At 36.9% G+C, this 123,294-nt stretch overlaps 1 protein-coding gene across 4 annotated transcripts; it reads right to left on the reverse strand.

Moving 5' to 3' along the window:
- Positions 1-14,482: 14,482 nt before the first annotated feature.
- On the reverse strand, positions 14,483-89,377 carry NPR3 (natriuretic peptide receptor 3). 4 transcript variants are annotated; one of them, XM_016431625.2, is made up of 9 exons: positions 89,254-89,377; positions 87,275-87,993; positions 80,036-80,158; positions 69,448-69,614; positions 42,981-43,116; positions 28,624-28,718; positions 25,784-25,919; positions 22,246-22,333; positions 14,483-20,445 (listed from the first exon to the last, which is right to left on the reverse strand). In XM_016431625.2, the coding sequence occupies exons 2-9, from the start codon at positions 87,846-87,848 to the stop codon at positions 20,334-20,336; spliced, it is 1,431 nt and encodes a 476-aa protein (XP_016287111.2). In that variant the 5' UTR covers positions 87,849-87,993; positions 89,254-89,377; the 3' UTR covers positions 14,483-20,333. The 4 variants fall into 4 exon arrangements, with proteins under 4 accessions (XP_016287111.2, XP_007487560.2, XP_007487559.2 ...); XM_007487498.3 differs by lacking the exon at positions 89,254-89,377 and having other exon boundaries at positions 22,246-22,330; positions 87,275-88,534; XM_007487497.3 differs by lacking the exon at positions 89,254-89,377 and having other exon boundaries at positions 87,275-88,519.
- Positions 89,378-123,294: the final 33,917 nt, after the last annotated feature.

The raw sequence follows: 123,294 nt of genomic DNA on the forward strand, positions 1-123,294 counted from the left end.
TCTGGGCATAATTCTAAATTGCTCTCCAAAATGGTTGAATCAGTTCACAGTTCCATCAACAGTGTATTAGTGTTCCCATTTTCTCATATCTTTTATACTTTTCTATATCCTTATAGCACCTATAGATACAGTAAGTACTTAATACATATCTATTCAATGAGAAAAGCATAATGTGGAATGACTCTGGGTTTTATTCTTAGATGGACCTGGCAAGACGCTGGACATCCTGGTTGGAATCAACACTATAGACCATCCTAATGATGGGCTAGGTCCTGAGGATAAGAGCAGTGAATTCACACTTAACCTGACCACTCTCCTTGTTATGTTTTCCTCTGTGTCAGTAAATGACATTTTGACAACTTACTCACAGTGATGATTCTAAAAGAACTTTGTAGTTATTTAGCTTGATAATATTAAATCATGCCATTTTAAAGCTACTTTTCCATTCAAACACCGATTTCTAAAAGGCACTGAGCAACATCTCATCTATCTATCTGTTGCCTTTGCCCTTTATTCTGAATCCTCTAGAATTTGCAATTCAGAGGACTCTCAATTCAGAAACTACCTGGATACTGGAATTAAGTCAGGTAGGATTTTCTAAAGGGCTACTAGGTGGTTCAACAGACTAAGACCTAGGCCTAGAGATGGGAAGTCCTGGGTTCAAATGTGACCTCAGATACCTTCTAACTGAACAGGTCACTTAATGCCACTTGCCTAGCCCTTACAGCTCTTCTGCCTTGGAACTGATACATAGTATAGATTCTAATACAAATGGTAATGTTATAACAACAACAAAAAGAAACCTTTACCATGTACTTATTATGTGCCAGGCCCTGTGCTAAGCATTCAAGATACAAATACAAGACAAATGAAAGGCAGTCCTTGTCCAAGGGAAATGCAATGGGCAGAGAACAAGAAAAAATAAGCTACTTGTGTGACTGTATGGTAAGAAAGTCCAGAGAATGAAGAACAGAGACAGGAGGGGAATGAAAGGAGGCTAGCTTATACCCTTCCTCAAAATGGAAGTTTGGGGAAAAACTTGCCAAGGAGAGAAGGGGGCTCCTGGGGCATAGGGATGTTCCAGTGTGAGAAGACAGCTACAGCATAAGTCTGGAGACTCATATGAAGTGCTGAGAGAAGAAAAAAGCAGAATATAGATATATAAAAAGTTTTTACAAAATACAAAATGCCATTCCCTCTTTGAGGACAGAGATACTAGTTTGTAAAGCTGAGTGTGAAGTGTTTCTTCTTACAGATCTCTCCACTGACAGGTTTATATATTGACACCTAAAGTCACAGACACTAGCATCTCTGAGGGAGCTTAGAGAAGGGTACCAATTATATGTTCAGAAGAGTGAGAGGCAACTTGAAGGAAATTAAGGCATGATAAAATAAATACTAGTTTTACAGTTCAAGTGAAAATAGAGATCACAATCCGAGGTGTAGATAATCTGAAGTACAGGATCTATGGCATTTTCCTGAGGGTAGATATTGGATGGCCAGTCAGCCAGAAGATGACTCACTGAAAAATTACCCTGGAGTGACTGTATGTTCATTGGGAGACCCTGACTGGCATTAGAGGTTGTAAATGAGGGTCATTCCTAAGAGGTAACAAGAGAGGTTCTGTCAGCTGTGCAATTACTTTGTTTTGGCAGGACACTTTGGAGTCAAGAAAACATTGGCTGGAGTTCAAGGCCAAGATTTTGGATCAGCTGCCACCGTAATTTTTCAAAAATGTGATGACTGCTCCTCAAGAAATAGTTTCCTAAGTAGGCTGTAGGAATGTCTCCTGTTCATGTTCGAAAGACTGTGAAAGAATGAAGCCCCTTGGGCAACCACCAGCATGGCATAGCTATCATAGCCTATTTGATGTTTAAAATCACAGAATCTCATAGTTGTGAGAAACCTCAGAGGTCAGCTAGTGTAAGTCCCAGTTCAAATCAGAATTTATCTACAATATCCCCAACTAGGGGTAATATTTGAATATCTCCAGTGGTGGGGAATTCATTACCAAAATAAGCAACCTATTCTATTTTGAACAGTGTGAATTGTTGGGAAATATTTTCCTTTTATTAATCAGAAATAAACTTCTTTATAATTTCCACCTATTAGCCCCAGTTCTGATCTATAATGTCAAGTAGAGCGAAAGTTCAAACTCTCTAACTTCAGTAGAGTTCAAAGTATTTGAATCCTTTATCCTTTAAAATTTGGCTCCTCTAAGCTTTTTCTTCTCAAGGTTAAACGCCTCCACATTTGTTCAATGAGTTCAAATCCTAGTTTGGTACCTTATACATAGTGGGTACTTAAGAAATTGAATTTTTAAATTAATCATACCTAAACACCAGCTCACCATCCCAGAAGTCATCTTTTTAATATGCTCCAAATGAACAATATCTCTTCTAAAATGTGATGCTCAGATCTAAACAGAGTACAAATAACTGACATTTACATGATGTTTTAAAGTTTAAAAATTGTTTTAAATATATTACCTAATTTTAAAAGCCCAGTGAGGCAGATTCTAAGATATTATTAATTTGAATTTTACAGATGAGGATTCTAAGGCTCAGAGATGTCAATTGACTTGCCTAGGCCACAGTTAATGGGAATTAGAGGCAGGATTTGAACTCAGATTTTCATGACTACAGTTTCATCATGCTGTCTACTATATCATGTTGTCCCTCTTATACTACAGCACTATAAATGTGGTTAGTCTATGTGAATCTTAAAACTGCTCAAACTCTATCTTAAAACATTTGGTTAAGATTATTCCCCATTTAAACAATGGAGGTACTTGATCAGGAATGTATTGAGAACTTAACCTTACTCCACCCATATTTAGGCATACCTTAAGGGGAAGATAAAGTTGTAAACTCCTTACTGAACAATGAAAAAATACTTAACTCATACTTAGAGTGAGGCCAAAAGCCCTTAAGCTAGGTCTATTTTTAGATCTAATACAAAAGGGTGCTAAGTACCTATGAAGGTCAAATTAATCACTAAAAGGGCAAGCTTAGCAAAGAGATGTGAAATACTCAGAATTTTAGTCTACCCAGAGAAGGATAACAAGGTGTGAATTAAGAAGATGATAACAAGATGTGAATTAAGAAGGTGATAACAAGATGTGAATTAAGAATGGTCATTCCTTTGGAAAACATCTACTGTGATTGGTAGATGTAAAAATTTAGGGGAGGTGACATAGGAGAAAATTCTCTTTAAAAGGAGGTCAGAGGTCTCTGGACTTGGTCAGCTTAGGAAGCTGAATTATAGGTCTCTCCTTGGCTGAACTTAGTTGAGTTTAGGAACTGAACTGGAGGGTCTCTCTGAACACTAGAGTTTTGCCTGAGACAAAATCTTATGGTGAGTGATTAAGTACTGACTAGTTTCTCTTAAAGCTCAGGCCGAGGCCAATGGCCTAGGCCCTTTCCTACTATTTCCTCTGCCTCTCTCTCTCCCCACCTTTCTTTAAGTCCTTCATTTGTATTAATTAAAATCTCCATAAAACCCAGCTGACTTGGGTATTTCATATTTGGGATTTTTTCCCATGGCAACCACTTATTTTTTATTTAAATCAAGACACTAAAAATCATCTTTATGCTTTTGGCAATTCAAAGTCTTGAACCCATATTTTTGCGGTCACATTTTATGGCAACCACTCTTTGTAACATCTAAAAACTATAGAAACTATACTTTAAAAAACTTATCAAAATAATTTAGTTTTGTATCACCTTCATTTCCAAACATAATTCTTGTCCTCTATGAAGAGGGCCATCTCTTGTAAGAATAAGAAAAACAATTAGTAAAAATAACAAAATGCCATCTCAGTCTGACAATATGTGGAATGTTCCACATCCATAGGACTTTCTCCACCCCTCCACTCTCTGTTCCAAATAGAAAAGAGAATTATAGCTTTCATCTCTTCTTTAGATAAATATGGTCATTGTGATGACACAGCATTTAGTTCCTACTTTGTTGTTGATGTTATTTCCACTTGAATTGTTGTAGTCACTATATACTTTGTTTTCCTTGTTGTTTTTTCCTCAGTTTCCATTTTTATTTATGTCTTCCTATGTTTCTCTGTATGCTTCATATTCAATTGTTTACTTCCCTGCAATATGCAATTACATTCATGTACCACAATATATTTATCTCTTTCCCAATTGATGTGTCTATTTTGTTTCCAATTCTTAGCCACTCCAAAATAATAATAAGGCTACTATATATACTTTTTTGTATAAAGGATCTTTTTTGTTATTTATCTCCTTGGGAGTATATGCTTAGCAGTGAGTTCTCTTGCCAAAGAATCTGGGCATTAATACATGCTGTTCCAAATTGTTTTCCTGAATGGTGAGACCAATTCACAGCTCTACTTATGATATATTAATTTGATCATCTCGATGGGGATCAATTTCTTCATCTGTAAGTTAAGATGTTGGCAATAATAAATTATTGTTATTGTTATGGAATATATATAGTTCCTACTATGTGCCAGACTTCATACCAAGAGCTTTACAAATATTGCTTCATTTGATGCTCACTACAACCCTGGGGGGTAGACAAATTCTTCTCAATTAGTAACAGTGGAGTTACATTTGTGTTTTAACATCATAGTTCTCAGTATACTTAATAAGAAAATTTGGAAGGCTTAAAATAACCAACAGAAATGGCAAGATCACTGAACTAGAGCAATGATTACAGAGAACATGTCTGCACTAGAGGTTATCAATTTGGTGGACACCAAGAGATTGATTCTTAAAGTATCTGAAGATTGGGTGAATACCAAAGGTTTAGAAAAAAATTCAAACCTATTAATATTATTACCAAAAAGTAACAGAAAATATCAGCATTTACCAACTCATCTACTTCCTTATTTCTTCAAGTTTTAATGGAACAATCTATACATTCATCAAAGATATCCTAATTAAAGGAGTGAGAAGAGAATAAGCCCATTTTGGCAAAAGCCAGTCTATAATAAAGGGCATCTTTATAATCATAAAAGTGACTGGGAAGGTATATCACATATAAGAGCCCACTGTGTTTATTATTTATTATGAAAAAAATGACATCTATTTGAATGGAATGAACACTATCTTAATTGTTCTCCTCCAAGGTATCTCAAACCTATATCAAAATAACAGAAGATTAAGTGAGAGATATAGTAATACAAGTGTTTGTTCAAAGATCCTCTAGTTATTAATATAAAATGAAGTATAAAACCTTTTCTCACCAAAAGTGTTTTTTTTTTTCTGTCAGTGGCTTAGAGGATATCCAAGTTAAGAGCTCAAATGAAAGAATTATTTTCAATAGATGGTGAAGTATTCAGACTGCCCATTGTCTAAAAGTATTGTGTTGACTTAATTAAGCCCTAGGACAGTGCAAATTTTACTAAATATGGTATATAATCATTTAAAACTATAGCCTAAACATTCACACAGGGTAAGCCAAGTGGATAAAGAACACCTAGGGTCTAGGATATGCATTTGGATGGATGACTTATATAGGTGGTTGATCACGAGTTGTATTTTTGAAGGACATTGGACATGGATAGTGAAGTAGGAGGGGCATGAGCCATGGAGTCCAGGAATTCAGGATGGACTCAGTAGCTAGTCCGGCAATGATACCCTGAGGATCATGGTGTCTGGGGTCTTCAATCCAACAGAAACCAGCACTTCTGTCTTTGGACTTAAACTTGGTGAGACTAATACTTTGTAGGAATTGAATTAAAGTGGTGAACATGAATCAATTTCCTCCTCCTTGGAGACCATGGTGATGTGGAAGGGATTTTGCACTCAAGGTGTTAGAGAAAATTTTACATATGATTGATGATTGTGTATGGCTATGTCTTTGAAATAAAGATCTCTTTGTAAAAGCTAATTTAGTGTTAGGGTACTAAATAGACCTATGATATTAGTCCCTTGGCCCCTAAAATGCAGGGGAAATCAATAGTAGGTAGGGGCTTGAGTCAATGGCATTGAAATAGATATCTCCATCACTTTCTGTGTAGCAGAAAACCCTGTGGGGAATAAAATGTAGCAGGCCTGACCCTAAGAGAGTGGAACCAGATCAAAAATGTTATTTTTCCAAAATCATGCTAGATTAGCTTCATTTCCTCCTGCAACCCCCACCCTGCACCCCCAGGTCTAGATTGGGAGAAAAAGAAAACTTTATAGCTTAAGGACTCAAAAGTTTTAGCAAGATTTTGAAAAAAGTATCTCATGCCACAATTGCAGAAAATACTATGGGCTAGATATTAGTATAGTTAAGGAACTATAGAACTGGCTGAATGATCAGACCCATATTGTAGTCATTAATGAGATATTAGAAATTTAAACTAAAATTGATAGTAAAAGGTCCCAAGATCAGTTCTTTGACCCTAACACTTTTATTTTTGGTTTATGGGGGTGTTCAGGGAGGACTAGCACCTCTGATGTGAGGGCTTGCAGAGTTTGCAGAGCTGCTCATCCACCTTTCATGTCCACCTCTCACCCAACCCTCAACGTGGCTCCAAGAAGCTATAACATGTACAATGCCCACACTGTGGTAAAACTGTCTGAGAAGATGGGCAAAACCAGAATGAAGGTAGTCATCAGGTCTCAAACCCATCAGTGAGTTAGGGCAGTGTGTGAAGACCTTCACAATGGAATAGAAGAATGAGAGCAATTTGTTCCAATAGTCATGAAAGCAGCTAAAGCAGGGCTATGGAGTGCCTAGAGCTTGATCAGTCATCGAAAATGCCAAGGTCATCCACTGCATCCCAAGCCATCACCAGTTGTTCTGACTTTTGTCTTGCCATTGGACTTTAAAGACTCTGGAAGACTATGATTAGGATTACAACTTTTTGCATCTTTGCCTCACTTTAAATCTAATTTACTCATAAGTCACGACATAGTCCTGTGATGTCTTTAGTTCTCTTCAAAAACAAAGGATAAACAAAAACACTTTTAAATGGCTCTGATGAAGACATAGATATCATGGTTATAAATTTTGCAGACTGGATTAGGAATATAAAGGATCTCAATGGGGCAATAAAAATATTGGTCAACAATAAGATTTGATAATCAATAGTATAATAGAGTAGCAAAAAAATCTAATGCATTATTAGATTTTACTCTGCCCTGTTCAGATAACATCTGTATTATTATATTCAAGCCAGGAAACCACATTTTAGGATGGAGACATTGATAAGCTGCAGTGTTTCCACAGAAGGGTAGCCATGCCCTAGCAGAATTAGTTGAAAGAATTGAGAATAATAGCTTGCCTGGACAAATTAAGACTTAGAGGGTAAGTTGGGCATTGTAATAGGAGTTTTCAAGTATTTGAAGAGCTAAAATGTGAATGACAGAGAGAGTCATTTTGATATGCTGGATAAAGAGCTGGAGTTGGAGTCAGGAAGACCTGGTTTTTGATTCAATCTGAAACACTTACTATCTGTGTGTCCTTAGGCAAGTTATTTAATCTCTCTGAACTTTAGTTTCTTCATCTGTAAAATTAAGATAATGTACCGACCTCAAGGAGTTGTTCAGAGGATAATGTAGGTAAAGCATTTTACAAACTTATAGTGCAAAATAAATACATCAATTTCATCATATTTAGGAACCTCAGATACTAAAAGGATAAGTGCTGAGTGAAAATTGCCGATATGAGGTACTAAATCATGGAGCAGTGAACTGAAGAAAAGGACAACACTTTATAAAAGAAGGTGGTAATTGTATAGCAGACAAGTATAAAAGGAACTCGAGCAAGAAAAAATCAGTATGGTTGCCAATTTTTACTGAAGGTTTCATAGAGCATGAACAACTTGAATTGGTCTTTGAAGAATGGGTAAGATATGAATAGATGGAAAGGATACATTTAGAGATCAATATATGTAGTGCATGTACTCCATTTTCACTTAAAAAAATTCAAACTCACAAAACAAAATAGACATACTTTGGGGTTGTCCTAAAGAGTTTTGTTCCTATAATGTCTCTTTTCTGTGGGTTTGGATTTTTAGAACAAAATCTAGAACCCTTTTTTGTTATGGTGTTAATGAGAGGGAAAAGGGAATGAATAAAAAGTTTAGGGCAATATGTAATTTATTGTCTAATAAAATACATGTCATAAATGCTATAGGTCAGAGAAGAGAGACATCTCTGAGGGCTAGGGTGCTCAGAAGAGGTTTTATGGAGGAGATGGGATTTCTCCTGGGCAAATTATTTTTTTAAAGGAGGAGTGAAATTTAGACTGCCAGAGAGTATTGAGGATGGCACGGGGAGATGGGGCAGTGCAGGGAACATAGTATTGAAAGCATAGAGCAGAAGAGAAGAAAGTTTAAGATTGATTTGGTGAACAGGAAGTAAGCTTCAGTTTAGCTGGAGCAAAGGGTTCAGGTAGAGCAGTGGGGTCAAATTCAAATAGAAACAGACCATTAATTATATAAATATACTGCTGACAGAGATTGACTTAGAGAATCACATCATGTTACATATGTCTTATTTTATTTTAATTTATTTTTTTAAATATTTGTAAATTAAATTTCAATTTGGTAAAGACTATCCTCAGGTTTTGGGGGCTGCATGCAGACTATAGGCTGTGTTTTTGCCACCTCTTATGCAAAGAACTAGAAGAAAAGAAGGGTAGGAAAGAACGTTGAAGTCAGATTTAAGAAGACTAGGAAAATGAACCTTTAGTCTTAAAAGTTGGGCTCAGTGGATTGGGAGCCAGGCCCAGAGATGGGAGGTTCTGAGATCAAATATGATCTTAGTCACTTCCTAGCTGTGTGACCCTGGCCAAGTTGCTTAACCCCTCCTGTTGCCTAACCCCTGCCATTCTTCTGCCTTGGAACCACTACACAGCATTGATTCTAAGATGGAAGGTAAAGATTTAAAAAAATAAGTTGGGACCATGGTCTGACCCAATGAAACTATGGACTAACTCCCAAGGGGAGTGACATCCATACCTTCATGTTGGAAATAGGAGTCAAATGCCACCTTTCTTGTAGCAGTCAATTTTGGGAATTGTCTCTAGCACAATCTAGCATAAAGGTAACACACCTACCTTTATCAGCCAGCATCCCCATACTTTGCTCTTGGCCTCAGCTGTGCAATTTTCCACCCTGTCATGCTGGTTATGAACCCCCCAGGGTGGTTTCAGCATAACCACTCCTTGGGTACTGTAAAAAATAGACTCGAATACAGGACTACAATCCCCATGAGCCTTTGCTCCACTTCCCCAGAATGCCTTGTAATCTCACCTGGGCCGAGATCAAGAAGGTATTTAAGCTGATTCAAAGGCTTTTGGCGGGCTCTCTTGGCTCTTTTGGACTTCCATTTTGGAGTAGGCGGGTCTCTTGCATGATGTGAGGTTATTTTGTCTAGGCCTCTGGCCTAGGCACATGTTTCTTACTTGTATATTCTTTAATCTTTAACCTTTAATAAACCTCTAAAAAATATAATACTTCTTGCAGAGAGAAACTAATTTCTACCTGCCTCAGTCTCCCCATCTCCCCTAAATGTTAATCTTTACAGTACCAATAACAGAAGCTATACAGATGACATTGGGAAAAGTCCCTTCCTCCCATCTGCCCACAGCATACTTACTCCCCATGTCCCAGATCACCTTCTGACTTTGCCAAGGATAGATTCTGTGCTCCAAGACAGTGACTGATAAGAGCCCTGCCCCACCTCACATTCTTCCTCCTTCCTTTTTCATTTTTTATTCACAAATAATAAAAAATGGAACAGATCTTAATACATTATCTCTCTGCTCACCAGTCCCTGTCCCAGCCCTCATCTGAACTTCTCTATGACTGTTGAAGGTACCACCACTCTTCTAGGCACTGAGGTTCACAGCCTCAGCATCATCTTTGTCTTCTCACTCTTCTTCACTTCCTATATCCAATTGATTGCCAAATCTTGTCTTTCTACATCTCTTTCGTCTGTTCCCTTCCCTTCACTCCCTACTTCAGGCCTTCATTTCATTTCCCTTGCACTCCTGCAATGGCTCCCCAAGAGCCTCCTTACCTATAGTCTCTCCAGTCTATAATTCATCTTCTGACACGCTACCAAAGGGATTTTTCTAAATTGAAAATTTGATAATATCTCTCTCTCCAACTCCTATACTCCAGTGACTCCCTAGGAACTCTAGGACCCAATGGGATTTCACCTTTATCTCATCGTCTTAAATTTTCTACTTTGTATCAGTTTAATAAGGTTCATGCTTAATTAGTACAATCATATATGAATATAATCTTTGCTAAAGTGAATATATACATCAGGAATGAATACTTAAAAGTTTTTTACTAATAGGGTAGTACAATCAAAAAGAGGGTACCTAGGTGGCACAGTGGATAGACAGCCAGACCTTGGGTCAGGAAGATCTGTTTTCAAATCTAGCTTAAGATACTAGTTGTGTGACACTGGGCAAGTTACAGCCCTGTTTACCTGAGTCCCTCATCCTCCATCACAGAAGGAAATGGCAAAACACTCCAGTATCTTTGCCAAGAAAACTCCAAAATAGTGTCATGAAGCATCAGATACAACTGAATAAAAACTCTCAAAAAATTTTGGGTACCATAGTTATGGAAAATAGAGGAGTGTAATCCTTCTACAAAGGAGGATGATATCATCAAAGGAATGAGGTTGACAGTGGAAAGTAGCTAAGATTTCCATAATGGATTGAGTGAGGCTTAGACTGGAAAATACTGAGTTCAAATCCTACCTCAAATACTTACTGTGTTATTCTAATCAAGTCACTTACCCTTGAGCAGACTCAGTTTTCTCATCTATAAGGGACAATAATATGTCCCCCATAGGATTTCCATGAAGATCAATCACATGATATTATTTGTGAACATTCAAATGCTTTATATATTAACTATAATTATTAGAGTGTGGAGAGACTTGAGGCAAGGTAGATTAGCTGAAAAGCTAGCAAAGGAATTGAGGTATGTTAAAGACTTTAATTGTTATATATTTAGTTGACCCTCATATTTTATATTTTATAATTGAAACATCTTCAGTTTCTCATTCACTTCATAATGTTTGCCATGATTTCTAAGCTTTTTAGATATTTATCTTTCACTTTTGTAAGGTAACTTGATATGAGGAATATAATTTGAGTTACTTTCAAAATTTCCTGAAATAAATACCTAATTTAGTTGATTGCTATTACAGAAATTATTTTGAAAGTGGGGATAGATATAAACAAAGCTAAAATAGAGTTTCAAGAGACAATTTGAAGGAATAATAAACACATTTTGGTCCTTGATTTAATATGAAGACAAGGGAGAAAGAGGAATTTAAAATGCCGTAGAGGGAAGGATTCTAGATTTAGGAGTCTGGGGCAATGGCAGCAGTGGATGTTGTCCTCTTTCTTCGAACAAAAACTCTTGAGAATAGGGACTGTTTCATTTTTGTCTTTGTCTCCCCAGTATCTAACAGACTGCCTGGAACACATTAGGCACTTCATAAATATTCTTTGATTTGACTGATGCCAACAATAGAAATCAGGTAGCTAATTTAAGAGAACCCTAATCTCCTTATTCTTCATTTTCCTTAAATTCAAAGTGTGCATTGTGAGTCTGGTAAGGAAATAGAACATGAATAATCTTCCAGAATATAGCTACTATTGAAATGTTGTTTGCTGCTGCTGATTTCTGCCCCAAAGTCAGAAAAGGGCTTTGACTATGGTCAACGTTTTCCTATTCAGGCAAAGGTGGCCTGCATTTCACTCTACAGATCAAATTCCTCTCCATCTGAAGAGCAGGAGACACTTTTGAGCCACTGACAAATTCCTTTCAAGCTAGAGAAAATCTATTATAGAGACAAGAACCCTATGCATAGGATTTGATGCCTTTGGGTTTGGGTAAGCCTCCTGGGCCCTCTGAAAGCTTGGGGGATGGGAGTGGGGGCAGCTGGTGGGCTTTCATTCACTCTTCCTCTCTCAGCCTTGCTCATAAACAGGCTTCCTCCTGAGTCCTAAACCTTATGGAAAGAGGATAAGCCGAGAAAAGTCCACTTTCCTTTTCTCAAAGTACCATGTTCTCTTCAAGAGAAGAGGAAACTGTCACTCCTTCCTGCCCACACCCCCTGCCCTTCCTTCTCTTCATCTGGATCAAATAACAAGGGGTACAGGAATTAGAGAACAAGTGAGTGTTAACTCTGCCCCTCTGAGCTGAGGTCTATTCATGAAATACAAAGCATGAACAGAGAGTCTCCCTTTGTCCATCCTTTTATGGATTTTCTATCAAACTTCTGATTTCATTGGTGTAGGGAGCTAGCAGTGAAGAATTCCCTCTGCCAATACAATGGGGCGCCTTCTCTACAAATGACAATCTTAAAGGTGTCCAAAGCACCTAGAGGTTAAATGATTTGCCCAATTCACACAGACAGTAGAAGTCTGAGGCAGAACTTAAACTTAGATCCTCCTGACTCTGAGGATACCTATCAACTATGACTCCTTGTTCCCTCACAGGTCATTGTCATCTAAATATCTAAGAGGGAGACTACCTTCCTTTCCTACTGTTTGAGAATCTTGGCAGGTATAGTCCAAGAGCGTCACAGGACTCTGACGTGCCACATCTTGATTTGATACCAGTAACCCATTTTGCTTTATTTTTAAAATCTAGAGCTGTCAGTGCCTCCTTTCTCAACAAGAATAACTGTTTAAGTCTGTCTCTAGACAACAAACAAGATCATGACTTGACTGAAATGTAATGCCATTTGAGTTGATGATGGTGTCCTCAGTGTGGAGGGAGAAGCTTGCTTGAGATTGGAAGGAAGGAAGGAAAGATGGTAATAAAAACTACCACTTAAAGCACATGATGCTTTCAGTTTATAAAGTTCTGTCCTCAAAAATCAAGCCTGGGGCAGTTGGGTGGCTCAGTGGATTGAGAGCAAAGCCTAGAGATGCAGATTCTGGTTTCAAATTTGGCCTCAGACACTTCCTAGCTGAATGACCTTTAACTCCTTTCCTAGCTTTTACCACTATTCTGACTTGGAATCAATATACAATATTGCTTCTAAAATGGAAGGTAAGGATTTAAAAAAAAGCAACCCTGGGAATCATTTTCTATGATTTAATTTTTGGCTTAGAGATCCCTCTGAGAATGGTAACAAAAATAGTAGCTACTAGTAGCAGGGCTTCACCCTAGGGAACTGACAAAAAGGCAACATATTTGGAGGGAGTGGAGTTGCTGGGAAGAGTATATAAGAGTGGTGATCTTCGCTCATTCTTGTCCCAAATGCCACCTCCCAGGTCCTCTTTCATTCCTCAGCATGGTCCTCCTTACCCCACTGCAGCAGGTCACTATAAAACTTCTCTCTTCAGGCAGAATGTCTGGGAATGAGTCAGTTGCCCTATCTATTCATAAAACTAGGTACTGTATGCCTTGATCCAACTGTGTCTTCATCCCATCAATTCTTTTTGCCCCAGATGGAAAAAAACAATTCTTTCCTCATCTCTAAGCAGCAGGAAAGAATATAAAAGTACCTTTGGGGTGAAGCTAGGGAACTCAGAGGTTTGAAGGAGAGCCTCGATTGGGAATAGAAAGGAAGAAGCAAAGGTATATGAGGTGGAAAGGAAAACTTTCGAGTAACCTCTGGTAATAAAAACTACCACTGAAATTACATAGTGCTTTCAGGTTCATAAAATGTTGTCTTTGAAGCAACCTACAAGCTAGTCAGTTAATATTATCTTGTTTTCCTAATGAAAAAATGGAGACACCTTCATTTACCCCCCAAAATTGCCCCAAGATATTCCATAATTTGCACATGGTCATAGAGCTAAGTATTGAGCTGGGTCTCTGAACTTCAAGGCAAATAAATACATTTTCCATTAAACAACGTCACCTCTTAGCTTCTATTAGCCTTGGAAGATGTTAGAGGAAGACATTTCCTATTTGTCTGGAGTTCCTGTAGAATTCCTCTTGCCGTCCTTTAGGTTCACTTAAAGGTTTCCTGGAAGTGCTTTCAACACCCTTCCCCCTCCTCCCAATATCTGACTTCTGAACTTAATCCAACATGTGTATCCTGCTGCCAGTAGCATCCTCAAGTGTCATTCAGAGAACCTATTGGCGACCACAGCAGGACCAACCAGGGAAATATTTCCCTGGCTATATAGATCATTATGTTACTCTTCAGCTTAAAATAAACCATGACTTAACCTTCAGACGCAAATGAGATGCTTGAGCAGGGCACATGTATTTTTCTCAGATGCTGGGAGCTGGATAGTTAGCTCTTTACCACAACAAAATTGTATGAAGTTCTTCATGGTGAGTTGCTGGTTGATCTGGATGAAAGGCCCTGTGTGCCATGGGCCAAATCTTTCTGTACTGGCAATATTTTGAATAATTTTCAGATCCTAAAGATGTCTAATTTTTAACTCCTAACACTGACAGGTAAACTAGCACTTAATCTGTGATGAATAAAGGATTCCATTCTTTGGTAACCTTTGTGTATGATACCTTTCATTTACTGGGGCACAAATAGTCACAATGGTCAAATCCTTGTTGAGTGACACACACATTTTAATTCATTGTTGTCCATTATGGCTAATGTTTTTACCAAAACCAGTTCAAAGGGGAGCATCTTAATAGTGACTGTGTACATTGTGCATCATTTGAAGCTGTTGGGTCAAAATCAGGGGGAAAAAGTAATCATTTTAAGTTCTCTGTAGTAGGATATTTTTTAATGTGAACATATTGTTATACTCTGGGTATGTGACATTCTTGCTTAATAGAAACATTTACAAGAACATATACACACAAGTTGACATGGCAAATGAAGTAGATACTTTCAATGCTCAACTTGCACCAGAAATAAAATATATCACACAAATAAACAGAGGTTATGTCCATAGTCATTGATACTTTCTACACAAAATAACAATAAATTAAACCACATTATATGCAGATAGTTCTACTTACATTGGTACAATGCACAGGATGTAGATGTGCAGCTTTGGCTTTCTCTCCCTACCAGCCTGAGAGTGGGTAATCAGAATTGCATTTCTTGTAACTGTGTCTGTGTTTCATTTAAGGATGAACAGTATCAACCAAAAGAAGGGGCCAGTTATACATCTACAATTTCTATTCTGATTCCCTTTTGGTTTCACTTATATGCCTTATGAATGGAAACAAGTCATTAGTTCTATGATACATCACATTGCTATGAAGGCCAAATCGAAATAGTTGTATCTTCAGGATTTTCAGAAGAACTCTTATCACACTAATAAGAATAAAACACATTCTCAGGCAACATTTTCTTAACTTGGACATTGAATAAATAGGACATGATATCAAAATCTCAAACCTCCTCAGGTCTTGCTATCTTCTGCCCACTTTTAATGCATTCCCTAATGAATAGAGTCCCTATATGTAATTCAAAATTATGCTTTACAGTTGGCAAATGGTGAATTTCCCCCCGTGCCAAATAACTTAGCAATTTTGAACAACTAAACTAGGTTTTTTTTTGCTTATTCTAACAGTTATCCAATACCTGAAACATCAAAGAATTACCAAATGTAAGGATTTTGATTTCTGATGCTCCATTCATATTGAATCTATTCTGAGTCTTAAATGTCATAACTTAAAATGTTCACATAAAAATATTAGATTGTCTAGAATACTATTTTGCCTTTGTTATAGAATTAGTGGTTAATGAGAAATTTGAACAGAGTCCAATCTAGCACCCTTTGAGAGTCATTTTATACCAAAATCTAGCTTTTGAGCATCTCCATTAGAAGAGATACCTGTAAAGTCTATCTTTACTATTAAAGTATTTGAAAGTCAAAGAGCTTAGTTTCTTTCCATATCTAGGAAAGATTGATTTACATTACTCCAAAAGCTTGTCTAGAGTTAGTTTAAGGATTCCTAAAAGCCTTGAATGTTTCATCTTTTCTTCTTTCAAAAAGCATGCATGTTTGAGTTGCAAGTTTTTACCTGCATAGGCAAGATGCTGAGGTTACCTTTAATGTCATCTATGAATGGGGTGGAGTACCTATAATCTGGCACCATCGCAACCTCTTTCATTGGCTGATCTTCCCATGAATACCTGCAACTCTCCCTTTTTCTGATTTTTGCTATAAGCCCTGACATGTTCATTGCTGCTTATCTCCTCAGAAGAGCTATTGGGGATCAAACCATTGGTGTTAAACTAGTTTAAAGGGGTGGTAGAAAGGCAAAAACTCTAACAAACTATTATTTCTCATTCCCCTCTTCCAATTTCTCAACTCAAGTAGAGGATTATCTTTTCTCATTACTTAACTCTGCAATAGAATTTGGTTCATTATTAGTTGACTTATCAAGTAGAATAGATTAAAATAAACTACCACACACCTTTAATTGAACTGCCATTATTTTGTGTGACATTATTTTTACCATTTCCAGGCAATATATCAATTTACTCTGTTGCCAAAGAACATTGCTATATATTCATTCTACTTTAATATTAATCATCTACATCTATACAAGTAGTGTGCTTCTTAACATTCATGAATTTGACATCATTGTCTATTTCTTTTCTAAGGACACCTCCATGAACTATTTGTGTATGCTAATTTAACAGGAGGTCATTAGGCAATGTATTCCCTTCTCTCCAAGGTATTTTCGAAAGTCTTGTCTTTGACTGGATGTAGATTTTCAAGTTAGACAAATTAATTTTAAAAATTCAAATCTCATAAGGATTTTTTTTTAGAACCAGCAGAAAGCATTTACAAAAGGATTCTCAGAAAACCATTTCCTTTCTCTGGGTCTCAGTTGTTCCTCATTTGTAAAAAAGAAGAAGAGAGGGAGGGATTGAGGCTTGCACCAAATTCATAAAGTCCCTTCTAGTTCAATGATTCTGGGGGCATCTATGACATAAGAAGGGCTTGGATGGGGTGGCGACTGAACAAGCTCTATGACCAAATAAATCAATGAACCCATAAGTTAGAAAGAAAAAGGAAAGCAATAAGAAATTCTGAAAGGAATCATGGCATTTTGATGAGAAGGAAAAGAAAAGCCATTCATTGGCAAGCCTGGGAAAAGGAAGCCTCCTTCCAACCTCTCTACCCTTTCTAAAAAGAGTCTGAAATGTAAAGAATTGTTTCTAGGAATTTGGAAATGAGTTTATGGCTCCAGGAAATATAGGCTGCTGATTCTCCAAAGAAATTCAAAGGGTTGTCTATACTTTGGGGATCTTAAAGGCAATTTGTTGAAGAGCTGAAAAACTTCCTTTACCTAAAGCACCATCTGAATAGATTGGTGATAGATAAATAATAAAAATGTTATTTTTTCCAAAGCCAAGAATAATTATGTTTATTTTGTTCATTATTACCAGTAATGTATCTGTGGCCAGTCTGGAAAACACTAAAAATTAGTACCTTTTAAAAAATAAAACATATGATAAAATTTTACAAAGGTGATTTAAAAATCCAAACTCCATTTGTTGTGAAATTTGGAAAGAGAATGCTGGAAGAGAATGAATGCGAATTTATGGAGTCATAAGCATAATAGTAAAATTTATCAGTTTTGATCCTAAACCAAAAATCAGAATCTCAAGGGACTTAATTCTGATTTGTTGTGTAACTTTGGGCAAGACATTTGACCTCTTTGTGAGTGTCTTCCCATTCACAAAACACAGATGTGGTTCTCTTTGTGGCTCAGTAAGAGACAACTGATCAGTCATTTTAATGAGCAAGGAGATTTTGGTTCAAGAGAACCACTTTAAGACTCAATTAGAATGACATTTAAAGATGCAAGACTAACATTTAAGATATTTTCTCATATTCTGGACTAGGTTTTGATAATTCTGAACACAAATTTTCTCTAATTCCTAAAGAAATTCAGTCTGGATCTAGATATGGAAGTTTGGAAATATTTCTCTACCCTGTTCTAAAAATGACAGATAAAATGAGTCTGCGTGATCAAATGAATAGGCCTCCCCATATTCTGAAGAAGGCAAAAACTCTTTAAGATGGATTTCAAATGACTTATGGACCAGATCGCTATGCAGAATTTTTTTTTTTTTAGATTCTGCTCACATGGTACAAATTTACATGGATATATTTTACCAATCATATACAGATATAGCAACAGACAAGATCAAGGAGATCATGAAAAATTGCTCTGATACTCTGTTACTTCTTTATGCAAAATGTCTGTAAATAATCACAACAAACATATGTTCTCTTGGGTTCACAGAAATGCTAAGGGTGTAAATCTTTCAATATCATTTTCACTTTTTGTGAGGCACTAAATGATGGCTGCTTTTGCATCTGTTTGTGTTATTATTTCAGCATCTCATTCAAAAAGTCTCATTTCCTTCAAGCCAATCTTAGCACTTGCCTTAGTTACCTTCTTTCTAAATAGTTTTTGTTATATTTAGGGCTCTACTGTAAGTGTGAATATAACCAGAAATTTTGAAGGAATTTTGTCAGTACATGAAATTAGAAGGTGGGGAAATTTCTTTTCCATGTCTGCTGGCTATCTTCATCTTATTTAAAAATGGGGGGGGGCACAGTTCCAAAAAACAAAGGCAAAAGCTCTTAAGGAAAGTAAGCCATGGGCTAAGTTACATGGAATTCGAGTTTTGGGTAAAATTTATTCTATTCTGCGAGTTAAAACCTGATTATTATTATAATTTCAGACAGAAACTTCTCTCTCCTAAAATGAGGAGCAGTGATTTGTTCTCTTTTCAATGTATGGCAGAATGAATAGCAAGATATTTATCAAATACCCAGAATTTTTCAGAAGAAAGATCCTATTTGCAAAAATATCCATTTTTGTGATGTAGACATGCAAAAACAATTCCAGCTTTCTGGGATTTTTATTTCTCCTAACTGAGGAGCTAAAATGGAATCTTGACAACTAAATCTCTATGAATAGTTCTATGGACAGTGCTAAGCATGCACTGGGAAGCCTGGGAAAATTTAATCAATTGAACGAAATCCCAATACCATATCTATCTAGCTGCTAAACAAGAATTACTAGGAAAAAACATAAGGATTCATGGGCATAGTTGGAGGGTCATAGGAGATATTTACATTCTTGCATTTACCAAATATTTCAATGTATTTTAATGATTACCTTTTGGTATCAAAGTTGAATATAGCTTATTATAATCTTTCACTATATTTATAACTTATATGTAACACGTTGTTATGGGTTTATACCTTAGGTGATAAATAAATTATCCTCTAGAAGTTGTCCTCTAGTGTTAGGTTACAAATTGACCTCCAGAAAGAAAAGTTGCATCCTTTTAATTACAAAACTTACATTCTTTCCTTTATTTATAGACATTGATCCCCAAGTCCATCTCTACTTTCTTTTGGGTACTGGTTGGAAGGGTTTATTTGCCACTACGGTAACCTGCTTTCAGTGGCTGATGTACTGATACATCAATTGTTTGGAGTTTAAAAGGGACTCCATTTCTGCTTCTTCATCATTAAGGAATCAACTCACTTTCATTTAAGGCCAAGGGAAAGGAGAAGAAGAAAAAATGTGCCTTTCAGCATCTATATAGCAAGAACTCATTGTTTTGTAGCTTTATAGCTTGATGCCCTTTTCCATGTTTTAAAAATATTTCATACTTCTCCTATTTTAAAATGTTAAACATATGTGAGAAAATAGGTGTTTCCTAACATCAAAAGAAAAAGGTAAAAAAAACTAAAAGGAAATGCTATTGTTGAATAGATTTCCAGCTTCTCCATCCCCTCCCCTCTCCCTGGTAATTTAAAAAAAGCTCATAATAGTTGTTTCCTGTACAAAACTTCTCACACCTCTTTAGTATTTACACTTTATTTTCCCCTGGAAAGGGGGATCTTCATTTTAGACTTGTAATTAGAATCTGATAGCACATATTGGCAGAAGGACAAATCAATACTGACCTTCAAAACTGCCTACCAGCTATAGAGAGGAACGTTATTTTTTGAACCTTTCAATTTTTCATTAAGAGAGTTTTGAATGTTAAATCATTTCCAAGATTAATCTATAAGTAAAGATGTTTTTATACTAGTCATAAGGAAGTTTTTCAGTCCAAGAAACCACAGCTTTATATCCTTGCTCGACATGACTGGTAGAGCCACCAAATTTTAGAGATATCAGACTTAAGAACCATAAACATATCCATAGACCCTCTAAACAAATAAGAATATCTTATAGAATAACACTTCATCCTTATATTTGCTTGTCATGAGATGAAAGGCCATGTGGCATAATGTGATTAGTAAATCATTCCTGAGCTTCTAAAGAATTTAAGAACAAAATGAGCTAACTGTTTAAAAGAATGAGTTCTTCAAGAGCCCCTCTTTTGTTACACTGATGTTTCTCATTCCGTCCATCTTCTTAAAGCATTTAAGGAAGAATGGGAAGGCTTTCCTTATGCCACTGAAAAATGGGATCTGATAGAATCTTCCCTTAATTCCCGATGTTTTCCAATGTTATTTTCTTCCTGCTGGTTTCGTCTCTCAATGGTTATTCTGTATTTCTTCCTTCATGAAAAGAGGGAACAAAGTAAGAAAGTCTCATTTGGTTGCACAGTACTATGGTTCCTCTTACAAAGCATGCCCTAGGGGGACATCTGAGTTTTGGTTGATAAATTAGAAGTGACAGAAAATGAAACCCTGTCAAAGTTAAAAGTAGCATGCCCTGAAGCATTGTGCCCTCATTCAAGAGCCCTATGTCGAGGAAAACTGAGATGCTTTCTAAAAGCATCAAGGAACAAATCTTTCCCTTTTTCCTTGGGTACTTTGTGGTTTAAAGGATTAAATCTTGTCTATTCCACCCCAAACTCCCAAACCACTGTTACATGCATGAGTGAAGGATCAAAGCAATTGCACAGTACTTGAACAAACTGGGAGAAAAATTATTCCCACAAAGTGACACTAAAAAATGTTATCCCTTCCTGCAGAATTAGGAGATCCTAGCTTTCCAGAACTATGCCATACTAAAGAATTACCAAGAGAAACAAGGAAGGAATAAAGTGTTCTTTCAGTATATACCAGCAATCTCTCAAATAAGTAAATATTCTACTTTACAAAGAATGATGTTGAGTGTTCTCTCTTTCTCTCTCTCTCTCTCTCTCTCTCTCTCTCTCTCTCTCTCTCTTTCTCCAAGAAGTATCATTTATGTTTACTTGTAATAACCCTAGTGATGGTTCCTTATGACCACTGGAATAGAGTCCATAAGTCAGTAAGCTTTCACCTACCATCTCCAGTGGGTTCCCTACTGATTGAGTCTCCTCATTCCATTAGTGGCTTACAGGAAGTACTAAGGTAAAAGCAAGGCTAATTTATGGTAACACTACTCAAAAGTACAACTGAATAATATTGGATAAGAATATTATATGCTATTTAATATAATATTATGTTCTCTATATATTTGGTGGTTATCTGAGATCCAGAATGGCTTTGGCTCTGAATCTTCTCACGTATAGTGAGACTGTTATAATCTGAAGAAGCACATTGGACATCACATGGACTAGGAAGCTAGGATACCTAGGTCTGAATCCTAGATCTGTTACTGACAAGGTCTGTATGACCTTGAGCAAGTGATTTTCTTTTCTGGAAGCTTAATTTTGTTCACTGGTAAAATAAAGAGGTTAGACCTCTAAGACTCCTTTTAGCTTTACAGTACTACTAAAAATATAAATGGCTCTACAATTATTTAGTGGTATTGTTTCACTTTTTTTAAAGAGAGAAGGTAAGAGAATGATGAAGCATTAAGATAATGTGCCCAGGGATCCAGAAATAAGGCACAGAATTAATTTGGTGATTCAAATTTCTTATTAGATGTATCACTATCCATGATTATTGAGTCACAACTAAGTCATGTGCTTTTCTAGTGATAGTTATAGATTTGTATGGGTCTATCCATTCTCATACCTAGTCACGCTTGTGAAAAATGGTACACATGTCACTAAGACTAGCCAAAATTGGGGATAGATTATTTGTGATCAGAGGACACAGTGGCTAAGTAATCAACATCTTACATAAAATCTATAAAGAGCTGTGCAAACCTTCACTTGCTATATAAAATCTAGATAGTACTCTCATTATTACATGGGATTGAATTTGTGATTCTACTGTTCTAGTTAACATTATTTTCTAATTAACTGAGCTAACCAGCTATAGACTAAGAGCTCTGACTATTAAGGCTACAGATCTAGCATTCTACTGAAAAAGAAAAGAAATGATCAGATAGGTCATGGAGACCACAGAAGACAAGAGATGGGAACAACAAAGGAGAGGGCATTTTAAATGTTCTGGAAAGAATATATAAAAGATACTAACCTGAAAAAGTAGAAGGCCATTAATAATCCAGCTCCTAGTAAGGCACCCACAACAATTCCTGTGACTGCTGATTCTTCTAGGCCACCTGCTTGAAAAAGAATGAAAGGCTTAGAGTTCAATTAGAGATATAATTGGGTTTAATACTTCCCTCTCCACCTCTGTAAAGTGTTTCCCCATTCTTCATTCAAAGACAATCTTTCATGGCCTCTGTTTTTTTAAACCCTTACTTTCCATCCTAGAATCAATACTGTATATTGGTTCCAAGGTAGAAGAGTAGTAAGGGTTAGGCAATAAGGATTAAGTGATTTGTCTAGGGTCACACAGATAAGAAGTGTCTGAATCCAGATTTGAACCCAAGACCTCCTATCTCTAGGTCTGGCTCTCAAATCACTGAGTCACCTAGCTACCACTTCTTGTCCTCTGGAAAAATTCTCTTAGGAGATTTGCACATTTTTCCCAAGAGGGTTTCTACAGAAAAGGGTGAGGATGAACAAGATGGGTCCAGCAATTAAAGGCACTGCTTAGAGTAAGAGTTTCTGAAGTCTAAACATCCCTGATCTATATTTTCCAAATGCTAGCCAAAGCATATTTCACTGATTGATAAAATCCTTAGTATAAAAGTCTCTTACTCCTTCAAATTTATAAGAATACAGGAAGGATCTAATTTCATCCACATAGGAAATTCCAATCTATTTGTGATTTGATAGATAACTCCTAGGGATCTATCCAACATAAAAAGCGATTTTCCCAGGGGTGACATATTATAACTAAAATTTTTGCATATAGAACAAGCAGGATGAAAGACATCTTCATTTGGAAGAGGGTAGAATCATGGGGAAATAAAAGACTCCAGGAAATCATAAACTTCCCCTTACCAAAGAAAACAAGGAATTTGTCACCTTATTAATTATATACCTAGGTGCTAAGGTCAGTTCCTTCATATTTGCCATTTGAGAATTCTGATTACTTTGAGGTAGATATACAATAAATTACTGCAAGGGTATGCTGAAGCCAACTAAAATTGGCTTTTAGCCCATTGTTAAATTTTCAGTGTAAGCATTTAAATGCTACAAATCATGACTTGATTTATTGTTTTATTGATTATCTAGACTTGAGAAAATGATGACAAAACTGTTAATCACATAGATTAAACTTAAAAGTATATTGTGTACATGGAGAGTTGATTGTTAGACATTTCCCAGAACTCTGGTTGTAACTCTTACAAGCTTGCTGAAAAAGAGTTTACAGGCATCCTCCTCCCTCTTTAAAATATTATGTTAAAAATGGTCAAGGACTTAAGGTCAACCTAGTCCAATTTCCTTATATATATATATATATATATATATATATATATATATATATATATACACACATATATATATATATATATATAAAGAGGAAACTCAAACCCTGGATAAGCAAAGTCACTTGTCCAAAATTTATTCAACTCTTACTAAAACAGAGTCAAGTGGAGCCCAACCTCCCAGATTATAACAAGTCAGAGCAAGAAGATATATTACAGACACTTTATTTCCAGAATAGCAAAAAAGCCCAGACTGACTGTCAGAGACTAGAATATATCTCTCCTTCACTCAGGATGGTGAAATTTGGTCTTAAGGGGGCAGAGGAACTTTGAGAAGAGTGGACCCTGATTTCATGCCTTGCAACAAGCAGTTGAGCACATGGAGGGATAATGAACGACACTTTGGTCCTTCCAAGAGAACTCTGACCCCAAGTTCACTACAGCTCAGACTTCATTCCTGTGAGAAATATAAGTGTGTTGGGAGAACATTTCAATGAAAGAAAAGGTCCAGGAGTTTGGAGGAAGAAGCTCCTCAGGAAAGCATGGCCTTTCAACAGAGGCTAATGGGTCTTCTTTCTCCTCAGCTTTGCTCCACTTTGCCCAAACCTGACTGCTCTGAGCCTCTCAGTGGCTTCTGCCAAGAACCTTAGGTCTCAGGAAGTTGTTCCTCTCTCTCTTTCCAGGCAGCCCAGTTTCTCTTGCCTGCAGGACACAGAGCTCTGGAGCTGTCCCTCTGAGTTCAAGAGGTGACCTACTCTCTATTTAAACCAAATCCTCTAGGGCAACACCCCACAGGAAAGTTTGAAAAGACAGGGAAGGCAAAACTTCTAGAAGAAGAACAAGTCCCCAGAATTAGGGAGACAAGTAGAAGGAATGCCACAAAGGAAAGCAGAGCCCTCTAACAAGAGCTATCACCCTTTCTAGACCCTGCCTCATCCAAAGGGCCTCATTCCTTGCTTGCCAATAATGGAATGGGGAGGGGGAGAAGAGGAAGGTGGTTGCTTCTGAGGACTACCTGGCAAGTTTGTGGTCCTTTATTTCTGGGCAGCAAGCTGCCTGCTACCACTGGCACTGAAAGGGACCAGGGCCAGGACCCTCTCTCTCATAGACAAGGACCTCTGAAGCATGCTGGACATAACTAAACTGCTCTAAATCTGTGTCTTCTGATATTCAGTGTCTAAAAGACAGAAAATTATATAGAGGAAAATCAGAGATGATCAGTTAGCTCAGTCATGACTTAGAAGAGGTTTTACTCTAACAAAGTATTTTGACTCTTTTACCATCTATATAATTTTAAGGAGACTATCTGCTTGTACTCATTTGGTAGGCTGATATTTTTTTTTTCTGCTGACACACAAGATTTTAAAAGTCCAAAATTTTAATTATGAAGCAGATCCAGAAGGTTTCAGGTATTTTTAGTAGATTTAACACCCAGTTCTCAATAGTCAGAGGAAAAAGCTCAATTCTAATCTCTGAAAATCTGAGGTTTCTTGGTTAAAAGAAATGGGTAAGTCCTAGTACTTACCGCTACCCCTCAAAAGGAAAACCCTAAATACCAAGCATGTAAATACAACGAACCTGAATCTCTCAGTATAAACTATTGATGTAATAAGGATGCAAGATCCATAAATATTTCTTAAGCCTTTAAAAAAAATCTTATACCTTCTTTCTGTCTTAGCATTTATACTAAGAATCAATTCTAAGTCAGAAGAATGGTAAGGACTAGGCAATAGAAGTTAAATGACTTGCCCAGGGTCATACAGCTAAAAATTGTCTGACCAGGTCCTTTCAACTCCAATCCTGGCACTCTATCTACTGAATTAGCTAGCTTGCCCACATCCATGTCTTAAAAAAACCCTACAGGCTTTGGTTTTAAAAGATTACTCTAGTACAAAAATGAATAATAGGGAAATAGGTATTGAGTGATAACACATGCATAACTCAGTGGAATTGCTTATGAGCTCTGGAAGAGGGGGAGGGAAAAGGGGGAAAGAGAGAATATGAATCATGCAACCATATAAAAATATTTTTAAAAAAAGAAAAAGAAAAATCATATCTAACAAAACCTCACAGTTTAAAACTTTGTATTTACTGCTAGCTATCCAAAAAGGGAATGCAGCTATGTAATCCATAAGAGTATAAGAATCATGTATGATAAATTTATTTTATGTTGATTATAACAATTTTTCCTCTCTTGGTGGTTGTTTTGGGGGTTGTGTAGAGAACTAAACTTACGTGATTTACAAGGAGAAGAGTTTGTGTGCTCCATAACTCTGGTTTCATCTATTCTCAATTTTAAAGGTCCTCCAGGAAACTTCACATTTGGTCTCATTTCAAAACGACCCAGTTTTCCAAAGTAATCACCAATAACCTAGAGAAAGACAAAAAAGAAAGTCAAGTCCAAAACCCATTTGTTTCTATAGGGGTCAAAGTCATAGAGTCCTGCATTAGGATAGGAAAGAACAAGTTTTAAACTCCTTACCTGTGTCACTCACTCAAAACTTTTATTAAGCACTTAGTAGGTGCCAGGCACTGTGCCAAGTGCTAGGAATAAAAAGAAAGACAAAAGACTATCTCTGCCCTGGAGGAGCTCACAGTCTAATGGGGAAGACAACAAATAAATAAACAACAAACAACTATATGCAAATAAGGCACATATAAGGATAAATAGAACACAAAATGGAGCAAAAACAAATAGAAAATATTTAATAAAAAGAAGGTGACAATTACGAGTGATTGAGAAAAGCTTCTTGTAGAAGGTGAGTTAGGACTTGAAGGAAGCCAGGGAAGCCAAAAGACAGAGATAAGAAAGGAGTGCATTCTATGCATGGGGTATAACCAGCAAAAATGCCTGGGCTTGGGAGATGGAGTGTCTTGTTGAATGGACAGAAAAAGGCCAGTGTTACTAGATCAAAGACTATGTGGACATTAGGGGACTATAAGGTGTAATAGTAATAATAACAGTTAACATTTATGTGGCTCCTATTATATGCCAGACCCTATGCTAAATGCTTTACAATTATTACTTCATCTGATCATCACAACAATCCTGCAAGGTAGATGCTATTATCATCTCTGTTTTACAGGTGAAGAAACAGAGGCAAAGAGGGGTTAATGGAATTGCCCAGAGACACACAGACTGGTAAGGGTTGGCAGCAGATTATGAAGGGCTTTGAATGCCAAACAGAGGATCTTTTATTTGATCTTGGAGAGGATAGGGGAAACTGGAATTTAAACGTAGGAGAGGTGACACAGTTTGACTTGAATGCTAAGAAAATCACTTTGACAGCTGAGTAGAGTGGGGAAACTTGAAACCACAAGACCAACCAGTAGGCTATTATAATAGTCTAGGTATAAGGAAATAAAGTATTGTACCAGAGTGGTAGCAGTATCAAAGACTTTTGTATGTGGTGTGTTAACTCTTTGGATGCCAATGTATAATTCAATAAATAAATTACCCCTCCAAAAATAGTACAAGACATGTAAAAGAACATATTCACCTAAAACATCAGCAGTTCACTCACCAGAATATGAGCTTACTTAATTTATGTATTAAATATGCATCTCCTTTTGGGGTTAATCATTTTTGAAAGTTTCTATTTATTTTTAATATTCATTTTTATAATTTTGAGTTCAAGATGCTCTCCTTCCCTCCTGACCTTCCCCTGTCCACTGAAAAGGTAAGCAATATGATCCCATTGTAAAGTCATGCAAAACATATTTCCAAATTAACCATGTTGCAAAAAAAAGTCAAGAAAAACAAGGAAAGTGAAGAAATGTTGCTTCAATCTGCTTTCAGGGGCCACTCGTTCTCCTAGAAGGTGGACAGCATTTTTCAATTTAAGCCCTTCAGAATTATTTTGGATTATTGTCTTGATTAGAGTAACTAAGTCTTTCACCGTCGATCATTACAATACTCCTTTTACTACGTATAATGTTCTCCAAATTCTACTCACTTTACTTTGCCTCAGTTCATTTACATTTACCCAGGATTTTCTGAATCCTTCCCCCTCATCATTTCTTATAGCAAAGTAATATTTCATCACCATCATATACCACAACTTATTTAGCTATTTTCTAATTGATGGTCATTCCTTAGATTGGTTTTGTCATTTTTTTAAAAGATGATTTTTAAACACAAGATCTGGCATTTTATAGTATTATTACTCATCAGGAATAGGAGATTGACCATTTCAAATTCAAAATAAAGGATTCCATAGAGTGTGTTGAAGCCAAGTACAGCCAAAAAGACTTCTTTATATAGAAGGTCCCCTGCCTAGATTCCATGACAACTCCTCTGGTATCTTTTTTTTGTAGCTTTTCTTGTAGCTATGATTTTTGGAGTCTCCTACACTATGTGTACCCCCATGCCCAGCCTGACCTGTCTCTCATGGCATATTTGATCCCTGAAGAAATGGATAGTTTTATCTCTGAATGTCAGATTGATTTCAGCCTTAAACTGAAATGACCTACTTCTCAGCCATGCAAATCGCTGTTCAGGCATTTTTCTGATTTTGATACTTCAACCCACAAAAAAATCACAAATTAGACTTTCTCAGCTGGGAAAGGTTAGGAGGCTATAGACCTCTACTCTTTTTCTTTCAACTCCTTACTCTCACAGTTTCTTCACTTTTTCTATTAAATGGGAATATACTTGGGAAATCTACATGCTCCCTTTCTTCAGGCATGCTTCCTGCCTTCTGCAACTCCACTTCAAGTCATATTATGGACTCATATGATTCCCAACATGAGTATCAACTCAAATGATAACTATTTATCCAATCAGTTTGTCTTTTGGTGCACCTCTATGTTTTTGCTGATGAAGTCCTCAAAGTTTAGAGGGCAGAAAAAAGCATGGCTTCATAATACTTCTCGTCTAGCAAAATTTCTTACAAATAAGGACCAAGGCCTGACTCTTGATAATCTGGGATAAAATAGTTGTGTGACAAAATAGTAATCCAGCCAGAAGGTCTTGTATTTGTTAGTTGTTGTGGAGTACTTATTTCCTCAAACAGAAAGAAGTTAATTAAGTATGTTTGGAATTACACAAGACTCAACAAGACTCACATGCTTACCTCTTGGGTACCTGCTTCTGTATCAGTCATTGCAATCACAGAGAAATCACCATATCTGTCTCCATTGGCATCAATGGATACCTGTCCTGCAATACCTGGAGATGACATACCAAGATCTAGAAGTCAGTTACTTAAAATATTTCTCTTCCTAAGAAAACATGAAAATGAATGGGCAGATTTTTTCATAGTAGAACAAACCAATACCACAGAAATTCTCATCAGCCTGCTAGGTGTTTTTGTTGGCATTTGTAAAGAAATTATAATTTCATCTATGTCTACATTCCTGAATTCTTAACTTTTTTATTGAAAAAGAAAAATAAATGTGAATGTAATTTGAGAATACATTGAAGGGTGGGAGAATAATTACTCTAGAACTGAAGAGTGACAACTGAGAATCTTGTTTTAAAACTGTTATGACTGAAAAGCTGATCTACATTCATAGATCTTGTGTTGAGAGTGAATTGAAAAGAGTAACTGATAAAATTGGAAAATTATATCAGATTCTTTGAAGCTAGTATCAATACAAAGACAAAGAAGAAAGCCAGTATTTCTGCAACTCCTGATATACCTCATCACTCTTTACTAAATGAGCCACAGTGAATTGGGACTTATGGTTTGATTAAATTTTATGAGATATAATTTTGATATTATTTCATTCATTTAAAAGTATTTATTAAGTAAGTGATATGTTCAAGACACTGTGCATTGTATAAAATGCCAAGATGATTAAAATTAAGTTCCTTGTCCTCAAAGATGATATGTCCTAGTCATTCAGATAATATTAATAGCTCTATGATTTCATTGGTATAGGAGATATAACAATAGGAAACTCCCTCTTCCAATTCAGGTTGGGACTTTATCTTCATCTTGTAGTTTTAGATGTCTAATGTCACTGAAAAGTCAAATGACGTGGCCAAGTCTTTCTGGCTTCAAGGTCAGCTCTGTAGCCACTAACCTATACTGACTCATCTGGAGACAGTGTAAGTATTCAAGTGCTCTAAAAAGTTTGAATGTGGTCAATGCAAAAGAAATGTCCAAACATTAATGTAGGGTTCAAAAGACAAAAAAAAACCCACCTTTCCTATCACTTTTTCTTTCTAAAAAAATACCTTTTCCCACTAGAGTTGGGAGAATTAGAGAGTTTCAGAAAAGAAATGACATCTGAACTGGGTCTCAAAGACTTGGTAGGATTTCCCCAAAGAAGCAAGCAAGTACAGGACATATATAAGGAGCAATGAGTAGTCCAATTTAGTTGAACCAAAGAACATCTAAAGGAGGGAAGTGGAAGATAAGTCTTGGAAATGTAGATTGGTGTCTAAAGTCAAGTTAAGGAGTTTGTAATTAATTTGGTACTTAATAAGTAATCACTGAAGGTTTCTGGACCCTCACCTCAATTCATGCCCTTAGGATTTTGAAATGATAATTATCCTAGCAGTCAAAAATGTATTCTCTATCCTCAATGATGTTTTTTTTTTTTTCCATTCAAAATGTCAACCAAAGTTCAGGTGCAGTTTCCACACTGACAAACGTGCTACATTCCTTTAGAGATGCATACACCATAAAGAAGCATCAGTTACCCTGGGCCACACTTCTAAATGATTTGCCAAGAAAGCAGATGAGACCACTAGGTGAAAACTTACAGTGTTGCAGATTAGAGAATTGAGAATTCACATGAGTTTATTGTACAAAAGGTGAGATCTATCAAGATCACAACATAAGTAACATTGTCTTTCATTCTTATTTGCCTGAGGTGAAATATCTCTCAAGAATCCAGCTGCATTTCTAGTTCTTCTTTACTCTGACCCTTCAAATAAAGATGAAATTCAACTTTTTTCCTAGCCCTTTTAATAACAGCTATATGAAATCTGTCATAGATGTTCTTTGCTCTATAATCCAAATTTACCAAATGATAGCCCTTTTTTGCTGTTTTTTTTGTTTTTGTTTTTGTTTTTTTTGCTCTTGATGTCATATTGGTCACTGAGAAGATCCAGAATATCTTTTCACAGAAACTCTTTTCACACAGCCTCCCTGGCATTCCTCATGTACCTTCATAAATGCTTCACATAGATGTGCAAGAGGAAACTCAAAAAATGTTAGCAAAGCATAATGACAAATAGACTCAAACCAAAAATTTAACTTTGGCCTCATTTCCATGCTTAGGCACATATAAGTTGAGTCTTTAGTCTGAATTACAGAAATGACCATCACTACTTCATCACATTCTGCTACTGTATCCTGGACCATAATACCGGTGTGAAAAGGGAGCCCCAGGAGATAACTTGTTTAAGCCCTTGATTCAGGACCGTGCTATTTCAAGACCTCTTTGATAGCAATGTAACATCTCACTGTTCTTGCTCCTAAAAAAAACTGTCAAGAGACTGAAATATAACCAGACAAACTAGTAATTGTTTACTAGTTGGAGGGAATGTGTCCCACAGAAGTTGTATCAACATAAGATGGTTTCTCAGAGTACAGAATAAATACATTTACCATATTTTAATATATAGGGTATAATTCCAGATATCATTAAATATAAATTAATATGTCATATAATTTGTTGTTAATTATATATTTATGTGTACTTATTATAAATATAGACATGTATATATGAAAATGTATTTTCTACATGTCTATATACATATGTGTGTTTGTATATAAATACATGTGTCATGAATATGCATATATTATACACACAAATAAAACATATTGGAAAACTTATCTATGAGGCAATGTCAGTCAGTCAATAAGCACTTATTAAGTGATTATTATGTGCCAGGGCATCTAGGTGGCCCACTGGATAGAGTACTACTGAGATTGAAGTCAGGAAGTTCAACTTTTTACGTTCAAATATGACCCCAGACACATACTAATTGTGTGACCCTGGGCAAGTCATTTAACACTATGTGCCTCAGTTTCTTCATCTGTAAAATGAGCTAGAGAAGGAAATGGTAAAACATTCAAAGATCTTTGTCAAGAAAACCCTAAATGGGGTCACAAAGTGTCAAACACAACCAAAATAACTGAGCAAAACTAGGTGCCAGGCACTGTAATAAGGACTGGTGATACAAAGAAAGGTAGAAGATGGTATCTATTCTCAAGGGCTATACAGTCTAATGGTCAAAACATGTGAATACAATTATGTACAAAAAAGACAAATAGAGGATAAATGGAGATAATCAATAAAGGAAATGTATTAGCATTAAGGGGGATCAGAAAAGATGAGATTTTAGCTGGGACCTTGAAGAAAGTCAGGGAAGGCAGGTTGCAGAGAGGGGGGAAGAGTATTCCAGGCACTGTTAGTAAAAATACTAGGGATCCATAGAGGAAGTGTCTCGTATCACTGGATGGTAGAGTATGTGAGGGAGTAAGGTGTAAGAAGACCAAAACGGTAGAAGAAGAACAGGTTGTGAAGGGCTTTGAATGCCAAGCAGAGTATTTTATAATTGATATTAGGGGTGATAGGGAATAGTTGGAGTTTATTGAATAGACAGTGGGGGCGATATGGTGAAACATGTTTTAGGAAAATTCATTTGGCAGATGAGTGGAAATCAGAGTACAATAGGGGTATATTTGAGGCAAGGATGTCAACCAGCAGGTTACTGCAATAGTCTAGGAGTGATGTGATAAAGGCCTGCATCAGGGCACTGTCAGTGTCAGAGGGGATGAAGGGAGCAGATAAGAGAGATATTATGAAAGTAAAATTAACTAGCCTTGGAAATAGATTGGATATGGGGGGGGCAGAAAAAGAGAATAAGGACTTGAAAATGATATTTATGTCTTGAGCCTAGGTGCCTGTGAGAATGGTCATATCCTCTATAGTAACAGGGAAACTTTGAAAAGGAGATAGAGGTAAGGGGAGAATTTAGAGCTGGATAAACAGAAATGAGACTTCTGCACAGACATGACAATTGATCAACAATTAATAATAATATTCATAGCATTTGCATAGCACCTACTATACACCAAATACTTTGTTAAAATATCTTACAAATATTATTCTATTTGATCCTCAGAACAACTCTAAGAGGCAGATGAATCCATGGGAGTTGATGGGACCATCAAGTGAAATAGTATAGAGGTGGAGGAGAAGAAAGTCCAGGACTTCAGGGGACATCCATAGTTATTGGGCATGGATGAGATAAGGTACAGAAAAGGAGATAGAGAAGAAGCAGTCAGGCAGGTAGGAGGACCAAGAGAGAGCACTGTCACAAAGACAGAAGAGAGTATAAAGAAGAGGGAGTTTGACAGAATCAAAAGCTGAACAAGTCAAGAAGGATGAGGAATCAGAAAAGGCTACTAGATTTAGCAGTTAAGGGATCATTGATAACTTTGGAGAGGCCAGTATCAGGTGAATGACGTTAAAAGCCAGATGGCAGGGAGAGGAAGGGAAGCCACTATGTAGATGGACTTCTCAAGGAATTTAGTCATGAAAGGGAGGAGAAAGACAGAATAATAGCTAGTGGAAGAGATGGAGTAAGTAAAATTTGGCAGCTCATTGGATGGATGTATGGATCCAAAGAAAGTTAGGAATCAAAGATAACACTGAATTTATAAACCCTGCAGCCTGGAAGAATGGCAGCATCTTCCAAAAAAAAAATAAGGAAGTTCAAAAGAAGGGTTGTTTGGGGGAGGAAAGTAATGAGTTTTCTTCTTGCTACCCACATAGCTTTAAAAATAACTTTTTTGTCATGGCCTTAGTATTCATATGTAATATCAGTTTGATCTGGGTTTTATCATTCTTGACATTCTTGCAAGTAAGAGAGGGGATTGTCAAGGAATGTGTTTGCTAAATATATTTTTAAAGCAGAAAGAAGCTAAGTCAAATAATTGAGGATGAATAATGAAGAGAAGCATAAATCTGAAAGAATGCCAAGAATACTAAAACTCAGATCAAACTTAGGAAAATGAAAGAAGAGTTTGAGATTTATTCATTGTTGTTCAGTGGTTTCAGTCATGTTCAATTCTTTGTGACCCCATTTGGGGTTTTCTTGGCAACGATACTGGAATGTTTTGCCATTCCTTCTCCATCTCATTTTACAGATGAGGACTGGAGGCAAAGAGGGTTAAGTGATTTGTCCAAGGACACACAGATAGTAAATGTCTGAGGCCAAATTTTGAGCTCAGGAAGATGTTCTGATTTCTGGCCTGACATTCTATCCACTATGCCACCTAGCTGCCCTTATAAGATTGATAAAAAAGATACAAAGGGTTTCTTTATCAAATTTATACCAATGACTCACATATGCAAATATCCAGCCCCATTATCTCCACAAAGTTTTAAATCCACATTATCAATTATCAATTAGACATTCCAAAATGGAAGTATTAGACATCATCAATTCAACAAGTCCGAAACAAAACTTGATACCTTTTCCTCAAAACCATCCTCTCTTCCAAACTTCTCTCACATTCAACTCCTTTTCTGTGTTAGCATAATTAGTTACCACCTTAGTTTAGTCCCTCATCTTCTCTAGCCTCGATTATTGTACTAACCTTCAAACTGATCTCCCTTGTTCAAGTCTCAACATTTGATTTCAGCCTCCACTTTGTCGTCAAAGTAATCTTAAGCACAAATTTGACCATATCACTCAATAAACTGCAGTGACTTCCTATTGCCTGTAGGATGTGCTTAACTTTCAAGTCCCTACATAACCTGGCCCATCACACAAGGCAAGTGCTCACATAGAGGTCAGAAGAAGTGATACAAGGATTCTTTAATGGTCTCTCAAACACTGGTATCAATGTGAGCCATGGGAGACACCAGCACAGGAACATCCAGCATGTTTTGCCTGCATCAAAAAAGCAACTGTGCTCTATGAGCAAAGCAAAATTGCAGTATCTCAAAGGAAATGTGAGATGCCCAAATTTAGAAACATCTCCATCTCAAATGTTTATATAACTATTTATGCCCAACCTGTGATAGAGCCATCTGAACTTATACTGGTCTGAGCAGTCATAGTCAAGCACACTGTATTTTAGCCATGACATAGTGATGCCATTTTGATCCTCTTGAGTATGAAGGACAACAAGAAACCATCATTCCTCTGCTTCCCTCTCTCCCTCTGTGATCCATCCAAATTGGCCATCTCTGATTTCTCACATACAACATACCAGCGCCCATATCTGTGCCTTTACACCAGCCATTTTCCATGTCTAGAATGTAGTTCTCCCTCTTCCTTTCACCTAACTGCCTCCTTGAAGTTGTAGCTTAAGCAATCCTTTCTACATGGGGCCTTTGCTGATAGTGCCTCCCTTAATGAATTACCTTGTTTAATTAAACTACTTTCTATTTTTTTCTCTTTATGCTTATTCTATATACTTACATATATAGAATTTGGAACCAAAAGAGAGTCAAGTTTGATCAATATCACTCTATAGAGACATCTTTAGGTGCTATAAGGCTTTCTCTTTGGCCCTCTTCTGATCACCTGTTTTATAAATAACATGTTCAAATTTACAGATGATGTGAAGTTGGGAGGGACAGCTAATATGTTTGATGACAAAATCAGAATCAATAAAGACCTTGATCTCAGGCTGGAGCAAAAGGATAAATGTTATATGGTAAAATTGATGATAGAAAAATTAAAAGCATTTCACTTGAGTTAAAACAAAACTCACAAATTCAGAATGGTAAATGCATAGCTAAAGAGCATTATATGTGGGGACAAACCCTTGGAGCTTCTCAGAGACTCTAAACTTGGTATGGATGAAAAGTGTGAAATGGTAGCTAAAAGAACTAATGTGACCCAAGCATGATTTAAGAGGGACAAAATGTTCAGAATGAATAGGATGATGTTTTACTCTGCCCTGGTCAAAACACATCTGGAGTATATGTTCACTTTTAAGCGTCACACTTTAGTAAGGACTCAACAAATGGGAGCATATCCAAGAAGGGTGACCAGAATGGTGAGAGAACTGGAAACTATGTCATATGAGGATTAGTTACCACATAGGGACATTTAGCTTGAAAAAGGGAAGACATGAAGAGAAGGGGGCAGGGATGACAGTTGTCTTCAAGTATTTGAAGAGTCGTCATATGGAAGGACTAGACGTGGTCTGCTGGGTCACATGAGTCCAAAGTAGAGCAGCTAGAGGGCAGCTGGGTGGCTCAGTGAGAAAACCAGCCCTAGAGATGGGAGGTCCTGGGTTCAAATTTGACCTCAGACACTTCCTAGCTATGTAACCCTGGGCAAGTTACTTAATCCCATTGCTTAGTCCTCACCACTCTTTTGTCTTGGAGCCAGTACACAATATTGATTCTAAGATGGAAGGTAAGGGTTGAAAAAAAAGTAGAGCAGCTGATAAATTTTTAATTTGTCCTATTAATCACATTATCCTTCAAAGAGCAGAAGAAATCATAAGGAAAACTGTTATTTGGGAACTGGGGCTGTAAGAATTGGTTACTGAGATAAAAGCAATAGGAACCTTGAAAGCAAGGGACCACTCCATCATAGTTTGTCAAAGAGAACAGGAGAGTCATGCAGAATTTGGCATGAACTCTGGATTTTGAGAGAACAGATATCAAAATGTTCATAGAAAGGGTGGAAAGGATCTAAAAATCTAATATTTTGCAGAAGGTGGTCTAAGAGGACTGAAAAATTTGCAAGAATGAAATTGTGAAGACTCAAACAGAAATTCTTGTGTAAAATAGAGAGCTCCTTGGCTAGGATCTTTTAGACATGATTCTTACTCAGGTATGGACTGAACTATATGATGTTTGAGTTCACTTATGACTCAGATATGTGATTCTTGACCAATCCCCTCATTTCGTTAATGTGGAAACTGAGGTTCAGAAGAGTCAGGTGGCTTTCAAGGTCACAGAACTATTTAATGGCAGTGCCAGAGCTAGAGCTCAATTCTCCTAACCTCTGCTAATCCATTATTTACAGAAAAAAATACTATTTTATTGAATGAGTATTAAAAAAAAACTCAGTTCAATACTTATAATGCAAATCATTCAAAAGTAAAGTATCTTTTTCAAAATATGCTCCTTGCCGGAAATAAAATTTGGTAGAGGATCCACCTTTTTTATGTATTCACATCATTTATTCTTTAAAAATATATAACATGATATAATGTGTAATGTAACAATAATATACTATGTATGATTTGTTACAAATATGTAATAAATTATAATAAATATGCTTATCCAAGAGAAACAAATTCTCACATAAACTATGCCCCCAAACCTGTCTCATTCTTTTTTTCCTTCCCTAGCACTCTTCTCCCCTCCTCAAGAAGGAAGGCAATGTGACATAAGTTGCATATATATTATCATGTGACACATATTTCCCTGTTCATCATGTAAAACAAGACATCTGTTGCTTACATTAGAGAAAATCATTTAATCTAAATTTGAGAATACCTTATTATCTGATCTTCATAGGACATGTTTTCTTGTGAACTGGGAAGCCAGAAATTATCATTATTTCTATTTTCATATCAAATAAGTGGGAGTCTTAGGTTTTCTCAAGGTTATATATGGAATATATGAAGACCAAAAGTATTTATACATGTATGTTATTTGCATGTCCACACCTGTAAATACAATAAGGTGTATATTCATCAGTGTAAAGGAATTCCCTCTGTGAACACAAATTGCTAGCTAAGTCCTTGGGAGTTGCTTAAGACATACAGAGGTTAAGTGACTTGCCCAGGATCACGGAGTTAGTGTCAGATGTGGGATTTAAATCAAACTCAGTACTCTATCTACATGATGCTGCTTCTACATACATATGTATGTATGTATGTATGTATGTATGTATATGTATGTGTATATGTCCATAGTATATGCATATGTAGAAAATATATTATATTGTTGGAATTGGAACTGGAAAATACTTGAGGGGGTTATATGCATATATTTCTCTATCTATATATGTACATATAAATACAAATTATTTTATATTATATCATGCTTTTAGAATTTATAAATTATATTTATATGTAAAATATATTAAAATATATAAATTATATCTAAAACCCCCTCGTGAATTTTCCAATTCCTCACTATAAGATCATTTTTATGAAGGAATGCTAGCAGGGTACAAAGTCCTGCAGAGCCCACCTAGCTAAAGCAGTATGTCCGTATGATACATGGCATATCTATTGCCTATAGGCCATACTAGTTAAATGTATACAGACTAATCAGTTGAGGATTTGCCATCTGAGAAAATGTATTTGCCTAAAAAACAATTCAATGATTCCTCTAACCACTAGTGCTCACCTTTATAAAGCACTCTGTATTTAATTACTCTGTATATAGTTTGATTTATTAACTTTATATTTCTGCTACATTTATTTTTATGGGTACATAATATATTCCCTATTAGGATATAAGGTTATTACAAGTTGGAATTGTTTTATTATTTGTACTTGTATCCTCATGCCTAACGTGGTTTTTGCAACATAGTAGACCCTTAACAAATACTTACTGGTTGACTTATTGGCAAAAGGACTGACATCTTTAGAGAAAGATACCTATAATGAAACTATTGCTGTTTTGAAGAATAAATATATTTTGTGTGTGTATATAAACACACCATACATGTTTTCATAAAATTTTAAACACATGTATATCATTTTTATATCCAGAACATCAAGTTTGTGTGTTCTGGGTATCTATTTTCAGCTTGAATTTACCAGTATGGTCTAATAAAAATAATCTAAGTACAGTCGATTCAGCCTAGAAGTTTCACTGAGGAAAAAGTGAAATATGGATGAGCTACTGCAGAATGACTTAATTGATCATTTCCAATTCAATCTGTTCCTTATAATTGATCTGCAGATGACTCCTCTAGTTGATGGTGCAACTCAGAACAAAGACAAGGAAATAAAAAAAGATTAGGATTTCTGTGTATTGGTTGGGGAGATAAGGATAATAACATTTACAGTAGGTAACATTCAGAAGGCCTAAAAAATTCAAGCTCTATCTTCTAAATAAAGAAAAAAAATGATCAAATATGTTTTAAACTATATATCTTGCATAAAGGAAATAAAAAATATAGCACATCAGTGGGCAAATAAGAATAATTTAGTTTTATGTAGTATTAAAATTCAAAAGGAATTTATGCTTTAACAATTCTACAAAATAAGTTCTAATGAAGAATTATTATCCTCATTTTACAAATGAGAAAATTAAGCCTCATGGTCCTAAGTGTCGAAGTCAGGATCTGAACAATTTTTTATACCAAATCTAAAGAGTTTGACATTGTTTCCATAACAGTTCTCTACTCTAAAATTCTATTGTTCTAATGCCTCATTAAAGGCTAGGCAGGTTCTACCAAACTAGAAAGGCTTCAAGTATGGGTCCAGCAACAAACTATATGTTGTCCAAAGATTAGCTCAGTTAAATTCAAAGAAACTCATCACCACATTGGTTACAGGATGATTAATTCTTGAGAAGCTAAAACTCTCAAAGACGAAATGATAGAGGAGCTACCTTCTACCATCCAGGGAACATGAGTGAGAGGACATATTCTTGAGGCTGAAAAATATTAACATTTCAATGGAACTTTATGGTTCAACTCCTCACTTGCACTAAACCCAAATTTTGGACCTGTTGCCAAATGGGATTTCAACCTTCTCAATCTCTTCTCTCTGGCACAGGTCTTGCTCATCTCATGCCTGGTTCATTATTTTAGCCTATTGCTAGGTCTTCCTGACTCAAATCCCTCTCTGTTTCAATCTATCCTCCATTCAGATGTCAAAAGTGCAGGTCTTCTAATGTGCAGATTTGACCATATTATTGCCCAATTTAACAATCTATGAGGCACTCTACTAATTTCAGAATTAAATCTAAAACCCTCTGTTTGGTTTTTAAAATACTTCACTCCCTGACCCTTCCTAATCTGACAATTTTGTTATACTTCCTACTTCTATAATCTTTTTGCTCTTCAATCCAATGACAGTGACTTCTTTGCTGTTCCTCCAAATTCACATTCCATGGGTCAGTCGGTGGGTCTCTCTCTCTCTCTCTCTCTCTCTCTCTCTCTCTCTCTCTCTCTCTCTCTCTCTCTCTCTCTCTCTCTCTCCTTTTTTCTTAGCAGTAGTTCCAAGACAGGCAAGTAGTAAGGACTAGGCAATTAAAGTTAAATGACTTGCCCAGGGTCACACAGCTAGGAAGTGTCTGAGGTGAGATTTAAATCCAGTTCCTCCTAACTTCAGATCTGGCACTCTATTCCCTGTGCTACCTAGCTCCTCCTGCTCCATGGTTTTTCATTATCTTTCATACCCAGAATGCTCTCTATCTCGCCTCCTGTCTCCCTTAGCTTCTGTTAAGATTCAGTTTAAATCCTACCTTTTGCAAGATGCCAATTCATACCCCCTTCTCAAGTTATTGCTAATGTTTCTCCTTGAGATGACCTCCAATTAAGCCTATGTGTATATACATACATGCATACATGTGTTTGTCTGTCTTCTAACTTACACATATTACATCCCTCAATGCAACATAAGGATGGAGACTGATTTTTTTTTGTCTTTCTTTATATCCTTAGCTTTAAGAAGAGTACCTGGCACATAGTGAGTGAAGAATGTTTACTGACTTGACTTGTTGCTTTTCTCACCAAAACTATGCAAAGCAAAAACTTTGCAGGAAGTTTAAAAAGAATATTCACTTGGGGCAACCTGGAGACGTCCAGGGTTTAAATCTGGCCTCAGACACTTCCTAGCCATGTGATCCTGAGCAAATCACTTAACCTCTATTGCCTACTCTATCGCTCTTTTGCCTTGGAACCAATATTTTGCATCAATTCTAACAGAAGGTAAGAGTTAAGAAAAATGTTCACCTAAAACAATACTTAAGTTTCACCTCATACCCAATAAATTGTTAACGAAAGATAATAAAAGTCTGTGTACTGTTAGCAAAGCTGTAAAGCAATTGGAATAATACAAATTAAATAACTAAAATGTGTATACTCATTGACTCAGTGTTTCCATTTTTAGGCATATACCCTAAGTAGATCATTGTTAAAAGAAAGCTTTTATTTATATTCCTTTGAAGAAATAAGGGTCCAAGAGTACGTAATATTGCATGTAGCATCAGATGTTTTTCAATGGGTTGATTGGCTTTGCTGATTTTTTTTCCTTTTTTTCATTAAGTGTTTGTTGTTGTTATTTATAAGGATAGTTTTCTGGGAGAAACAGAAGGGATACATGGAGAAATGTAGAGAATGTCAATAACATCTGTTTTTATATTTAGATTTATATGTAGCTTATTTTTTAAGATGACATCCTAATTATTTGTCCAAAACCATATTTCTGAGAACCTGAATGAAACAGTTGTCTGCGTTATGATTCACTATACTGGGGGCTATTATGCATGAACTTCTAAATTAATTCCTTTCTGTTATCAAAGGGACATCCTTTCACTTCCTTCCATATTTCATTGGCTTTCATGATACACATAGGCACACTAGAATAAGAAATAACAATTTAAATGTGAGATCTTTAAAAATCATCAACAAATCAGTCGTCAGACTTTGGAATCCCAGACTTTGGAATCCAATTGTATATAGAGACAAAAATGTAGAAGTGTTAAAAAAGTGTTAAAAGTATCAAGTTAAAAAGTAAAAGTATCAAACTAATAAATTAATTTAAAATGCATACAGATGAATATAGAAAAATTAAAGTAAACTTATCTTAGAGAATATTTTCAAGACTTCTAATTTTAAAGATAAAAAGTAAATGGAAATTTGCTAAATGGATACTAATAACTCACATACCCATAGCACAGTTTTACAAAGCACTTTCCTTATAACTAGCACGAGGGAGGTAGTGTATTATGTCCTCCTCATTTTATTAATTAGGAAACTGAAGCTTATAGAGGTTGCGTGGCTTGCCTTGATTCTTGATTCAACAAATAGGAAGAGTCAATGCTAGGTTTCAAACCTGGATTTTTCCTGATTCCAAGTTCCCTAACTACTCTGTCTCTCATCTTCTATGTTACTCTCAAAACCCAATACCATGTGAATCAAAAAGGAGGACTTCATATACGATTTTCAAAGAGATAGAAGGGACATGAGATTCATTAATGTTGATTAATAACACCAATGAGTTTACAAAAGAATATTACCTAATAATTATTTTTGAAAAGCTATCTATATTGTTTTATACATTCTGTACAGAATTCTAGAAGTAGAACTGGGGCAAGATATTTTTACAATCCAGAAAAGAAATTAAAATGATGGCATATCCAAAGATTTAGAATGAGATATCATCTAGTATTACTCTTTCATTTTACAGATGAGGAAACTAAGGTCTAAATAGATGATCTAATATGACCAACATCATGCAGGTAATAAATAATAAAGTCAGGATTTCACCCTATATCTTGTGTTCTCTCCACTGTACTGTATTGCTTTATTCAATTAAGGTTTTGAGTTTTTGCTGCCACATGAGCTGAAATAAACTAAATACCTTTGCACCATGATAAGTGAGATTTTCATATGAAACTTGCATGCTTTTGTAAAAATCAATATTAAATGATGTCCCTTGTTGTGTACCCCCCATCCCAACCCTGAACCCTATATTATACCTTAGGGCAACTCTCCTCATTCCACTTTAATTTAAAAACAAAACAAAACATGACTTTCTAAAGTATCTTGGAGTCCTAAAATGAATGGCAGAATACACTAACCTAATTTACATTAAAATAATCATCTTATAGACAAGAAGTGGCATTTGCCTCTTTTTTCTGGCCACAGAAATGGAATAGTAAGAGATATAAAAAGTTGACTTTACTCCGTGATAACAAAGAAGATTAGAAGAAATCCTTGACCAATAATCCTGATGGATTTCTTCTCAAGTAAAATTCTTTGTGATGATCTGTCTGTATTAATATGAACTGGACTTGGAGTCACAATTTTTCCCCCAAAGAATAAACCTCTAGTCTAGTAAATAATATTAAAAATAACATCTTTCATTATGTAGCATTTGTTCAAATAACTCAATGATTTTTGCAATAACACTATGAAGTAGACTGTGAGTCTGTAATTATTCTCATTTTAAAATGAGTAAAATGAGACAAAAATTTAGATTACTTGCCCAAAGTCAAAGATCCAATAATAATAATAATGTGGGATTAGATCTCATTTTCTGCATTTCCATTCTGAATGCTCCTTTAAAAAAATAAACCTTACCTTCCATCTGAGAATCAATACTGTGTCTTGGTTCCAAGACAGAAGAGGGGTAAGAACTAAGGCAATGGGGGTTAGGTGACTTGCCCAAGGTCACACAACTAGGAAGTATTTGAGGTCCAATCTGAATCCAAGACCTCCGAACACTGAGCCTGGCTCTCAATCCACAAAGCCAACTAGCTGTTCCCTCTTAAAAAAAAAAAATTAATGAATTCATACCTTCAAATGTTCTGTTCCTAGTCTGTTGAATGATTTTTCCTCCATCCTTCTTGCTATAGCCAGCCCTCAGAACTTCATGTAAAGCCAGACCATAGAGAAGAATGGCATCATGGAATCCTTCCACAAACATGTTAACCTGAAAGGGTAATAATATCAGTTAGCTGAGACTCCTAGAGAAACTAAGGTATATCATTCTTGCTTTAAAATTCCTAGGAATTCTTCCTCTCCCACATGGTGCAAGATGCCTGAGCATACTCAACAAATTTATAATTAGATTTTACCACATTGACAGCTACTGAGTGGCTTTCTGGAAGGGATGACGTTTACAGCACTAGATGTTGAGTTCAAGTCTCAAACCACCCTGACTCAAACCACATTGACACCTCATTAAGGGGGGAAAGGGAGAAAAGAGGCAACATCCCTTGGTATAAAATGATCTTTTGTGAACTTATTGCACTGATTTTCCATGTAATCATGAAATTTCCAGAGTAATAAAAGTCTTACAGATTGTATTCTTGGTATGAGAAGGGTCATAACTATAGTTAAGCTTTAATTAATTTAAATTTTATTTTTTAATTAAAAAGGAATTAAATTTTAAATGCAGCTCAGGTACTGAAGATTAAAATTATGGGTCTCCATGCTAACATTTGAGAAGGGGATTCCTATATTTTTTTAATTGTTGTCATGTCCAACTCTTCATGACCTCTTTTGAGGGGTTTTTTGTGTTTTTTTTTTTTGGCAAAAATACTGAAGTGCTTTGCCATTTCCTACTCCAGCTCATTTTATAGATTAGGAAATTGAGGCAAACAAGTTTCAGGGTCACACAGGCCAGAGTTGAACTCAAGTCTTCTTGACTCGAGTCATTAGCACCCTATCTATTGTGCTACCTAGCTGATCTCATATACTCCAACAATTCCAATTTTTTAAAAAATCCCCTATGTAGTCTCCTCTTTTTGTTGGTTTTTCCATTCTTGCTCTCTGTAATTTAGGAACTTTTTGGGCCAAATATACAATTATTGTACTCATGTACTTCCTTGCCTTGGGGGAAGCTTGGTGGATTGAGAGCCAGGCCTAGAAATGTGAGGTTCTGGGTTCAAATCTGTCCTCAGACACTTCCAACTGTGTGACCCTGGGCAAGTAACTTAACCCCCACTGCCTAGCTCTTACTGCTCTTCTGCCTTGGAACCAACATACAGTATCGATTCTAAGATGCAAAGTAAGGAAACAAACAAACAAAGAGGAAAGGAAGTAAGGAAGAAAATGCTTACATCACATTTCTCCCAATAATCAATTAATCAATGAACATCTCCTTTATATCAGGCCCTATGCTATGTGTAGATATATAGACAAAGCAAAATGGCTCCTAATCTCAAAGTATTTACCTTTTCTAGGGTAAAGCAGCATGCCTATAAAATATATATACAAAATATAAAATAAATAGGATTAAGGGTATAATGCTGACAGAAAACAGCCAGGAAGGATTTTTAATTCTTGAGCTGTATTCAAATCATACCTTAATTTGCAAGTGAATCTGGCACATCTTTTTTTTTTTTCTCTGCAGAATGGCTAAATTTCCCCTTGCCTTTAGGGACACAATTAGCACAGGTGAGGTCAACTGTGGGTGGAGACCCGATTAACAGTACTGCTTGCTATCAGAAGTCTGTCATAACACCTACCTCATAAGCCTCAAGCCAGAAGCAAAACCCTAGTGTTGAAACTCTTTCACAACTAGCAAATCCTCACACTTACGTTTGCTTTTTGATGGAAGGAATGCCTCCTAACACATTATAGATACTGGAAATTGGAAGTTCAAAGAAGAAAAGAAATAATTGGAAGCACAAAGTAAAAAATGAAAAAAACAAAACTCAACACTTCAGAATCATGTTGTCCTTCAAGTTCTCTTTTCTGGTGGATAATGGGACCATAAGGAAATAAGAGAGAATTTCTAGGTATGACTGCACCTAAGTGATTAATATGTTATTTTCACTGGATTTAAGAAAAGAGACATTTTGTGTAACCCGTTGACAGACTTCCTAAGCCTCAGTCCTGTAAAATGTTTCCTCAACTATTAAAAATAAATTTTACCTAAATTGACTTGGCTGTTGGTGAATGCTGTCTAAACGAAGTTAAAGAGATGTAATGCAGATGTTAGAGGTATTTGCCATAAAAGCCATACAATAGTAATGCCAAAGACAAACAAAATAGTCATAGAAGTACACAGAGATTATATAAAGAGAGACGTTGCCTAATGGTGACAAATTCAGGAATGATAAATGTGTGTACTATGTAGTTAATTGTTTATCATTGGGATGAAGTGGGATTCATTATCTCACATTCAAACTAGGGAAATTTCAAGGTAGAGATGGGATTTTGCTTCAACACTTCAAAATTAGAATATATCTAGTGTTGTTTATCCAGAGTGTTATCCTATTTCTCCTCAGTTAACCCTTTCTAGATATAAGAAACAACTTGGTCAGTATCCTTATTATAGCATCAGGAAGAATGAAATTTTTATCATTTGACTTTTTTACTAAATTAAATCCATTAGCTCCACTGTATAATGCAGAAGAGAGCAGTAAAGAAATAATTTACTGAGCATTGAATGAGGGGCATTAACTTAGAGACATTTTCTAGGACCAAATGGCTAGCAAATTCTCTCTCTCCCTCTCTCTCTCTCTCTCTCTCATATTCAGGGGAATTATGCTTATATTAGCTTATATTAGCAACTCCACATATAAGCAAAGAATGATGCTTTTCATCTGTTCTCTAAAAGTAGGGATAAATAGTACTGGTCACTAGCCCCCTGGGATGTTAAGATCGAGAAGAGAACACTTAAAAATCACTTGGCCTTTATTAAAAGAAGGCTACCTAAATTAAAAGCAGTTCCTGGCTTTTACTTTTTAGTATTCACATGTGTCAAAATAAAAAACATGGTGGCTCTGTCTTCTAACTGTAAATCCCAAGCTCCCAACCTTAGGTGAACAAGCAAACTGGGGTTTCCTAGCTTCAACAAAAACTTTTCAAAAAACCCTCAGAAAAAGTCCACTTCCCAAAGTCCCACACCACAAAGAATGAGAGATATTTCTGTAGGACAGTAGTAGTTAGGAGGAGGAGGTGGGTTCTCCCCTGCCATAGTAGTGTGATGGCCAATATGACAATCTGTTCTTCTACCAGGAAAAAATACTCTGAAGATGTAAGCTTGAAGCACCAAATGCAAAGAGGCAAGCCTGAGCCTGAAATGTCACCTTGACTTTCTGCTCTAGGACACCTAAGCATTTGGGGAAAGGTAAGGTATCATTGGAGAAAAGGAGGAGACAAATACCCTGAGACACACTGAAAGTTGGAAGATACTGTGTTTTTGTTCAGTTGTTTCAATCACGTTCAGCTCTTCATGACCCATTTGGAGTTTTCTTGGCAAAGATACTGGAGTGGTTTGCCAGTGCCTTCTCCAGATCATTTTATATATGAGGAAACTGAGGAAGAGTTAAGTGACTTTTCCAGGGTCACATAATTAGTATCTGAAGCCAGATTTGAATTCAGAAAGATTATTCTTCCTGACTCCAGCCCCTTCTACCTACTGTGCCACTTAACTGCCCAAGAAGGGCTTTTAGAAACCATCAAGTCCAATCCCTTTATTTTACAAATCCTTTTCTAACCTCTTTGTAATGGTCTTTTAATCACCTCACATTTCTCCACACTCCAATTCATCCTCAACATTGCAGCCATAGCAATTTTCCTTGAGTACAAATCCGATTATGTCTCTCCCAAATACAGTCATTTCTAGTGGTTTCCTGATTGCTGTTAGGATAAAATGCTAACTCTCTCATTAGTACTTAAATCCCTTTTCAACTTTGTCCAAGTCTATCTTTCCCTTTTATCTTTTTATTTTTTATTATATTTTTGTTATTATTACATTATTATTATTTGTATTCTATTTCATTTTCTATTACTCTTTCTCTGGCATTTGTCAATCCAGACAAACTTGTCTTTTCTCTGTTCCTCCCATATAATATCCCATCTCCCATCTCTTTGTTTTTGCTATGTATGGCCTTTCTCCGGTGTCTAGAATATACTTCCTCTTCACCTGTGTCCCATGGAATCCCTCACTTCCTTCAATTTGATGCTTAAGCTATTCTTTCAGCATGAAGACTTCCCTGATCCCCCAACTGCTAGTGTCTTCCTTCTCAAATCACCTTATATTCCCAGATACATATTAACTTCTATTTGTCATATTTATTTTTCTTTTACATAGACTTACATGTGTATTCTCCTTTTATAAGGTATGGTCCTTGTAAATAGTCTTTCTTTTTTTCATTCATTGTATTTATATCCCTAGAGCCTACCAAAAGGCCTGGAACTTAGTAGGTACTTAATAAATAATTATTGGTTGATTTGTTACAAATGAGGAAATTGAGGCACTGAAGTTTAAATGACTTGTCTGAGGTCTCAAAGGTAGTGTCAGAGTGGGCTTCGAACCTAGGTCATCTGATCACAGTCCCTGCACTCCTTTTATATATACACCACACTGCCTCATGTGGTAGAATCTCAATGTGGCTGCTCTACTGTCCTTGAAAAGAGTTTGCTACAAAAATTGTGACAGGTCTTCTCTAATATTCTTCTTTTTATAATGTTCCTTTCAGTTTCAACCCTTAGATTCCCTTCAGGTGTCTAGATTTAATTGGGTCACTTAACCATGCTTTGAAGTTGCTTTTTACCTTCACTTCTCTTTGTTTTTCAAAGAATGGGTTGGGTAAGGATATGGGCACCTGTGATTTCACTGGTACGGAAAACTCTCCAGTGGGGAAACTCCCTTGATCTCTACTGACTGGTACCTTCTTGGCAATCCACAGTCTTATGGAGTTGCCTAGAGCACTAAGGGATTGCTGTGATTTGCCCATGATTACACAGCCAGTAATGTGTCAGAAGTTGTAACTTGAATAACATTGCTCACAATTTTCACCTTCCTTCTTTGCAAGACTTGACTAACAAATTTGTATTTTAAACTGTTGTTGCCTTTTGCTGACATAGCTTTTAATTTGGTAAAGAAATTACATTTTTTTCTAGATAACGTTTCTAGGCGCTTTTAGCTTTCCCATGGTGACTGTTTTGATGTCAATTAAATTTCCGTGCGCTACAGTGATAGTTGCCTATTACTTTATCCATTTCCCATTTTTGCTTTTGTTTTCCCACCAGCAGTTTATTAAACTAGGTCAGGACCATGCTATTTTAGTTTACATCATATCTCATTTTAATTCTTTTCTCTAACACGGTGCTTTACTCTTTGTCCTAACAAGGAGATAGGCTACATGTTCAGACAATTGATTCAAAAATTACTCATTCCAGTAACTGACTGCATTTCCTGTTTTAAAAGACACAGTCAATTTCTTTTTGCAATGGTGTTTGGTGCTTAGCATGAATAATCTTTCCAGTCTTTTTTGGGGAAAAAAATTCGCAACATATAGAATTGAGATTTCTTTGTACTTTAAATACCTTATCCCCTTTCATTTCTTTTAAATTTATTTAAACCCTTACCTTCTGTCTTGGAGTCAATACTGTGTATTGGCTCCAAGGCAGAAGAGTGGTAAGGGCCAGGCAATGAGGGCTAAGTGACTTGCCCAGGGTCACAGAGCTGAGAAGTATCTGAGGCCAGATCTGAACCCAGAACCTCCCATCTCTAGGTCTGACTCTCAATCCACTGAGCCACCTAGCTGCCCCTTCCCCTTTCATTTCTTTATCTTTATTCATATTTTTGGAATATGTTATTTGCAGTCCTTCCTTAGGCTCACCTTTGTACTACGGTCAATGAGTATTAATGTAAATATTGTTTTCATTTGAAGACACCTAACTCTTTGGAGAATTTCTCAGCATGCTCATGCTCTGTCACAGGTGGCAGTATATAATCTACAATTATATTTGTTGTAGTCTTTTTGTTTATGCTCATCACAGGTATCATAATGCAAAACCATCTTACAAAATGTTGTTTCTTCTTTCCTTTGGACAGATGATAAATCCAAGTCTGCCAAATCCTTTGCCTGACTCTTCAAGTGAATATCTATGAAGCATCCTTATTTTTAGCTAAAACTTTAGTACTGGATTTGAAGTCAGGAACATTTGGGTTCTGATCCAGCTTTTGGCACTGACTAGCAGTGTGAGTATGGACAATCTACTTGGGACAATTTTCTTGTCTGTAAAATGATGTATGAAGGGTAGGAAAGCAATAAATGCAATTAGCAGGAATGGTTGGATCAAGTGAAGATTTTTTAGGATAAAGGAGAATTGGCCAAGTGAGGGACTCATGATTGGAGAAAGAGTAGAGATGATAGTAGGGGTGATTTGCTAGAGATTACAGAAGGGGATGAGATCAAGGGTACATTCAAAGTGATTTGCTTTGTCAAGGAGAAGTGTCATGTCTTCCTTCTGAGACAGGAATCAAAGTGGAGATATTGAGGATGATGTCTGAGAAATCTGAGATCAAGAGACATAAAGAGGGACCTCTTAGCAAATAGCCTCTTTTTTCCCCCAGTGAAATATGAGGTAAGACCCTTAGCTGAGAGGGTAGGCAGAGATAGTGTTTTGAGAGACTTGAGGATGGATGAAAAGGGGTGAAACAAATGCTATGGTAAGTGGAATAATGAATTTATTATGAAAGTATAAATAATTTAATCGTTTCAGTGGGGACCATTTGAGATTATACAATCTGAATTTGTGATGAACTCAATCATCATAGTTTTGTGATTTTCTCCAGTCCTATTCAGCAACAGGGGAAAAGGACCCAAGGAGGAGGATATTGGGAGTAATCCAAAACTGGGGGTTGACATGGCATGATCAGGATGAAGGGGTAAGTGAATCAAATATAGAAGAAGATACAGTCATGATTTACACATCTGTAAACTGGTATGTCCTTGAAATTATCTTAAAATTGTCCATTCTGGTTATTAATCCCTTCAATTTATACTCTAGTAATAATACCTAATATAACTTTACAAGGCATTTTTCACAATACTTTAATGTAGTCAGTATAAATAATGTCATGCTCATTTTATAAATGAGAAAACTAGATTCGGCAAGGTTAAAGGTCTTACCCACAGCCTTAATACTTGGAAGGATTGAGGCCAGGACACAATTCAGTTGATATGTACTTGTTTCCTTCTAGGTATAACCTTGTTGATTTTAGCCTATTTCTTCTTGGCCTTGATGAGTACTAATTTTTTATTTGATCTATCCTCATATAAAAGCTACTCCATTTCCTTGAAAAACCTATATCTTCCCTGACACTTTTATAATGCAGTTCAATGTGAAAAATACAAGTATTATTTATTTGTTGCTTAGTTTCCAAAATAGTACACAATATTACGTAGTAGGGTTATGGTTATGAGACATTTAGATGTGGAAACATTCGATGATTTTGTAAAGTGGCATAGACCAGACTTAATTCTGAAAAAAAAATCCACTGTAATTTGAAATTTGAATCAGCCTTCTCTGTGTATGCTTAATTCGTTTTCTATTACTAAATAGGGGCAGGAAGGTGATGCAGTGGATAGAGAACCAGGCTTCAGTATCAAAAAGATTCATCTTCCTGAGTTCATATCTGGCCGTTGACAATTAGTTACTAGCTATGTGAACCTGGGCAAGTCATTGCTTCAGTTTCCTCTTCAGTAAAATAAATTGGAGAAGGAAATGGCAAACCAGTCTAGTATCTTTGCCAAGAAAATCCCAAATGGGATTATACAGTCAGACACTACTGAAAAGACTGAACAACAACATTAATATATAAATAGATGGACTTAGTATTTCAACTGCCTTTAGTATCTTGAGAAAATAATAAAATCACAAAGCTGAAAAAAAAACCTCTTAAAAGCAATCTGATTTAACTTCCTAATTTTCTATCTAAGAAAATGGAGAGAAGAATCTAAGATGACCCAGTGTCCCAAGGACAGAGGCAGGTCTACCAATTTCTGGTACAGCATACTTTCTACCATCATCAGTATTCATTTACTTTTTTTTTTTAACCCTTACCTTCCCTCTTAGAATAAATACTATGTATTGGTTCCAAGGCAGAAGAGTGGTAAGGGCTAGGCAATGGGGGTTAAGTGACTTGCCCAGGGCCACACAGTTAGGAAGTGACTGAGGCTAGATTTGAACCCAGGACCTCCTGTCTCTGGGTCTCAATCCACTGAGACACCTAGCTGCTTCATTTACTTTTTAATCATTGTACCTTCTTAAGCATCTAAATTATGCCTAAGTAGAAAGTTAGTCATTAAGCTACATGAAGTACCAATTATGTATGCCTTTAAGGTATTTTTTTTTTGTGGCTAGTATGAATAAAACTTTTTAAATGTTTTCTGAATCCCAGGAGAGAGGAAAAAAGGGAATCACTTAAGTTGGACTACAAGTGTAATTTTTAATTGAGTGTAAGGAAAACAGGAGCAAAAAATAAAACTAAGACTGAAAACTATGTCATTAAAACAACCCCTGGAGTTGTAGAAAATCCTAAATGGGATTATCACCTCCTTTTTTCTGGAAGTTGTGCCTCCTTTAAGAGAACTCAAGACTGCATTGGGCAACTGATTGATACAGACTCTTCTTCCTGAGTTCAAATCTGACCTTGGATACTTACTGGCTATGTGACCCTGAGTGAGTCACTTAACCCTGTTTGCTTCAGTTTTTTATGTGTACAAAAAGCTGGAGAAATAAATGGCAAACGACTCCAGTACCTTTACCAAGAAAACTCTGAATGGGGTCACAGAGTCAGATACAGCTGAAAACAACTAAAACAACAACAAGATTGTGCTAGCTTTCAGACCACACTAGTGACTTATATTGAACTTAGCATCCACTAAAATCCCCTCGGTATTTTTTTTTGGTATACATTTAATTATACCGGCCCCCTCTATTTTATTCATATAAAGTTAAGGTTTTGAACACAAGTATAAGGCTTTATGTTTGTTCCTATTAAATCACATCCTTTAATGGGAGTGTGTCAGGATAGATAGGGAGACAAAGTTAGAACTAGGATCTCCTGGAAACATGTCATGCCTTTGCCAAAAACAGCAAGTCATTTAACCAGCTTCATAGACAAATTTCTAAGACTAAAAGTTACAGCTAAATTGCTGATCCACAGAAGATAGTTCTCTACATCAATAAAATTACAAGTCTTTAAAACAATGGCCAGTGCTAATTGTGCATAGCTTTCAAAACTATTTGCAATTAACAATTGTCTTCAAGAATTAATAGTGATCTTGGCGTGTGCCACAAGGCCAAATGTAATATTATCATTTGAATAATTTACAACTAATCATTTGTTCAATAGTCATTGAAGTAAACATTTACACTTAAAAAGTGCCTGAAATTCATCTGGTAGTTAATTAGTAGCCATGCAGGAATATTGGGGAATAATGGAAAGAAGACATAGAATCTTAGAACTAGAAGTTACTTTGGGCTCAGCTAGTCTGATCATATCCATTTTACAGATAAGGAAACTGAGGTTCACAAAAGATATATTACGGACTCAATTAAGCACAGCTTTATAATAAAAAAAAGGTCATACCAACATACTTTCCTTTAGAGTGGATATGACTGAAAGTCATTTTGCATATTTATATATTTTGCAAAACATCATGCTTCCCCCCCAAAAAAGCCCCATAAAAATGAAATAGACTGTATGTTAATAGACAAGAAATTACTGGTTAACAAGGAGAAAGCAATTTACAAAGAAGCTATCTGTATAAAAGACAAGTACTTGTTAAAAGAGCAAAGATCAAAACTAACATAAAGCCAGAAAAAATGAGAAAAAAATACTCCAATGTGATCTCATGAAACAAACTGTCAGCATCAAAAATGGGAAATGAAAGGAAGAAAGGACATCAACACAAATTGTAACGATTTCCTAAGAATTTTAATCAGTATAAAACAACTTATAACAAGGGGACCAGAAAAACCTAGAGAGAACTTCAGTCATCACACTACTGATCTCTTTTTTTTTTATTTTTAGGGTCAATATTAAATATTTATTCACCAAGTGGCATAGCATCTAAATTTTTTTAAATTTATTTTTATTTTTAAAATAGAAAATTTTTGTTTAATTGATTTAGAATATTTTTCCATAGTTACATGATTCATATTCTTTTCTCCCCCCATTGCTACTGATCTCTTAACCAAGAAAAGTGACGTAGAAACCAAGGGCAACATCAGTTTAGGAAATAAACTCATTTGTAAAATCTTATGGAATTGGGGGAGTTGTAGGAAGAGAGTTACAATGACAAATTTTAAGAGCTTATCCAGGATTTAATAAAGATTAGATACTTCATCAGTAATTTAAATAACAGTCTTTAAAAGAACTATCTATGATGGAAAATATAATGGCACATATAATTTTTTTTGCATCTTGAAGGTATTAGCTATAAGACTCTATGATGTAATTAGTATGCAAATGTTCAGCCTCATGAAGGTGAAGTAAAAAATTTTAGGATGGAGTTAAAATGTTATTGGTTAGGGGAAAGTTACTGATTAGGAGGAAAAGGATCAATTAACCAAGTATGCAATGTAGAAGATCTGTCTATTGGCACATATGACAGCAAAAGATGAAGAACAAAAAATAGTCCATGAAATGTACATGTCAACAAGTTTTTCACAGTCAAATTCAATTTAACTGGAAACCTGAAATGTCATCTACTGCACCCTCCTGTAACTCTTTTATGACATCTCCAAGGGATCAATCTTCCCCTTTTTTAACATTTCCAGTGGCAGGGGGCTCAGGAATTCAAAGCATTCTGTTTCACTTCACAATAACTTCAACCATCAGCAAGTTCTCCCTTCTTATCTAAAATCCTATAATCTCTACTAATTGTTCTTCATTCTGCCTTCTAGAAGAATGACTAAGTCTACACCACAATCTTTTGGATATATGAAGACAGCAATTATCATGTACACTAAATATTCCTAGTTTCCTCAACTATTTTTTATGTGGCTATAAATTTCCAAAGCCTCCCCCATTCAATGATCCTGGTCACCCACTTCTTTTGCATGCTCTCTCCTCCGTAGATGGTTATCTGAAAATGTGGAGAGTAAAGCTAAATACAATATTACCTAGGACCTGAACAATGTAGTATACTAGATTTCTGACTCCCTTCTTCTGCATATTTAATTTCTACTAATGTAGTTTGAGACTTAACTTTTTTGTTTTTTAGTAGTCACATTACTATGTTGGTTCACTTTGAATGTGTGATCAAGATCTCTTCCATCTTATACTTGGTACAATTAATTTTTTATCTAAAACAACAATATTATGTATCTCTCTATTAGATTTCAGCTTGGGTTTGGGGCAGTGTTTCAATTTATTTAGAGGCAAGTAGGGGATGGAGTGGATAGAGTACTGAGGAAGGCTTATCTGCCTGAATTCAAATATGGTCTCAGATACTTCTTAGCCATGTGACTCTGAAGAAGACACTTAACCCTCTTTGCCTTCATTTCCTCATCTGTAAAATGATCCAGAGAAAGAAATAGCAAACCATCCCAGTATATTAAATAGAAAACATCAAATGGGGCCAGGAAGAGTCTGAAATGACTGAATAACAACAAAAAATGAAAACCTTAGATTTTTTTAATTGTGCTGTGTTCAAGACAGATCTCTTCCATCTTATACTTAGAACAATTAAATATTTTTTTAATCTAAAGGAAAAGTATTATGTATCTCCCTGTTAGATTTCATCTTGTTTTGATGAAGTGTTTCAATCTACTATGATTTTTTAAAAATTCCTATTCTGTCATCTAAACTATTAGCTTTTGTCTCCCAGATATGTTAGTTGCACAAATGATGAGAATATTTTCTATATCACTAATTTGGGGGGGGGGGGCACTGGGGAAACTAGGTGGCTCAGTGGATTGAGAGCCAGATCTAGAGATGAAAGGTCCTAGATTCAAATATGATCTTAGATACTTCCTAGATGTGTGACCCTGGACAAGTTACTTAACTGCTTAGCTCTTACCCTCTCTTCTGTCTTGGAACTAATACTCAGTATTGATTCCAAATAAGAAGGGAAGAAAAGAAGGAAGGAAGGAAGGAAGGAAGGAAGGAAGGAAGGAAGGAAGGAAGGAAGGAAGGAAGGAAGGAAGGAAGGAAGGAAGGAAGGAAGGAAGGAAGGAAGGAAGGAAGGAAGGAAGGAAGGAAGGAAGGAAGGAAGGAAGGAAGGAAGGAAGGAAGGAAGGAAGGAAGGAAGGAAGGAAGGAAGGAAGGAAGGAAGGAAGGAAGGAACAAGCTAAAGTGTTAAGTGAAGGGTTAAATGATTTGCCCATGGCAACACAGCTAGAAAGTACCTGAGGCCAGATTTAATTCAGGAAGATGATTCTTCCTGGCTCCAGGTCTCTCTGTCTCTCTCTCTCTGTCTTTCTGTCTCTGTCTCTCTGTCTCTGTCTCTGTCTCTGTCTCTCTGTCTCTCTCTCTCTTTCTCAAATTATTTGTGTATGACTTCTATTTTTTTATAATTTTTCAAAAATTGGAGCATCATTTCTGTGTCTCGAGTGTTGTCATATCTTTTCTGCTATTCCCATTTTCTCAAAAGTTTATAGTGATGTTTCAATAACATCCAAAAATGTTGTCAAGAATCTAGGGTTTAACTTATCTGGGCCTAAGCATCTGTACTCATTTTAGCATGCTTTTACTATCTCTTCAATTATTTAATCATTCAATTATACATTATTTGAGCTTTTTCTACTCTTTCCAGTTTGAAAATCCTCTTTGAAAGAGCAGATTGAACAAAATAAAAGTTGTTTTGCTTTTTCCTTATTATTTATAAAAATTATGTCATCTTTTCTTAATTAAACTTGCTTATATTTGGGGGACTTTTCTGGTCATTTTCAATTTTACTGGTCTGTTTTGTTTATATATATATATATATATATATATATATATATATATATATGTATGTATGTATATATTAATAGATTACTCCTACTTCATGAGAGGCTTTATAACAAAATAAAATCGACAAATAAAATTAATAACACAGTGACCTCAAATAAAAGTGCATGCAATAATTAAGATCAATAGTACCTTCTCTGCCTCTATTTTTTAAACCCTCACATTCTGTCTTGGAGTCAATACTGTGTATTGGTTCCAGGGCAGAAGAGTGGTAAGGGCTAGGCAATGGGGGTTAAGTGACTTGCCCAGGGTCACACAGCTAGGAAGTGTCTAAGGTTTGAACCCAGGGCCTGGCTCTCAATCCACTGAGCCACCCAGCTGCCCCCTCTGCCTTTCTATTTTTAAAAACATACAGAAATCTTTTTTCTTTCCCTCCCCACTCTCATACTGAAGAAAAGAAAAAAGAATTTCTTGTAACAAATGTAATATTCCATATGTGTGCATGCATACATATGTATGTGTGTTCACACATGTCTATGTATATGTCTTTTGGGGCACCTTAAACCTATCCCCACTCTGCCATGTATAGCATGTTTTATCACTGCTCCTCTGTAACCATGAGTGATTATTAAATTGCTCATAGTTCTAATAACTTTTTTTTTTTTAACCCTTACCTTCCGTCTTGGGAGTCAATACTGTGTATTGGCTCCAAGGCAAAAGAGTGGTAAGGGCTAGGCAATGAGGGTCAAGTGACTTGTCCAGGGTCACACATCTGGGAAGTGTCTGAAGCCAGATTTGAACCTAGGACTTCCCGTCTCTAGGCCTGACTCTCAATCCACTGAGCTACCCAGCTGCCCCAGTTCTAATAACTTTAAAAATTATGTTTCTAGTGTTGTCATTGTATAAATTGTATTCCTGGTTCTGTTCACATCATTGTTCCTATGAATATAGCTCTGTGGTTTATGTCATGGCTGCCATCACCATTTCACTACCATTTTTTCAGCCGTATTAAAAACAACCCCTAATCATTCTGGAATCACAATTTTTTTTGAGATGGAAGAGGCCTAAGGAATCAACTAACCAATCTGAGATCTGAGATCTGATAGCCTCTGACACCTTATGCCTCTTGTCTTCAACTATCATCTCCTAAAATCCTTGGAAATAAGCACATAAACCACTCAATATACTCATCCTACTTCTTCCACTCTCCCCTCTAGCAATGGAAGACTCCTCTGCTTTCTCAACTTATATTTTCTATTCTACTGTCTCTATGTTAGGTATCCATCCATCCCCTCTTCCAAAAACCTTTCCCTTACCTCTCAGAAAACATAACTAAAATCCCACATCCTTGAACATTTTCCAGAAAAGGAAGAAAAAAAAAACAAGAATCAACTCTTGTCTATACCTAACCCTAACCTCAACACTGTCCCATGATGACGTGCAGTAGGTCAGTCTTTGTGTAGCTATCACTTATACTTTAGTGTACACCTGAGGATTTATGTCCCCTCGATATCACAAGGAATATCCTGCTGATTTTTCTTAGATTGTAAACTCTTTGAGGATAGGAATAGTGTTTTTTTCATATTGTATAAATCCACATAATATCTAATCAAGTATAATACACAAAGTAGGCAATCAATATTTACTTATTTATTAATTGATGATGAAAATGTACTAAATAATAAGCTTTATAGAGGAATCAATAAACTAAAATAAAACAGGTAGAACCATAAATTTCACTAGGAATTAATTAGGACTAATGAACTACATGAAACTATAGCACTCAACTACATTAAAAAAAAACTTGTGAGAGAGAACTCAAAGAAAAATGAAAATTAAGGTTTGAAAGATGTAGATAGATGAAAGGAGTTAAAATTATTTTTTCCAGAAGCAGGTAACACAAAAATGATTGCCTTCATTCTTTTTCCATTTCCAATTCATCCTATAGACCATAATACTATTAACCTCCTTTTAAAATGACTTTCATAATGTCGTCCCAACAATGGCAACCCAGAATCTTCTACTATTATTGTTGGACAGTGGGAAAAAGTCAGGATTTGTCTGTCAGAAACACTGGGTTCAAATGTTGGCTCTGATTTTTGCTAGCTGTGTAATTATGGGAAAGTCACAGGCTTTATCTATATAATGGAGATAATAATGCTTGCTTTGCTTTCCTCACAGAGTTGTAACAAAAGTGCTCTATAAAACATAAATGTAAACTATTATTAGAAAAATTATTATTTACTCAATCACCATTTTCAAGCCATATCTATATACATTCTGGATCTTCACCAGGTTCTGCAGGAGGCATTTCCCATCCTGTGACATTTGGTTATCGTCTTACTGTCTGGACCAATCTTTCTCGGTCTCCTTTGCTTGTTCATCATCCATACCTCCCTCACACACGCACACACGAGTGCACATGTACATGCCTATAAATGCCTGTGTGTGTGTATCATAACATTTGGGAATGTTCTAGATCACTAATAGTGAATTAGACATTCTAAATAGATATCCGGGAGTTAGCTTAAATCTCAAAATGTCCAAAACAAAAGCCATTATCTTTTCCCCCTGAATCCTCTCCTTTTCCAAACGTCCTTATTTTGTTAGACATCACTGCCTTTCCAGCCTCCCAGGGTAATAAATCTCGATATTATCCTCCATTGCTTGCTCTCCCTCACCCCACATATCCAATCAGTTCTCAAGACTTGGTGTTTATATTTGTATTTTCCACATCTGATCTGTCCTATTAACCCACATGGCTGCCACCTTAAATTAGGACCTCATCCCTCCTTAAATAGATTATTGTGATAATCTTTCACCACTCTGGTCCTTCCTATACAATACTGTCAAAGAAGTTTTCCTTAAGAACAGATCTATGTCACAGTCCTACTCAATAAACTCAAATGGCTCCTTATTACCTTTAGGATCTCATACAAATTCTTCTTCTTTCGCTTTTAAATCCTTGCACAATATGACCATAACACATCTTTTTATTCCCCATCTCATTTCCCCATGCCTTTGCAATGACCATCCTATGTACTGAGAATGTACTTGCTTCCTATTTCTTTCTCAGTTACTCTCTTCCTTAGGGAGAGCTCAAGTACCATCTTCTGCAAGAAGTCTCTCCTGATCCCCCACCCCATCTTAAACTGATGGCTTCCCTCCAAACTTCCTGGCATTTAACCACTTTGTATATACTCATATTTGCAAAATGAAAAATGAAAATCCTAGTGTTTTGAGTATTGAGAATTTTGCAACACAATAATGAAACTGCCAGGAAAAAAGGATGTCTTAGTCTTTCCATGGTAAAAAAATATTTTTTTCACATTGGATTACTGTTTGTTTCAGCGAAGAGCAAATTACAAATTTGCTAGCATTATCTCTAAATACTTTTCATAGTTGAAATTATTTTGCAGCACAGAATGAAAGAACATATAAAACAATGTATAAAACATATTAAAAACAACATTAAACAGACTGCAGATGTTTTAGACTTTGTAAGATGTTTATTAGTTGTGAAAGAGTACAAAACATGGATCTTCTCTGCCACAGACACTGGATTTCTTGGAAACATTTTCAGAGAACCTATTAGTGTTTACAAATAATCTATCATGCCTGCGCATGCTAACATGATAGCATATTGACTGGAATTTGGACAAATAATATGTTCATCCTTGCTAATACATAAATATTCAACTGTGCAAATATGAAGGAAAGGAGCCTTTAATTTATACATACTGAATGTTTCCTGATCAAATTAGAAATATTTTTAACAAAATTATTATTGTGTTTTACTAATTAGAAGAATAAACTAAAGCTAATGGAGTTAACAGAATAAAATTTTTTCATATTTCCTCTATTTTACAAGTATTAGAATAACATACTTCTGTATGTCTTAAAAAATTTTAGAAAAGCTGTTTTTTCTTTCACCTACGAATATTTTTTAAAAGTCATTCCTCTTTTATACTGTAGTACCTTTATTCTTTCTAATTACTTTTCAATAATAGAATTAATCTTATGAATATGTTGGCATGTGAATTTTTTTCTTCTTCTTGTGGAATGCCAATTTGTGGTTTGCTTTTATTCTTTCAAATGCAATTAGCAAAGCCATCTAGTCCCTGAATAAGCCTTTTCATTTGGACAAATTACTCCCTGGCCAACTGTAAAGAGAAAGGGACTGGGGGGTGGGGAAGGAAGCTTTCCAGCCTGTTCTTATTCTGATGGGCCTGGAAAACCACAAAAGCATGCCAGTCACCAGTCAATGACCCTGCCTGCCTGATGTGGGGTAAACACGGCTCTGCATATGTCACTTTGGGGGTAGTTATTGCTATTTTCTTTCATTAGCTTTGATGAATAGCTAACCTTCAAAATTTACTTCTGAGGGGGCTGTCCCCAATCAATTGGATGATGTAAGACAGCAGTGGGGGAGAAGGACCTAGTCATGGCTGGAAGGATGATCTGATCTGGCCAGTTTCAAGACTGATGTCATCTCTCGTGCTGCTTTTTCTTGATGATTGTTGTTAAAGTAAGAATTTCTAGCTTCTTTCTATGTCTTTCTTGCTATTCCTTTTCTTGACTTAAGGAACTTAATATGTTATTTGAAAACATTTCAGTTTCCAAAAGGTAATGTGTGACCTAACTAAACTATTATTTACTAAACCTGGCCTCTGCTCGCATTCTTTGGCTAGAAAAACCGCTCAGGCACCTCATTCTTCCTTCTCTATATTTGGATGCATCGGAGGATGGAGAAGAGAGAATTTTCACACACATCTTTACTCCCCAACAATGCTGCTGTGGATCGGGCACTGTTGGAATATTTGTTTAATTAGTAAAATTTTCAGCTTTTCAATAAGAAGAAAAAACAAGCTATGGGTGGCCAGCTAACCTCAAAAGAGCAAATATTCAAGGTTATAAAATCATCCCTGCTCAGAATACTTGGTTAGAAATAAAAACAGCATTTACCAAATTCTCTCCTAAGTCAGGAACAGAGGTAGCATTAAGAAGGATGAAACTAAGTCTAAAGTCAAAATCAAAATACTAAGGGGGGGCAGCATTATATAACAACAACCAAAAAAGGACTTTCCATGTACTTTAGAACCAAGACATTACTTCTAAACTTACAAAAAATACCCGAGACACATGGTTGAGATTACACAGGGAAATATTTGAAAATTTTAGGTCAACTTTTCAATACAGGGTTTTACAAATCCAAATTGTCAGCAATTAGCTAATAACTTGTGCACACAAAGTGTGTTCTGCATGTACCAACAGTTGAGTGCTACACATCAGAGTCCAATTCAAAGCTAAGGAAAGCTGTTCTTTTAAAGCAGCAGTTCTCAAGCTCTCAATTTGTAGCAATGAGAATACATAATGCATATCAGGTATTTACATTCCAAATGATAACTGTAGCAGTTTTGTACAGTTTTGAAGTAGCCACCAAAATAAATTTTTGGTTTGGGGTCACTGCATCATGAGGAACTGTATTTTGGGGGTCAGGGCATTAGAAAGGTTGAGAAGCACTGGTTTAAAGCATGAGTAGTAAACATTTTTAAAGATGTGACATTTTAGACAAGAGCATTAAACATCTCCTCAAGCTCTGGGTTCATCCCTTTAAATAATATTTTATTTTCTTGTATTTGTTTTTGTTTTGACTTCTCATTTCATACCTTTTGTTTATACTAAATAGTAGCTTTTCAATAGAGCACTTCCAGGATACTATGAAGAGCTGTAGAAGAATAGAATTTACATGACCAGCAGATTAAAGCTTCAGATGAGTAAAGGCTATTCTAAATTTACTTCCTTTAAGAATAGAGTTGGGGGGGGGGGGGGCAACTGGGTAGCTCAGTGGATTGAGAGCCAGGCGTAGAGATGGGAGGTACTGGGTTCAAATTTGACCTCAGACACTTCTCAGCTGTGTGACTCTGGTCAAATCACTTAAGCCCCATTGCCTAGCCCTTACTGCTCTTCTGCCTTGGAACCAATACACAGTATTGACTCCAAGATGGAAGGTAAGGGTTTAAAAAAAAAAAAAGAATCGAGTTGCCTTAGCAGAAATGTTCTGTTCAGAGAATACTTAGAGCCCTTTGTGGTTAGACACAAACTCTATATAGTACCTTTCCCCAGGAGACTAAATTCTAAAGAAGCTAAGATTTCCCATCCATCACGAGTACTTGCTCTAACAAATGTACTTTTCCCCTTCTGCCCTCACAATGTGCCTCTGCTACCTTTAAGAGAATATTATAAAATGTAAGTGCTTCCTTCAATAGTAGTACACTATACTGCATATGGGGGAGAGAAAGGCAGTAAGCAGAGGAGAGCATGAACATAGAAAACACATAATACATTAGCCAGAGATGATTTTAAATGATCTGTCAAATAACTCCCTTTTATCATTATCCAGTTCTCATCTTCTCATCTAATCTTTCGAACCTGACTCACAGCTTGTTTAAAACCTTGGCACGCTTTCTGTTCCGTTAAACCTGCTTAAATCACTTTCCATAGTAGAACAGAAGATGTTCCTCGCTCACACTGGCAGTAGATTTCGAAAATAAACGAGAATTTTTTTTTTCTAAGTGAAGTTCTTGTAAAAGCTATTTGAGGAAACACTTTCAGCCATGTAGCCAGAGACTAGAATCTCTTTCATGTACAAAGATGATAAATCTACCAGTTAGGGCAAATATGATTTTTCTAGGTAAGACATAGATGACTTAACTTGCATTAATCTGTAAATTTTCTCCTAGATTCCCTTAATTTATGGCAGGTTAGTTAGTTAGAAGATTCAATAGCATGGAACCCAAGTCTTACCATACTTTAATCACAGATTGAGATTCATATTTGGGTACGAAATAATAGCTAAATGAAAGATGGTTGCACAGAGAAGGATGACTAATTACTGTATCTCCAATAAGAAGAAAATAAGAAAAAAGTGGTTTAAGACTTCAGCCGGTGAGATCGGGGCTAGAATATAAAGGAATTCTATGGTTTGGTCATTAATATGCTGGACAAGGTTATAACAGTAGGTTACAGAATCTGTTTCCCTGGATATATTTAATTAAAGCATCTAACTAAAAATAGAATGGATATCCATCCAACTGAAATGATATCAGTACATTAACCAGATTAGAAGCAGTAGGATGAACTAGAAAAACTTAAAAGCATCTTGTCCCGAGACACTATACAAACTGCTAAATCTTTGACACTATCAACCTGTTTTAACTGGAGCAACTTTATTATAATTCTGTATCTTCCTCCTACCACCTTCACTCATTTTTGTGGTAAGATTTAAGGGCCTTGACTTGATATTTACAGTTTCCAAGATTCTTCCTTTTCATTTTTTTTTATCTCCACTCTGTTTTTAAAAACATAAGGAAAATATTTTTAAATGGGTGACATTTAAAATAGTGTGAGATAAGATGACACCACTATTGCATTTCAATAATTTTTCACTGTCTTTGAGGAAAAAGAATTGTCTATACAATGCTTTCCATTGTCCTTTATCTCTAGTTGTTCTTATGCCATATATGTAGGTAGACATATATGTACACATATGTACACACATGTGTATATTTTATTTGTATATGCACGTGTCTATTTACAGATATGTATACAAATGTATGTGTATATAAAATAAGGACAACTATTCTCTAGGATCCCTAAAAAAATGGTAAGGACAAGCCATCTGTGTGCACACAATGACTGACCATGTCACGTTAAAGGAACAAAGAGCTATTACCTCAAAGATGCATGCGAAAGAGACCCTCCTGCTAAAGGATAAGCAGCCAAGTCAATAAGATTCTACCCCTTTGGTCTATACGACTTGGTTATTTTTACAAATGCTCTGGATTTAGTCTGCTACGGCATAAATTGGCTTGGATGCTGCTGGCAAACCTTGTATAGTGCAGTGTTTAGCACACAGCTGTATGTTGTTTTGCTAAGGAGGTTCAGAAATACAGCTGTTTGGTGCTTTCCTAGTCTGGTATCATAGACGTTTATAGACCCATTTGCATATTTTCAAGAAATGTTGAGAAACTATCTCTTGATCCTATTAACCTTGCCAGGTCACTGTTGTCAAAGGACCTTAATTTCCATGTGACAGCTCTGATTATCAAATCTCAGGAGGCAGCTGATATATTTTCAATAAGAGCTGTCACAGGAACACAATAATTCCTTTATTCCTATTAATGGATCCCAAGTAAGAGAGAATTGGGGCCATTATAATGGCCCAAACTTTAGAATAGTTATCTATTTGGGCAGGAAAACTCTTTGGTAGTGACACCCTCATTTGTCAGACTGTGTCCACAGTTAATCCTTTAGCTCTGCCAAGCAGGCTGTTCTCCACAATATGCTAAGCAGTAACAATATTGCACGCCCAGTTCTATCAATCTCAGCCAGAATAAATAAACCTTCTGATAAAATTCAGGCTTTCTAACGAAAGCTATATGTAACATATTACTGGAATGATCTCACTGCTAGAGGCCTCATACAACACGTGTAGACATTACATATAGCTTGTCCTGGCCAGGGCTAGTCAGAACATGGGGGCATTTATGGGGCACAATGGATAGAGCACTGGGCTTGGAGTGAGGAAGACACAACTTCTTGAGATCAAATCTAGCCTCAGGCACTTACAATCTCTGTGACTCTGGACAAGTCCCTTAACCTTGATGCCCTCAGTTTCCTCATCTGGAAAATGATCTGGAGAAGAAAATAGTAAACTACTCCAGTATCTCTGTCAAGAAAACCCCAAATAGATTTGTGAAGAGTCATATACAATGGAAATAACTGAACAAGTTAAAATATATTTTCAAGTATAGCACTAACCAAAATACAAGAACCCGGCTCATTCTTCGCAGCAAAGGGGAAAATACGTCCTAACCTATGTAAAAGAAATCACTCTTACTGCTTTTCCCCTTTCAATGGTCCTTGCCACAGTCTTCTCCTACATCCCATTGTTAAATTTCATCCTTACGTCCTTTCAATTCCAGATTCTCACCCTCGGTCTTTAAAGAGAGTTTCTTGTTTCCCAGTTTGTCATTTCCCCTCAATATAAAGACTACTTGCTTACAGGACAAGGACTACAGGTTAGAGACCCTCACTCTCTAATGTGTATTAAAGACAAGGAGTATAATTAGAAACTCTGATAATCAGAGACTAATTTTTTTAAACCCCTTAGTCTTAGAACTGCTACTGGTTGCTACTATTGGTTCCAATAGCAATTGAGGATAAATGATTCACCCAGGGTCACACAGCTAGAAAGTATCTGAGACTAGATTTGAAGCCAGGATCTTCCATCTCTAGGCTTGGCTCTCTATCCACTGAGCCACCTCACCATCCCAGAGATTTTTTTTAAAGAAAGGAATAATCATGCTTGCTGTGGTTCCTGTAGCAGATTCCAGAAGCCAAAGCAGCTTCCATGCCTTCTGGAGTCATAATACTACCCAGCATCTTGTTCAGTCATGCTTACTTAGGTAGAGAATAAATATTATTTGATTATGTAGCAGAAAAGTATGGCTCATTTAATAAGCTTTGCCTACTCTTTTTCACATGCAACAGGGAAAGCAGATTCTAGTAGAATCAGAAGACATACCTTCCTACTACCTTAAGTGTGTGAGCACAGGGAATGGAGGTATTATAGTACTATGTCAAAACTATGTATTCACCAGTGTGTGTAGGTCAAAGAAAAACACTTCAGCTTCTATTTTCTGGGTGAGCTCAGGTACAAGAGCAGAGACTAGTATTAGAAACAGCATGAGGCAGTGGAAGAGATGGAATTCTGGTTGTAGTTTTCTCAGTAACAATGTGAACTTACATGCTAAGAATCACTAAATTTCTCAGAACCTCAGTTTCCTCATCTGTAAAATGGAAGGTCAAGTGAAATGTCTTTCTAGCTTCGTGATTCTATGTAAAAATTAAATCCTTGGGGGGCAGCTGGGTAGCTCAGTGGATTGAGAGCCAAGCCTAGAGATGGGAGGTCTTGGGTTCAAATCTGGCCTCAGACACTTCCCAGCTGTGTGACCCTGGGCAAGTCACTTGACCCCCATTGCCTACCCTTACCACTCTTCTGCCTTAGAGCCAATATACAGTATTGACTCCAAGATGGAAGGTAAGGGTTTAAAAAAAAATTAATCCTTGGCAGAACTGTGGATAAGGGTTTTAAATTAAAGGTGCCAACAAGCATGATTATAGGGAATCACATTATAAAGTTTCTCTAAAGATCATTACTGAGGGGGGAACCCTGATTTTAAAACAATTTTTAAGAATAAATAATTCATAGGAATGGTAAAAAGGCTATTATCTTTAAATGTGAGAAAAAATTGTACTAAATGTCTGCTGGATGGGCTAGGTAACACATCTTTCTTTATTTTCTGTTTATTATTTATTTGTAGAGTCACCCTTCAATTATCCCACCAATGGAGAGAAGTAATAGTATAGTTTATCCAAAATAGCAAATAGTTATTTATATTTGACTTGGGAAAGTAAATCCATTATAAAAAGTCATAATGCATTCCAAACCAGATTTTACATATGCTATTATTAAAATTAGATTACATTCCCTGAACATAAGCCAATGGATAGCTAAGGGCAATGGCCCAAAAGTCTGTTGGATAAGATTAGGAAGCAAGGCTTTGGTCAACGTTTACCTCTAAGACATTGAACCACACACAGATAATTGAGAGAAGACTTTATATTGCTTTCTAAATAACATTTTAGAGGGGGCAGCTGGGTAGCTCAGTGGATTGAGAGCCAGGCCTAGAGATGGGAGGTCCTAGGTTCAAATCTGGCCTCAGACACTTCCCAGTTGTGTGACCCTGGGCAAGTCACTTGACCCCCATTGCCTAGCCCTTACCACTCTTCTGCCTTGGAGACAATACACAGTATTGACTCCAAGATGGAAGGTAAGGGTTTAAAAAAATTTTTTTTTGAAATAGCATTTTAGAGAAAGTAGATAAGAGGATATTTGACAAAATGATCAAATGAGATAATGTATGTAAAATGTTTGTTTGTTTTTTAAACCCTCACCTTCCATCTTAGAATCAATTGATTCTAAGGCAGAAGAGTGGTAAGGGCTAGGCAATGGGGGTTAAGTGACTTGCCCAGGGTCACACAACTGGGAAGTGTCTGAGGCCAGATTTGAACCTAGGACCTCCCATCCCTGGCCTGCTTCTCAATCCATTGAGCTACCCAGTTGCCCCCACATAAAATGTTTTGAAAATCTTGAAACTCTCTACAAACATCAGCTATTACACTTAAGTACTTTTTGCTGTTCTTAAAGCTATCATGGGGGATCTCCAGTCAACAAATTGAAATCATGTAATAGCAGAATCCCAAGTATTGAAACTTTTCTCACTTTAATGACCCTTAGACTTGTTAGTGGTCAATTGAAACTGGGGGGTTATCAATCCTGTTGTTACTGTTGTTCATATCTCTTGGATTTTAGTATTTCCTATTCAATTATGAAAAGAAATAAGTCTTAGAGTTAACTATGTTTATAGAGATAAAAATAAGGTAAAATAGATTAATTTTTAACAAACAGCTTTCTTTGGTATATAACATTTTTTAGTATTCTAAAGCTGTTCTCTTGGCAACCATAAATATTTTCTCTAACACAGACTACTTTTAGAATGGTTGAATAGGATTACAGAGTTGATTATTAAATATTCTAACAAGTATCTTCTCTCCACTGGGTATATACAGACCCTAGATCCCTGACAAATCAAATACCCAAACTTAATTGACTGGGTCTCTTTTGCCCTTTTCAGACTATTAGAACAGAGAAATTTGGGAAATAACAAACATAAAATAATTGATGATTTGCCTCATGTTGCATAAATCTACTTGCTTGGAGCAGCTAGGTGGTTCAGTGGACAGAGAACTCTCAGAGATGTGGGATCCTGGGTTCAGATCTGGTCTCAGATACTTCCTAATTGTGTTACCCTGGGCAAGTCACTTAATCCCAATTTCCTAGCCCTGACCTCTCTTCTACCTTGCAACCAATACTTAGTATCAATTATAAGACAGAAAGTAAAGGTTATTTTTTAAAAAATCTTCTTGCTTCATCATACAGATTATTACAAAATAATTGCCTCTTGTGTTGTTATGGTAGGTATTATTACTCAACACACAAATTTTATATTTTGCATATATTTTATGTACAAAAATATGTATTTTTGTACATAAAGAGTAATAGATAGCAATTTTTCTAGACCTGTGATGTCATCGGTGACATGAATTTCTTTTGAAAAAACCAAACTCCTCTGCCAATGAATATCAATAGTTGTTATGTAACCTAAATTATTAAGAGAGAAATCAACAAAAACTTAGCAAGTGCCTACTATATATGCCTGGTACTATACTGTATTAGAAATCATCTGTATAATACTTTGCAATTTGAGAAGCACTTTCCTCACCAAGAACCCTGTGAGATAGGTAGGGCAAGTATTACCATCCCCATTTTACAGATAAGGAAACTGAGCCTCAAACACCACAAAGCTGATTAGTGGCAGAGCCAACATTTGAACCCATTTATATTACAATATTGAGTAATACTCAAGGTAATCGTGAGGTTAACCTGGATTATAATTATCCCTAGCTCTAACTTAATAGGTGATACTAGCCTATGAGAAAGGTAGGTTGTGTCTCTCCCAATTTCTGAAACTGGCCTCTGAATTGATCTTTGAAACCAGCTTCCTGGATCAAAACTACATAAGCATTAGGAGTTCTATAGACTTTAACTCAATTGTCCATAAAGCCTCACTGTGAAAAAGGCTTTTGACATGAGATCAAAAGTCTTATCTTAGCCAATTTGCTTTGAATTAGCAGCAAAATATACACTATGAAATATCTTAATAGCAATGGAAGTAGATAAAATTGAATGGAAGGAGTCAGAGTCCATCCTGTGCTATACATGGGTTGAACTTTCCAGCTCAAGTAGAAACTTCTTGAGTACAACACTTTCGATGAAATACATTAATTTGTCTAGTCCAGTTTTGGAAAATTTATCAGCAACTCCTTGGAGCCTGATCAAATTTAGGGACTTTGTCATGCTAGCTCTAGGGTCTAGCACTTGTGTGACTCACGAAATTTAGATAATTAATAAATGTCTGTCCTCAGGAAAAAAATAGTTTATAGCAAAAGTAGAACCATGAAAAAATAGGCAAGAGAGGAGTTGGCAAGCAGCAAAGTTGAGGGGGAAAATGTGCCAAAAGAAAGAAAAATTTTAAACCATAAATATCTCTGGCTACTAAGATTTAGAAAATGAGGCATGGCAGAAGTGTGGAATTCCCTCTTCCATCTTTTCCTTTAATGTACTCCCCAATGAAGGGAGACATAAGAATGTCCAAAGAATTCTGCTCTCTGCATGATCAAAAGCATACACAAATAAAAACAATTTTCTTTTCTATAGCAGTTGGAAAAGTGTGAGTGAAAGTAGGAGGACAAGGGGAGAGAAGGAAGGTTGACCAGCAAAAAGTACACAGATGCTAATAGTGGATTTCAGACCTGAACTTGGAAGTCTTAAATGGCTTAGAATAGGAGACTCTGTCACCTTTGATTTAATTAGACGACTGTTTTCAGAATGGTAAGGGTCTAGGCTCATAATCAAGTACTTACGTAATCCTCTTCATTGAGTCCCTGTTTCTCAACAGAACTTTTTACCTCCATGGAAAACTTCTCAAACTCGGGTTTCACTGTCCTCAGTAGAGTGACTGTTTGGAGGGATGAGTACGCTTGCTTAGCTTCAAGGTCGTGTTTGTCTCCTCGCTTCCACGAGCCATCTCCTACAGGAGAAATAAAAATATTTACAATTCCAAGCCAGTCACCATAAAGGAACCATTTTCCTTTTAGACTGCTCTGAGCGCTATATTCTGCTTTCTTTCTGTGGTAGCTAAGTTAAGAGGCATTGTCACAGTTTTGCAATTAGTTATAACGCATCATGTCAAGATCATTAGATGTCAGAAGGCCCTTGGACAAAAAAACAACAGATTTGAAATGGGAAGAGAGAGAAAGGATTGTTGATGCATTTACTTTATAATAACCATGTAAAGACAATCTCCACCCATCAGAGTTTCAAAACTAAAATCCTTCTGCCTCCTTCTTAAAAAGAAGTCACTTGGAAGCAACTAGAAATTGGATGAAAGTATTCCTCTATACTAAATTATTAAATTATCACATATTATAAAGTTGTATCTTAGAAGTTACTCTATTACAAATGTATACATAAGAACAAAGATTTATTTCCTCTTTCTCTCTATCATATTGAAAATGTCTATAAGTTAGTAGATAAATACTGGTTTTCTGAGGCTTCTGTTAATTGAGGAACTTTATCTGTAAAATATGTAAAAATGATCTGTAAAAATGATGAAAATAGCAATTGTATTACCTACCTAACAGGGTTTTAATAAAGTTTTCATGAAATAATATGTGCAAACCATTATATAAATGTCAGTAATGGTTAATTGATTTGTAAGATTTGAACCTAGGTTTTCCTTCAGCATTCTATTTACACTATCTCTTTAAATTTATATATATATATATATAATATAGTCTATATCATATATATGCATATATAACATATAAATATTACACAGTGGACACTACCAAGAATATTAAATTAATGAGTACCCTGAATCTCTTCAGATATATAGAGCTTACATATTTCAAAAATGACTTTTAGAATTGTTATAATCACATGGTAATGATTTTCAATGGGGCAGCTGGAAAGCATTATAGATAGCATGCCAGGCCTGGAGTCAGAAAGACTCATCTTCTTGCATTCAAATCTGGCCTCAGACACTTATTAGCTGTGTGACCCTGGGGAAGTCACTTAACCCAGATTTCCTCAGGTTCCTCATGTGTAAAATGAGCTGGAGAAAGAAATGAAAACCCACTCCATGATTGTAAGAAAATCAACAATGCAATGACTTTCAGCACATTTACATGTTCACTTTTTTTTTTATTTGAAACCCTCACCTTCCATCTTGGAGTCAATACTGTATATTGGCTCTAAGGCAGAAGAGTGATAAGGGCCAGGCAGTGGGGGTCAAGTGATTTGCCCAGGGTCACACAGCTGGGAAGTGTCTGAGGCCAGATTTGAACCTAGGACCTCCTGTCTCTAGACTTGGCTCTCAATCCACTGAGCTACTCAGCTGCCCCCTATATGTTTACTATTAATGGAGTGTCTTTTCACAACTGCTGATTGAGGCAAAGGGAACTGAATGTCTAAAAACTTAAGCTTTTAAAATTATCCTTTTATTCTGAGAGACCAAGAAGTCTTGAGATCCAACAGACAAATGTTAGCTTATAGTTATTGACAGAAAGCAATTATTTCCATGACATCATGTTATTTCTTACATCCCTGGAAACAAAACCAAGAGGACTAATTAGATGCCTGGAAACTAGCACATAAGTGACATCATGGTGTTGGGTATCCATTTCACTTTAGGTTCTTATAATCTGGAAGGAGGAGGATAACTGATGTGAACTCTTCCAGAAAGTCAAGCATCCGTCCATCATGCTCTTTTGTTTCCATTGTACTCTTCAATACTTTAAATATCTGTATCCTCATGCTAACTCCCTTCACCAGTGCAAGTCACAGTCCCTCTAACGTTAGTCAATGACATTCACAGGATGCTGTAACCAAAAACAAATCATCATCACTTAGGTGAGTCTCTCAAAATAGAGTTAAGCGAGGCTTTATTCTGCTTACACATTGTTCATTGCTAAGTCTATAATATAAGTCTTTCCATTCTGGGGTGACTTTCCCAAACTTGTATTCTGCTAGTATAGCTTTAAAAAACTCCCAGAGTCAGGTCTGCACTGAGTGAAAGGTCACAGTGGGACTTTTAGCTATATTTAAAATTAAATCCTAAAATATTCTAGAAGATTTACCTTAGAAGATTGTCCTTAGCTTCTCCTCCCCCTTACAGTAGGAATAAGAATGGGATTTGAAGGTTAGGGACCTAGGTTCAAATTCTATCTCCTCTCTGAATTTTACTTTTTCATGTGTAAAATAAGGAGATTGGACTCTTCCAGCTATAAATCTATTATCCTAAAATACTTTTCTGGACAAAGAAAGATATTCACACTGCCTAGGAGAAAGAATCACTGCGGTGCATGAATATCAGTGTCTATACCAATTCACTGTTGGGGAAGCGCCAAAAATGTTGAGGAAGCCTGGAATGCCTCCACTTATGGATGAAGCTTATTCTTACTTGGGGCACCACCTATATTTGTTGGTAGGACTTGGTTTGGTTTGAGGTATAAAGATTCATATGTAGTATACGCAATGTTTCACTTACTTAATGTTACAGTTACTTAACTGTTGGTACAGATGTGGCGACAAGGCTGTCTGTCTTAGGTGAAAGATCCTTAGAATGGCACTTTCTTATTCCTCATCCCTCTTGAATCTTCTGCAACATTTGCCATTCTTGACAAATTGCCTCATTCTTCTTGATAATCTCTCCTTGTTTTTCCTTCTGTCCCTGAATGTCAACTAATTTCACCTCATTCTTTTTTTCCTGATTTACCTTATTCTTTTTGCTTTCTAGGTACAACATCCCCCAGGACCATCTTCATCCCACTTCTTCTCACTGGATGCTATCTATCACCCATTATGCAAACGGATTCTCCAATGCCTCCCTAGATTTCTAACCCCATTTTCAGCTGCCAATATCTATAATTCAGTGTACCCTTAATATCTTAAGTGCAACATGTCTAAAACTCAACTTATCGTCTTCCCTAAAACTGCCTCTCCTCCTAAAGTCCCTATTTCTTTTTAGACTGTCCCTCCACCAACCTTTCTGAATTTATTTCATGTTAACTCTCCTCAACATACTTTATATTCCAACTACACTTGCTCCCTGTCCCTCCCCTCTGCCTCCAATTCAATATATCATTTCCTGTCCCTCTGCCTTTGAATAGTACCTGTTCCCAATTCCTTGAATGTACTTCTTCTTTACTGCTATGTATAAGAATCTTGGGTTTTCCTTCAAGATTCAACTCATATACTACCTCCCATGGGAAGCGAGACCCCAACCACTAGCCATTAGTTTTCTCCCTCCAGAAAGTTCTTTACATTGATTTATTGGCTTATGTGTTATTGAATATTTTATCGGTATACATGTTTTACCCATATACTCTATAGAATTTAAGGTCCTTGAAGACAGGGCAGGTTTTGCTTTTTTGTTTTGGTATCCCCTGTGCCTAGCACAGTACATTGCACATAGTAAATACTTAATAAATATTTATCAACTGAGTAGCTAGTGGCTCAGTGGATAAAATGCCAGATCTAGAGATAAGAGGTCCTGGGTTCAAATTGGGCCTCAGACACTTCCTAGCTCTGTGACCCTGGACAAGTCACTTAATCCTAATTGCCTAGCCCTTCCCATTCTCCTACCTTGAAACAATACTTAGTATTGGTTCTAAAACAGAAAGCAGGGGCTTCAAAAAATAAATAAGTAAATATCAGTCAAATTTAATTAAATCCTTTACCCCTGCATCCAATCAATTGGCAAACCCCATTCATTTTACTTCCATAATATTTCTCATCCATCTCTTAACACTGACCCTACCTAATTTCAGATCCCCATTATATTTCACCTTGACTATTGTAATGACCTTCTAAAGAACCTACCTGATTTCAATATCTTCCCTTTTCTTACTTATCCTCCACATAGCTATCTAATGCATTGTTCTGACCATGTCACCTAATGAAAAACTTTCTGTGGATCAATGATAAAACACAAACTCCTTGGTCTGGTAGTTGAGGTCTTCTACACTCTTGGTCCAGCCTACCTTTTCAGTCTTTTTTAACCTGACTCCTCTTTACACACTCTATGTTGAGGCCACACTCCCCAGCCTTGTCCTGCAGTCTCCCTGTCTTCACATAGTAATGTGGGCTCTTCTCTACACTTAAAATGAGTTCCCTCCAAATCTCCATCTGTTGAACCTTTTCTCTTCTGTCAAAGATGAACAGTGAGTAAGCTGAATAAGGTCCAGCCTAATTACATTTTGAGTTATTGGTCCCCCAGGTAACTGCACTCTACCTCTTATTTAATATGATTTTATCTACATCCCACCTTTCTCTGTCATGATCAAATTTTACCTTGAATTGAGCTTGTATTTGTACATACATTATCCCTCTCCAATAATTAAATTGTTAATTTTTGAGGAAAAAAATGCTTCATTTTCATCTTTTTCCCCCAGTCCTTAGCACACTGCAATGAATATAGTAATATCCATTTAGTGGTTGGTTTTTTTTTAATCAAATTAAGTTGGTGTGGTGGGGGATGCCAGATCAAATCAGGTTCTATATCTGGAAGTTCTCAAAGTCCACAAAATTTTCATAGACTCAACACAATGATGACAACTAATTTAGTATTTCAAGGTGCTAACAGGATTGTCTTATTGAGAAAATACAGAGCAAAATCACTGGTGAAATTGACTCATCTCAGTACCCTTAAGTGTTGAACTGATGTGTGAACTCGGTGAATCCACAGTGATGAGAACTTGAAAATGTGTTACTTCTTAAACAACTGATTTAAGTTTTTGTTTTTATTTTCTTGTTGTCATATCTTTTTAGCCAATTTATTTTTTGTATTTATTGATTGTTTGGGATAAAGGTAAGATCAACTGGGTTGGAGAATTTCAACTACTTCAAAGAAATAAGGGGGAAAATAAAGCTTTGTATTTAGATAGTGGAAAGACATTGTGCTCCTGGGCACTTTCCTTCCCTCAACTGATTGGCTCCAATTTATATTGCATATATCTTGGTTGTACAGGTTTTTTTACATTACATTTTTACATTAAACTGTGATCTCCTTGAACACAGAGACTACATTGCCTTTCTTTGCATTCCTAGTACTAAGCACTATGGCTGAGGCATTTAAAGCTTGCTGACCAACTGACTGAGATATTCTTTTTTTCCTTCATTTCCATGATACTGTTCTCTCTTGGTTCTCCCACTTATTTGACCACTGCGAAGTATTATTTGCTAGATTCCTCTACCTCTCCCCAAAGTATGGATATCTCCAAGACTCTCTTGGGTCTTCTTTTCTTCTCACTACATCCCCTCTTGATCAACAATGCCAATCAGCTTATTTTTATCTTCTTTATACAGATCTATATTTCCATCCTTATCCTCTCTATTGCCTACTGGACATTTCCAAGTGATTGCCTTTTCAGTATCTCAAACTTACCATATCTAAAATGGAACTTGTTCTTTCCTCTTAACTCTACCCTTCTCCAAATTCCCCTATTTCCATTGAAAGTACTACCCCTATTGACATGATCATTAACTGCTAAACAGATATCACCAAAGGGAAAGTAACCCTAAGAGCCCCAGAAATAGCATCATTATCCACACTCCATTCAATCAACTTGGCCCTTGAGTTCATTATGAAGGGGAGAAAATGTTATGAATAAGGGACACAGCCACAACCAAATGCCACCAAAGGAATAAGAAAGACAGCCTAGCTAAAGCAGCAAAGCATCTTAAGGAGATAGACAGGAGGAAGGATATGTCAGATAGATTAAACCACCATTCCATGACTTCCCCTCAGATTGTGCCCATTACACAGAGATTAAGAGCTTTTAGAATAAGTGTTCCTTCTCCCTCCAGGGTACCAGTTCTGTTGCTACTCTAGTCCCCACAACTCTCACAGGAGAGGGCAGCAAAGAAGATTCAACTAGAAAACTACTTCTAAAGTTGCTCTTATCCCAATGTCTTCTGCAGTAAGAGCAACTAATGACCTGTATTACAAAGTTCCTACCACTAAATTGTTTGACATTGCCAAATCATTCAATGTCATAAACAGATGTAGTTTTAGCATTGGAAACAACATTTTAAAAAGATATATTGTCATCTGCTTTGCTGCTGTACCTTCTAAGATTCACTGGGTTTTTCCATCTGAATTGCAACTACAACTCTCCTCTGTGCCTCGTTTCCCCCTATTAGAACATAAGTTTTGTGATCAACTACTATCTGTTTTTTCTGCTTGAATCCCCAGCTTTCAGCACAGTATTTAGCACATAGTAAATACTAAATAAATCCTTTTTCATTCATTCATTCACTAATTCATTATGCTCTCAGTGACCAAAGTTTGCACATTTGTGTTTTCTTACTCTCTCACACCCTATATACAATCATTTGCCAAATCTGGCCCAATCTACCTCCACATCTCTTCACTCACAGACATTACTTTAATTCGGTCTCATTGTTACCTCTTGATCACATTATTATAACAGCCTACAGTTCCTACAGCAGTTTCCCTGCTTTCCTGCTCTCCCCTCTTCAATGTATTTTCTACACAGTTGCCAAGTTAATATTCCTAAGAAAGGGAATTTAACCACTTTGCTTCTTTGCTCAAAAATCTTCAGTGACTCCCCACTGTTTTCAGGATAAAATAAATACTGCTCAGTCTGACATTTTTAAAGCTCCCCACAATTTTGCTCTTCTACATTTTTCCATATTATATTATATTACTCACCTTAAAAGTTTTATATTCCAGCAAATTGGTCTGTAGGTTGTGACCCTAATTTAACATGCTATCCTCCACTTCTGGGCCTTTGCATAGGGTGTCTCCAACACTTACCTGAACTCATGATTTGAACTTCATCTCTGAGATTAGTAGTTTTCTTAATTCATCTGGTTGTCCATACTCTTTTCCTCCTGAAATTACCTTGTTTTTTCTCCCTAAATCTCAGTCTAAGCATTTGTTAAATGATTATATTTGGAAAGCACTGTTCTTAGTTCCAAGGAGACAGAAAAAGGATACATCTGTGCACTTGTTTTATCTTTACTAGACAATGTAAATGTCTTTGCCTTTGTATGCCCAGCATGGAGCATAATGCCTTTCATAGAGTGGGTGCCAAAGAAATGTTTGCTGAATTTAATTAGATTAAAAGAAAACAAATTCCCCCAAAGCAGAAGTAAAGTTTTGGAGACCAATAATATAAATCATGCCACACTCAATTACAGTTTATACTAAATTTTGTGTTTCATACTGGAACATTACTGGAACATATTGGAAAATTACTACTGCATAACATTTCTTGTCATCTTCCATTATAGCCCTGCTGAACACTGGGAAAGTAGCAGGATGATTAGGGGGAGGGTGCAAACAGCATCAGTGTGTAACTATGATTTCTGGTCGTCATCTAAAGTTCCTCATACTGCTCTAAGGGTAAAGGGCTAGGCTAAATTAAGCCAAGACTATCAGGTAGCCCAACATCTCAGTGGAGTAGAAGGTAGATAAAATATCTTTGAGGTCTGGAGGAACTCTGGGTAGGTGGGGTATAAAAATCATACCAGGTATTCACATAAAGATTTATACTTTTCAAAATCCTACCACATAAGTCATTTCATTTGTTACAGTGATTCTATGACCTGGACCAGTGAAGAGGAGGGAAAAGAATAAGCATCTATGTGCCAGGCACTGTGCTAAGTGCTTTATCAAGATTATCTCATTTGATCTGAGCAACAACTGAGTGTTATTATTACCTCAATTTCACAGCTCTGTAAACTGAGGCCAACAGCAATAAAGTGACTTGCCTAGGGTCACACAACTAGTATCAGAAGCCATATTTGATCTCAAGAATCACTTACTTCAGACCCAATGCTCTATCCACTACCCCACCTACTTGCCTCAAAACATATAACATTATCTCTTATTTAAAGAGAAAATTGAGTACGATGAAGATGAGCGAGTTGTATGTTCAGACAGCTAGCGAATGGCAGAATTGTTATTATCAGCATCCAAACTTCTCAAGCTCCCACTAATCAAAAACCATTTGTCAGGCATCTCACTAAATCCAGGGGATACAAAGAAAGGCAATAAGCAAAAAAATCCCTACCTTCAAAGAATTCACATTCCAGCGAAAGGGGCCAAGAACTATATACCTCCAAGATGTAGACAGTCAGTAGGAGGTGAGTTCAGAGGGAAGGCTGAGACTTCTCAACTCTGCTAGATTCTCTTTGAAGGCTACGATCTACTTAGAAGATAGGACCGTAGTGTCTGAACTACTTATATCAAATAGAAATGCGTCCCAATGTCCCTCCAAACAAACTTATTTGCCTCAAAATTCTCTGGCCTTGGGGTTTCTCCATCCCTGGGGACAATTTCAGAATAGGATTAGTTTCTCAAGCTCTGAGAGTGGTCAGGTTGTAAAGAATAGTTAGTCCAGGCTTACTAATTGGCATTCACACAAACTGGCTGAATTATCCTATGGCTTTTGCCACTTGAAAATATTGGAGGCTATTTAAGTAGAGAAGGTCAAAGCCAAATAGTGACTGACTCTCATTTGCAACTTTACAAACATAATACATTTTATAGCTTCTGCTATAGGTTCCAGAAATCCTACTGACATTTTTGCTCTGACATTCTATTATTTTCATATCCTCAGTTCTCCTAATTATTCACTATGAGATCATTGTAATTCCATCATTATCATAATTAAATAATACTCATTAAGGCCCACAGAGAGCAGCATACCTTTATAAAATAACTTCATACCAAAGGACAGGATCTCTCATATGACCATTTACTTAACTGACATTCCAAGAGGACAATGTAGGTGACTGTAGGACTAGAATTTTCCAGAACCCTTCTTGATCAGATATGCTGTGAGTGTATACAATTCCATAGATAGGAAGGAGATTTTTCAAATGTGATCACATAAATGGACAAATGAATGAGTCTTAAAAGAGACTAGAGTTCACTTAGTTTTGAGTGATTTTTTTCCAAGAAAAAAATGCCAGTCCACATTCTTGATCTTTCTTAAAAACCACATTAAATATTGTGTTTAAGTTTTTGTCACGTTATTTTTCCTGAAGTATATATGATATGCATGACTTTTGCCAAAGCAGAAATATGAATAAATTAGTCAATCAAACTAATAACAATCCATATCCAAATTATTAAGGAAGAGGAAAAAATATTTAATTTTCAACTGAAACTACTATCTCCAAAGTTATCAGCCATCTCTTATTTATCAAATCTGATGTGCTTTACAGTCTTCATGCTTCTGGATCTCTGCCATATTTGCCATTATTGACTAATCTCTTGTCCTGGATATGTTCTCCTTTGGGCTTCTTGGATTTTGCTTTCTCTGAGTTTTCTTCTTACCTGTCCTATCACTCTATCTTCTTGGCTAGCTAGATTCACCCATTTCACTTCCCCTCTCAGTGTACTCCAAGATGCTCTCTCTGTTCTCCCACTTGATGACCTTATCAGATCTCATGGCTTTAATTTTCATGTCTTTGCCAGAGTTCTTGAGTGTCAGGTCACATCATGAATTGCCCAACAGTCATTTCAAATTGACTGTCCCATATGTAACTCAAATTCAAAACGTCCAAACAGGTCTCGTTTTTTCTCCTGCTTCCCCAGGATACATTCCTATTCTGAGCTTTCCTATTTTAATCAATGCCACCATCATCCTTCTAGACACCCAGGTTCACAATTTTGTGTCATCCTCAAATCTTTGTTCTCATTATACATATCCATCTAGCTAACTACCAAATCTTGTTGATTCTACCTCTCTAACATCTCTCAGATTTCCCCACTTCAAGCTATCCACACAACCATTATCCTAATTCTAGCCCTGATTATTTTCACTTGGTCTATTATAATGGCCTCTTAACTCGTCTTCCTGCCTCAAGTCTCTGCATATGTCTCTTCTGCCTTAGAACTTGGTTCTAAGACAGAAGCTAAGGGTTTTTACAGAAAGTCATACTGTAGCATTTGAGACCATGGGATAAGGATTACCTACTAGCTTTCCAGCTTTTAGATTAGAGGGACAAAGGAGTGAGAGGACCCGAGTTTGACTCTTACCTCTATAACTATGTGTCCAGATGTCCTTAATCTCTCTGAATCTAGTTCATACTTCAAACTAGGAGGAGGCAGGAAAACATTTTAGCTGTAAATCCTATGAGTCATTCCTCTGAATTTCTCCAGATCATTTCTGAAGGCTTCCCTCACTTAAAGAATTTGATGAATTTTTTTTGAACCATTTAAAAATGTCTAACACCTAAATTCTATATTTTGATTTTGCTCAAATTGAATTCTTAGCAAACAGAAATTTAAAATGCTAAAGAAAGTAAGTAGCTAGGGCCTTAAGAACCATAAATTGAATATATTAAAAACATATTTATGAAGAAAAATTCAATCTACTGGTCAAAAAGGGTAAATAAAACCAAAATTACCATATGAAGAACTGTTGAAGAGTTCAATATTGAAGAAAGCATAGTCTCCATTTGTCATTCCTTGCCGATGAGCAGTTAACATGATGTTCCTGATTGTGTTGCTGTTGGCACACATGATCACAACTGATAAGGAAAAATGAAAAACCTTAATAAGAAGTTGTCCTTGAAAAGATTAAGAATAAATGGATAGACTTACCTAATACTATTCCGTGGAGGGGGAGGTGGTTACATATTAACAAAATAATAAAAATATCTTAACAGCAGTAATACCAAATTAAGTATATCTTCATTATTTGGATTATAAAAATTCATTTTTTAAAAGGTGAACATTTTCAAAGAGAAAATAAGAACATTCTGAACTTGAAAACATTATTTTAGAGCTCATTTAATACAGTAGGTATTTTGCTCCATATTTAAATTTGAGCCCACATTTTTAGATTTAAAAGACAAAATCTATTTGCAGACAACTGTAATCTGCTATAGAAAAACAAACTAAGAAGAGAGTAAAGCAAGACAGTGTATGGGGTGAAAATAGCACCGATATTGGAGTCAGGGCATGCGAGTCCTTTTTTGACCCTAGTGTTATCACTCAGAGGCTCCCATGTACTATTTGAACTATCCACCTCACAAGACTACTCTAAGGAAAGTTCTTGTTTGGCAAAACTTAAATATTAGTTGTGAGGATTTTTTTTCAAGTAAAGTAAAGCAATTAATATAGTGATAGACAAGGCAAGTAAGAGACAACTCCCTACGTTTGTTTGCACTGGATAAATCATTTACATTCCACAGTATTCCCTGGAATAAGCAAAAAAACCTTTCTACAGCTGTGTGTCATGAGTGATGCCAGCAATGAGAAAATGTGTATCTCTTAGAATAGCAAGGACACAAAGATACAAAACAAACTTGAAACTTATCGCACAAAATCCTGCCTCAGCATTTGGAGGGCTAGTTAAGCTGACTGATATTTACTTTATCATACATGTGAGCTCAGTGTGTTATGGCACTAAGTTTGACACTTGTGATTACAAAGGAGCTAAAACTCTTAAAGGGATATGCCATGGCACTGAGTTCTTGAAGTCTAGGGAGATAACTAATATATCCATTTGGAATGAAGAGCTACATTTCATAATACCTTATTAAGAGGTTTCACAACTCCAGTTTCCTCTTTGTTATTCATGTTATTTAGACCCATTATTTCAGATCTTCCTCTCATCAATACACTTAAGGAAGGGGAGAGAATACAACCACAAGCCAGTACATTTATTTCCTTTTAGGCAGCAGTTGGAAATTAGGAGTAAAGGTTTGTTGAGAAGGTTCAAACAGCTGACTTAGATAAGAATTTTAAATTTCAGTTGGCTTACTTTCTCCCTTCAAGAAAAAAAAAAAGAATTGGCTGTCAAGAATTGCCTCGTAAACCTATATTCTGAGAAAAAATGATATTAAATTTCAATAAATGGACTTTAGATTTGCCTTAGAGGAAACATTTCAAGAATGAAACACTGAAACTTGAGTACTAAGGAAAGTTGAGGAATCTCCTTCCCAGGAGACTTTTTATGGTGCTAATAATTCTCTTGCATAGTTTCCATGTAGGAATGCGAGGAAGTGCCAGGCTGGAGACTTCTTGTGGTCCTTTACCAGTCTTCAGTGAACTCACTGACATTATTTTTCTGTGCAATCATGCCCCCCATTAATTTACTGAAGTGAATTTTTGATAAAGTATTATTCTTTAAGAATTAGACTGAGATCCTGTTCTCTGATATTTTTGTATCTTACACAGATCTTAGCTATAGTCAACTCCTATCCATTCTACTCTACTTTTCTGTGCCAGAGAACTTGTGGCGTTCCATGTGTTCCTCCTTTTACCCTCTTCCCACATCCTCTTTTGAAGCCCATATGTTTGTGGTTCCAACACTTTTCTATAACCACTCCAAGAGTATCATAGAAAAGGGCCAGAAGCTGATACACATGGGCCACTACTGAGCCCCTAAGAGAAAGTTTGACATTGCATGTGGCTGATGTGGTAGCAAAACAGTAAAGTGTAGATCAGTGATGCTAGAGAAGATGAGGAATAGATGGGAAATGATATTCTTTCACCCAGGCATAAACTGAAGAGACCTTCAAGAGTTTTACTGAATTTAATTTCAGCATACTACCCAGGCTTCTGGGGATTCTGCTGCTTCTTCAATAATAGTCACATATAAACATATATTGTATGCATACAAATGAATGAATTACACAACTGTACAAGATGTATATGAAGATATTATATAATAAAGAGAACATGGTTTAAGGTTGTTTCTATGTCCCAAAAGCATATTGCAAAACTAAAAAGTTTCGTACAGGCAAAGAGCAGGTCTTCAAATATATTCGCATTTTGACTGGTTCAGAAAAGTTCTGTGTTCTCCAAAGGTTTTTAGAATGCACGTCACTTAGTATACAAATAGCTCTTTGTTTTTGCCGTGATACATATTAGTTATTTTGTACTTATCTTATGTTCTTTGCTTTGGAAACTGCATTGACCAATCAATGAATCTGTTATTTCAAACAATTTTAATATCGAATTAAAGGTTCTACAGCCTTAAGTTCTTATAAAGTATCCAGGTCTGCTCTACAGCTATTAGTCCTCACGCAGATTGATCCCATCATGAATAACTAATACTCAGATCTAGGGTAGAAAAATTACCCCAAGGAGAATAACTTTAGATTTAGTTCTAACTAGGTGTACTTTAAAAAAAAAAATGTAAAGCACTTTGCTCAGACTTTGGCTTGTTGATCTACATCTTAGGCTTACCTTTGCATTCTTCCTTCCAGATGGGTCACTTGTTCTCAAAAATTGGCATTCTCTCTATTGCCTACATGCCTTTGAGCAGGCTGGTCCTTAAGTGTGAAAGGAACTCCCTCTTCACTTCTGCCTATTATGATGTGTAGTTTTTCATCAATGCTCAGTTTCATATCCCCTTTTATATCCAACCTTTCCCAATGCCCCCAGGTTTTAGTGCTCTCAGTCCTCAAATTATCTTGTATTTGGAGTCTGCCTCTGAAAGTTTTCTGAGGGGAAAGGCCTTTTTTTTTTTACTGTATCCTCAGAGTCCCCCAAAAGTGATTTGTATAGATACTTAATAAATGCTTGCTGAATAGAATTAAATGTCAAAAACAGATTTATTAGATAAAAACTCATTCTTTCCTTATATGCCATAAAACACACAGCTGTAGGAGTACAATAGCTTTGAGCCATATTACTTTACTGAATATTTAAAGCAATAACTCACTCTTATGTGGTACTTTAAGGTTTGAAAAGTGCTTTGCTTACAACGATCCTATGAGTTATATGGTCTATGATCCTCATTTGAAAGATGATAAATTCCAGTTCTGAAAGGTTAAGGGGCTTGAATGGAAACACAGAGCTTGTAAGCATCCAAGGTGACTTCAAAACCAAGTCTCCTGACTAGTAAGAGGAGTGTCAGACTCAAAATACAGTGCGCTCACAAAAAGGTTTCTCAGAAGCTTCTTAGGGAAGTCAGTTTTAATTCCTATATTGTAAAATTAACACTATACTTTTTAAAATATTGTTGGAATGCTTATGCCTTCAGTTAATTTTCTGTATTGCCTTGCTTAAGGAGTGAGAGTTCACTTTATTTCTCGTCTTAGGTTATAAAGTCAGAAAGGGGATAATCTGTGGTTCTCTTTGTACATTGCCACACATATAAGACCACATGCGATTAGTTGGAGGTTTTTTAATGGTGAAGAAAACTGATAACTATTCTACTTTAAGAGTCACTGCTATATATATTCGTTTCACTTTGTTGTTGCTTACCTTCCATCTTAGAATCAATACTAAGCATGGGTTCCAAGGTAAGGACTAGGCAGCTGAGGTTAAATTTAAATAACTTATCCAGGGTCACACAGCCAGGAGGTGTGTGAGGCCAGATCTGAATCCAGGACCTGTCATCTCCAGACCTGGCTCTCAATTCACTGAGTCACTTAGCTGACCCACATATCTGTTTTTAAAATAAAATTATGTCTTATACTTTTAGAATAAACTGGTGTTAGGCTGCTATGTAGATATTTGCAGAATAAGAGTCTGATTTTCAGATTATCTTCAGAGCTTTTCCTGAAAGCAGATCTGTTTTTGAATCTCACTTCCTAAACTTCCTGGTTCTCTGTAACACTCAGGCGAGATCACTAACCTTAACTTTGAGTTAATATTCAAACACATAAATAATTTCCTTACAATCTAATGGAGAGCAAATTGATTGGACTTGGAGCTAGCAGAGAATTTGAATTCTGCCTCTGCCTCTGCCTCTAGGTGACATCAGGCCAAATCACCACCTCTCTGAGTCTCAGTTTATTGTCTTTAAAAGGGGATAAAAATCTTAAGGGCTTGCAGATTAAAGATGTAAACCTCAACCATATGCCAATTATTGTTATTATTATAGAAAACAACTTTAAAGCAATATGCTTTTTAAAATGCTATGAATATGTGAACATTTAATTGCCCCTAACACTTTAGTAGTACTTCCTCTGAAGTTTGCTTTGAAAATAAATAGTTCATACAGTTAACCAACAGGGCTTTAATAAACACCTACTATTGAAACCTATTTTCTCTTTGCCCCCCTTTTGGGAGGCAAGAGAAGAAGCACATGGAAAGAGAACCTGATACATTTTATTTGTTCATTGTGTGCTTTAATGGTTTTTTTTTTTTCTTTCCCTTATGGGTTTAAAGATTCAAGACTGACAGTTACAGGTAGGAGCTTGTTAAAAACAAATAAACAAACATGCTTAGCTTTACCCCCCCCCCTTTTTTTTTCTTTCATGAACTATTCCACAGTCTAAGGGTGGGTTATCTCGACATTTAAATCTACCTTTTGCATTCAAATCTTAAACAATACTTACTCATTTTCCCTCTTACGGAGATAAAACCTAAGAGATTTTTTATAAGGATGGGACTTCCCCTTCAATGTGCCAGTGAGCACCCTGATATCTTTTCTTTCATTCCGCCTATCGCTGCTTTCCCCCAGCCCTCTGAAACATTTGAGCAAAGCTGAAAACTTGAGCTGCCCCCAAGCCACATTGAACCAAAGCAGAGAGCCTGGAGAGAGAAGAGGGTCGAGATAGCCTTCCTACTTGAATTTAAAAGTGACAGCTAGTCTACTTGGATGGGGATCCATGGAGATCCTCCCGCCCCAAATAGGCTCTGCTTGGGCATCCAAAGCCCACCTTTGTAAGGCAAAAATCATGCCTGTTGCCGGAACCTGAGGCAAAATTGGGCAGCAGCCCAGAGGGAGTGAGCATCGCCAGATGCAGGACATCCACACAAACAGTCCGAAGCATGCATCTGTCCTTTCCCTGCCCTCTCCAATGTCTAGTTCGGCGCCGCTCACACTAGTCGGGCCGGCAAGGAAAGGGTTACAGTGGGTTGATGCTCAGAGCTCACTGCCTGTAGTTTCATATTTATTCCAGCAGCCATTCACTGCCAGTCCTGACGCTCGGGCTCTATGGGAGAGATCTGTTCAGTTCGGGTGGGGAAGAAACGGGGATGGGTTTATTTTCAAGTCCTGTGTATGGCCAGTTGGAAATGTGCTGGAAGCAGTTCGATCTGAAAGCCGTTTCCATAAGCAACAGGACAAGAAAAGCCCCGACTACTGCGGATAACCTAAGGTCTGTGCAGAGAGAGGCTCAAGCTCCTGGCAAAATGGGCTGGGGTGCCAATCATGGGGCGCATGTGTGTGTGTTTATATATGTCTGTGTGTGCAAATTGCACATATATAGATAAATGGTAAGCGTGGCTCTGGACACATGGGCACGGAAAAACTTGCTTTTGGCCCCGTTATTTCCCTCCCAGAATCCGCTCTTCTCCCATCTAGACTAGGGGGCCCATCTGCTCCACGCCCTAGATTGAGCTATCAATTGCAAAGCCAAGACCGTTACTTCCACCTCTTTCAGCCCTCCCACCTGTTCCCAATTCTGGCGACAATGTGCAAAGGTTTGGACCAGAAACTGCTCTAGGACACACGCCTATGCTTATTTCTCAGGCAAAGCTGGGCAAGCCGAACACTCAGGTGCGCGGAACCGCCCTTTCCACGCAGCGTGTAAACTGAGCGGCCAGCTCACGCACCTCTGGAGGGCCTGAGCTTCACGTGGTCGCGTTCTCAGGGTCAGAGTACCAAGATTTCGCCACTTCCATTCCAAACGCATTGGTGTTAAGAGACAGAGAGGAGGCTCTGTATTTTGGAAGTAGCTGACGGCATCCCCTTGGCGCATTGCACCCAGGTCCAGATCTGGTTAGGCACCCTGCCCGATTTCCCTGGGAAATCTCACTGAATACCCGGAAATTAGTTGAAGATAGCCAGCTGAACCTTTTTCTTTACTCACTCAGCTACCAGGCTCACGTAACCCATTCCCCACCTCTTGCCCAAGTCTGCAATTATTTTTTAAGAGGCAATTATTACTACAGTTGGAACCACGTGGATGCAAGCTTCCACCTCCAGGTGATTCTCCTGCAAGCACGGAGCCTGAAGCTGGCTCCTGTTTGGGAGCTTTGGGAATGGAAACACTCAGGAATCTAAAGGGAATGTTGATTGCTGCCAGGACATAGCGACAACATTTTGAATAGAAACCCAGGAAATGTATTTATAAGTTAGCTGGGGCGGGAAGGGGCGGGGTATCCAGGCGATGAAGGAGGCAAAATCAATACAATGAGCTTTTTTTTTTTTAAAGGAAATAGAATAGTAGCCGGAAGAGTTAGGGAAATGGGACCACAGCAACGAGGCACAGCGAAAAAGCACTTAAAACGGGTCATTAGAAAAGCTAATCACCACTGCACAAACTTTAAGGAAGAGGAAGAGAAGGGGAAAAGCCTAGATAAATCGTAAGAACCGGAAAACCCTCCAGTCTTTTCGCTTCCCTCCGACTCTCCCCAGATCTAGGGAAGGAGAGAGAATAGATTTCCTTCCTATCTCCCTACCTCTATATCTTTACATATTACCTCGTTCTCTACCAAGGAGATAGGGAAGGTGACATGGGTCAATGGAAAAAGTTCGTCCCAAAGCTGACTGCGTGAATTAATGCAATACCCTTTGCACTTTTCCATCTCTCCCCCTTTTCCATATCCTCAACGCCAAAGAGAATGGGAAAATGTTGGGATGCTCCTACAATGTTCAGGGAGTAGAACAGAGGGCTGGGAGGCGGGATGGGAGAGGTTTAAAAGGTAGACGAGATGGGGACGCTCCCCTAGCTCACCCCTCTCGCTGGCCTGGATGTAGCGCACGATCTCTTCTGCGTCTAGGGCTTTGGTCTCGTCGAAGCTGTAGGCGGATGTGTGCAAACCCTCCTCCTGGAAGACCTCATGGACCCCCTCCAGGGTGAAATAACAGTTCCGCTCCAGCTTGTCATCACTGTAGATCAGGGCAGCCCGGCTCCACTGGTGATGCCGGAACAAGGCGAGCATCATCTCTCCCATCTTGGCGTAGGCGGGTGCTACACGGGTAAGGTGCGAGAACTCGCTCTCCTTATGCTTGAAGCCAGCAGCTAGAGCTCCGGCAGACAGCATGGGCAGGTCCCAGTGAGATGCCAGCCGGGCCACAGGTGCTGCAGCATATTCGCAGACAGGGCCCAGGATCAAGTCTGGTTTAGAGCCCAGGGCCACTGCCACTCGATCAACTAAACTGAAGAGTGCCTGGTTGCCGCAGTGAGAGTCCTGATAGTCCACCTGGAAACTGTAGCCCTGCGGGAGCAGCTGTCGCCTAGTCCCATTTTCTTCCACGCTCCGCAGAGCGTACTCGATGGCCGGCTTGACCCTGGCCAAGGAGAACATGTAAACGTTGTCCTTGGGTAGAAGCACCAGAACCTGGATCTTCTGCGTCTCCTCCACCACCGGGAGCCCGCCGCCTCGGTTCCCCGTGCTGCTGCCGCCGCCGCTTGCCAGGAGAGCCCAGCTGAGCACCGCGCAAGAAGAGAAACTGAGTAACAAAAAGGATGGCATTGCGCTGAAGTGCTACCTCTTCCACTCACCTTAGTCTTTCTTCTTCCCACCACCACTCTCCCTCCCTCTCCCTTTCCCTTCCCCTTTCCTCTACCTCCTTAGTCCCTGAGCCTCCTTGGGTGCCCTTAGAAAACGGAATTCCCTCTCTACCGTCAAGTGACGGGAAAGGGGCCCTTTTCTGAAATGTCACCAGCTTTTTGTTGTTGTTGTTTTTAAGTTTATATCTGCGACCCTGTAAGAGATTATAGAGATGTTTCTCTTTCCACCTATATACTATTTTGTCTAAAGGTGACTTCTTTTTTTGGACGTTGTTGAGGTTGTTTTTGAAAGAATGCTTGCAAAAGATAAAAATAAAAGTTAAACTTGTCCAAGTGCTTGTAATTGACGGAGCATCTGCCTCCTGTTTGATCTCATTGATTCTCCCTTGTTCCTTGATACATATCCTCAGTTTAAATAGTGTGGTAGCGGAGGAGCCTGTTACCACACATGGAGCTGCGAGAACGGGTTTGTATTTCGAGCCGGTAGGGTGGGGGGTTGGCGGGGGGTTGGAGGGGAGCCTCTCATTAGCATTCTTACATCAGGACTCCTCCCTCCTCCCCATTCCCAATCCACCCACCACCCCGACCTTTTTCTTAAAGTTGCAGCACACGTACACACTCATCTCCCCTCTGTTCATACCCACAGTGCACACACGCCTTTTCTGTTCCGCAACTCACTCCAATACACTGTAGCTCACAGGCGCCAGTGCTAAACTTCAAAGGCTACCAACTAAAGATCCCTGTACAATAAATTAATTTTCAAATAAACACTCTAGCGCAAAGCAAACACAACGACCAACCAAGATCCCATCTGACTTTTACTGGCAAGGAAACTTCGGAGACCTCCGTGGCAGAGCACGCGCGCGCGCGCTCGCGTGCTCTCCTCCTTCCCCCCCTTTCTCCTTCCCTCTCAGTCAGTGGTTCTGAAAGGGGGTCTAAGTGAGTAGGACAAGGTACCTTGCCCGTTATCTCTCTCTCCTATCCTGGACTCTGTTGAGGTTCTGATGTCTTTGGCACTTAACTTGAAGCGCCCAAAGAAAGAAGTTTGGTTTCATAGCGCGAAGCCAATTAGACTTTTCGGGGTCGTGGAATCCACTGTATACCTGGGACACAAGCTTAGCCACGTTCAATTTCTGGCTGTCCGTCATCACCCTGCGTTCTGCCGGCAAGAACCTCCTTGCGCCCTACCCCCAACTTACCCTTCTCTTCTGCCTATGCAGTTTCAACCTTCCCTCCCGTCTCTCAGTGCGCGGGCGATTCTCTATTCATAGGTTCTTCCCAGGTCTGTAGACAAATGGAAACCAGCGAGCGCTTTCCGAATGAACTGCGGGAGGGAAGGGAGGGGAGAAGAAAGCGAAACTCCTTGCATGCAGAAGGCAACTTAGAGCCCGAGATTCCACTTCTCCACAAGCCATTAGAATTTGGTAAATGTTTGCAAACTGTCCAAGAAAATGTCCTCAGGACTTTACGGGTATAAATTGAAAAATAAATTCAGGATCTTCCATTTCCCCCCTTTCCAAAGAAGAATGTCCCTATTTGAAGAACAAAAAAGGTAACCGGTTCTGAGATGTTGATCTCTTGCAAATCTAAAGGCAGGAATGGAATAGACTTCAATCAAGTCATTGGTCTGGTTATCATGACAGAAAATCCTTGCTTTTTCATGAATGTTCAAACAAAAGTCAGTATTCTTATCATTAGCAAATGTACACATAAAGCATTATTAGTTTGGGTAGCATACTTTGTTTTGGGTCACATACATTATGAAGTTTAAAAAAATCAATTCCACAAATTAGAAAAATGCAAAGGATCAGAACTTCATTTGAATCTTTCAATTTTAAAGAAAGCAAAGTTTTGGGTTTTTTTCCTCCTGTTACTCCCAGGAAAACGCCCTCTTTCGGCAGGAAAAATGAATAGAGCTGGTAACCTTTGCACCACTGTTGTGCATTTTTGTCTACCAATCTAGAATTCTTGTTTCTATTTGTATTTATAACTAAGTGCTTCCTGTAACTTTGTTTTTTCTCTCTCTTGCTGAACTAATAAACACAACTCTTTATTATCTATGCTAATTGAGGGAATAGAAAGTATGCATAACTCGTGTTTATTGAAAAATAACCCCAGAATCTAAGTTTAGGCATTTTCCTCTATCTTCTACCCAATGGATTTTTTAAAAGTCTGCTATAGACAAGAAAATAGATTAGACTCTAAAATATTTTAACTTCATCTAGTAATTAATAGAAAGATAGGCTGCTTGGAGTAGTATATAGAAAGCTGACCCTAGATCATTAACACTTAGATTTAAACTTGGCCTTTAACACATATTAGCAGTGGCAAGTCATTTTATAGCTTCCTTCGGGGCAGTTCTATAAATATTAATTCGCAGAGAAGTTGTCAATTAATAGAGGCAGAAAGAGTTTCTACAATCATTCACTATACAGCTAAAATCATGGAATAGCCACTCCCTGAACAACCCCCCCCACACACACACACCCCACACACAAACATATATATATATATATATATATATATATATATATATATATATAAGACAAAGACAAAGACCTGGACAAAATCTGGACCCAACTAGTTAATTTTTTGGGTTTTTTTTGCTTTGTTAGATAACCTTAGACATAGGGTATTAAAAAGAAATAAACTCATAAGTCCCAGATTTAATGAATGTATTATTTTTAAACCAGAAGGTCCTAAAGAATAGGAATTATTCCAATTATTATTCCAATTCTGGGGTTGTATGGTGAAAACAGAAAAAGGTAAAATAATTCTCCAGAGTTTGTTGTGTGAATCTTAAAGAGAGGCTCAGGATTTAAATGGCATGAGTGAATAGCCTCTCACTTTACAGATGGTCTTCTCAGTTTAGCCTAGAGGTCATTGTCAGGGCATGCATTTAAGTTTAGTTTTAATACCACAGCTTTCACTATTTGGGTTTTGAATTAGACATTTTTAGTGAGTAATCCATCAGTAAAACTTTTAAAGGAACTTAAAAGATAAAAGAAATTAGGGAGAAAAGTTGCATGTTGTACTCTAATAAACTAGTGAAAAGAGCAGTTTATCCCATTCAATTTTTTTTCAAAACACTCCCCAGAAAATGTTAAAGACTAGAAATTGGGATTTATCAACAGTGCTTGTCAAATGGAAATTGGCATAAATCTACATGAAAAGGACTAATTATGAATAAATATCTTTGGGAAAGTCTGTGCATTTTAGTGTTGTTGAATTATTAACTTCATGTAAGATTACTATGTGAAAACCCATAAGAAATGTACATAAATATCAGTGTATAAATCATATCTTAAAACTGGAAGTGGTCTTAAAATCATCTAGCCACATCCTCTGATATTATGGATAATGAAAGCGAGAGGAAGGGGGCAAGGTGAATAGTCTCCAAATCTTTGAATAATGAGAAAAAATTAAATATAATTTCCACTTTCATTTTTAGTATTCACAGAATTATTTGATTTTTTTTTCTGGTCCAAACCTGTGATTTAATCTGTGGGCCATTTCCAGTACAAAAATTTACTCCACCTATGCAGATCAATAATATGTCCATGTTTTATACTGACAGAGCTGAAGAGGAGACATTAAGTGACTTGTCTATGTTCTCACAATCTGCATGTTTTAGGCAGGCACCTAGCCGGATTGAGGGATGGCCTTGAAGTTGAGAGGACCTGGATTCAAGCCCCGCTTTGGACACATACTGAACATGTGACCATGAACAAGATTTAGAATTATGTGCTATTAAGTGGCATGTAAGCTCAATTATGGTATGTAAACCAAATTTCAACATGTAAAAAAATAGACAATCTTTTCTATATAGTGAAGCTCTCCTGTAATGATGTTTTAGAGTGATTCCCATTTTATAAGAAAAGTCTCTAATTGTATGTAATAAAAATTTCAATGGCATAAATATATAGAATATTTAGATGGTTAAGGGGATAGAGCTCTGTAATCAGAATCTGGAAGTTCAGATCCTGGCACCAAGGAATACTAACTTATGAGCATGAGCAAATCACTTAACCTCTTTCCCTCTGTTTCCTCTTCTGTAAAATGGAAATAATAATAGCATTTGCCTTTCAGGATTGTTATGAAGATCAAATGAAATCATATGTGTAAGTCATTTTGCAAATCTTAAAGAGCTGTATATAAATATAGGTGATTATATTCTGATCAGATATCATTTCATGTTTGTTTCATGAATGGCAAAAATTACTTATAAAATAAAAGTGTTATAGTCCCTGGAGGATCCAATTTTAAAATACTGCTCCTCTGAAATTGTGTAAAATATTGAAATGAGAAAGAATTTTTTTTCTCCTGTCAGAAAAGTATATGAAACTAAAGAAAAGATATTAAGAACATGATCCAAAGCTGAATAAAACTAATTATGAAAAAAGACTTTAACACTTTATGCAGCCTCCAAATTTAATTTTTCCCTCAAATAAATAGTAATGCCATAAAATTTAGAAATTAATTAATTGAACATTTTAAAACATGAAACCAGAAGATTGGAGTAACAACTTTTCTATAAACTATTTGATCATTTGTTTGAGGACCTGTGAAAACAAATCACTATCTACTTTGGTAATATTATATCCTTCCTGCCAGAATTGAAATGTTTGGAGCTAGTATTATATAGGGGATATCAAGTGTGGCACTTTTAAAGGCTTTTAGAAACAGATTGGTTGTCTCCACCAATTGTAACTGTCTTTCCAGTATCTCATCATTGGAATTACAGCTGTAATTACTAAACATTGGAGTCAGCTTCAACTCTTAAGGAAGGCCTCCACCCTTAATTTGACTAGCTCCAAGTAACACTGAAGAACATCCTTATGAAGCCTGCAGCTCATTAAAAGAATGCCTCCTGGGGAAAGGATTGCTGAAAACACAGTTCCCCCTAGAGGTTGAAAAGATGAAAGAACATAACACATAATTCAAGAACATGTCTGTCATTTAGTTTAAGTTTTCCGATTTTCATTTTAATGTATAGTTCATATTAAAAAGAGAACTTATGGGTGGAAAAAATATAGCAAATGCCAAAATATTAAATAAAAACTTTAGCTTTAGGCTTTAATTCCCCATAGCAGAGGCTCTGTTACTTGGCACCATGTCTTCTATTGTACAGTTTTATTTCAAGATGCACAAGAAATGGAATTTTTTTTCTACTTAAATTTATGATGAAAATTCACCAGATATTGCTGTGGTGGAGGGCCTTTTGGGAATCAGTGAACACATGGCTCTAGGAGATCATCTATTTCTTATTCTTAGGGCTTACTTTTTACTATTCTCTTAGGTATACATTAACTACAAGTTGCTTTCCTCTCCCCCCCTCTCCTCATTTTCTTTCCAAGAAGGAATTATATTGAAGAGACCTTGTGGAAAATGTTCAGGCTATAAATGATTTAACCCATCTAGTTGCTAGGCATGACTGGTATTACTATTTACAAACTAATTGTTGTCTTCATGTAGTTAAAAGAAAACTTTCCCTTTCCCCCACCTCCCAAGTATTTAGATCATTCAAAACTTCTTCACAATTACAACCACAATTATTATATTAAACTATTATTTGATTACCAGTAAGAAGCAAAGCATAATGCTCACCAAAGGTATCTATCATTTTAATGAAAGAAGCCCTATATATGTCCAAAGAGAAGAGGAATTCTCTAAAGAGGTGAGATTCTTCAGATGTTCTTGTTTGTAAATGGCATTCTGTTCATTGTATTTATCCCTGTAATACTATTGAACCTTCTCATTAAGATCTCAAACTACTCAAGAGATAAGTCAAGCAATATACATGGGTAAAATTAGATTGATAAGGAATATTTTTTCAGGTTATGATATAGATCAGTAGACTTTTAAGTTAGTATCAAAATTTAATAGATGAGAAGTTATCTATATTCCATTCAAGAAACTACATAGCATTTTCAATAATCCTAATGGTGCCAAATTATATATGTTTAGTGTCAATATTCTTCTGACTAATTCTACATGACTAATGATGCAGACTTTGAATACAATCAAAATTTCATGTGACCCAAAAGGCAGAGAAAAATTCATGATGACCTATCACATGTTACCAATGTTGAGTTGTATGCAAGAAATAGTATAAAATATTTCTTCAAGGGCACATCTGATCAGAAAAGAAAGTAGAATGGTTATGCATCTAGAGTTTGAGAAAACAGTTGAATAGTTCAAGTGCTATATTGGTATCCATGAAATATATTTTTAAAAACTAAAGGAAGATCTTTTGTACATAGAAAATCTCTTCTATGGCAGATTTATTGGAAATTATGGAGGAAACTCTTATTAGATAAGAAAGCAACATATTGGTGAAGAGTACTCACACATGATCCCAGATCAAATAAAGCATGTGTAGACACATATAATATATATATATATATATATCAATTTCTTCATACTAATACATATGTATATGCTAAATGGAAATTTGGAAAATATTTAACAGAGAATATTCAAGTCCCACTTCAGGGTCCATTTTCTTAACATAACTTTTCCTAAGTATTCTTAACCAAAAGAAATATCTCCATCCCATGTCCTCTTATAGTATTCCTATTAATCTTAATGATACTACCTTTTGTCCTAAATAAGTGGAGAAATATTCAATGAGTATGCTGCTAAAATTAATCTACAGATTTGACACTATGCCAATAACCAGCAAGGAGGTGATTAGTATTAAACAAAATTATAGCAAAATTCTTCTGAAGAAACAAAACATCAGAAATGTGCAGGGCGATAATTTTTAAAAAATGAAAATGAAGGAAGGAGATTGACATTACTAAGGCTCAAATTATATTTTAAAAGAATTAATTATCAAAACTATCTGACCCTGAATTATTTTAAAAAGCATAAAATTTTAATAAATTAGGGAAGGAAGACTGAGAGTCAAACACTTAAAACTAAATAATCTTCAGAAAATTCAAGAATATGGAGCATTAGGAAAAGGACTCTAGTTGAATGGAATGCTGGGAAGACTGAATAGCAATCTGTCAAAAATAGGTTTAGAAGAAAATCTTACATTCTCTACTATAATAAATTCTAAATGCAACAAGCTAATAAGCTCAGTGTAAGAGAGAGTCATGAAATTAAATTTTAGAATAAAATTGAGAATTGTATTTTAAAAACTACAAATAAGAGATAAATTTGTGTTATAAAAATATTGAGATACATTAGACTATTCCAATTATTTTAAATCATGAATGTAAAATAAATGCTCCTAGAATAAGAAAAAAAATAGTTTGGGTAAAATCTTTGGACAAAAAGTCTCTAATAGGTAAGTGTTTAAAAGATATAACCAAAGAGCTCTCAAAAGAAGTACAAATTACTAATCATAAACAATAGCCTTCAAAATCAATAACAATAAAGAAATAAAAATGACAACTGAGCTGTGACCTCCTACCCATCAAATTTGGAAAGACGGGAAAATTCAGCTTGGTAGGGATTTGGAAAAAACACTAATTCACTGATTATGGAAGTATGAATTTGTTCAACTATTAAAAAATAATTTAAAGTTAAAAAATAAGTTACAAACATGTTCATTTTCTTTGACACTGAAATTGCACAATTTAGTTTTTATACTGAAGAGGGTGCTGAAAGTAAGAAAAGAAAGATTTAGTTATGAAAACACTTATACTAACATTATTTGTGATATTTTAAAACGGAAACAGATTGAACAAATTGTGATATAGGAGCAAATGCAATATTGCCACCTTAAGTAATAATTAATATGAAAATTTCAAGTAAATATTGAAGTACTTCTATGAAATGATGCAGAATGAACAAAGCAGAAGCAAAAGAATTGTACATGCATGAAAACAAAACTATATTATATAGTACTAGAACTTATTTATATATTATATATAAATATAAAACTACATTATATTTAATATGTGTGTGTATAATTACAACTAAGTAAAAGAAACCATAGGATTTTTCATTTAGAGTTGGAAAACAATTTAGACTATTTCCAATATCTTCATTTTACAAATGAGGAAACTAAGGAGTTAAATGACATGTTCAAGGTTACACTGTATATGGTATGCTTTTGAATCTAAGTCTTCCTGAATCCAAGTCCAGCACTTTATCCATTCCACTTAAGTGCTTCTGAGTTTGAAATCGCAACAAAGATAAAAGTCAATTGGATAAAAATCACTAGAAATGTTGAAACTAACACAAAGCATAGGCATACTCAGTTTTAACAAACAAAACTATTTAAGTATGTTTCCATGTACAATTTAGTCACAGTTACTCTTTGATTTTTTTATTTTTATTTTTCTTTCTTTTCAAGAACTTAAAAGGATACCCATGGGGGTAGAAGTGGGCCTTTATTAGTAATACATGGGTGTTTTATGATATGTTGAAAATTGTAAAATGCTATATTTTATTGTTTATTTAAAAATCATTTTATTAATGTTTTCTGTTTCATATTTTACCATAGTGTCCCATATATTCCTTCTTTTCTCCCTCTCCCAAGAGCCATCCCATATAACAAATAGTATTTGTTTTATAGAGAGGAAAAAAATGTTAGTGTGACTGATGAATACCTTGAGAAAGTCCAAAAACATGTGCAATGAGTAGCACTTCCACAAAGGGGTGGATCAGGAATATTGGAGTCCTACCTGAATTTTATAATTTTGGTAAATTTACATTTGATTTTTTGGTGTATAATTCTATTTACATTGTTGGTGTTATTGTATACAGTACATTATTTTCTTGACTCTGCTTATTTCCCTATGCATTTGTTAAAAAAAATTCTTCCCATGCATCTCTATATTCACCACATATAACATTTTTATAACAGTAGAATTTCATTATATTCATATACTATATGTTTAGCCATTCCCCAACCAATAGGCATCTACTTTGTATTCAATTCTTAGCTATCACAAAAAAGGACAGTGATAAATATTTTGGAGTATATTAGGACTTTCCCCCCTTGTTGATAGCTTCCTTTGTGGGTAAAAGCCTAGTAATAATCTCTACTTCAAAAGATAGTGACATTTTAGTCACTTTATTTACATAATTCCAAATCGCTTTCCAAAATGTCTCACATTTTTCCTTTTCTTTATCTTTCTATTAGACTTATCCAAAACTGATAGAAGGAAACTGAAGTCACTATTGTCTATCTATGTCTTTTGGAAGTTCAGATGTTTCCTTTATGAATTTGGATGCTAAGGCACTTGGAGCATATAAGTTTATAACTAATATTGGTTTGTTGTCCATGATTCCTTTCAGCATAATATAGTTTCCTTTTTATCCCTTATTGTTTTTTGGATGTTTGTTTTGCCTTGCCTATTATCATGATGGTAACTTCTATTTTTTTGATTTACTTAATGCATAATAAACAATTTTAGATTCCCTCAGTTTCATTTTATATGTCTATTTTAAAAATATATTCCTTATAAACAACAGATTGTAAGCTATTGTTTTCTTATACAATCTTTCACTCTTTTGTTTTATTTTTCACTAAGTCTTACTCTTAGAACAATGCCAATTATTGTAGGTGTCAGAGAGGACACACTGCCCCATGGTAGGGCATCCATTTGCCTAAAAATCTCTTCCTTGGGTCCAAGTACTCCCACTTCAGGAGATGTCATTGCCCTCAAGGGTTCCAATTCCCCCCTCCCTGGACAGATAGATTTTTCAGGCACTAAAATCCCAAGTCTCATCCACTATTATGTCTTCATTTCTCTTTACTCATAGGAGCATTTATTCATCAATGGAACCTCCTCATAACTCCAAATTTAAGCTTCCTTCCTTTCCTATCCTTTTCAATCTTTCTCTCCCTATTCATCCTCTACTTCTCCACTGCCTTTTCTCTTTCTGAGACCACAAAGGTCATCTTCCCATCACCACTAGCCCTTGATCTGACTCCACTACATCAATCACTTCCCTTTAAACCCCTTGTTTCCCTCTCCCCCTTTATGTATCCTCCTGTGTTGTAATATAATCCCAGAAAAGAATCATTCACATGTAGGCAAGGTGTTTCCAAGTTCTATCCATAATGCCCCCATCTGACTTTTCACTGTTACCTCTACTAGATTTCTGCTTTCACCCATATCTCCTTGTATACATTTAGAAAGAAGTCTCCTACTGGACTTTGTATTGTAGCTCTGTTATTGTATATATTTATTTTCTTCTACCTTTCTGTTATGTTTGGGGTGTTCAATATACAGAAATGAAGAGATTATTTGCATTCTTTCAAATGTAATTTTATTTTCTATGCTTAGAAGTTCTGGACAATTATCTTAAAATATTTCCTTGGGACACCTATTATCCTTAGGTTGTATCTGCATACACTATCTTCAAGATTCATATTTTGTTTGCATACTAAGTTTATTTTCATTTAATGTTCTTTATTTCTTTCTCTTTTCTAGATTATCTTTCATTTCTGTTTATTTGCCTTCCTGTCTATTTTTTTTTTGGCCTCTTTTGTTTTTAGGTGAAGTTTACCTTTGCAGATTCAAGTTTTCTGTCCTGCTCATTATTTTTGCTGTGCAGGATATACATTTTGCTCTCCAGATTACCATTTCTCTTTTAAAACTTTTAGGAAGAGCATGCTGTAATTCTCTGTCTCATCAAGTGCCTGATGAGTTTTCTTCATTTTATAGTATTTATTCATAGATGACTGAGTTGATTTACTAGATCTGAAGACTATTTTCCCTTCCATTGTTGCTATTTTTCCTGTTCATGTATATGTTTGTTTTCAAAGTCTTCCATATTTAATCTTCCCAGAATCTTTGGTACTTCTAATCTAACCCTTTCCCCTCTATTTTCCTTATTTCTCTCTTCTGACTCCTTCCCCTCTTTGGTTCTCTAGGGGCTGAATCTCAAAATATCCTTCCCTGACACTGAGCAACTCACAAATCATTGATCTCGGGTTTCTGCCCCAACTGACTTGTCAGACTTGGACACACCTGAATGCAGTATTCTCTCCTCAAGCTTGGTGGAGTGCTACACAGTTTCCCATATGTAAGTGTTCTGTCCTGGTACCTTGTCTCACTTCCTCTATTCCTTAGTTCTTTGGTCCAACACTACTAATTCAGAGCCTGCTTTCCCTGCCAGTTTAGAGCTACTGGGAATTCAGAGCTTTGCAGCACTGGGGTTCCAAGTTGAAGCTTCTGATGAGTTTTTATTCCTAGACAAGCTAACTGTGGAGGCCTGAGGAAATTCCAAAAGCCTGGAATCAAGGTCTCTATAACACAACTGGAAAGAGAGAGGAGGAACCAGGACACAGGGGTGGGTTTTGATTTAACCTATGTCATATCCTTGGGTCTGTTAGTGTGACTTCACTGCAGGTAGTGTGGGAGGTGTGAGAAGAGAGTAAGCTCAAAGCACTAATTTGGGGGGGGGGACAGTTGGGAGGTAAGTTTATTTTGGTTGGTACTATGATATTTTTTCTTCTGGTATGCTATATAGGATTTTAAATAGTGTTCAATAAATATTTGTCTACTAAATTAATCCTAAAAGACTTACTTGCATATTATACCTTAGAGATTATTATATTTACTTGTTTATAATGGACACTATTTATGAATAAATAAATAATTTTATTTATAAAATTCATAAAAGATACTATTTACTTATTTGTGACATTATTTGTGAAGCCTGAATAACTAATCTTATATAGTATAATTTCCTTTATCACCTTGAACACAAATCCTAGGCCTACTGATAGCTTATGTTAGCTCTGAGAAAAAGGTCAGGGGATCATAGAATATTTCATTTATTTTCCAGAGTAGAAAATGGTGGCATATGAGATTAATCTGAGTTACTACTAATCTCAGCTGCTCACAAAGTAGGATAAACTCTTTAAAAATGCTCAGGATCCTTTGACTTCTTTCTTGGGAAAGCAAGAAATGAGTAGTAAAGGGAGTAATGACATATTGTTATTAAGCACCTAGAGTAGAATGCTCCATTTCATACAAATAAGATGTTAGTAATAGCAGCAAAATGTCTCATTTTCTTTGGCAACATTAAAAAAAAAACTATTTATTCACCCATAGTCAAAACCTAAAATGACCAGGTTCAGATTTTTGTTTCAATATCTTATCACAAGTATTTCAAACACTTTTGTTCAGATGAACTAAGACCAACTATGTTGTATTTGTCAATAGCAGATGGATTCCTTATATTCCTTCATATTTACAAACATATAGGTCTTTAAAATAAAATGAAGATAAAGTGAGTAATAAACAGTTTTTAATTTAGGGCAAATATTTTTAAAATTGGGAATCATGAAGAACATGCATGGACCTAAAAAGAGATATGAGAAAGTATCTCCTAATTCTATTCCATAAATGGAGGTTCTATTGATATAGTTTATTGCATTTCAGACTCTTTTTTTAGCTGAAGTAATTTTTTTAAATGTTGCAAAAGTGAAATGGAGGGAATCATGTTTCTAGCAGCAAGAGAAAGCTTTAGCAAAATCCCTATGAAATGAGACCTATAGGAGAACATTTTAGAATTGGTAGCTTGTTCCAGACAGAGGCTTAAATGAGGTACAAAGGTAATTATTTTATATGAGAAGAAAGAAAGAAAGAAAGAAAGAAAGAAAGAAAGAAAGAAAGAAAGAAAGAAAGAAAGAAAGAAAGAAAGAAAGAAAGAAAGAAAGAAAGAAAGAAAGAAAGAAAGAAAGAAAGAAAGAAAGGAAGGAAGGAAGGAAGGAAGGAAGGGAGAGTGAGGGGATAGAGAGAGTGAGATAGAGAGAGAAAGAGAAATAAAAAAGAAAGAGAAAAAGAAGGAATGAAGGAAAGAAATAAGGAAAAATGCATTTATCTTTATTAATAATATTTGTTTTTACATCATTTATATTACCTATTATATTCCTCCTCACCCTTCATTTACCCCGATGAGAGATCAAACCCTTCAAAAAAAAAAAAGGAAGAATGGAAGAAATCCATTTCTAAAGTTCTGTACAACTAAGCAATTGAGTCTGAAACTCCATGTAGAAGGGAATACCCATGGCCACTCATTTCAGCAAAGGAATAAAATCCCTTATTTAGAAGGCTTTTAGGTATGCAACCTAGAGAGTCATATAGGTCAAGCAGGCAGTTATTACAAATGAAAGTGTTCTATTGACCAGCTGAGGCCCGGCAATGATCATTAATTTGCTGAGCAGGTGTTGCCTACAGCCATCACATTGAGCATGGTTGGTACCAAGAGAATCAATTTACTCATTCTTTCTTTAAAAAGTCCTCTGCAAAATCCCTGCCATTGATAGATACATAGATAGGTAGATATAGATAGATTTATACACACATATGCATTCATATATACATGTATATATACATAATTGCTGCTTCAAATTGTGTTGATAAACTTCTAGTTATTCAGAATAATGGAGGAATTAATTGAACTTAAATTTTTAAATTTAATTAATGGAGTTGACAATACTTAGAATTGTGTAAGTATAAAGGGAGAATTATTTTTTAAAGAAACAACTAATACTTGCTTCCCCCTAAAAAAAATTCAGAGTGCAAACTCTTTTCTTGATGTACTGATCTGTTTTGCTGATTCTTGTCTCATTTTTCTTCAAAAAAACGACCTGTTATGTGGCATGACTTTAAGTTGAGAGAGAGGGATGGATCCTGGGAGAAATTTTGTTGATATAAAAGATATCCAGAAAACTTTCAATGAAGTATGTTACTTCCCTCTTGATAGAAAGGAAATGGACTAAAGGTATGAAAAGTGGCATATATTTTTGACAATGACTACTATGTAGAGTATTTTGCTTGAGTATGCCTATTTGTTATGTTTATTTTATATATTATTTATACTTTATTTCTTCCTCTTGTCTTTTAATTTGAGGAGGGAGGTGGAACTGAAAAAGGAGTTAGTAAAAGTGATATCCAAAAAGAGTTTTGAAGCACTTTTTAAAATGCAAAGAAATAAAATGAAGTTCATAAGGAAGCACAAATAAGTAGGGCAGTTTTTAAAGTAATGTGTCATTTATTATTTTATTTTAAAGCCAGTGGTATGAAATGGAGATTTGTGGCTTCACAAATAATCTTCTTTTGGTGTTCTATGATTATGGAAATATTTCTTTTTTTGGTCATTTGTTCATAATAATTTTTTTGGTAAACAATCATGTGAAAATATCTAGAGTAGCCTTATAATAACCTACTCCCTTTATTTATGGGGAATTGGAATGAAATGTTTATAAAGGACTTAGAAAGAAGAAAATGATGATTAAATGCCAGATCATTGTACTAACTCCCTTGAAGCATAGTATACACAAAGAAAGCCTTAAGTTTTTCCCATTTTCCTCTTTAAAAACAAAAGCTCAGTGAAAGGGAACTATGTTTAATTCCTAGTCCTTGATAAATTAAGATAGAAAAATTACAGCAATAAAACTAGTTCCTTTGAGGCAGGTTTTCCAAGTATTTCTACCACACTATATCCAAGTAATATTTTAGGGAAAAATACCATTTTAGTCTCTAAAAAGTTGTTTTGGTAACTGTTCCCTATGGTAATCCCTTCAAGCTCTTCTTTTTGGATGCTTCTCAGCAATTTATTTTGCCAAGTTTTAAACAAAACAGCTAAGTCCTCATTTAGACATAATAGACTATGTTATCCTAACCCTCATACCTATCCTGATAGCGATTTGATTGTATAACATTGACTCATTGACTTTCTGGCAATTAGTCCCAAAAGGCCATAGATGATCTTGACTTAGATTCTTTCTAAAAACAACCTCTTTCTGTAGGCTAGGAAACTTGTTTTTCTTCTTTCTTCTTTTCTTCTTCTTCCTCTTCTTTTTCTTCTTCTTCCTCCTCCACTTCTTCTTCTTCTTTTGACTAGGGACTGTCAAGAATGGAAAAAGTTGTAGGCAAAGGTTGGAAAGAGATCTTCCTGTTGTCTGTAATAAGCTTGAATGAGAGTTTGACAAGATTTATAAACAACCTTAGAAATGATATCTTGGAAATGAAATGGGAGAAGAAGCTTAATGATGGCAAACTCTATTATAGTATATAGAATTGGCTAAATTGAATATTCAGGCATTCCCCTCCATTCTCATCACCAGCCCTAGTGCATTGACTACAACATATAAAAATAATAATATTAAAAATCTAGTTCTAAATGAGCACTACAACCTCATCTATAATAACTTGTTAGACCAATCAGATGAGAAATAAGTAACTGAAAAAAATCTTTTCAATAAAGTTCTCTAACAAAAATCTCATTTCTGAGGTATAAAAGAACTGATTCAAATTTATAAGAGTAAGAGCCATTTCCAACTAACAAGTGGTTAAACATTATGAACAGGCAATTTTCAGAGAAATAAATCTAAGAGCTGTCAACAGCTACATGAAAAAAATGCCCCAAAATACTAATTAGAGAAATGCAAACGAACATAGCTCTGAAGTTCTTCCTCATTTTATTAGATTACCAAAATTGCCAAAAAAGAAAACAATAAATGCTGGAAGGGTTGTGAGAAAACTAGGGTATACATGCACTTTTGGTGGAACTATGAATAGCCATTTTGGGAGGATGGGGAGGGGAATTAATATTTATTAAGTACCTACTATGTTCCAGGCATAGAGGTAGCTAAAGATGGCTCAATAGATAGAGCTCTAGACCTAGAGTAAGGAAGACCAAAGTTCAAATCCAACCTCAGAAACTTACTAGCTATATGATCCTGGACAAGACACAACTGCAGAAGGAAATGGTAAACCATTCTAGAATTTTTGCCAAGATAATCCTATGGAAAGTATTGGTGTGCTATAGCCCAGGGAGTTGCAAAGAATCAGATATGACTAAACAAAAAACAAACAAACAAAAAAAAAAGCCTAGACATTGTGCTAATCACTGTACAAATATTACCTCATTTGATCCTCAGAACAACATTGGGAAATGCATATTGTAAACCTTAAAATTTCTTAGACTTATGAATTTGGAAATTTCCCCATTGGGAAATCTCATACTGGAAAAAATTTCCTACTGATGGTAAGAAGAATGTGAACCCCCTTGGCATGGGAGGATCCTTCTCCTCCCTACCTAAGACTACTTTAGGACAGAAACCTTTTGCTAAACAATGGAAAGGGCTTTGACCTATGCTTAAGCATAGAACAGGAAGTTCTTTGAGTCATGATTGATTTTAGAATTGACTCCATAAAAGGCTGACTGCTGACTTGAGTTTTCATTTAGGAATTACATAGCTGAATTCCTTGGCGACCTTAAATTAATACATATCAGTCTTTTAAAGTGATTTCCTTGTTCCAATATCCAGAAAATGAGGTGAACCAATCATATAGCAAGAGCAAAGGATAGCTAATGCAAAGGTTTAATGGTATCAAGAAATATAGAAGACTCACAGCATATTGAATGGAACTGCAAGGGAGGCTTTACTGGAGGACATGATCAAGAGTCATAGTGGATGAGCATAGAAGAAATTAAAAATCCTCATCATTATTACTTTGAGAAAATCTGAGTTTTTTTCTAAAAGCAAACTTTTTGTTGTTCAATTATCTTCAGTCACATCCAGCACTTTGTCACCCCATTTATGGTTTTCTTGGCAAAGAGATTGGAGTAGTTTGACATTTTATCCTCCAGCTCATTTTACAGATAAGGAAACTGAAGCAAAGAGGATTATATGACTTGCCCAAGGTCACAGAGTTGGTAGATGTCTGAAGTCAGATTTGAAGTCAAGAAGATGTGCCTTTCTGATCCCAGGTTTGGCACTCTATCCACTGTACCATCTAGCTGTCCCTAGAGATAAATTACAATAGGCCACATCCCAGATGGAAAGTGGAATGCTAATATTGCTTTCAGCTCCCTTGGTTACTTAGAGGTGAAAGGCATACTCCTCTGACCCTGGGTCTCTTAACTGGAAATAATCAAGGCTTGTAGATTTAAATTAATCTTTATATTTAAACTTTATAAAAGTTTCCTGCTTATCTTTCCCTTCTTTTTCTCTCCCAAAATTTGTCTTTCTAACCATCTATTCCTAATTACTAAGAAGAAAGGAGGAGAAAAACTTTATATCCATTGGAATAAACAAAGGGGAACTTTCTTTTTATCCTTCTCTTTCAACTAACATATTTGAAACTTTTTAATGGTAATTTCTTTTATGTTTTTGTAATGATGGGTGCATGAGAGATTTTTTGAACCTTGGCACTAGGGTTGAGGGAGAGAAAGAGTTGGTTGGAAAGCGAGGGATTCTGGGAAAGGAAACTGACCTGAGAAAGATCTACAGGGAATTCTGGGCCTTTTTAGCTGAGTCATTGACCTGGAAAGACCTGTTCTTGGGCTGAGGATTTTACCGAGAGCCACCAGAGAATATCTTGTTCCTGCATTCAAGTTCTTCCACAAACCTATTATCAGTCTGATATCTCCAACCACCTCTTAACTGAGGAGAAGATCCCTCAATCCCCAAATGGGGACTGTGGACTCACAGAGGAGAGAGCCCAGCTCCCTTGCCCCTTCCAGCCTTCTTGCACCTTTCTCTTTATAGTTTCTTTAGGCCAGATAGATACATAAACTAATAGTGGGGTTATTTAGTTGGGGAACAAGAGGAGAAGGAGAAACCTGAGTCTGAGAAAACATGCTGCCCAGGTGATAGACCACTTAGGAGAACATTAGGGTAACCAATCTCTACTTTCTATCACCCAATTTCCTATAGATCCTTCACTAAATTTTACAAATAGCAGTCAGATTTGTCAAGCCTCTTGATTTATATTTGACAAGGTATATGGTACAAGATCAAAAGAGAGCCACCAGGACCATCCCCTGCTGGCTTGTCTCCAAATCCTCTCTGTGCCAGAAGAATTGAGGACATCCTTGGGTTTAGTTGGTAGGGGAGACCTGTCTTCAACTCCCCACTCCCCCTTTCCTCTGGGAACTTCAATATACCTTGTATAACAACTGACAACTGCTTCTCCCTTAGGGGAGGTGAGAGGAGAGTAGAGGCTAGTCCATCCAAGCTTCAGCTCTCTCTCTCTCTCTCTCTCTCTCTCTCTCTCTCTCTCTCTCTCTCTCTCTCTCTGTCTGTCTCTCTTTCTCTCTCTCTCTCTCTCTCTCTCTCTCTCTCTCTCTCTGTCTCTCTCTCTCTCTCCCTCTTCACTGATTCCTCTCCTGAAACTCCTTGAGAACTCCACTGATATACCATCAAAATCAGTGGAGAGAATCTTTATTTTTAACCTCAGGAACCATCATTTTTACAATTTCATTCTCAGTTCTTTCCCCACTGAGGTTAGAAACTATTCCATGGACAGAGAAATGAAATCCAAGCAACTTTAGTAGTCCTCCCTGCCTACAGAACAATTTCATGAATTTCCCTAGGTCTATTTGCTCACCAAAGCACCCAGCCACTAGAACCAATTACTACACAAGTATCTTCTTGAATAATTAAATGTATGTTCAAGAATCAATGTCAGGGATTATTCTATTTTCAAGATTAACCTTTTATGGACTTCCTGTCAAGATGGCGGCTTAGAAGCAGTCAAAGTTCAGACCTCAGAAACCCTTCCTTACCGATCCCAAACTGAGTGCTCCTAGGACACCGAAATTCAAGCTGAACAACAGGATAGACGCAAGGAACCCTCCTCCTGGACCTGAATCAAAAGATACGGCCCTCAAAAGCCAGAACCCTAGATCACTCAGATCTAAGGGGTAGGCAGAAAGAAGGTCCCAGGACCCATCCCCCCCAACCCAGAGTGCTGAGCCCATGGCAGCAGCGGGAACCTCAGGGCTAGCAAAAGGGTCTCAGGGCTGGCTATTCTGAAGGACTCATCTTGAAAGCAACCTGAGCCAGTCTCTGGGGTGCCCAACACAGATGGCAGGGAAACATACAGTGAAGGGGGAAGCCTGTAGCCCCCTGGCTGGGTCCTTCCATCTGAGTCTCAAGGGAGGTTCCAGCTTTAGGGCACCAGCTGAACCCAATCCCATCAGGAGCCCTCAGAGTACTGAAAGGACAGAAAACTCAGGGCCAGCAAAGGGGTTGCTCCAAAGAGCTTACCTTGAAAGTAACCTGGGCCAGTCTCCGGGCATTCAACACAGACTGTAGAGGAGGAGATTTTTTTTTTTTGGTTCAGGGATCATTCGGCCCACACCAGCTGAAGTTAATCCCATCAGGAGCCCTCAGAGTCCAGGGAGGCCAGGACCCCTCCCCACTTAGAGAGCAGGGTCTTTGCAAAGAACAGAAACTTCAGGGCCGGCAAAGGGGTTGCTCCAAAGGGCATTCCTTGAAAGCAACCTGGGCCAGGCTCCGGGCATTCAACACAGATTGTGGAGGAGGAGATTTTTTTTGCTTCAGGGCTCATTCGGCCCAAACCAGCTGAAACTAATCCCATCAGGAGCCCTCAGAGCCCAGGGAGACCATGACCCCTCCCCCTTAGAGAGCAGGGTCTTCTGAAAAAAACAGAAACCTAGAGATGGAGTCAAGAAGGCAGCCTAGAAGGAGCATAGACCTGGCAGCCTGGCCAGAGCTTTGGAGATCCTCCATATTTGCTCCAGCCGTTCAGGAAGTTTAAAACTCAGAGTAAACCCAACCCAACCAAGCTGACCTTAATCCCATCAAAAGTCTCCAGAACACAGGGAAGCCCAGGCTCCCCACCCATCCTCATTGAGTGCTGGACTTTAAGCCAATCAAAAGCCTCCATAGAACAGGGAAGCTCAAACCCCCAACAACCCTCCCCCAGAGACTTACACCAAGAGATCTTCTGTTAAAGCTCCAAAGGGGAGACTGATAGAAGTCCCCAAAAAACAAAAAAAATGAGAGGAACAAGAGCACAGACAAATACGGGGAGCAAAGAAGGGGTGAATTTCAGCAAACAACAGAAAAAGAATAAAGAAACTACAATAGACAGCTACTACTCAGCAAATGGAACAGAGGGGGAGAGATCAGCAAACGATAAACCAGAAATCCCAGCAAATTGGATACAGGCTGTGGAAGAACTCAAAACACAACTAAGAGAGGCTGAAGACAATTGGGAAAAGAACTTAAAAATTAAGATAAGTCATCTGGAAACAGAGGCACTTGAAATAAAACGAGAAAATAGTGTCTTGAAAGCCAAAATCAACCAGCTGGAAAATGAGGCAAAGGAGATGAAAGACGAGGTAAAGAGGATGAAAGACAATCTTCAAAGAAAATCAGACCAAAAGTAAAAGGATGACCAAAAAGCCAGAAATGAAATCCAATCTTTAAGAACCAGAATAAAACAACTAGAATCAAGTGACCTCACAAGGCAGCAGGACACTATAAAACAAAACAAAAAGAATGAAAAAAATTGAGGAAAATGTGAAGAATCTCATTCACAAAACAGACGATTTAGAAAATTGTTCAAGAAGAGACAATTTAAGAATAATTGGACTACCAGAAGACCATAACAAAAGAAAAAGCCTGGACATAATACTAGAGGAAATTATCCAGGTAAACTGTCCTGAGATCCTAGAACAAGAGGGGAAAGTGGAGATTGAAAGAATCCACAGATCACCCCCTGTATTTAATCCCCAACTGACAACAACAAGAAATGTTATAGCCAAATTCAAAAACAATCAGATGAAAGAAAAGATATTACAAGCTGCCAAGAAGAAGCCATTCAGATACCATGGAAACACGGTGAGGTTAACACAGGACCTGGCTGCATCCACACTGAAGGACTGAAAGGCATGGAATACGATATTCTGGAAAGCAAGGGAACTAGCTCTACAACCAAAAATAAAATACCCATCAAAACTGACTATATTCTTACAGGGGAAAGTATGGTCATTTAACACAACAGAAGAGTTCCAAGCATTCATAAATAAAAGACCAGACCTGAACAGAAAATGTGATGTCCAACCACAGAACTCAAGAGAATCATCAAAAGGTAATTAAAAAGAGGGGGGGAAAACAAATAAAACAACAACAAAATTTTTTAAGAGACTCAATAAGTTAAAATGATATGTATCCCTATAAGAAAAGAGGTCATTGGTAACTCTTAAAAACAATTGCTATCACCTGAGCAGCTAGAAGAATTACACTCAGAGGGAACAGTAACAAACTGTATAGGATGAAAGGACAAGACATAAATAGGTATATAGATATATGCATGCATAAATACATATACATGTGTATGTATATGTATATATATACATGACTAGAGATAAAAAAAAGGTTATGACTAAAAGAAATGGGAAAAGAAACAAATGGGGGTAAATTTATATGTCGCAAAGAAGCTCACGGTGGTAGGGGGGAGAACATCGATACACTGGAAAGGTAAAGAGGTTGGAGATAAGAAATACTCAACTCTTATGTACTTTGAAACTGACCCAAAGAGGGAAGAACAATCCAATCCATTGGGGAAGAGAATAGATTTGCGCCCTATAGGGGAGTAGAAGGGTAAGAAATGGACTGGTGGGGAGGGAAGCAGTACAAGGGAGGGAAAAGGTGGGGGGAATTTAAAAAAGACTACAGCAGAAAATAAGGGAGGGAATAAGAATGGGGGTAGAAAGGGAAGTAAAATAAGGGGGTGGGGGGACTAGGGGGCTGACTATAAACAAACATTGGTATAGAAGGAAATAGTGAAAGAAGAAAAGGCAGGACCAGGAGTAGAAATCAAAATTATGGGAAATACACAGCTAGTAATCATAACTCTGAATGTGTATGGAATAAACTCACCCATACAATGCAAGCGAATAGCAGAGTGGATTAGAATACAAAACCCTACCATATGCTGTCTGCAAGAAACACACTGAGGAAGGTAGATATGCATAGGGTGAAAGTAAGAGGATGGACCCAAATCTATTGGGCATCAAATGATATAAAGAAGGCAGGAGTAGCAATCATGATATAGGACAAAGCCAAAGTAAAAATAAATCTAGTTAAAAGAGATAGGGAAGGTAATTACATCCTGATAAAAAGGCAGTATAGACAACGAGGAAATATCTGTACTCAATATGTATGCACCAAATGGCAGAGCATCCAAATTTTTAAAGGAGAAACTAGAGGAGCTCAAAGATGAAATAGAAAAACTATACTAGTGGGAGATCTGAACCTTCCCCTATCCGAACTAGATAAATCAAATAAAAAAAATAAATGAGAAAGAGGTGAGAGAAGCAAATGAAATCTTAGAAAAATTAGAGTTAGTAGACATATGGAGAAAAATAAATAGGGACAAAAAGGAATACACCTTCTTTTCAGTAGTACATGGTACATTCACAAAAATTGACTATGTACTAGGGCACAACATCATTGCAAACAAGTGCAAAAGGGCAGAAATAATAAATGCAACCTTCTCAGACCACAATGCAATAAAAATAATAATTAGAAAGGGTACGTGGATAGATAAATCAAAAATTAATCGGAAATTAAACAATATGATTCTCCAAAACCAGCTAGTTAAAAAACAAATTGTAGAAACAATAACTTCATTGAAGAAAATGACATTGTTGAGACATCCTTTCAAAACCTATGGGATACAGCCAAAGCAGTACTCAGGGGGAAATTTATATGCTTGAGTTCATATATAAACAAATTAAGAAGGGCAGAGGTCAATGCAAATTAAAAAACTAGAAAGTGAACAAATTAAAAACCCTCAGATGAAGACTAAATTAGAGATCCTAAAAATCAAAGGAGAAATTAATAAAATTGAAAGTCAAAGAATGATTGACTTAATAAATAAGACTAGAAGCTGGTACTTTGAAAAAAACAAATAAAATTGACAAAGTACTAGTCAGTCTAATTTAAAAAAGGAAAGAAAAAAACTAAATTGACAGTATCCAAGATGAAAAGAGAGATTCACCTCTAATGAAGTGGAAATAAAGGCAATCATTAAAAACTACTATGCCCAATTATATGGCAAAAAATATGGCAATCTAAGTGATATGGATGAATACTAACAAAAATAGAAATTGCCTGGACTAAAAGAAGAAGAAATAAATTACCTAAACAACCCCATATCAGAAAAAGAAATTGAACAAGCCATCAAAGAACTCCCTAAGAAAAAATCCCCAGGTCCAGACAGATTCACAAATGAATTCTATCAAACATTCAAAGAACAGCTAACCCCAATACTATACAAACTATTTGACAGAATAAGCCAAGAAGGGGTTCTACCAAATTCTTTTCACGACACAAACATGGTACTGATCTCAAAGCCAGGCAGGTTAAAAACAGAGAAAGAAAACTATAGGCCAATCTCCCTAATGAGTATAGATGCAAAAATCTTAAATAGGATACTAACAAAAAGACTCCAGCAAGTCATCACTAGAGTTATCTACTATGATCAGGTAGGATTCATACCAGGAATGCAAGGATGGTTCAATATTAGGAAAACCATCCACATAATTGACCATATAAACAAGCAAACCAACAAAAATCACATGATTATTTCAATAGACGCAGAAAAAGCCTTTGACAAAATACAACACCCATTCCTATTGAAAACACTAGAAAGTATAGGAATAAAAGGGCCTTTCCTAAAAATAATAAACAGTATATACCTAAAACCATCAGCAAACATCATCTGCAATGGGAAAAACTCAAAGCCTTCCCAATAAGATCAGGAGTCAAACAAGGATGCCCATTATCACCTTTATTATTTAATATTGTACTAGAAACACTAGCAGTAGCAATTAGAGAAGAAAAAGAAATTGAAGGTATTAAAATTGGCAATGAGGAGACCAAGCTGTCACTCTTTGCAGATGATATGATGATTTACTTAAAGAATCCTAGGGAATCAACCAAAAAGCTAATCAAAATAATCAACAACTTTAGCAAAGTTGCAGGATACAAAATAAACCCACATAAGTCATCAGCATTTCTATATATCTCCAACCCAGTTCAGCAGCAAGAATTAGAAAGAGAAATTCCATTTAAAGTCACCCGAGACAATGTAAAATACTTAGGAATCTATCTGCCAAGACAAATACAGGAACTATATGAACACAACTACAAAACATTCTCCACACAATTAAAACTAGATCTAAAAAACATTGATTGCTCATGGGTGGGATGAGCTAACATAATAAAAATGACCATCCTACCCAAACTTATATATCTATTTAGTGCCATATCCATTGAACTACCAAAAAACTATTTTACTGAATTAGAGAAAATCATAACAAAGTTCATTTCGAAGAATAAAGGATCAAGGATATCCAGGGAAATAATGAAAAAAAAATACAAAGGAAGGTAGCCGCACAGTCCCAGATCTCAAACTATATTACAAAGCAGTGGTCATCAAAAGGAGGATCAGTGGAATAGACTTGGGGTAAGTGACCTCAGTAAGACAGTCTTTGACAAACCCAAAGACCCCAGCTTTTGGGTCAAAAATCCAGTATTTGATAAAAACTGCTGGGAAAATTGGAAGACAGTGTGGGAGAGATTAGGTTTGGATCAACACCTCACACCCTACACCAAGAGAAACTCAGAATGGGTGAATGACTTGAATATAAAGAAGGAAATTATAAGTAAATTAGGTGAACACAGAATAGTATACAAGTCAGACCTTTGGGAAGGGAAAGATTTTAAAACCAAGCAATACTTAGAAAGAGTCACAAAATGCAAAATAAATAATTTTGACTACATCAAATTAAAAAGTTTTTGTACAAACAAAACCAATGTAACTAAAATTAGAAGGAAAGCAACAAATTGGGAAACAATCTTCATAACAAAAACCTCTGACAAAGGTCTAATTACTCAAATCTATAAAGAGCTAAACCAGTTGTACAAAAAATCAAGCCATTCTCCAATTGAAAAATGGGCAAGGGACATGAATTGGCAATTTTCAGTTAAAGAAATCAAGACTATTAATAAGCAGATGAAAAAGTGTTCTAGATCTCTTATAATCAGAGAGATGCAAATCAAAACAACTCTGAGGTATCACCTCACACCTAGCAGATTGTTCAACATGACAGCAAAAGAAAGTAATCAATGCTGGAGGGGATGTGGCAAAGTAGGGACATTAATGCATTGCTGGTGGAGTTGTGAATTGATCCAACCATTCTGGAGGGCAATTTGGAACTATGCCCAAAGGGCGATAAAAGACTGTCTGCCCTTTGATCCAGCCATAGCACTGCTGGGTTTGTACCCCAAAGAGATAATAAGGAAAAAGACTTGTACAAGAATATTCATAGCTGTGCTCTTTGTGGTGACCAAAAATTGGAAAATGAGGGGATGCCCTTCAATTGGAGAATGGCTGAACAAATTGTGGTATATGTTGGTGATGGAATACTATTGTCCTAAAAGGAATAATAAAGTGGAGGCATTCCATAGAGACTGGAACAACCTCCAGGAAGTGATGCAGAGTGAGAGGAGCAGAGCCAAGAGAACATTGTACACAGAGACTGACACATTGTGGTACAAGAGAACGTAATGAACTTCTCCAGTAATGGCTTTATAATGTCCCTGAACAACCTGCAGCGATCTACGAGAAATAAAACCATCCTCAAGCAGAGGACAAACTGAGGGAGTAAAAATGCCGAGGAAAAGCAACTCCTTGACTACAGAGGTTGAGGGGACATGATCGAGGAGAGATGTTAAATGAGCACCCTAATGCAAATACCAACAACAAGGAAATGGGTTCAGAGCAAGGACACATGTGATACCCAGTCAGCTAGGGAAGGGCTGGCAGGGGGGGGGGGGTGCGGGGGGGGGGGAGAGGGAGGAAAAGAAAACGATCTGTTTCCAATGAACAATGTATGAAAATGACCAAATAAAATAATGTTTTAAAAACTTAAAAAAAAATTATCTCTCCTGGATTTGCTTTCCAGGTCAGTTGTTTTTCTGATGAAATATTTTGCAATTTCTTCTATTTTTTCATACTTTTGATTTTGTTTTAATGTTTCTTGATTTTCATCTTCTACTTACATTTTTTCCCATTTGGCAAATTCTGCTTTTAAAGAAAGTTTTGTCTCCACCTTTTAAAAGAGTTTTTGTCTTCACTGGGTTTTTTGTCTCTTTTTCCACTTAGCCTATTCTATTTTGTAGTAAGAGATTTTAGAAAAGCAAAAGGATTACAAGGAGAGTTTGATAGAATGCTGTTGAAGCAAGACTGACAGGGGTTAACCCTGTTAGAATTTGGGAAGAATAGGGGATTGCTGGGTTTCCAACCGACCAGCAGGCTCCTAGATTCTGGAGAGACAATCAGCTCTCACATCCTGCTCTAACCCTTTGTAAAGAAAGTGAAAACCATTCCTGTATGAGAATTTGACAAGAGCCTGAAACCATCTGAGAATTATAACTCTCCTGTGACTCTGTGAAGAACAAGATCTGAGAGGGAGCTGATCTGAGTTGTCAGTTTGCCTTTGGGGGGCTCATCCCCAGAGGAAGACTAGATCACTCTTGACAGCCGGTCTCCACTTCTAGTTGATCTGTAATCTAGAGACTGTTACAAGGGAATCACTTTAAAAGACTGATATATATTAATTTAAGGTCGCCAAGGAATCAGCTATGTAATTCCTAAATGAAAAACTCAAGTCAGCCGTCAGTCTTTTTTGGAGTTTAATTACAATAGGAGCAAGAAAGGAATTAGAGATAGAGAGAGAAAAAAGGGGGAGAAGGGAATAGGGCTTAAATACCCCTTCTGTTTAGGCTGGGCCAAAAGGCCCAAGCCCTTAGATAGCTGGGGCAAAGAAAAAAGACCAGTCCCTATTACTCACGTGTCCAAAATAGAGAAACAGTCTCAGGGGCCCCCACCTTCAGCTTCCTTCAGAGCAAGCCTTCTCAGAGCCCAGGAACCACACCGACCAAAACCTCAACCACCACGAGTCTTCAGACCCTCCTATCTTTAAGGAAACCCTCCAAGTTGCCTCCCCTCAGTCCTCACATCTACCAATCACTCTTCATCAATTTCCCTGTCAATGGAGGCTCTCGCTTAACCCAGGACCGCCCAGAGGTTTCTGGCTTTTGCACATGTCTGTTGAAGGTCATATTTTTCAAATGATTAAATCTTTACTCCTTTGTTACAGCCCTTTCTAAATCCTGTTAACTTGAGTATGGTAGAGATTGGAATAATTAAATTTTGATCTAGGCTGCAGCCCTTACTCAATCCTATTAGGACTGAATAGGGTGGAGTATCTCCATTGTATCAATTCTAAAATCAATCAAGACTCAAAGAAATTCCTGTTCTATGCTTAAGCATAGGTCAAAGTCCTTTCCATTGTTCAGCAAAGGGTTTCTGTCCTAAAGTAATCTTAAGAAGGGAAGAGAAGGAACCTCCCATGCCAATGGGGTTCCCATTCCAATAGACTATCAGTAAGAAATTTTCCAAGTATGAAATATCCCAATGGTGAAATTTCCAACATTTATAAGTCTAAGGAATTTTGAGGTTTACAAGACTCATTCCCAAGTGAATTTATACTAGGTTAGTTAAGAATAAAAGGATTTTATCATGGCAGAGAGAGTATTTCAGCTTCAATCAAGAACTGAAGAGACTTGCCATTGTAAGAGAAGCCTTGCACAGAAATGGCTTTTGGAATGTTATGGAGAAAGGCTTGAATGTCAAGAGAAGCAGTTAGAAAAAATAGCAGATAGTGCAAATATCAATAATATGGAAATATGTCTTGACCAAAGACACATGTAAAACCCAGTGGAATTGTGCATCAGATATGGGAGCGGGTGGGGATGAGAGGAGGGAAAGAACATGATTTTTGTAATCTTGGAAAAATGCTCTAAATTAATCAATTAAATAAGTTTTTAAAAAGTTAAAAAAACCAGCAGAGACTTCTGGGAAAAGGACAGAAGAAAAGGAGTTTGTCCCTGGACAAGAACTGGGATGGAGCTCATTACCTCACTTCAGTATTCAAATCCCTGAATACCTAAGGGGTTTCCTACCCTTTCTTTGTACCTCAAACACCCAAGATTGTACCTGTTCTCCTGGACAACGACTAAAGCGGGCTGTCTAAACATTTAACAGCAGCTTAAGGGGCACTGTACAGAAAACATGCCGAGCCAGCCTGAAGATGATTTACTCTCTGTGCCAACTATAGAAAGACATTACAACCTGTCATTTAGATTAGGTTAGCAGCTAGAAAGGAATCAAGTCTTAGGCTAAAACCAAAACTGACTCCATACTGTCCTTTGTGCTTAGACTAAACCTTCCCATTCCCACTCTCCTAACCCTTCCTTCATCCTGTTCATTCAACCACCCTTCTTGAGATAATACACAGTCAGATAATTCTTCAAGAGGGAAAAGGGCTTGTAGCTTGAGGGGTTTACTCAAGGGTGAGAAGCTCTCTATAACCTCTAGTTTGTCAAATCTTGGTCATTGCTTTTCACCCTAGCTGGAGTTGACCAAAAGGGACATTGGGGAAAGTTAGGCATGCGAAGTCCTGACAAACAGCCACACCCTATTTTCCTTCAGTGTCTCCGCCTTGGCCAGACTACTGCTTGGCTTTTCACAGTCGCCATATCCAATTTGGTCAGAGAGTCTCTCAGACAGAAAGAGGGGTGGTTTCCCTACAGGTCAACTAGTCAACCCGTCTTGAGTAGGGCCAAATAACATCTACTAGGGGAACTCCCTTGCAACCCTTTTAATATTTCCATCCCTCCATAAGAGAATTATTGGGAAGAGAGAGCAACTATCAGCACTCTGCCCAGTCAGGGAGGGAGTTTCCCTGGAGGGGGTTGTTTATTGACTCTCTCAAACAATCTTCAAACCTAAACACAAGGGTTCTCCCTCTATCCACTATTCTAACACCATTCAAGTTAGTTGGTGGAAAAATAAATTTGATTTTATAAGCTATAGGGAATAAACCTCAACCCACTTCCCTCTTCCCATACCCAGTTCTCATCATGATTAAACCTTGTTATCTCTGAGAAGCAGTCAGATTGGTTACTCACTGGCCCAGGTCAGGGCACCCAGCCATTTTTGCTCTCTGGCTTTGAAGAGACTACCCTGTAAGATCAGATTGTATAAAATCCTGGCCACCCATTTATATCAGCTAACAGGGACTCTCCCTCTTCATGTTAACTTTTAATATGTTATATTTTGTGCATCTTTTGCCACACTTTGATTGCTTTTTTATTCTTTTCTTGCACCACTCTCATTTCTTTCCTCAGTTTTTTCTCTATCTCTCTTATTTGATTTTTAAAAAATTTGAGCTCTTCTAGATATTCTTTTTTGATACTAATTTAAATTTTTAATGCTAATCTACATTTTTCTTTGAGGTTTTGGATATAGCTGTTTTGACTTTAATGTCTTCTTCTGAATTTGTGTTTTGATACTCCTTGGTGATATATTAACTTTTTTTACTCAGAATTTTTGTTGTTATTTATTTTCCAGACTATTTCTTGATTTTTTTACCTTTATGTTAAGGTTTCAGAAGGGACACAGTCCAAAGCTTCAAGTCTTTTGTACTGCTATTTTCAGAACTAATTCTTGGGGTCTGTAAGTTTTCAATTCTAATAAGCTGGTATGATCTAAGGAAAGACATAGTCACTGATTTCCTGGTCTGTGGTCTAGTTTGTGAGCAATCACAAGCACTCTTTTTCATCTTGGGCAGATAATTTTATATTTGGAAATAATAGGCAGTCAATGGAGTTTAATGAATAAAAGAGTGGCATGAGCAGATTAACATTTTTTAAAATTAAACCCTTACCTTTCATCTTGGAGTCAATACTATATATTTGCTCCAAGGCAGAAGAGTGGTAAGGGCTAGGCAATGGGGGTTAAGTGACTTGCCCAGAGTCACACAGCTGAGAAGTGTCTGAGGCCAGATTTGAACCTAGGACCTCCCGTTTCTAGGCCTGGCTCTCAATCTACTGAGCCACCCAGCTACCCCAGAGCAGATGAACATTTTAAGAAAATCACTTATGGCAACAGAGTAGAGAAGATGGATAGGAATGGATTAATATTATGCAGGGAAACTAATTAAAAGACTTGTAACAAATCAGACAAGACATGATGAGGGCTTGAATTAGACTGATGACTGCAAGTGGAGAGAAGATGTATGTATATGCAAAATATTGTAAAGGTAGAAAAGCAAATTTTGGCAAAGGATTATTTGTGAGCTGAGTAGAAGTGAAGAAATAAAGATGACATTGAAGTCTGATGGCCTAGGAGGAGGATGATACCCCCAGAAATAATAAGAAAGTTAAAAGAGTGGACACATACAAGTATAGCTTTATTACAAATAATAAATGAAAATGGCATTAGAGAGGTATAAACAAAGGATTAGTGAGAGTGAAGGTGGCAAAAGTTATTATTAACTGAAAATATCAGAGATGGTTTCCCAGTAAAAGTAAAATTCAAATGGGCTTTAGAGAATAGGCAGAAATTCAAGAGATAGAGATAAGGGATTAGAAATATTCCATCAGTAAGTATTTTATAGAGAAAAAAGCATGAGTACTGGTACCAATAGGAAAGTACAAGACATTTACAGGGTATAGCAAGGTTTCTAGTTTGGTTGGATTATAGTTTATAGAGTAGGAAGTAAAAAAGAGAAAAGGCAAAAAAGATACCGTGGCATCATATAATAACTGACATTTATATGGTGATTTAAAATTAAGATTTAAGTTTTATATACTGATTTAAGATTTAAGAAAGAAAAAGTTTGCAAACATTATTTCATAGGACCCTTATAACTCTATGTGGTAGGTACTGAAGGTATTGCTATAATCATTTTATTAATAAGGAAACTGATGGGTAGGGTAAGTGATTTGTATATAGTTATTGAGCTAGTAAGTACTAGAGGCAGGATTTGAACCTAAATTCCCCTGATTTAAGTTAAGTACTTAAAAAAAACTATTATATACTCTCTTTGTCACATTGATGACTGTCTTAAAGGCCAGGTTATATAGTTTGTAACAATTTGTAAGGGAAATTAAGGAGACATTGAAGGATGGAAGATAAGCCTAGAAGCTATGTAAAAGACAGTGGGTGGGTAGGAGTGAGAGGATGGGAAAAGACTGATATTGGAGAGACCAGTTAAGAATCTACAGAAATATTTAAATATGGAGTCATTATGGTAGTATCAATGGACATGGGGAGGAAAAAAAGAATGTAAAAGAGGTATTAGAGGGATAGAATTGATAGGATTTATTTATTATGATGATTTGAGTAGAGCAACACCTTCTACTCCCAGCCCAAAGGAGTCGTTGGCTCTGACAATGAAACAGACTTGTAGCATTCATTTTTTTGTCCAATCCAAGGGCTTCCATCAGACTCATGCCACAGAAGCTGGTTAGCAGCCTCTCAGGAAGAAAGGAAATTGATTGGTGCTTGTATTTAGCTCGATGATACAGTTGAGTTTGAAGACTTTCAAGCAGTAGACTCAGAATTTTGGAGTTAGAAAGGACCAAAAGGGGCTATTTATTCTAACTCCTCACCAAAGCATGATTCTAGTCTATTGCACTGTTGACAGGTCATCCGTTAACCTGAACTGGAATAATTCCTATGACAGGACCTTTCCACAGCTTCGCTCATTTACATATTGCCTCCCCATAACCCTTTCTGCTTTTGCATAGATTTAATTATTAGAAAAGTGAGTTAACTAGTATAGCAAAAAGCAATTTGCATTTAGAGCCAGGAGAGACCTGAGTTCATATCCTGATTCTGAAACTGACTGACTGCCTTTGGACAAGTCAAATAATCTTTCAGCTGTAGTTTCTTCACCAACTTAAAAAAAAAAAGATTTAAATAAATTATCCTTGGGGTGCTTTCATTTTTCTGAACTAAATGAAACCTACTATAATCCATATTTCCCTCCCTGTAATTTCTACCTGTTATTACCAGTCCTTCCCAGCACTAAACACAAATCTAATCTCTTTTCCACATCCAAACATTTAAAAGACTTTAAGGCCCCTTCCCTAAGTCTTGTTTTTTCCAAGCTGAGTATCCTTAGAGTTTCAGTGTTCCTTCAATTTTCTTGGTGGAAATAGCAGTGTATTTGATCTGAAGCAAGGAACAATTTACTTTAACTTAAACCTAACCAATCTGGATCAATGGTAGGAATTGGGAATCTTGAGCCTATACTGGAGTAGAGAGATTAAAGTAATATACAAACTCTCTGCAAGTAGTTAAAAGGCTGTCATCTGGAGGGGAGATTTGACTTGTTCCACTTGTCTCAATGTAGCAGAACCAGGGGTAATGGGTGGAGGTTTTTGGGAGACAGATTTTGATTTTATTTAAAGAAAAATTTTGTAATTGCAGATGTCCAGAAAAGGAATAGACTGCCATTCAAAGTAGTGGCCTTTCTTCTCATATAAAGTTTCAATATGAAGGCTGAATTTTCTCTCAACTTTCTAGGGATATTTGGAAGGGTAACTACTATTTGAACTAAATGGTATATAAGATTCTCTACACCCATATATATATATATATATATATATATATATACATATATATATATATATATATATATATATATATATATATAGTGAGGCAGGAAAAAGCCAGAGATAGCACCAAAGTTTCAAACATAATATACTAGGTAAATGGTAGGACTAGTGGAAGAAATATTGAAGTTAGAAGGGGAGCAGTTTTGTGGGGGAGATAATAAAATAGGTTGCCTTCACCAATTCTAATAATGCCCTTAGTCCATCTCCTACATGAGACTTTAAGTAGAAGAGCATTAGACAAAGTTTAAGAATATAAAGAATAGGTATAAGAATCATTAAGAAAGAAGTTTGGGATGGAAAATAGAAAGGGTGATTCAGAGCAATACATAGTTATGCTAAAGTGGAGAAATAAAAATAAAGCCTACTCCCCTGAGCACTGGAAAAGATATTCCAGGATTTGCTTTAGTAACCTATTCCAGTATTTCCTATGAGTCATTCATCATTAATCCAGTGCTTAGTAATAAAGGGATTCCATATGCATTAATGCTATTCACTCTCTCAGCGTTGGAAGCCTGGGTCCAGTGGCACGAAAAATTGTTACGCCTGGAGACTTCTTGAGCTGCATTGGATGGCCATGTTGTCCTTTGTGCTCCAACACGCCCTAAACACTCCACAGTGCCTTGCTGCATTGCCATCTCAGCCGCTGAATCTTCTTATTGGTTTCTTCCGCCTGTTCCGCCGAAGCAGTCTTCACATGCTGGGTGAGCAAAGCCCTGGTTCACCAGGGGTCAATGACCCAATGGCTACCCTCACAAGGTTTAGCCGGCTTGTCGAAGCCATTGCCCAGGGTGTGGCCACTGCCACATGCTAGCAGCTACTGGGAGCCACAAGTGAGAGCTGGGTATCAGGTGGGGGTCAGAGGCTGGAGAGCTGTCCTAGGAGGGCATGACAAGCCCTCCATACCAGAGATACTACCCCTCCCTGAGCGACTCTTCAAATGAGCATTGTGCCTTGCCATCCAAAACGCGCCCAGACAGTTCGCGCATTTTACAACCGTGAGTCATCTTAGAGATCCATCTTATTTGCAAACATTCCAGTCCTGCCTGGACAACAAGCTGTCTGCCAAGGGACCACTCACTGGAAGCTCAACCGAGAAATGGAACCAGTTCAGAGACACAGTGAAGGAAACATCAAAGGCAGTCCTAGGCCCCAAACAACGCAACCACCAGGACTGGTTCAACAAGAACAACACTGCTATTGAAGACCTATTGAGCAAAAAGAACAAAGCCTTTATGGAGTGGAAAAATAACCCAAACTCTGCTCCTAAAAAGGCCAGATTCAAGTCTCTCCAAGCCACGGTGCAGAGTGAGATCAGGAAGATGCAAGACCGATGGTGGGAAAAAAAGGCAGAAGAAATCCAGTGCTTTGCTGATACAAAAAACTACAAACATTTTTCAGTGCCCTCAAGACTGTCTATGGGCCATTAAAACCCACCACCACTCCCTTGCTATCCTCTCTGACGGTGACACTCTCATAAAAGATAAAAAAGGCATCAGCAACAGGTGGAAAGAACACTTCAGTCAGCTTCTCAACCGACCTTCTTCAGTCGACCAAAGCGCCCTTGACCAGATCCCTCAAAACTGCACCATTGAACAACTTGATGTCCCTCCTTCAATAGAGGAAGTCCAAAAAGCCATTAAACAAATGAGTACAGGCAAGGCACCCAGTAAAGATGGGATCCCAACCGAGGTGTACAAGGCCTTAAAGGGAAAGGCGCTTCAGGCATTCCACATAGTGCTGACCAGCATATGGGAAGAGGAAGACATGCCCCCAGAACTCAGAGATGCCTCCATTGTAGCCCTATATAAGAACGAAGGCGCATGAGCAGCCTGTGACAACTACAGAGGCATCTCACTACTCTCCACTGCTGGAAAGATCCTCGCCCGTGTTATACTCAACAGACTCCTGTCATCTGTTTCAGAGCAGAACCTGCCTGAATCACAATGTGGCTTCCGACCAGATCGCAGCACCATCGACATGGTCTTCACAGTGAGGCAAATGCAGGAAAAATGCCTTGAGCAAAACCTGAGTCTCTACATTGTCTTCATAGACCTGACGAAGGCGTTCGACACAGTGAACAGGGACGCATTGTGGGTGATCCTTAGCAAGCTCAGTTGCCCAGCAAAATTCATCAAACTGATCCAGCTCTTTCATGTCAACATGACAGGGGAAGTCCTATCTGGTGGAGAGACTTCCAATCGCTTCAACATCTCCAATGGCGTGAAACAAGGCTGTGTCCTCACTCTGGTACTATTCAACCTATTTTTCACCCAAGTATTACGACATGCTGTGATGGATCTAGACCTGGGCGTCTACATCAAATACTGACTGGATGGCTCACTATTTGACCTTCGCCGCCTGACTGCAAAAACAAAGACAACAGAGAGACTCATCCTGGAAGCTCTCTTTGCAGATGACTGTGCTCTCATGGCCCACCATAAAAATCATCTTCAAACCATTGTGGACAGGTTCTCCACCACAACAAAACTGTTTGGCCTGACTATCAGCCTCAGCAAAACAGAGGTGCTGTTCCAACCTGCACCAGGGAGGCCAACGAACCAGCCGTGCATTACAATCGACGGCACGCAGCTTTCTAACGTCAACACTTTCAAGTACCTGGGCAGCACCATCGCCAACGACGGGTCCCTAGACCACAAGATTAATGCCAGGATCCAAAAGGCCAGCCAGGGGCACTCGGGCGGCTGCGCTCCAAAGTCCTCCAACACCACGAGGTGTAAGCACTGTGACGGAGCTCAAAGTGTATAACGCAGTGGTCCTCAGCTCGCTCCTCTACAGTTGTGAGACATGGACACTGTACTGGAAGCACGTGAAACAGCTGGAGCAATTCCACCAACGCTCTCTCTGGTCAATCATGAGGATCCGATGGCAGGACCGAATCACCAACCAGGAAGTCCTCGACAGAGCCAACTCCACCAGCATCAAAGTCATGGTC

The sequence above is a fragment of the Monodelphis domestica genome, chromosome 3, assembly GCF_027887165.1.
Source record: "Monodelphis domestica isolate mMonDom1 chromosome 3, mMonDom1.pri, whole genome shotgun sequence".
Lineage (NCBI taxonomy): Eukaryota > Metazoa > Chordata > Mammalia > Didelphimorphia > Didelphidae > Monodelphis > Monodelphis domestica.

Coding starts and splice junctions, on each gene's coding strand:
- NPR3 (XM_007487497.3), bottom strand. CDS start 88,016: ATGCCATCCTTTTTGTTACTCAGTTTCTCTTCTTGCGCGGTGCTCAGC. Junction 22,334..25,783: donor CTCTTCTCCTTGTAAATCAC/GTAAGTTTAGTT, acceptor TTCTTTTTCAAG/CAGGTGGCCTAGAAGAATCA. Junction 20,446..22,245: donor ATGGCCTTCTACTTTTTCAG/GTTAGTATCTTT, acceptor CTTTTCATGAAG/GAAGAAATACAGAATAACCA.